General features: G+C 42.3%; 12 protein-coding genes across 26 annotated transcripts; 6 read left to right on the top strand and 6 right to left on the bottom strand.

Moving 5' to 3' along the window:
* Positions 1-27,835: 27,835 nt before the first annotated feature.
* On the bottom strand, positions 27,836-33,196 carry mvk (mevalonate kinase). The gene is made up of 10 exons (XM_086111870.1): positions 32,790-33,196; positions 32,385-32,532; positions 31,992-32,136; positions 30,751-30,906; positions 30,417-30,520; positions 30,217-30,262; positions 29,966-30,056; positions 29,491-29,610; positions 29,173-29,326; positions 27,836-28,564 (listed from the first exon to the last, which is right to left on the bottom strand). The coding sequence occupies exons 1-10, from the start codon at positions 32,868-32,870 to the stop codon at positions 28,413-28,415; spliced, it is 1,197 nt and encodes a 398-aa protein (XP_085967996.1). The 5' UTR covers positions 32,871-33,196; the 3' UTR covers positions 27,836-28,412.
* A 60-nt stretch (positions 33,197-33,256) lies between these two features.
* On the top strand, positions 33,257-34,767 carry mmab (metabolism of cobalamin associated B). Of its 2 annotated transcripts, none has more exons than XM_086111872.1 (9): positions 33,257-33,401; positions 33,594-33,652; positions 33,730-33,823; positions 33,906-33,963; positions 34,033-34,105; positions 34,177-34,274; positions 34,350-34,414; positions 34,503-34,562; positions 34,652-34,767. In XM_086111872.1, exons 1-9 carry the CDS (start codon positions 33,298-33,300, stop codon positions 34,734-34,736), a joined length of 696 nt encoding a protein of 231 aa, XP_085967998.1. In that variant the 5' UTR covers positions 33,257-33,297; the 3' UTR covers positions 34,737-34,767. The 2 variants fall into 2 exon arrangements, with proteins under 2 accessions (XP_085967998.1, XP_085967997.1); XM_086111871.1 differs by having other exon boundaries at positions 33,257-33,434.
* Positions 34,768-34,814: 47 nt separating this feature from the next.
* aldh3b4 (aldehyde dehydrogenase 3 family, member B4) lies at positions 34,815-38,876 on the bottom strand. 2 transcript variants are annotated; one of them, XM_086111869.1, is made up of 10 exons: positions 38,809-38,876; positions 38,259-38,454; positions 38,056-38,166; positions 37,293-37,413; positions 37,138-37,223; positions 36,560-36,641; positions 36,080-36,469; positions 35,829-35,995; positions 35,361-35,460; positions 34,815-35,290 (listed from the first exon to the last, which is right to left on the bottom strand). In XM_086111869.1, the coding sequence occupies exons 1-10, from the start codon at positions 38,859-38,861 to the stop codon at positions 35,091-35,093; spliced, it is 1,506 nt and encodes a 501-aa protein (XP_085967995.1). In that variant the 5' UTR covers positions 38,862-38,876; the 3' UTR covers positions 34,815-35,090. The 2 variants fall into 2 exon arrangements, with proteins under 2 accessions (XP_085967995.1, XP_085967994.1); XM_086111868.1 differs by lacking the exon at positions 38,809-38,876 and adding an exon at positions 38,534-38,642.
* A 241-nt stretch (positions 38,877-39,117) lies between these two features.
* ube3b (ubiquitin protein ligase E3B) lies at positions 39,118-51,202 on the bottom strand. 5 transcript variants are annotated; one of them, XM_086110554.1, is made up of 28 exons: positions 51,014-51,202; positions 50,775-50,839; positions 50,508-50,680; positions 50,298-50,412; positions 49,533-49,592; positions 49,342-49,446; positions 49,166-49,262; positions 48,997-49,082; positions 48,551-48,633; positions 48,033-48,138; positions 47,837-47,957; positions 47,572-47,749; positions 46,480-46,646; positions 46,215-46,382; positions 45,960-46,131; positions 45,766-45,884; positions 45,432-45,546; positions 45,242-45,341; positions 44,703-44,822; positions 44,454-44,630; positions 44,251-44,361; positions 44,037-44,174; positions 43,659-43,724; positions 43,285-43,343; positions 43,021-43,203; positions 42,732-42,843; positions 42,568-42,660; positions 39,118-41,789 (listed from the first exon to the last, which is right to left on the bottom strand). In XM_086110554.1, the coding sequence occupies exons 3-28, from the start codon at positions 50,666-50,668 to the stop codon at positions 41,598-41,600; spliced, it is 3,204 nt and encodes a 1,067-aa protein (XP_085966680.1). In that variant the 5' UTR covers positions 50,669-50,680; positions 50,775-50,839; positions 51,014-51,202; the 3' UTR covers positions 39,118-41,597. The 5 variants fall into 5 exon arrangements, with proteins under 5 accessions (XP_085966680.1, XP_085966681.1, XP_085966679.1 ...); XM_086110555.1 differs by having other exon boundaries at positions 50,508-50,676; XM_086110553.1 differs by having other exon boundaries at positions 50,775-50,904; positions 51,014-51,201.
* Positions 51,203-51,479: 277 nt separating this feature from the next.
* On the top strand, positions 51,480-55,101 carry kctd10 (potassium channel tetramerization domain containing 10). The gene is made up of 7 exons (XM_086110556.1): positions 51,480-51,626; positions 52,449-52,662; positions 52,972-53,141; positions 53,355-53,441; positions 53,517-53,569; positions 53,681-53,876; positions 54,427-55,101. The coding sequence occupies exons 1-7, from the start codon at positions 51,624-51,626 to the stop codon at positions 54,643-54,645; spliced, it is 942 nt and encodes a 313-aa protein (XP_085966682.1). The 5' UTR covers positions 51,480-51,623; the 3' UTR covers positions 54,646-55,101.
* Positions 55,102-55,259: 158 nt separating this feature from the next.
* On the bottom strand, positions 55,260-63,478 carry myo1ha (myosin IHa). Of its 6 annotated transcripts, XM_086110548.1 has the most exons (31): positions 63,331-63,478; positions 63,142-63,257; positions 62,867-63,065; positions 62,694-62,774; positions 62,406-62,585; positions 62,229-62,327; positions 62,040-62,156; positions 61,884-61,955; positions 61,697-61,816; positions 61,552-61,619; positions 60,970-61,075; positions 60,803-60,883; positions 60,629-60,720; positions 60,398-60,492; positions 60,261-60,307; positions 60,010-60,090; positions 59,746-59,851; positions 59,547-59,664; positions 59,343-59,456; positions 58,287-58,363; positions 58,137-58,205; positions 57,969-58,053; positions 57,722-57,884; positions 57,559-57,642; positions 57,362-57,455; positions 56,819-56,874; positions 56,595-56,730; positions 56,442-56,512; positions 56,227-56,324; positions 56,031-56,130; positions 55,260-55,925 (listed from the first exon to the last, which is right to left on the bottom strand). In XM_086110548.1, the coding sequence occupies exons 1-31, from the start codon at positions 63,457-63,459 to the stop codon at positions 55,899-55,901; spliced, it is 3,081 nt and encodes a 1,026-aa protein (XP_085966674.1). In that variant the 5' UTR covers positions 63,460-63,478; the 3' UTR covers positions 55,260-55,898. The 6 variants fall into 6 exon arrangements, 5 of the variants coding, with proteins under 5 accessions (XP_085966674.1, XP_085966673.1, XP_085966672.1 ...); XM_086110547.1 differs by having other exon boundaries at positions 62,229-62,585; XM_086110546.1 differs by having other exon boundaries at positions 59,343-59,664.
* Positions 63,479-71,462: 7,984 nt separating this feature from the next.
* On the top strand, positions 71,463-80,913 carry foxn4 (forkhead box N4). Its single transcript, XM_086110453.1, has 10 exons — positions 71,463-71,971; positions 72,482-72,580; positions 74,828-74,994; positions 75,860-75,972; positions 76,075-76,185; positions 77,632-77,759; positions 77,830-77,926; positions 78,003-78,210; positions 78,299-78,688; positions 80,042-80,913. The coding sequence occupies exons 2-10, from the start codon at positions 72,501-72,503 to the stop codon at positions 80,290-80,292; spliced, it is 1,545 nt and encodes a 514-aa protein (XP_085966579.1). The 5' UTR covers positions 71,463-71,971; positions 72,482-72,500; the 3' UTR covers positions 80,293-80,913.
* Position 80,914: 1 nt separating this feature from the next.
* acacb (acetyl-CoA carboxylase beta) lies at positions 80,915-102,708 on the bottom strand. 3 transcript variants are annotated; one of them, XM_086110449.1, is made up of 54 exons: positions 102,626-102,708; positions 100,460-100,988; positions 97,669-97,801; positions 96,761-96,899; positions 96,576-96,685; positions 96,407-96,488; positions 96,239-96,337; positions 95,653-95,762; positions 95,457-95,567; positions 95,160-95,369; positions 94,895-95,065; positions 94,200-94,361; positions 93,959-94,122; positions 93,725-93,875; positions 93,543-93,646; positions 93,377-93,458; positions 93,156-93,301; positions 92,927-93,077; positions 92,694-92,828; positions 92,428-92,574; positions 92,135-92,323; positions 91,526-91,626; positions 91,330-91,418; positions 91,112-91,236; positions 90,915-91,028; positions 90,695-90,808; positions 90,522-90,611; positions 90,311-90,429; positions 89,934-89,957; positions 89,215-89,355; positions 89,028-89,127; positions 88,853-88,960; positions 88,699-88,755; positions 88,281-88,322; positions 87,950-88,165; positions 87,693-87,848; positions 87,344-87,547; positions 87,041-87,196; positions 86,826-86,948; positions 86,483-86,752; positions 86,258-86,355; positions 86,056-86,176; positions 85,861-85,971; positions 85,602-85,745; positions 85,398-85,518; positions 85,192-85,288; positions 85,010-85,106; positions 84,159-84,294; positions 83,882-84,059; positions 83,687-83,799; positions 83,437-83,591; positions 82,710-82,880; positions 82,391-82,527; positions 80,915-81,759 (listed from the first exon to the last, which is right to left on the bottom strand). In XM_086110449.1, the coding sequence occupies exons 2-54, from the start codon at positions 100,966-100,968 to the stop codon at positions 81,633-81,635; spliced, it is 7,260 nt and encodes a 2,419-aa protein (XP_085966575.1). In that variant the 5' UTR covers positions 100,969-100,988; positions 102,626-102,708; the 3' UTR covers positions 80,915-81,632. The 3 variants fall into 3 exon arrangements, with proteins under 3 accessions (XP_085966575.1, XP_085966576.1, XP_085966577.1); XM_086110450.1 differs by lacking the exon at positions 89,934-89,957; XM_086110451.1 differs by lacking the exons at positions 100,460-100,988; positions 102,626-102,708 and adding an exon at positions 99,022-99,296 and having other exon boundaries at positions 80,916-81,759.
* Positions 102,709-103,515: 807 nt separating this feature from the next.
* pole (polymerase (DNA directed), epsilon) lies at positions 103,516-119,774 on the top strand. Its single transcript, XM_086112320.1, has 48 exons — positions 103,516-103,731; positions 103,836-103,971; positions 104,074-104,154; positions 104,260-104,304; positions 104,387-104,479; positions 104,614-104,768; positions 104,964-105,108; positions 105,199-105,279; positions 105,365-105,472; positions 105,549-105,659; positions 105,761-105,846; positions 105,939-106,058; positions 106,552-106,684; positions 106,766-106,879; positions 106,963-107,175; positions 107,566-107,673; positions 107,781-107,909; positions 108,004-108,106; positions 108,217-108,363; positions 108,446-108,591; positions 108,765-108,913; positions 109,003-109,095; positions 109,196-109,498; positions 110,264-110,459; positions 110,554-110,768; positions 110,876-110,978; positions 111,071-111,151; positions 111,442-111,564; positions 111,856-112,065; positions 112,407-112,619; positions 112,717-112,860; positions 112,944-113,084; positions 113,220-113,373; positions 113,474-113,580; positions 113,767-113,943; positions 114,041-114,264; positions 115,191-115,411; positions 115,595-115,799; positions 115,879-116,052; positions 116,190-116,315; positions 116,469-116,601; positions 116,687-116,888; positions 117,692-117,823; positions 117,919-118,112; positions 118,196-118,396; positions 118,485-118,610; positions 119,239-119,328; positions 119,413-119,774. The coding sequence occupies exons 1-48, from the start codon at positions 103,667-103,669 to the stop codon at positions 119,533-119,535; spliced, it is 6,879 nt and encodes a 2,292-aa protein (XP_085968446.1). The 5' UTR covers positions 103,516-103,666; the 3' UTR covers positions 119,536-119,774.
* Positions 119,775-120,855: 1,081 nt separating this feature from the next.
* p2rx2 (purinergic receptor P2X, ligand-gated ion channel, 2) lies at positions 120,856-124,660 on the bottom strand. The gene is made up of 12 exons (XM_086111608.1): positions 124,402-124,660; positions 123,991-124,126; positions 123,823-123,894; positions 123,680-123,755; positions 123,493-123,589; positions 122,863-122,943; positions 122,629-122,782; positions 122,073-122,203; positions 121,907-121,997; positions 121,760-121,825; positions 121,601-121,678; positions 120,856-121,251 (listed from the first exon to the last, which is right to left on the bottom strand). Exons 1-12 carry the CDS (start codon positions 124,539-124,541, stop codon positions 121,150-121,152), a joined length of 1,224 nt encoding a protein of 407 aa, XP_085967734.1. The 5' UTR covers positions 124,542-124,660; the 3' UTR covers positions 120,856-121,149.
* A 996-nt stretch (positions 124,661-125,656) lies between these two features.
* Positions 125,657-130,698, top strand: pes1 (pescadillo ribosomal biogenesis factor 1). Its single transcript, XM_086112319.1, has 15 exons — positions 125,657-125,826; positions 126,028-126,107; positions 126,227-126,380; positions 126,481-126,590; positions 126,688-126,859; positions 126,950-127,039; positions 127,180-127,296; positions 127,504-127,581; positions 127,676-127,765; positions 128,912-129,042; positions 129,125-129,250; positions 129,346-129,530; positions 129,687-129,832; positions 129,911-130,069; positions 130,315-130,698. Exons 1-15 carry the CDS (start codon positions 125,803-125,805, stop codon positions 130,387-130,389), a joined length of 1,737 nt encoding a protein of 578 aa, XP_085968445.1. The 5' UTR covers positions 125,657-125,802; the 3' UTR covers positions 130,390-130,698.
* A 1,373-nt stretch (positions 130,699-132,071) lies between these two features.
* On the top strand, positions 132,072-136,480 carry gal3st1a (galactose-3-O-sulfotransferase 1a). 2 transcript variants are annotated; one of them, XM_086112189.1, is made up of 3 exons: positions 132,073-132,411; positions 134,144-134,305; positions 135,148-136,480. In XM_086112189.1, exons 2-3 carry the CDS (start codon positions 134,178-134,180, stop codon positions 136,295-136,297), a joined length of 1,278 nt encoding a protein of 425 aa, XP_085968315.1. In that variant the 5' UTR covers positions 132,073-132,411; positions 134,144-134,177; the 3' UTR covers positions 136,298-136,480. The 2 variants fall into 2 exon arrangements, with proteins under 2 accessions (XP_085968314.1, XP_085968315.1); XM_086112188.1 differs by having other exon boundaries at positions 132,072-134,305.
* Positions 136,481-137,091: the final 611 nt, after the last annotated feature.

The following is a 137,091-nucleotide window of genomic DNA, read 5'->3' as shown; positions in this document are numbered from 1 at the left end:
TACCGTCCGGAGTGTGGAGAGCAGACAATTTTTAGACCATTTTTTCTAGGTCCCTCCCCATCTCAGGGGTGAGCAGTGTGGAGCTGCTCAGTCACAATGGAAGCTGCCGAAGAGATGCGCTGCTCCATCCCGCAGTGTCAACGACCATCACTCCATTGCCGCCTGTGTGCATGGTTTGGCTAGGCACTCCCAGCCACATCCTTGGCCTGTGCCCACCGCCATAGGACTTTGGGGGATTAGGGGGATGCAGGGTGGGGGATTGGGTGTGGGGTTGGGGCAAGAAGCTTGCGCAGAGGTTCGGATTAAGGTGAGGGTGTGGGCGCGCAGTCCTCACTCCCACCATCTTCACTCCTGCCAGGTGGTTTCCGGTGGCATGAGGGTACCCATGACGACCTTCTCCTGGCAAGAGTTGCAGGGGGCTGCCGGTAGTCCGGTCTGTTGGACTCCGCCTGTGCCTGCCCCCAGGTGCCGGTTTGGGATCACTCTTTGTCTGGCCTCTACCCTTCGACCTGTTCGGCTTGGGTGACCCTGCCAGGAGTGCGGGACTCCTGCCGACATAGCTCTAGGGGTCATGGAGACGCGCAAAGTGCCTCACCACGATGAGGTGGTGATCCCATCGAGGCGCGCGCACACACACACACACACACACACACACACACACACACACACACACACACACACACACACACACACACACACACACACACACACACACACACACACACACACACACACACACACACACACACACACACACACACACACACACACACACACACACACACACACACACACACACACACACACAGACAGACAGACAGACAGACAGACAGACAGACAGACAGACAGACAGACAGACAGACAGACAGACAGACAGACAGACAGACAGACAGACAGACAGACAGACAGACAGACAGACAGACAGACAGACAGACAGACAGACAGACAGACAGACAGACAGACAGACAGACAGACAGACAGACAGACAGACAGACAGACAGACAGACAGACAGACAGACAGACAGACAGACAGACAGACAGACAGACAGACAGACAGACAGACAGACAGACAGACAGACAGACAGACAGACAGACAGACAGACAGACAGACAGACAGACAGACAGACAGACAGACAGACAGACAGACAGACAGACAGACAGACAGACAGACAGACAGACAGACAGACAGACAGACAGACAGACAGACAGACAGACAGACAGACAGACAGACAGACAGACAGACAGACAGACAGACAGACAGACAGACAGACAGACAGACAGACAGACAGACAGACAGACAGACAGACAGACAGACAGACAGACAGACAGACAGACAGACAGACAGACAGACAGACAGACAGACAGACAGACAGACAGACAGACAGACAGACAGACAGACAGACAGACAGACAGACAGACAGACAGACAGACAGACAGACAGACAGACAGACAGACAGACAGACAGACAGACAGACAGACAGACAGACAGACAGACAGACAGACAGACAGACAGACAGACAGACAGACAGACAGACAGACAGACAGACAGACAGACAGACAGACAGACAGACAGACAGACAGACAGACAGACAGACAGACAGACAGACAGACAGACAGACAGACAGACAGACAGACAGACAGACAGACAGACAGACAGACAGACAGACAGACAGACAGACAGACAGACAGACAGACAGACAGACAGACAGACAGACAGACAGACAGACAGACAGACAGACAGACAGACAGACAGACAGACAGACAGACAGACAGACAGACAGACAGACAGACAGACAGACAGACAGACAGACAGACAGACAGACAGACAGACAGACAGACAGACAGACAGACAGACAGACAGACAGACAGATAGTGTGTGTGTGTGTGTGTGTGTGTGTGTGTGTGTGTGTGTGTGTGTGTGTGTGTGTGTGTGTGTGTGTGTGTGTGTGTGTGTGTGTGTAGGGATTTTTGTTTTTTGGTTATTTTTTTACACGCTAAAAACATGATCGGTCACACGAATCTCCGGGACCAAAGTTCGCATAAAATAAACCAAAAGGGTTTGTAACTACAAACAAATTGCCTTTGTCAAGAGAGTGACGATTTATATCATCCTGCTGGACACATGTATTGGACCATCATCATTGTCGTACTGCTTTGAATGTCAGTCCACTTAATTCACGTCGGAGTGAATCTTGTGATGACGGTGGAGATCTTTTCGAAAATTTGGAATTGTATGACTTCATTCCACTTTTAAGAGCTTCCAGTGGTTAAAGTTATTCTCAAGTGAATTCAGAGATTCGTTTCGAAAAGCTTGTTTGATGAAAGCATGTTTGATGATAATTGCTGAAAAATGTGCGAACTATCTAGTTCTCAATTGTGGAGGATTCACTTGAAACTGTTTTTCACCATTTTAATTTTCCTGACTTTTTTTGGTTTGACCATGCCACATAAATGAATTAATTATCAATTAAAAAAAGTTCACCTAAAAGTAACTGTAAATATTTGAGTGACCCCAAAAAATAAAACAACAAAAATGTGATTTATTACATGTCATCACCAATGAATGTAACTAAGATTGTGTGCTTATCTTATGATTGTAGTCTACGGTGGCTATTCCATTTTCAAGGTGAGCCTCAGAACGTGATTTTACATTGTGCAAGCTGCCATCGTTTTCATGGTGCATTTATATTACACAATGCTATCTACATTAGTGGGATTTGATTGACAGTTGACATTTGGGCAAATCTGAGCAGGGTGTAGCTTCGGAGCATTCCCTCAGTGTTTGAGAGCAGAGGCAACGGTTTAATAAAATGTATAAATATACAGTATATTGTTAACTACTTTTGATGATGATCGGGAAAATAATATATATATATATACACTGTACCTGTATATACAGTATATATATATATATATATATATATATATATATATATATATATATATATATATACACTGTACCTGTATATACAGTATATATATATATATATATATATATATATATATATATATAAAATCGAAATAGACATATATACTGTATGTATTTTTAAAACATTTTTTCTATCATTAAAATTTGAAAAAGTAGTTCACAACACTTGTCATTGTGGCGTGTCAAACTTATCAGACATTTATTTTCGCTTCACAGGGTTAAAAAAATAGTTGCTATTTATAAATGCGCCAGTAAATCATTCAGCTTGTATTCATCCCACAATAACAACGGGAATCCCTCAGCATTTATTCAATCATCACCCATTTTTACTTGCTTCAATATAACCCCAAGGTCACTTGCTTGCACATCCAACACGGCTCCCTTTGCATGCGTGACGTTGAATAAAGTTGGGAATTTCACAAATGTTTCACCTTGTCATAAGCGTACAATTATAGCACGGACCCCTGAGGCAAACCTAATCTCAAAGTGAAGGGAAATCTTCTATTATATCAAGTGAAATTACCGTGAGCTTTTCTCAGCCTATTCCGATAAGATACCGATCAGGCAAATAGATTGGCTTTTCCATTATCTCCGGAGAGATCTAGGAAGGCATTGGGTAGATAATTTGCTCGTTTCCTGTGACCTCTCCAGATTTAAATGATGTCTTTGGCCTCATGTCAACTGAATGCTTGTGTTTACCAGGGAGTAAAACCCCCCAGTCCTTATATTATATTCTCAGCAACGAAAATATTTGTTCACATTTTACCTCTACCGGTTAAGTGTAGTCCAGTATTGTATCGTATAGAGTGGTCTTAAGGCTACTTGAACCAGTAATGGGGAGGTTTCTGAGTTCTTTACAGACCTTGTGAGTGTTCAGAAAAGCAATAATACCGCCAGAGAAATGGAGCAAAATGCAAAGGGAGGGGGATAAAAAATACATTTAAAAAATAATATATTGCTAACTAGACGACTGAAGTCCAATCTATATTTCAATGAGTGGAAATCTGCTCTCGCTTCCTGGCATTTTGAAGTGTGGTTTTAATTATTCGGCGTCTAATTAACAAAATGAAATGAGCTGCTTTGATGTGGGGAATTTAACGAAACAAACGTGCGTGGTGAAATCGTTTTAATAATTGAGTTACTTTGTCTTTCCTCATTAAAGCAGGTGCCCAATTTCACGTGTGTTTCCATTATGAAGACATGGTGGCGCTCTATAAACATGAGGGCTTAGCCGCTTAAATGTTGCTCATATATTCAATTCAATTGGACTAAAATATGCAGACGTGTACAGATAAAAAGGTCGGGGCTTCATTTGTTGTGTCCCATTCGGCTGCTGCTGCACTCTTGCTCTCCTTTGACAAAATTGACTTTCAAGACCAACATTTCGTTTGGATCAGATCAAAGTGAAAGCTTTTTCTGATTGTGATCTCAAATGCATATACTCAATAAAATGCATTTCAAGGAGAACTGTTTTTGGTGCAAGCTATTAAACTATTATTCAGTTCAAGGTCCAGCGCAAGGTGGCTGAATTCATACTCAGATGGAGCTATTGCGCAACCGCCAAGGGCAAACGCCCCTGAAGTCGTACAATTCCGATCTGCCGTGTCATTTTGAATCGATTACACCGTATATGAGCTTGCCGCCTGCAACAGAAAATAAAAGTGCTCACACCATTCGGACCACAAAGGGCTGCTCATCCTGAATTGAGTAGGTTATTTTTACACTTTCAAGACACCTATGAAAGAGAAAATGATTCACTGATACTCAATTGTGGAAAAAAATACAAGTTTTATGATTCCAACAAAAAACAAAAAGCACTATGTAACCAACGATTTCTAATGTGAGAGGCAGGGTTCACTCTGAACTGGTGCTCGATCCATCGCAGAAAGCAAGCATTCACAAAGATAAATGAGGGCAACTGCCACTTCAGTGCGCACTTTTATATTTGAAAAGCCTGTTCAAATATCTTATATTCAGTACGGTTAGTGGCCCAGCCCCACCCCCTTCCCGTGGAGTTATTAAATCGGTCGGCAGCAGTGTAGCTCTGTCACAGCCAGCGTTAGAACGCCATCCCCCTCCTATTACCAGGTGCAGCCCTGTGATTTAAAGCTTTGATTCTGTTCGAATGACAACAAAGGTGAGACCAGAGTTGACGCTCCTAATTCATCATTCCCTGCTTGATAAGAACCGGATTAATGCTTTTAATGCGACGGTTGCGGGCAATCATCCATTTTAAAGCTGGCTCCCGGCAGGACGCGGTTGAAAAGGGAAAACACCTGAAATGTGGTTGGGGGGGGGGGGGGGGCTGCACGGCAGGGATATGCGGAACACTGCACAGCATTATTTTAGAGCTAAGCATGGCACCGGTTTCCTCAGTCTTGCTTCCACAATCTTACCCTGCGGTCTTGGCCTGCATCCCAGGAGCAGATGGTTGCAAGATCCCGGTTAAAGATTGACCTGAATGATAACGTTCAAAATTCAGAACATTTTTTTTCCCTCCCAAGACTAAGTCCTTTGACCCTCTCTGATGCGCGTGCAAAATTGAAGCACGCATATTCAGACAATGTTTCCGTGCCTAATACCTCACGACACAGTCATTCCATGTTGAACTTAACATCTGCCGACTCTACCCCCTAACCCAGGGGTGGGCAATTATTTTTTGCATAGGGCCACATGAGAACCAGAAAATATTATGGAGGGCCGGATCAAAAGGGTGAACTAAATTCAACATAATATTAATTGGATTTCTTAATTTAAAAAACAGTATTTTGCATTTTTTGGCACGTTTTTCAGACTTTAAGAGTACATTATTCCGTCGTATCAAACGGGATTTGCTTGACTTGGCGCTACTGCGGGCTTCCGTATCGTCTCCCCTTTCCTCCCTATGCTCTGCAACTTCAAGTAACTGTGCCACCTGGCGTTGAAATGCCTGTCATTACAAGTCCAAATGAAATGAATGCAGTCGTTGACATCGAACCTTAATTGTGTACCAACCTTCGGCGGGTCGGATTAAAAAGACCAACGGGCCGGATTTGGCCCGCGGGCCGTAGTTTGCCCACCCCTGCCCTAACCTGTGCAGAAGCATGGGAGTTGCGATGAAAATGATCCACTATCCAGATGTATCTGGGCAGAATGAGCTCTGCCCCAGCTGTTGCTCTGATCTCTTCTTTCATTTTCTCTGAACTGTCGCCAAAGTAAACCACGCGTGATGAGAAGACAACTGTTGCTCTTGATAGAAATAGGCCCATGTGAAACAATGTCCCCCATCTGCAGACCCCTCTTGTAACCTTTAACCACATTTAAAACGGACTGCACTGCTGGAGAAATTTCTGGGTAAACCTGCCAAAACAATGGGAAATATGTGTCTTTCTCTCTCTCTATCTGTCTCTCTCTCTGTGTGTGTGTCTCTCTCTCTCATGCTCACTTAGATGCATTTGCATTATTTTTTTGTGAAAAAGGTATGTAAAGCAATAGGAGAAAAATCCAATACGGAATATCAAAAAAAGGAATTAGCCTCTTCAGAAAACGTGTATGTCATAACACTTCATTTGGTACACAATATCAGTGAAGATATTTTGGCATTTAAAGTTAGAAAAATATTACTTTTTTTTTTTCTTGGACACCTTTATTACTGTTAGAATGAGATCTGCCATTAATCCAAATACTCATATCAGTAGAATTATTAGATTTTCAAAAGGAAATTAAATGTCTTGGCTTTAGCGTTATTGATCAAATTATTCCGAACCACTTTATCCTCACTGGGGTGGCGGGGGGTGCTGGAGCCGATCCCAGCTGTCTTCGCGGGCAGTAGGCGGGGGACACCGTGAAGCGGTTGCCAACGAATCGCAGGGCACACAGAAACGAACAACCATTCACACTCACACTCAACTCAACTGTATTTATAGTTAGAGTCTCTCTCTCTCTATATATATATATACAGTATATATATATATATATATATATATATATATATATATATATATATATATATATATATATATATATATATATATTGGATTGGATAAACTTTATTGTCAAATGTACTGTATGTAAAACATATATATATATATATATCCATCCATCCATTTTCCGAACCGCTTGATCCTCACTAGGGTCGCGGGGGTGCTGGAGCCTATCCCAGCCGTCTTCGGGCAGTAGGCGGGGGACACCCTGAATCAGTTGCCAGCCAATCGCAGGGCACACAGAGACGAACAACCATCCACGCCCACACTCACACCTAGGGACAATTTAGAGCGTCCAATCAACCTGCCATGCATGTTTTTGGAATGTGGGAGGAAACCGGAGCACCCGGAGAAAACCCACGCAGGCCCGGGGAGAACATGCAAACTCCACACAGGGAGGCCGGAGCTGGAATCGAACCCGGTACCTCTGCACTGCGAAGCCGACGTGCTAACCACTGGACTACCGGGCCGCCTTATATATATATATATATTGTATATATATGCACACACACGCACACTCACACGCACGTATTTATTTATTTCATATTTAAAACGACTTGTAGCTCACTTTGGACATTGTAAAACTAAACGTTCAACCGTCTGTGTGACCAAATTCTTGTCATATCATGTTGGTTAGAATATGAAAGCACTAAGACATTTCTTGTGAATTGATGAACAAGTTAAGAGGCACAGAGTTGGAAAGGCTAAGGCTAATGTGAATTAATGACACACTCCAAAAAGTGGTGTCATGAAATAAAGGGAGAACAATGTCTTTAATTAGACGTGCTAATTAAGGACAACCCTGAGTAGCCACTTTCATCTTGAAACGAGCGGATGTATTATTTTTGTTTTAATAGATGCAGAGTCCTTTCCATTCTATTGATCTACATTTAGGGGGAAACAGTAACCGTAAAGATGATTCTGAGATTTTTTAAAGACAAGGCCGAATATATTTTAACTGCAATTTATGCAGGTTCCAAATTCAGGATCACTTCAAATGAATTTCGCTGGCCTATTTCATTTTTAATCAGATGAAAGCGCTCACTTATTTGCATGAACAGAGCATCAGCTTTGTGCTGTAAAAGCTTGCCTTGCCTCCAATGTCCTGCCAGTAATGATTAAAAGCAAAAAATAATACAATGATGGGTGAGTTTCTACTTGATGCCCATGTCTATTTATACACTAAATGGGCAAAAGTATTTGGACACCAGGCCGTCACAAAGGAAAAAAAACATGGTGTTATATATATATAACACCATGTTTTTAAGTGTGTTCGTGGGGATGTGTTTCTGTTTGTCCAAAGAAACATTTGTGAGGTGTGAGGTCACTGTTGTAGGACCTGAGACAGAGCCTGGTTGATGGATGCACTTTGAAAAATTCGGAGCACCTAAACTCGAGCAAGGAGGTCCGACTCTACAACTAAGTGTGGCCAAGTTCAATGCCTCATTATCGGATGAGCGGTGCAGGCGTACTCCGGAGAGGTAGCCGTGGGAGAAAAAAAAAGTAAGTCAAGCTCACGCTTATAGATTAAAGTCTATTATATAAGGACCCACAAACAGTTACGCTGACAAAAAGCCTCTCAGAACACATTGTGTTTGCTATCTTGGTGAAAAGAGACAAGACATGACAGATACTGCACGTAAGATACTCATTTCTTCATGGTCTTTTAAATCTAATCTAAAGGCTAATCCTTGTGATAGTATATTCAGAGGTTGAAGTGGGCCTATGTAGAAATGTCCACATACATTTTGGGGTTGATTGATCCTTGTTATCTTGATATTATCAGCAATGTATTTGCAGTGATTTTGAATGGAAAGATAGTCTCCGGTCCCTGCTGTGACCCCCCCCCCCCCCCCCCCCCCCGAGACATGGAGGGGGGAGAGAACGGCATGGCCATATTTCTCATTTTCAAGCCGTCAGTTATTTACTGATTTCTCCAAAACAAACTGATAAAATTGAAAATACAAGCCGATATCGTTATCCCAATTTAATTTTTTTTTAAAGACATCCATTGTGCGTGACAAATGGACAATCACAGCTGGATGATCCCTTTCAATAACTAAATACAGTATATCAGTTCATATTTACTAAGATCATCCTCTGAGTTCACTTGAGAGGGCAAAATGTAAATCATCTCATGCTTTACGAGAACACAAAACAGAACAGGAGAGTTAGAAAGAGAATCTGAATCATTTAAGTGAACGATCACATGAAAGCTTGTTGAGTACCAGAACAACCTAATAAAGTGGCTGCACTTTGATGATGTTTTCGGGGCAGAGCAAGGTGCTACAGACCCAAGCTCAGAGCTGTGATGTTTCATTATCATCCCCCGTTTGCTACATTGACAACACAGTAGGCTGCTTTAATTACTCTCCATCAGTGGGGGAGTCAGCACCACTTCAGAGACACTCTCTAATCACCCCTCTCCTCTTTTCCTCTGCAGGGCACTCATTATCTCCTACATACAGTGTCATTTTCCTACACTTTATGCCCACCGCTGGACTAAAACATAGACAGTTTGCTCAAGGTGGTTAGCTGGATTGGCATTTGGGTGTTTAGCCCCAGGAACAGGCTATCATGACAACATTTGAGACACAGATGCGCAGTAAACCCACGGAGAGATGCTGTCTGTGGCATAACGGTTTGCTTTGACCTCAGTTACGTACTTAGGCTCACCGTTTGCTGCAATCCAATATTGAATGACATTGACATTTCACATTATTTTTAGGATAATCATCATTGGGTGGCATGGTGGAAGACTGGTTAGCGTGTCCGCCTCACAGTACAGAGGTGCAGGGTTTGATTTTGGCCCTTGGCCTTCTCCCTGACCCTGCGTGGGTTTTCTCCGGGTACTCCAGTTTCCTCCCACATTCGAAAAACATGCATGGTAGGTAACCTGAACACTCTAAATAGGCCTTAGGTGTGACTGTAATGTGAATGATTGTCTTTGTTTGCCCTGTGAATGACTGGCAACCAGTTCAGGGTGTACCCGCCTATGACCGAAGACAGCTGGGATAGGATCCGGCACGATCCATGACCCGCATGTGGATAAGCAGATCAGAAAATTGATGTTTTTTTATTATTATTATTATGAATAACATCCAACCTTCCATTCTCTTCCACTTATCGAGGGCATACCAGTTTTAACATGGAATCCCAGACCTCCCTTACCCCAGCCACTTCATCCAGCTCTTCTGGTGTGATTCCAAGGCATTCTCATGCCAGCCGGGAGACGTAGTCTCTTCAGTGTGTCCTGGCTCATCCTTGGGGCCTCCTCCCACTGGGAAGTGCCCGGAACACCTCACCAGGGAGGCCTCCCGGAAGCAACCTGATCAAATGCCCAAGCCACCTCATCTGGCTCCTATCAAATCAGAGGAGGAGCAGCGCTACTCTGAGCCTGTACCAAATGACCGAGCTTCTTGTGGAAGAAACACATTTCAGCCGGATCTTGTTCTTTCGGAATACAAACCCATGTTTGGGCGGAGCCTTGCCAGGCCCCATGGGTGCAGGCCCAGCCACCAGACACTTTGAGCCCCACACCTCTAGGCCTGACTACAGAAGGGGGCCCCGGCGACCTGGATCCGGACAAGGGAAACAATGTCCAAATACTGTATGTCAGTCATCATAGGGGGTCTATGAACTGTACTTTGTCTGGTCCCTTACCTAGGACTTATTTGCAATGGGTGACTCACACAGGAAAATCAGTTCCTAGGATCATTGGGAAGCACAAAGCCCAACACCACAATAAAGTGACGCTTCAGGGAGGGCTATTATGGTGACACTTTCACAATTAAAAAAAAAAAAGAAAGAAAGAAATCGGTGAACCAGTCCAGTATTACAAATGGATTTGTTCTCCTGTACTGGACAAGGAACCAATCATAGCATTTATGAATGCACGATAAGCGGTCACCTCAGGAAGCTCCAGCTAAGACTGACCGGATCTAATACTAACTTGCTTCTCATCATTGATGAGCCATGTTGAAATGTGTCCTAATATGAAATGACTTGCAGGACAGTCGCTGCACAGATGATGGGGATTTGAATGTTGACAAAAGCGGTTCAGAGGGGACAGCTCGCATTGTCTTCTTTTACTGCCCATCAAGCAGTATACAAAGTACCCCAGCCCTCCGCTGTGCGCATGCCAAGGCTCTTTGTTAGCCTGAATGCAAGTCTATTCATCTCAGGGTGAACGACACAACACAGTAATAACACAGTCATGAGTTTTGACTGATGTCATTGAGGCGAAGTGCTGCCTCTGTAAGCTGGAACCAGCGCTAGCCCGGTTGACCACCGAGGCCCACTGACCTCAGCGTGACCCGGTCCGGCTCTAACGCTCCTGGCTCTTTACAGACTCAGACGAACCATCAACAACAGCCGGGGCTGCTTAATGCCAAATCCAGGTTAACCTCCCGACCTCCCTTGGCCCCCCTGCCTTCTGGCCAAACACAGACATGGGGCTGATGTTTCCCGAGGCCATTTTTCACAGCTAATGACGTGGAATAATATTGGGACGGCTAGTTGTGTGAAACATCAGCACTATTCATTTTTCCTCCGTAGTTTTGATTTAACACATGCAAACAATGTCATTACAGCCGCCCCAGTTCCTCCTTTTATATATATATATATATATATATATATATATATATATATATATCCACTTTTGCACCATGCATTGTGTCCTCCATGCATGAATATGAAACGTATGGAACATGGTAGCAGATGTCAACAATGCTGAATGGTTTAGGAGTTGTTATTATATGAGAACTAGGTCACTATCCAAGCCCACTCGCTCGCATTGACTGTTTTCGAGTGACTATTGATTTTCTGACTAAAGCAATGACTTCATTAAGATCACCATCAGTCTGCCATCTGACACGGGGAGTTTGGCGGACCAGACATATTTCCGGTAGATATGAATCATAAAACCGTATGCATTAAACATTCAGTACGTTTGACAACAAATGTGTTTTGTACTCAGAAAATGTTGCACTCCACACAATACACAATGTTACCATTAACTTGGCCTCAACGTTCCCAAACACAAAAGCTGTCGTTTACTTGAAACCTAATTTGTGAAAGATGGGTGGGGGGGATCAGCAGATTCCTTTTCGTTGGGCTTTCAAAACAGAATTCACAAAGAGCGAAGGATTATTTTTCACTTTCATCCAGGGCTGCCAGTTTTGTTAAAACAAAAGAACGACCATGGGCATGCATGTGTGGCAGAATGTAGAAGACTGGTTCTCCAGCAAACCACAAAAGAAGAACAGTGAGTGAAGCGTGCGCGTGTGCACGTGTGTGTACAAGCAGAAGAGAGAATGGGGAAATAGGATTTGAGATCTATATTAAAACTGTAAATAGCGTTTAAAGATTAGTGACGGGCAGGAGGAGGTGACAGCAAGAGGCAATGTGAAAAGTGGATTTCCCCTCCCCACTGTGTTTATTTTGATTGCGGGAGCCTTGACAAGCTTCGACTTGATTGTGAGAAGGCGACGTGCACAGTGGAGCCTTGACAACTTTCTTTGAGGCATGTCGAGATCTTTTGGTGACTGAAAGGAACACAAATCAGGATTATGTATTACATAGCCATATTCAAGCAGCCCGGCATTAGGAGCTCTGAAGTGTCTGGCAAGACATTGTTGTCGCATTCCTCTCTCCAGCTCTGTGCGCTGCAATTACCAAGATCTGGCTTTCAGAGAAGCGTTTTATTTGAAGTCATAGAACCAGGGGACGGACGCCGCCACTCTGCGCAAAATAAATAATTTGGTGTTGACATGAGGAAAGACATGCCTCAAATTTGTCAAAAAGTGTACGTCTGCATTGCCTGCAGAACAGTTTAAATCCAATCCAATCAACCATCATAATAAAGCTGTTTCATGCCCTCGGAAAAATACTCAGAATATGTCAAATTGATTAGCCCTGAGGTTTTACAATCAACCAAAACCTGATTTAAAAACATGTGCCTGTGTAACCCAAGGCATCAGTTCAGCAAGCATGAAAGGAATAACACTTATTCCAAAAGAGTAAGCAACATTCAAAAGGTTCGCTAAGTGAAGAAAGATGTGAGAAGAAAAGAATGTAAACCAGAAGTTGTATGAAAATATTGGGCTCTGAATCGGATGAGTACGACTCCCATGTCACCATATGCTTGCTTGATATCTCTCACTTCATTACTTGGTGTCAAAGTTAAGGAAGAGTTTCATCGTTTTAACATGAGCAGTGCTTAACTCGTGTGTTACAATTCGACAGCGATCAAGAATTTCATAATGAAGTGGGATGCAGTGTGCAGTGTGACTCGTTACGTCACGTAACGTCTCTGTAATGAATAATCGTTATGACTGACACAGGTATCTTTAGTTGCCTTTTGCTCTTAACATAGACAGTTAAGATGGGTGCCACGAAGTTGTTCTTCAAACCCATAAGAAACTTCTCTGCGGGCCACTCAATCAACCAGGACATCGAAAAAGAGATCCTGCAGCATTTGTTGATTCATTGTACGAGAAAAAGCAAGAGGTGTGGCCATGCAAGTTGTAGCTGCTGCACCATGACAAAATCTCTGCTCACAGTGTGTCTGACAGTCCCTGGTTGAGAAGACATCACTGCCCTTCAGTAACCTCACTGGTTCGATGGGATTTTATGCTCTCATTTTTCTAAAGTTCAGGGGGGTGGGCATCAAGGGGATCCATTTTGAAGACACGGGTGGCCATAATGACAGAGCTATGGCGGATTCCCGAAGAGTCATTCCATGAGCGCACGAAGGCATGGCAGGCTAGGTTAGTGTGTTAGCCTCTAGAGGGCTTACTTCGAAGGGGGAAACCTGTGCTGTATTTTGTTGTTTGGACTTGAAATATATCTTGTGACAGTCCCGGAACCTTTCTGGCACAACAGTGCACGACATTTGTGTAGCCTGGTTGGACCCCCAGTGGACCCCTACTTCTGACTGACAGCACTGGTCAGGATTGAGATGAGAATAACCCCTAACCAACTCAAGAGGACGTCATTTCAGGATAGATAGATATACTGCATGATACAATTCAAACAATATGTTCTAGCCGACAAACTGCATTTTCCTACCATGAATGTTCAATTTTGTATCCTTGCATAACCTACGGTGTACAAGGAAAGGGGACCTTTTTTTTTTTTTTCAAGAAGGAAAAAGTAGAGCTGCCAAGTGCCCTTCAGCTGACTTCCTCGCCAGTCGCCATCGTTGATATTCCCTCTAATACAAAACTTGGCCGTCGCATCATCACCCACCATTAAGTCATCGCATGTGCCTGACACTGGGGCAATGTGTGTGCTCTGGCCCTTTCCCAGCCTTGAGCCTTTATCACCATACAACCTCTCTGTGACAGACAGGACTGATCTCCCCTGCAGCCACCCTCCACTGTGGCAGTAAAAGGACAGCAGTGGAAAAGACCCCCCAGGGGCCACTGAGGGTGGACTCATGAATCAAACATGTGCCTGAAGCTTGCTTCTTATCGCCCGGGTCAGCCCAAGCATTAATACGCCACTGCTCCAGGGAGCTACCTACTGTGACCTCCCCCACTTTCTTCCAACTGTGGGGCACTGTCCTCGGGTGCCAAAGAGGGCGTCCCTCCGACACGATCACGTCACATTATGTCCACACTGAGAAGAGGTGCCACCAAGAATGACAGAGATGAGCAAAACGTAAAAGAAGAAATAAATCAACTAAGGTTGTACGGCCACATATTTTTCTTGGGATTTTTTGTCTGCCACTGGATTCGTGATTTAAATTAATTTTATTGTGTGTTCTATAAAAATATGTATTTTATTAACAAATGGAAAAACAATAATAGAAAATGACCATTAAATGTATGCAATTTTAAGGAAAATGCTATATTGGGTTGTGTAGGTCTTTCTTTCTTTAACATGATGCGTCATTGTTTTTCTGGAAATGAGTCAAATACTACTGATAACAAAGGGTGGTATCGGTATCGGTAACTATTCAACAGTTGAGGACTGAAAAAAGTGGAATCAAACATCCTTAATTTCTACAATCTTGGAGAGGGATTGTGTACTCTGTAGTTATATTCATTCATGAAATATGATGAAATCCACCGGACACGTTTGCCGAACTGCCCGCGCCTCGTTTAAATCCACCAGAATCTCAAAGCACCACAGTATACTGTTAAAAAATGATATATATATATATATACAGTATATATGGCTTAAAATTAAAATTATCATGCAAAAGATGGACCACAATATAAGTGGGGGGCACTGCAATCATATAAGATTCAATTGTTGATATGAACTTTCATCAATATTGAATACAGTCACCTTAAAAGTACATTGAGCATCTATCAAAAACTGAAGGGGCAACTCACAAACAAACACCGCAGAACCTCTTTGAAGGGGGGAACAAGTTGCAGCAATGGAGCATGAAGGATCAAACAGACTACAAAAAAGGGATGCGGGGGGAACTCGATTCTTTGATGCAATGCTGGGCAGCGTGAGTAAAATCGACTGTGTACGGGCCCTTCCAAAAACACCACCAATCTTCATTGGCCAGACGGGGTGTGATATATGTGACTGTCTTCCAGCGTAAATTAGGCAGTCCAGTGCGCTGCGTGCTAAAGCATGACGGGGGCCGGACAGTGCACTAACTCAGCCGGCCGGGTGCCATGCGCAGCAGCTTCTCTGTGCTGTGCTATGCCATAAATCACCAGCTGGGGGAAATGAATCGCTGTCCGTCTGAGCTGGACGCACCAGCTGGCACCGCCATCACCTGGCCAGCAGGAGCCCACACCGACACCGGAGCGAGTGAAATCAAGAAAAATGAGGCATGGAGGCAGACGGAGCCATAGCCCCGCACTCTCTCATTAGTCTCCTCTGGGCTTCCTGCTCACTGAGCTCGTCTGAAGTGAAAGGGCACACAAAATATATTTCAGAGTGTCACCTAGGGGGAGAAAAAAAGGGGAAAAATGATCACCCCCGGTCTCCTCACAAATCTATGTAGCACCGTGCTGGCAGACAGCATTAGTGTTTCTATAGCCAGAGCTCTGGGAGGCAACAGGATGGACTGCAGCTCAGGGAAAGGCCGAGTCACTACTTTGTGTTATTTAATGGAGTTACAGTATACGGTGTGAGCAAAAGCAGAGCGATACAGACATCTTAGTCCGTTCATTAATTATTGATCTTAGCAAGACATTCTTGGACAATTCTTTGCTTCTAACTTGATAGATTCAGATGAGCTCTTCTGCGTTCCAGTACACAAAGGCCAAAAAGGCTCGCTTCCATTTTCAGTTTGTGTGCTTTGAGGGACGTGGCCACTTTTTCTCCATACATTTTATTTCACTGAAAGCAATGACCCAAATCAAGTGGCGATTCTACTCTACATCCAGAAGTAGTTGACGAAAAAAAAAGGTGTCGTTGAATAGATTTTTCAATATTGCAGAGTTGCTCGTGAAGAGGCCACTTATATGCTGACCGCTGTGATTATGAGGAGCTGTGTGGGAGTCAGAACCGAGGTACTCATCGAGAAAATGGCTTGAAATTATATCAACAGAGCCGCATAGAAAGTTGGAGGGATCTAAAATAGTATAGGTTTGATCTTGTATTGTGCATATTGCACTGCTGTTTACCTCCAGTCTTCGAAATTATCCACTGAAAACACTTTTTGCACTAATCTCCACACCCCCATTAGAGAACCACTTTGCAGCTAAAGGGCAGTCAAAGTCAGAAGGATATACCGTACAGTGTGCATGATGAAAATGGGGCATTATAAATGAACAGATGCAGCCAACGCTGGGTTCCTGCGTGTGATTGGCAAAGCCAATATCCTGCCAACATTCTTGCCTAATTTTACTGGTCCTGCGGTATAGCCGTACAGGTCCATCACGGTCTCTGATGTGGAGGATTAGCACATCTCTCCAGTTTACGTGAGCGTGCCTGTCAAAGGGCTGTGATGAATGGCAGGAAGGAAGAGAAAATGCCCTGCCGGCTCATTGGGATCGGGTGGAGGGGTGGGGTGGGGGGGGGGGGGGGGGGTGCAAGGTGAGTTCTGGCCTGGCAATTGGCCTCAGGCTCATATCTCACCTTGCTGTCCCTTCCCCTCCCCGTGGCTATGACCCCCTGCCGATGTCCAGGTGTACGTTCACATATCAGCAGCACACTCATCAGTCGTCTGGTCATTCAGTAATAGACCACAGCATCACTTTGACACGGAATCCAATTCCATCAGTGTCTCAAGGTCCAAGGATAAAGCAGATAGTGTCCACTGAATCCCCTCCGTTTATAGGAAAAGGGCATGTCTAAAGGTCAGGTATTTTAAAAGAGATGCATCTGATGTGGAGGAGGATTACAATCGCAGCCTATTGAAAGTGCCCGACCTATTTCAGAGGAAAAAAGCTCATCTTTAGCACACCATGCATGTCATAAACACGCTTTTCTAAATGAACACATTCTCATCATCGTCTCGCTGCGTGTGACAGGTTTCAAAATATTTTGGGGGCCTTTCTTTCCACATACAGACTAAAATGTAATTGTAATGTTAAGTAATACAAGACGTGAAGAAACTCCAGCCAAAGAACTATCAGCATTTGAATCTACAACGTGATGCAAACGTCGACTAGCTTATTTTTGTTTTTCAAAGCTGCTCTTTGAAATACTAAAATAAATATTCAACAAAGAATACATTAGTTTGAATTCAGTTATATTTTGGTTAAGCAGTTGCACCTTTGCATGGTTGCGTCATGTACAGTAACACAAGTGTTCCCTCTGGACAGCCTTTGGAGCAGTCAGCCACCAGAAACGCCTCCCTGCGGAGTTCCCGCCCGCCCAAATCTGTGCCATTGACTATCTTTGTGTTTTCAAAACTCTTCTCCTTTCTGTAAAATGCCATATCGTATTTTAGCATGGTATGGTGTAAATAATTTTATATTGCTACCGTAGCATTGCTAAAACACCACAATCAAAAGTGAGTACTGTCGAGGGGAAAGCAGGTGTTTTTCTATTGACGTACTTGTTGTTGCACGTTTTCATTCTTGATTTTTAACGGTGTATCCAACTGCAATATGTAATGCAACTTCTGTAACAATCCCCACGGAGGATTAACAGCGGTGGGCGCGTCAGTGAACTTTCGATGTTCGCCAGCGGCAGCCCCAAAAGTCCATCATTGTCAGTCTTATTTCAGTCCGTCATTCCATCAACATTATTTTTTGCGTGCTTCTTTCATCAATAAATTACATGTAATAAGCACACAATTTTATTCATTTTGAAATAGTTTGACCCACCCTGAACAAACACACACACACTTATATTATTACTGCTCGTTCCCCTGCTTCTCGTCCCCGAAGGCCCCCTCGTCTTTGCTTTTCAGATTTGTGGCGACGGACAAAAATGGCTTCTGTCAGCGCTTATTCCATCAGTGTTTCAAAGTTACCATCAGTCATCAGTCCGTCTGTCAGTGATGGACCCAAAGACCTTCCGTCGGTACTGACGGACAGGTGTATAAGCCCACCTCTCGTGATTAATCTTTCTTCAATTAGCGATTATTGTGCCTTATGTTGAGGCAGTTGATTGGCTGAAAAGGCCTCATGAGGATTACGTTTTGAGTTATAGCACCACCTGTTGCCTTGACAGCATGTAAATAAAATGTACACGTGTATAGATTTTCCCACAAAACATCACTGCAGTGGGTATTTAAAATTTTAGAGTGGAAGTTGTTTAAAAAAGAACACATTTAAATAAATCTGTGTGTACGTTTGGACATAGCTCTCTACAACTGCCACTCTCACCAGTTGAACCCCCCCTCAGATCCTCCATTTCAGCAGCAATCATGCAGCTATGCAAATGCCGTGTACCGAGGAGGTCTTGTAGCATCCTCCAGGACATCAATCCCAGCTGCCTGAGCCCTCAAAGTTGACCACCCAAGGGAGGCACACAAGGAAGTCATTTCTGCAGGCACAGCTCCTATATTGCGAAAGAGCCCCCGCCAACTCCGATAGTCCTTGAGGACTATACTGAAACATCCATTTTCAGTTGGGGGACATTTATAACGCTGAGCAGAAATCAATCATTCTTACCCCTGCACAGACTGACTGAATATGTCTGGTTACTTGGCTGCCTGAAACCGCACAAGGGGACAAAAAAAAAAAAAAGCCACCCCCTCAATCTGATCCACATTTCCGGGATATTCATAATTCATCATCTTCGATTCCTGACATCTGCCACTGAGTGTACCATCGGGTCGGCTGGAATTAGCCACTCTTGGGATCTGCGTTAATGTGCTGGTGGGCCAACACGTGAACCCCTAGCTGGGGGGTTGGGGAAGAGGATGGAGGCCAGAGCGGCAGGAGCTTTTCACACTCCTAATGTGTAATTAGGAGCCAATTTGGAGTGCCGCCTTCCTCTGCTGAAATTAGCTGCCTGTTATTAATCGGGGCGACTAGTTCAATGGCACGATGGGTCTCGTGCTAATGTAACACAAAATGTTCTTAATTACGGCTGCGAGAGGGGCGGCAGAATAGCGGGACACAGGCACAGAGTCTCGACTGCAGCATTTACTAGCCGATATCTAATCACGTTTTTGTTCTTTCAGCCGCTGCCTACATGTGCTTGAATATACTGTAGCTCTGACTTCGAATCGAGAATAGTGAGAATAAAACCATCTGTGCTACACCGCCCATGAAATCCATTTGCAACGGTTGAATGTCAGCACCACTTGAATGAAAGATTGTCCATATTATGTGATTACAAGCACTGGTCGTCCTTTGGAGAGTTAAGTGCTGTGACCCTGACCACGCTCATCAGCACTTGTCTGCTCATGACTACGCATGAGAATAAATACTTCAGTGTTCATCTTCAACCTGCTTGTTCTTTTTGTCCCCACCAACCAAGTGGAAAAGATCAAAATGATGAAAATTCATATCCGGCTGGAAATGAATTCTTGGAAGTGGAACAGTTTGGCATTTCAAGAGAGATTAGACAGAAAGAGCTTTTTTCCGTGAATCAGTGATGATAAACTAAAGGGTAACATTATGACGATTGCATCATGTTGTTGTTTTGGCCACAAACTATTTAAATTCGTCAACATCTTGCTAGAAGCAGCCACACAGTTTTCCCCGTGATGCCTCATTTGCGTCAGTCAATGAATCCATAATGGCCATCCCCTGTCCTGATGATGATGATTGAACTAAAAAAAACTATCAACGAAAGCTCATTTGATTGTTTTCATTACAATACAACCATCACAACCACCTTTTTCCACCTACAATGAAATAAACTGTTACTTATACATGCAGTAAGTTTTACATTGGCGTACGTTTTCAAACACAGATGACACGTCTTTCCTCGTTATTTCATCTGTGGATAATGGATTGAAAATACAAACAAATCAAAGGCGTCCTGGCCTGGAGTGTGTTTGAGTTCTGTGGGTCATCTGTAAAAGATTGCCACATGTTGATGTAATACTGTACCCTAAATGTGTGCAGGGTTTGCTCTTTGGATTTGTTGTATTTTCATTCATTGCAAACTACACGGTAATTTAAGTACCGGTAACTGAACAGATGTATGCATTGAAATGAATCCAACTGTAAAATGTTTCATTACAAAGCGAAATAAGTTTGCTATACCTGAACACAAACACAGAGAGAGAGAAATTCTGATTGTTCACACTGCTATTTGTTATGTGACAGTTATGTGTATTCATGATAGCTCAATGGCCCATGAAACAGTGATACAAAGCGTCTCCCATCTTCAGTTTCAACTGATAAATTGGTGAGTTCTCATCTGTTCCGTTTTTTTATTCAAATGGTCAGAAATTTTCTCACCCAATGAAAGACTTGATGCTCGTTCTCATTTTTTCAAATTTCCCTCACAATGATGTTCTTTAAAGTGCAATCACGACCACTTTTGCGCTCCATCGCATATTTATGAATATTGTTGGAGAGCCAGTTTTTCTGATAAATATCATTTCAATTCTCAACAGGCTTAAATTCAGCAAATGGCTCCTTGAAAAAAATTCCCCCCACAGAACAAGGACCCTACCAGCTGATTTGGAAACAGTCAACACACAGTGAGAGTGTGCGTGAGCGCTAATGACCGCCTCTTGTCTCGGCAGCATGATGAGCTCACACTGAGGTCATCACATGCTGCAAGGCCGGCTGCGCTTTTTGTATTCTAAATAAATACAAGCAATAGGATGGAACAGCCTAGCACTCAAGCATTATTGATGGAATCATGAAGAAAAACTATCTCATGTGCAGGGGTCGTTCAAGGTCAACTGTGAAGTAATTTTAGAAAATCCCAAAGGAAATATTTTGTCATGTCACAAGTAAAGTAATTAAGCAAAATACATTAAATAAAGCATGAAAAAATCATTTCTATTTTGTAAATTTGACAGCGTAATCGTTTTCCCGAAGTGAGATACTGACCACAAACCCGGAAGTGTGATGTCACTTTAAAATAACAATAGCAAGGCTCACTGCACAACGGCAGTTAGAAATCGATTCAGAAAGCGACGTTTCAAACTTATCTGAGGGATCCAGGCGTTTTAAGAGTTGGAAGAAGAGGAGATTGTTGTCAAGATGTATGTTTGACCATACATGCATGAGCCAGATGCTCATCATGCGGAAAACGTTGCGCCTGAACGGCCGGACATGGAGTGGAGAGGAGACCCATCGGAATTGGAAGAACGGTAAAGTATATTGACTGCGGTTATTAGCCTGGCATTACTGTTTGCAATTCAGTGCTGTGCCATGCTATAAATTGCGCATGATGGGATTACCTACTTGAGCCATATATTCCCGCTAGGACCGAGAGCACAAGTCACAGTGGATTGGTGTTCTACATTGTCATTGCCAAAGTACTTTTGTTGCCTTGTCAGCCACTCCACACATTATATCGGCAGCATGATAAACCATTATAGAGGATTTCCATCCATGCACTCAGATAGTTTGAATGTACACGTAGTACTTTGAAGCGAATTTTGATCAACAGCCAGAGATATTCATCGCTTAGCACACCTACCCTTTTAGCAAATCCGGATGAGAAAACAGAGGTCTTCTAAGTGGTGGTAACAGAGAATGCTCGTCAATTTTCAGTTGAGTGATCTATTAGCATAGCATTCAGTTAGTTTACTTAGCATAGCTGGTCATAGTAAAAAATTATTTAGGTCGTAGTTGAGTCTCAGGTAGTAATGTTTAGTCAGACCACCCCCAACCCTCTTCCACATCCCAAGTGAAATGGACCTCCAGACAATGCCCCCTTTGAGCGTCGTTTTCAAATATTAGTGAGGGGTAGAGCGTGAGTCTGGTATGGGGGTGAGTACCCCTTTAAGACACTGCGTGCACATGAAACGTTGTAGGATGGTGAAAGTTTGACACTGGTATGGATTATATGACATACTCTGTGACTCTTTCAGAAATGTTCCAAGTGAACAAGCTTAACAGAACAGAATGTGTTCAACTTTGGAGGTTCCACGGTATCTCAAATATGGGGAGACAAAGTTCTGGCCCAGTAGACAGAGAATTAACTTCACAGGGGGAGCCCCAAGCGAGCAAGATGTGCTGGGTTTGTAAGGAGGGAATTGGACTGTGAGCCTATGGGAAGCAGAACATAGGTGACTGATGGCGCACTGAAGCCTGAGTGCGACACCTGGACTGCCTGTCACAGTCCCAAGTAGAAAAAGCGACATTTGACAGGATGGAAGTTGAGACTGCAACACCACAAGTCAGGACCAGCTGACAGGAAGGATGAGAGGTGTGCAGTTCAACTCAATGATTCCCCCAATGCCTTTTCAATCTTGTCAGCCTCCTATTTCCTCTCCTTTTCTTTGTCAGCATGACCCTTTAAATAAACCATGGTCCGGAGGAGGCTGAAGCTATCAATTAAAGTCATCTTGATGAGCCTGTGAGGATATTAATAAGTAGGCGTGTGACAGAATGGGATGAGAGATCTCAAACCGGCAGGCCCTTGAATTTCCCGGTCTACATCACTAAGCTAAACCGATATCCAATTATGTCTTCTTCGTCGACAAACTAGCAGAGCAGCTGCGAGTAGAAGAGTCTTGCCATGTCAGAACTGGCCAGGCACGTGCTGGAGAAAGCCAAAATCTTGAAGGAGATGTCACAAGATGGCTGGAGTCAGACGCTTGAGTGAACGATGGTCCCCACGCTTGCCTGAAAGCATGACATTGCCAAAGGGGGGGGGGGGGGGGGGGGGGGGGGGGGACACCATTTTATCATTCAGTGCAATCCGTGCCCCCTCTCCCTGTCAAACATGCCATATGTCCCCGTCACAGGTCGTCTTGCTGCCTTATCGGGTGTGACAGGGCTATTCACACACTGCTCCCAATCAGACACCATCTCCTGCAGGAAAAAAAAAATGCCCACTATGGTTTGGTGACAGGCTGTCAGGCAGAGGGCAGCAACCTCCACAGGGCTTCGGCTGAGAGGCCGCCCATCTGGGGAACGGGCAGAAGCCAGGGGTCACAAAGGGAGACACAACGTAGACGTGCGCAAATACGCACTCTCCTTATACCTCATTCAGCCGACAACATCTAAAGCTTGATAAAAGCTCATAGCTGATTCAGAAACATGGTGACATGAAACAAATGTGTTACCTTAAGTTCATTTGGGAGAATAGACAGTCCATATCGCACTCTGCCACCATCCAAAAACTGATCCATACTTTTTTTTTTTTTTGCCTTTTCTGAACGAACAGAGAAACAACCCGCATGAAAATGATGACACCGTCAACCTGACTACAGCTGCTTGTCCCGCCTCCCCAATGGACCTGCTCAGATGTATTGAATCTTGACGGAAACACGGAATGATTGGACGGGATCAGGTTGGGGAAGGTGCGATTGGCTAGCAACCGGTTCAGGGTGTCCCCCGCCTACTGCCGAAGACATCTGGGATAGGCTCCAGCACCCCCCGCGACCCTAGTGAGGATTAAGCGGTTCGGAAAATGGATGGATGGAAGGTTGGGGAAGGACTCGCCCGGTGCAAGACACACAACGATATTGATCTGGTAGTCTGACAGTGCGACCATCGTGAACCACAAAAAGGTTGTGTAGTTTGACAAGGCCATATGTGCAAGTCACAAGCAAGTCTAAATTCTTACCCGTCAAGTTTCAAGATTGTCCCAAAACACTTGTAGATGAAACAATCACATTCAGGAATTAGCACACATCTCAATCACTCAGTCGGGTGGCTCATTGAGAACCGCTGACTCAGTTTCGTGAAAAAGATGACAACTGCCCCCTTTATCATTAAAATAAAAGTTATGTTTCAGGTATTAACAACTTCAGCCTGCGAACGTCACATGACCAAACTCAGAAAACAGGTGAGCGGTGATTTGATACCTGAGCAACTGTGATGTCCTTTTCAGTCGACAGAAAGTGGCAAAATGGCCGCCGCCTTATATGGATAAAGATGGGTGGATTTTGCTGCTTAATACATAGTCCACAAATATTAATTAGACTAGTGGGGGCACATTATTGGAAAGAAATTTTGGGGGTTGACTTCCTCCACTGTACTTTTCACATTTTCGAATTCTAGTGATACGCGACATGCAGAGATTACTGTTCAAGTCTGATTGATGGCGTGTTAAGGCACCTCTGCAAACATATGCCTTGCTTCCATGTTTACTTTTGCGCTAAGGTACACCCCTTTGACTTGGTGGCTCCTGAGCTCAACACACAATAACGCTGTAGCAGCTGAATGCATTTCCTAAGTGAGCAATCAGTTGCAAAGTGGGCTAAAAAGCACACTTATCACCCCTGCGATGATACTAAATGGGCGAAGCAAAAGGAGCAGTGGGGCAATGGGGAGTAGTGTTCGTCTCTGATTTGAGTTATCTTGCGCAAAGAAGTGGAATGTGTCACCTCAACTCCTGAAAAAAAGACAAGCCTCCGAGCAGACATTTTATGAAACATTTTCTGTGAAATGATTGCTAATCTATGCAAGAAAGCAATCAGCGGCTCATTCATAATGCATGAGCGACGAGATACCAGTTTTGCAACGCTTTTGGATTATTAGATGTTATCTTGCATGCAGCAGCTGAAATATGAACACCCCTACCTGTCCTATTGTAATTACATGACTGCAGAGGTCTACCGACAAAGTGGTGGTGAGGGAAGAAAGATGCAGAAAAGTGCGACAGACAAGTCAGAGCATCCATTACAATGCGAGTGCAAATAGCTGGAGATGGGAATATTTGTTACTAACAGTTTGGTAAATCCATTTGTGCCATTACACATCAACCTAAAAGCAGTTCCTCTTCGTACATCAGACTGACGTTTTAATGGTCCATCAATCACCGTTGTCATGTGATAACATTTTGAGATCATCCTCCTCCTCCCTGAGCCTCTAATGGTGGTGGGAGGATGAATCTATTGAATTGGCTGCAATCCCAGTGAAATGATGAGAACCTAGCTCTAATTCAAAGCAAGTTCAAAGTAGGAATGTGATGAAATGATTACGGTACTTGTTCCTCAAATTAATGCAAATGAAATTTCATTTAGGATATTTTAGTTACACAGACTTGAATGCACTGAAGAATTTTTGGTGCCAGTTTCGACCCCATTTTGAAGCTTACACACACACAAATATATACAGTATATATATATATATATATATATATATATATATATACACATATATGTGTGTGTGTGTGTGTGTGTGAAAAAGAAAAATACTTTTTTGTTCTTCATGTGCCCTGCTGAGACATTTATTATTACTGCAAATTACTGCTTTCACATTATTATATGTAACCAGAAAAAAATGCATTTCTGGCACAAGAGCTGTATTGGCTTGACTGAACTGAGACGCTGTAAAATGTATAGAACAATGTATCGATGAATATAGCTTCCACTGCCTTTGATAAGCAAAATATATTTGCTTTTGAATGAGTTGTCGAACATTATATATATATATATATATATATATATATATTATATATATATATATATATATATACTGAATGAATCGGATAAATCACTGTTCAAATTAAAAATTTAGGGAGTGCACAACTGACTAAATGTAATGAAAAATATAATGATGCTTTTCTTGTGATTTAGATTAAATTTAAGCAAAAACATCCATGTTTCATAGTGGTACACTCTCGCTGGCTTCAACACAAGGGCTTTTTTTTTCCTTCAATGATCCAGAGCAAGGATGAACGGTGCTATAAAAAATCAATGAGCCTTTTCAAAGGCAACAAGAAAGAAAGGTGCTTTTGTCTACAATTAAACAAGTGCGCTAGTGGCACTGAAGGATGACAGTGTGTTGCATGTACCTGCTTCACAGAATCAATTACTGGATCAATACAATGACATGATACAATTCTGTGATGGAGAGAAAAATAGGAATGGGGACTGGAAGTCAAAGTGTGTTAAAGGTGGCAGATGTTTACAACAAACACGGTCCACGGGGACTGTCCACAGAGGGGCCAGTCCAGAGCAATGTGCCTGACATCTAACCAACAATCAAATGTCGGGAACCTTCGAAGAAAAATATGAAGGGGTCACACATTCTCAGATGATTCCAAAGGCAGGTGAAAGAGAGTCATGCTATGCTGTCTGAAGCATTTTTGAAGAAATCTTATTTGGATTTGTAAAAAAAAAAAAAAATTTTTAGCAAGCACCATTTACTGTGGTGGTTCACAGATATATTGTTTCCATTTCCTATACATTTAGTTAAGTGAAGTAGTTGCAACTCCACTGAAGTACTTTTCTCACAAATTCCTGTTAGAATGCTCAACAGGCCCCTTGAACAAGACTGACATTGTTAAAAGCTGGTAGACAGGTTAAGGTTACAGAAGATGTTCCAAAATGTATGGTTATGTATGTATGTCATCCCAGATAGTGGGATAGCAAAGCTGATCATGTAGTTTGCAAATGTTTGAGTTTTAAAATGGGTATGGCGATAAGGACAACACATAACTTACCCCTGACACTCAATGCACTCAGTTGCCTGGCAATGCACAAAAGCCTCCCACCCCGGTCACCCCCGGGAAGATCATGCACAACATCATGATGTTGATGTTTCTTGTCTCTATGAGGGCTGGGGAAAATGGGCCCTGCTGTGCTGATTTCTATGTCCCATTCTGGCGCAGCTACTGTAAATGTGTAACATGAAACTGTTGTCTTGGATAATACAAGATGACAAGACATTGTGAGGCCTGCGAGTGTAGAGTCGCACGTGTAAACACACTTTGCAGAAAGTCACTGAAGCTCCTGTTTGTAAAACCGGCGGCCATCAGCGACATGACATGTTGTCAGTCGGCTCCAGTTGCGTTTTCAAACTTAATGGATCCTGACAAGCTCTCCAGCCACCCACTGGGGGTCCAGAGGGAGAGCGCCCTTGGTGAGCATGACCACTCAGCACATTCACATTTAACATTTCATTCGTCAATCCAGCTTGGATAAAATGAATTCAACATCCTCGATTCTGATCCGTCCACACAAAACTGCATTTAACACTGCATAGCCTTCATTTCTCTGCTCTTTAACTCACTCCTGTGACAGCACTTGTTGTTTTTTTTAATCAAATCCCTCCAACTCAGGCATTTTCTGTTTATCCTTGGACCCCTTTTGCTCCACTTCCTGTATTATCTGAAATAATCTTACGGCTTTCTTAGATTCTATTCATCAGAGCAGAAAGAAGCACGCGTTGACGTTGACTTAAAGGGAAAAAAAAAAAAAAAACCATCTGTGGCTCACAAGAGAAAAAAAAGGGAGACTAAAAGAGTGATGCGCTTCAAATGAAACAGGCTCTGTTGTCTCATTCTTGCCCCCCCCCCCCTTCTTGTCGATGCCGGTTCAATTGAAAAGTGCAGTGGTAATTAAATTCCAGCAGGAGGTAGGGGGGCAACTGTGCAGTGTTTTGCCAAGCAGGGGTGTGAAAGATTGGGGACGGTGATGTTTGCTGAACATAAAAATGACACAATCCAAGGGGTCAGAGGGGGCACCAGGCAAAAAGAAAGGGAGGGCGACAAATGTCATTTATTCAAATACACCGCAGTGCTTAATCTTCATGACATTTAAAGGTGGGGGGAATAAAAGATGGATATTCAAAAACTTGTAAATCCCAGTGACCTTTTTCCAAATCAGGCATACTCCAAACAGATCCATCTTCTGTATGTGCAGCCTTTGCAGTATAATGTTTGATGATTTTGAGGCTGAGAGATGTTCGGAAGACAAAGAGGAGAGTACAAGGGCTACAAAAAGTTTTGTTTTAGCTGAGCCTAAAAATGCGCAAAGCAACTCAGTCACTTTCATGATCGTTTTGGTACCGTACAATCAAAACGGTGCAAGCGCTGCACTAAAATAAATAATTAGTAAGGGACTCTCCATAAAGGAAACTTTCTGGTACTGTATCGCCATCTGGCGGACAAAGGGGACTACATAAAATTACCAGTTGGATAAGATTCATGAATTCACCATGAGTCCATTTTTGCTCCGTTTGAAATTGTCCCTTGCTTCACTGGAGCGGCTGAGCAAACCGCAAGTCTTGTTGCATGTCTAAAATGTCCACTTGCACATCCTTGGCTATGTCTTAATAACGGTTTAAGATTCCTAAAATATCCTCCTTGACAGAGAGGGGGGAATGCACTTGGACACCAGGCCCGCCAATACTTGTTTCCCAGCAGTCAAAGTCGCAGTCTTTCAACTCCTGTATCGTAGTCTGGACTACACTGGAGTCCGTTTCTACAAATAAAAGGCAAGTCATGATTGTAGACACAGAGAGGAGGCATAAAAAAATATAGTCAAGCCCCATTTATCGCAGTAGATAAATTCCAGGTCACCCGCAACAGGTGAAAATAAGAGAGACCAAATATACATCTTTTTATAGAGTTTTTCCCCTCCTGAACCCACTTGTAAACTTATAAAACACATTTTTTACACACACTGTAATTGTATCTGAATTAAAATAAAGTCCGAAACATACTGTATGTATCGTAGTAACTGTGAGACATGCATACGAGAGGCAGGGCTCTGCGGGGTAGCGCGCAACATCGCCGAGTTTACACATCCGAGCGTGAGCTGTAGCTGAGAGCAGACTTAATTGTGTTTGTGTTTAACTAGTCTTCTCACATCAAATAAATGGTGAAAAAGTGCATCAGAAACTGTGGCTCTCTCCATCTTTGCCACACACAAGGACATTACAGTAAATGTCAACACCCATAAAAAAACAAAAAAAAAAAGCGATATCGCAGGGTTGTGAACGAACCGTCCTATTGCGGGAGAAAACTGTACATCCTACTAGAGATCATATAAAACGTCCGGAGTTTTCTAGACAACTAACAACTACCTACCTGGTCTCAGAAGAGTGATGCCACAGCCCCCTCCCCCTGCGCCTGTTAGCTTGCTGTGGAGACCCTTGGCAAGCGTGACCCGACAGAGGGTATCCAGGGCAGGATGTCCCACCCCCATTACATTCAAATGATGTTGGTTGATATCAATGAGCTCCTAGAAGTGCAGTGGCAAAAAAGTAAAGCTGATACTTCTGTACTATGACTGAACGAATGTAATCAAATGTTATAGTTTGACCCTTGATCAACTCTATCTACATTATATTCTATTATATAACGCACGTTTCCAAATCCTAACAAATGAGATGTTAAAGAGCATACCTCTAAAACATTGTAGTGCTCTCCTGTGATGGGCTCGCAGGTCATCTCAAGGAGGACTCTCTCACAAGTGCAGGAAATGGCGTCTACCGAGTCCAGCACAGAAGTCAAAATAGTGGGAAACTATGGGAATTGGGGGGGGGGGGGGGGGGGGGGGTGTTAAAGGTTATTAACATTTACTTAAACTAACTCAAATTTGTTTTTTAAGAAGTTATGACTTCTCATTACTGAAAAAAAAGGTTCAATTGCACTCGCCTGATCACAACACTGCCACACAACATGCAGGCTAATGTGTGAACACCTGCTGTTGTCACCAAGGCAACAGCACACAGGGGGACTAGCTAAGAGTTTAATTTCAATATTTTATGACAGCATTCAACACTAGGCTCTGGAGCATGTTCCATACAAAGGAAATGTCTCCGATATTAATTATAACATCAGCAGGTAACGCAGGGGGGGAGGAGAAAACATTTAGTACCTTGTTAATTTTGTCCTTCACCCTGGCAACAAGTACCTTGGTGCTCCGTGGCACTTTAGTGTTAGTCAGGAGGATTCTTAATAATGGCACCCTGGAAGTAAAGCAAAGCACAAAAAAGAGGGCTGAGCTAAATTTGTTCTTCATGTGCCCTGCTGAGACGACAATTTATTCCCATCGACATTAATTTTGGGAGAAAAATATGTGCTGCGATTTTATGAATCCACTCTGCCGAGTTTAATCAGTGTCACTACCTGCTCAGTGGTATTATCCTCCCGGCTAAGAACCTCAGCATGCCTCCTGCACAGAAACAAATCAGTCATTAAAGAGATAATCATCTGATGATAATGAACAGTGTTGCTGCACATAATACTCCAGTGACTCCATTAAAAGAGTGTCCAAGGAGCCACAAAGGTGTCACACAATAAGCACGACACCATATGTCAGGCCTCACCCCACGTCCCCACAGCGTTGTCTACTCCGGAAGGATTACCATGGATGATCATTTCACCTTGGAAGGCCCAGCTGTTGATCAACTCCAGGTCCTCCTGACACCATCTGCAAAGATTACTCTCATTATTGATTGTCATAATCTGCTTGACCAAACCACTGGGAATTCTGAATAAATGATTGGTTGGTGACCAACACTGAGACGATACTGTAATAGTCTATAAATGTCACATAAACATGAATTTTAAAAAAAAAAGTGCACATTTGAGAATTCAACCCAAACGTGCCGGGCAGTATGATGAGACCGCAGTGACTCCATTCACATATAACGTCATTACCTGGCAGTGTGTTCCCACTCTTTGAGAGGTGCGGGAATGGCTCCCCTTGCACAAAGTAAAGCTGCCGCTAAACACACCGAGTAGGCTGCACTCGAACCCAGCCCTGCTCCGGTCGGCAGCTCCGACCACACGGATACTGTCAAGCTTGGCAGCTCGCTATACGCAGAAGAAAAAGAAAGTCGCTTACGTGAAGAAGAAGAAGAAAAAGAAATCTGTTTTTCCAATGACATTAGTTCACATGTCACATACAATGGGAACAGTACAATGACTTATTCTGCTTGACATCCATGCGTTAATGGAATGGAAATTGTAAAACCTTTGTCTCCAGAAGAAAACACACACTGGTTTCTTGATGGTCTCCTGGCATCAAGCCAGACTTTTATTAAAGGCCATTCTTTTGGGAGCCATCACTTCTGGCAAACATGCCAGCTTTGTGTCAATGGCAATTAAAGATCCTGATGACCTGAAACTCAACAGAGCATCTCCATCTCTATCTTCTCAGATTATCTTGCTACGCCGTCTACATTTGGTCACATTTTTATAGTGGCAGACTGACATTTTTAAAGTGCTATAAAAATGCAAGTGAAAAGACAAAGCATCCTCTAGGAAACGATGCACTTGTTATCTGGTCAACCTCTCCTGGTGCGATCATTGTTTACAACTTTGAGTTGCGGCAAACACAATAACTAATTTCCGCACTCTCTGTGTTTGTTTTACACAGCTTGTAAAAGATTTCCCACCTTTTTTCCCGGGTCACTATTCTAATAAACAACTAGGACAAGAAATCAGAGGACCAAGGAGGCCCACCAATATTCCAGAATAAGAATCAGAACCTGCAACAAAGTCTGAAGTCAGACCGCGCCTGTGTAAATCATGATTCCAGGAATGGCAGGCCAAGGGAGTGAAGTTTCGCAATCAAGACTCAATTCTCCCTCCTTGTTGTGTTGAGAACAATTCCATTGTTCAACATACGTCACACCAGAAGTCATCATGCATCTAACTGTCTGGCTTCAGGATGCCGTCTCTCAGTGTAAAACTACAAAGAGTTGCCGCAATAATCTGCAGTCGCTGGGTTAAAAAAAAAAAACAGCATCTTGAAGGATCTACTGGTGTGGCTCTGATGCGGTTAGTTGGCAGTTTACCATATGAGTGGTGAGTTGATTGTTGGGCCTGTTCCAGTCAGACAGAGCTGAGCTAGGTGAGGCATACAAAAATGTCTGATAAAAACAAATGCATCGTACCCTGATCCAAACAGGGAGAGGTACATGTAGAGGAACGCCAAGGTAGCCATGTTGCTTGTATCAAAGTTTCCATTTGCTCCACCCACAAATTCACGTAGTCTCTTCACAAGTTCAGGATCTAGATGCTTTAAATCCTCCTGCTTGCCTGTTAAATGCAACAACAACAAAACACAGAGGCCTAACATCAATGGCAAGATAACATAGTGTTTAGAAAGGACAATAATACAGCATTCAGTCCACAGGTGTGTTTACTACAAAGTTGTGAACAGTGAACGACAGCATTTTAATATTGAATGTTAATGCATTTGTCTCAATAATGTATTTGAAGAGGATGCAAAATTAAAAGAATGCCATAGAGAGCTATTTAATCTTGGACATGGGAGAATTCCTTACCACGTGAACATGGCATAAGTTGCTTCACTTCAGACACATCCCAGCAGAGGAAGGTGTCAATGTTTGGGAGGTTAATGCACACGTTCCCAGTGTTCGTGGCTTTCAACTTCAAGTATGTTCTCAAATTCAAACTCACAGCAAGTGCGACCTGTAATGAATCAACACAAGTTGTTTATTCATACGAAATCCTGTTTCTTCCCTGGATCAGCAATATTTGAAACTATGGAACGAATAACTACACCTTACATTAAAATGCCGCTATTACGAATGAAGCGAAAAGATTCTAATTTGTAGAACACCGCTAAAAAAGTTCAGCAAGCTTTGAGTGGCTGTACCATACTGCATCAACCCCAATCAGACGTGTTGGTACAGTACCTTGATTTGATTGATTCATTGACAAATTACCTTTCCGTGTACAACTGCGTGTTCTCCATGAAGAATTGCCTTTCCTGGAGCAGATACAATGCATTCACTAACGTGCATCATTTCACAAGAGCGCAGCTGTGCAACCAAGTTTACCAACTAAATCACATGCAGGTAACGCTAATCCCTTTGGAGACGAAACAGTCAGCTAACTCCAATGCCTTCATGGGGGCTCAACGGAGATTTAATAAATTATTGAGTAAAAAGCAATTGTCACGAGACAGGTTGGATCTCAGTGGGATGTAATGTCGCAGCCCCCTAACATCTAGTTTACACACTCAGCTGACATGACGGAAGACAGCCTAGCACACTTTCGGCCAACATTAACCAATCAGCGTACATCGCTTCTTCGTCTGTTATCGGTTTTAACCAATCGCAATCTGTGTTTCCACCAACCATTCCTTGAGTTATCCAATCGTGCGATAAAATGAAACGCCCTTGAAGATCTACGGACGCCGCGAGAGGACATTTAAGTATAACATTGATAAACATGGCTACGTTTGTTCGCAAACCTTCGATTTTGTGCTATGTTTTAAATAGCATCAAGCAAATTAGCGGGCGACAGACAAGGGAAACGTCGTTCTTATGGAGAAGGTTGCAGAACTTCAATTGTGACATGCATTTGACGTAATGTTTGCTTTCGTAAGAATGGAGATGATGGTCGTTGTGCAAAGGCTAGCGACAGACGTCTGTATTTGTTGTATCGGAAAGCACTTTAAGCTACAAATGTGTTTTTTCCGACCTTTTCATCATTTTGACACCGAAATAAATCTTTCCTTTTCACAGTTACGCCACCGATCGAGAGAACAGAGTTCCCAAAATCTATACCAAAACAGGCGACAAAGGTTGTCTTCAGTGAAACTTGAGAAAAAACAGACGCTCCACTGATATACATAGTAACTTGCTTTTTTTCGCCTTCAAGGTTTCTCAAGCACATTTACTGGAGAAAGAAGACCAAAGGAAGATCGTATTTTTGAAGCTTTAGGAAACACAGATGAATTGTCATCAGCAATAGGGTAAGAAACGTTAAAACACTCTACAGTGATCAAGTTGCTGCTTTTGTTCCCTACATTTGTCAAATTGTATTTACTGTTGCAGCTTGGCCAGAGAATTTTGCCACGAGAAAGGCCATACATTCACGAATCAGCTGGATAAGGTGAGATTTATCTGACATCACTTCTTTGATGAGGCATTAAAGTGACCTCCGGCAATTTTTATTACTCAGATACAGTGCGTTTTGCAAGATGTTGGCGCCAATATTGCCACTCCTCAGTCATCAGCAAGAGAAAGTCATCTAAGTATGTACATGTGTCACTTATGTTTCAAGTGGGTAAATGCATTCTGGTCTAAATATGTTTTGTTTGTTAAGCGCGGACAAAATTTTCTGGAACGCCAATAACAGATTTGGAAGGCTGGATTGATACATTCACAGAGGAACTCCCTCCTCTCACCAACTTTATTTTACCTGTAAGTCACAGTATGCATTTAATTACTGTCCGCATGCAACTGTTGGTGTAATTTTTTTGGACACGTGCAAAACAGTCTGGAGGAAAAAGCAGCGCAGCTTTACATATAGCTCGGACCGTCTGTCGCAGAGCTGAACGCAGGTCGGTTTGTGCACATCCCTTTTTGGTGAACAACAGTCATTTATTATAATTCTAGTAGTGTTTTACAGTATCTGTGTTCCTATTACAGCGTCGCTCCAATTGTGCGCTCTGGGGAGGCTGATCCAGATATTGCCAGGTTTTTAAACAGGTAAGTGCACTCTAGTTGACAAGAAAATGCTATTATCATTATGCCGTCTTTCAACATAACTGATTAATGCCTCAATATTTTCCACACAGATTAAGCGACTACCTTTTCACTGTGGCCAGATATGCCGCCCTAAAAGAAAACAACAAGGAGATAATCTACAAAAGACCTGAATAATACTTGATTATAATAAAACACTTCATACATATTTGGGCTGTACAGTCATGTGCATATTTTATATTAATTTATACATGAAATCAAAACATCTGTTCGGGTGCATCTTCTTTATAGAAAGCTTTCAGTGAGAATGCACAACTTTGCAAAACTAACATCCACTTGCGTCATTTAAGTATTGAAATGTATCGTCTCTGTAAGTCATCGGTCAAGGCAATCATTGACAGCGATGGCAACTTCATCTCAATCAATTTACCCTCCTTTCTCATTGGATTTCAGCCATCATTTTGTGATACTGGCACAACACATTGAGCTCTGAATAGAAGTTAGGTTCCAGTTTGACCCTTCCGCACAAAATCACAGTATGTGACACCAACCCTGGCTTTTCCAGGAGAGGCTACTGCCCCACGTTATGAGCGATAAATTGCGGTCATCGTAAGGTGGGTAACGCAGGGAGGTGACACATTCCAAGTGTGTGCTTCTTAGCAGACATGACTTCCTATGAGAGAATGTATCAAAGCTGTAGCGGCCATGGTAGGAACCAATTCCACTGGCACCTGTCCCCAAAAACAAATAAGTCACATTTGATATATTGCCAGATTAATTTTCTAACACATCCAAACTCACCAACTCCACCGAAAGGCAGCGTCACGATCAGACTCTGCAGGGTGCTGTCGTTGGAACAAAAGCTTCCACTTGATGTTTCACTCATGACTCTTGAAATCACCTGCATTGTCACAAACAACACATGAAAAGGACAATCGTATGGCCAGTTCAGAATGTACAGACAGAGTAACCTCAAGTTGAATGGCACTGAACTTGCACAAGTGAATTCAACATCTTGCCTCAAATGTCACAAAAAAAAAAGTAAACTATCAGTTTAGAGCAATAAAATAGTGTTTCTCAAATGAGAGGACAACTGCTAAGGGATATTCTTTTTAAGAAAACTGTCAGAAAAATAAGTCATCAGTCACAAATTCAAAATACAAAAAAAATGGATTGAAAATAATGAAATAAATAAGGTTATGATGGTGACAGCGACCAAAAGTCAAACAGTTTTGACATGAACAAATCTACTCGAGTTCTGCCTCATACCTTGCCGTTGTTGGAATACACATACACGCAGAGGGGTTTCTCTTGTTTGTTGATGAAGGCAATTGTCTCATCCACGTTGTTTACAGAGAGAACTGGAAGCACTGGCCCGAAGAGATCTTGTTGCATAATGGGGTCCGACTCATCAACTTCAGTCAAAATTGTTGGGGCTTTAGACAGAACAAACACATTTTAGTCAGATATTTTTGACACTGTCAGTATTTTTTTGTTTGTTTGTATGTATGGGCTCTCACCAATATACTTCTCTGCCTCTGTCACCTGTCCACCTAAGGCCACCTTGCCAGACCTCCACAACAAGTCCCTCGTACGGTTAAAGATGTCCAGATTAACCATGCGGCAAAAGCTGCTGGATTCTCTGGGATCAGAACCATAGAACCGCATCAGGCAGCACTTCAGTGCTTGGACCAGACGGGTTTTTACATCCGAATGGCACAGGATGTAGTCAGGGGCCACCAAGCTCTGCCCGGAATTGTGAAAGCGGGCCCAGGCGATGCGTTGGGCCGTGATGGTAATATCACAGTGTTGGTCTACGTAACACGGGTTCTTCCCACCCAGAACGAGGGTAATGGGTGTCAAACATTGAGCTGCAGCTTGAGCGATCCGACTACCTTCCTCTCTGGTTCCTGAATTGTAACATCATACATTGATTAAATAAATACTGTATGCCAATGATGATTTGAAGATGGGGTGTATTGGGTCGCTGAACTTCTCACCAGAAAAGAAGACATGATCAAATTTAAGTTCCACAATGTCAGCCAAGTCATTGGTCCCTGCAAGAATTACATGGAAGCATTCCTTGAGGAAAACAAGAATTGTAGATCATTACATGAACATCATGTACAATGAATCTGTTATATTCCAAAACAAATGTTGAGCATCCTGATAAAATGCCAAAAGTAATCAATCAATGTCTCCGATCAATGAATGAACAATGTGTTCATTCATGTGGTTGTGTTTTCTCGCGGTGTAGAGCTACACCGCAACAACAAAGAACCGTCCACTACGTTTGGCCCTTTCATAGCTCCGTAAACAAAACATCTCAGTATGGTGTACTGCACTGCAATTACACACGGCAAATCACATCCACATGAATCAACATGCGAAACAAATGCATCCCTAACACTGGCATTCAAAACAGAGCACCATATTTTCTATAATTTTGACAACCCTCAATAGATCTCATTAGGTGTCTTAGGTCATTTAGAGCCCCAACTAGAAACATGTACAGCAAATATTCAGTGATCTTTTCAAAAGATTCCTAGAACTAGTGACTAGTACTGCTGCTACTCACATTGTCCAAGTAGGAAGGGATGAGACGTTGGAGAAGTGCTGCTGTGTGGGCCGTGCACACAGAAGGACTGATGATGGCACAGTTACCTATACGACAAATAAATCCGTCATTTTTGTGAGATATGCTACACTTGAATGTGTCAAGGGTAGATGTACCTGCTGCAATGGCTCCCACCAGTGGCACCAGGCACATTTGGACTGGACTGCACCAGGTCCCCATGATAAACACAACCCCCAGGGGCTCGTTTACCACAAGACACTCATCCAGCGTGGTGGACTGAACCAAGTAGACATGTTCAAAGTTAGTCATTAAAAGTGGAATTTATGAGGCAATGTATGCTGGCCTTCTCTTGTTCAGCATCTACATGCTTCTGCTCGGTGACATGATACGCAAATAGAACTGTTTTCGCCGTTATGCTGATGACACTCAACTGTATATGCTATTGCAGTTGCTGTAATCTCGAGGCGTGCCTTGCCGAGATACGTTTTTTGCTTCTCAACCCTGATCAAATCGAGATTAGGATTATTGGCCCTTCTTGGCAAAGTGATTCGACAAAAATTAAACTGTTATATTTGAACAACAATTTCAACACTCTTTTCAAATGCATATCATTTTCAAGGTTTTGCCAAAACTTCAGTGAGAAACTATAGAGAGGAAGAAGTTGATGTCCATAAATGCCAAACTATCGGTGCTATCGTTCTATTTTGTAGTTTTGAGTAGAGATGTGTGCATGAATTTTGGTGACGATTGATCACTAGCAATCAATTCACATGTGGACTAACCGAGAGGAAAACGGAGTTTAAGCCTTCAACTGTTAATCTTCTTTGACAAAAGAATGTACCTCTTTGTAGAAATCTGATGGAATGTTCCCCACCAAAAGATCATTTGTAATCCCAATGTTTTCATAAACAGTCTCACCAGATTTCTTTCCACCTGCTGTGGCTGCATCCACTTCTTGAGGTTGTTGATGGCATGAAGAGCCTCATTTTTAACCGGAATCAACTCTGAGACAACAGTCTCAAATCGTGGCTAGTTCAAGTCAGGGGATTTTAAAAAAAATTGAATTCAAAATCAGTTCTCACTTCCGTAAAATAAATAACTAAATAATCATAACCCCTCACCTTGTGTAGATCCCTTCCAAGAGCATCCACAAAGTCACACTCATGTTCCTCCAACATTCGCAGTACAGCCTCCAGCTGGGCCAGCCTGAAGTTCTCCTTGATGCTGCGCCTGGCCTGGAAGGACACCCGGGCTCTCTTAAGATGCTCCTCGTACTGCAGCGGGTACGTCTTCAAACATGGCTCGCCTAGTCTGGTCCTTTAACATCCAAAAGCCAGTTATTATTGCACTCATCAGAATCAACTCAACCTTCAGGCTACAGTGATCCCGAGCCTACCTTCTACATGTTAAACGGCCATTCCTTTGACATGCAGAGCAAGCCTTTGCCTTTGTACTCATGTCTATTCTAGTAAGCTCTCCAGTGCTGGACTTTCTCATTCTAACTGGTAAGCTTGTGAAGTACTAAAAGCCCTACAAGCAGGGGGTATAGTGAAAATCCCAATAATGCCCTCCAGCTAGTCAGGTGATGCGCACAACAAGAGGGCTGAATCAATCACATGCATCTTACTCACCCACCGCCAAACCGATTGACGAATTAAACTTTAAACTTACCGTCGTAGAGCTTTGAACCAGTTAGCAGGAGAAGGGCTTGGAGGGTTGCTCATGGCTTTATTCCTTGTTCTGAGTTCAATTGGGCTCTCACGAAGTGTGCCACAGTGCGGAGGACTGCGAAGTATGTATGTGCATTCACGAAATAATTATTCAGGAAAAGCTCCCAATGTGTTTCTCAGGAGTCATTCCCAATCCAAATGGCGTCCAGTTTTTAGATTCAGTTGTTTGCGTGCAGTGTTGCTCGCTCATACAGCAGCTGCTTGCAATCAGACATAATTGATTTGAGAAGGGGGGAGAGAGAAAAAAAACTTTGGAGCAAATAGTTTATATCACACCAGTGCGCATGATTTAACATGACAGGAAAACGTATTTTACATACATGACAAACTTTACACAAGAACCGCTCTTGAACACATTCCATAGTGCAATCGAAAGACACTTTCTCTCACATGATGAGGGAACAATAGCTCTGGGGGTGTACTTGCACACCAAGTGGCTTCTATTCTTCCATTGACATCCTTCCAAATCACCGACTGATCTTATCGTTGATCTTTTGTGAAAACAAACAGCGCTTTTCTTTTTCATTTTGAATGCACGTTTGAAAATTAGGCCCAGATAAAGCAAGTCGCATTAGTAGACTTTAGAACGTTACACAACATTTTTATGCCAGCCGGTTATTCACAATATTTTGTATGGTAGGCCACTAGAGCAAGAAATGCTTTTGGAAAATTATCAAATCACGAATAGATGCCACCAAATTTGATGTCTCCAAGCTAGTCGGAGAAAACGTTGGATATTTGAAGAATAATAACATTCCTAAAGACAAATATGTTTAGAATTTAAAATATATATTATATACTGTATGTTATTAAAAAAAGACTAGTAAATTGTAACAATTTTCTGAGGTTATCATTCTTACATGAAATGTAATTGCGTAGAACAAACTGACATGAACAAAAACATTTGTGTGCGTGTGTGGGTGTGTTTAAAATTAACACTAACAAAAAAGGCAATCATTGTACCTTAAGGGTACATTTGTTAGTCACGGGTTGATATCACAAAGCCAATGTATTTGAGAACATACCATTTTGGAACCTGGAGTTCAAGAATTACAATGAGGGACAGCGCGATATATGTCTACACACCCCGTTCAAATGTTAGTATTTGTGATTTAAAAAAAAGTTTTTTCCCTCCTCACTTGAATTGCACAGGTTACAGGTACAACATGGTGGAAAAGGGTTTTGTTTCTTTCTTCGTCTTTTTTCATATTACAAAAAAATGGCAATTGAACAGGGGTACGGCGACTTATATCCGCAGTAAATTAGGGTAAATATGATTTTGAGGGACAGGAATTAATTCTGTGTAGAATTGTTGCCTTTTAATCCAAACTGCGTTGTTTTCACACAAATTGCTGGTTAGTAAGACAGTAGTGTTGACCTGTATAATGGTAGGTAATGGGTGTTTTTTGTTTGGTATTTGCATAATGACAGATTTGGTTGAGATTTTATGCTTACTTTTACAATCTTGTGCATTTCTCTTCCTGGTAAGTCCCCGAAAGATGACACTTAGCCCGAAAACCTACCCAAGGGTAGAAACACTTAACCACTACGTGACCACCCAAAGGAACAAGTAGTCCAATTAGGCTGGAGAACCAGTCCATGACATCATGTTGAGAGGCTTGTTAGAACAGATCATTCTTCACCACATGGCTTAGAAAGTCCATAGAGAGCATCGTGTCAGCCCAAGATTATTGTGTTGTACTGTTAGTACAGTAGTTGGGTTTCAGAGACCAGCCTCTGCTTCTATGGCTTGTTTCCAATATTCAACATTAGTGGTTTGACTTGTAACAGGTGACCAGGTCAGGGTGAGAGCAAGGAGAAGATGGCGATACATGAGGCACTCGGCGTTATTTAAAACACGTAGTGAGCAAAGCTCTGCTTTTCTAGGATGAAGTAGAAAACAGCAGTCAACGTGAGATACGACAAGACATTTCCAGGCATTTTTGTCATGGATAAAAGATGCAAAGCAGACATCGCTTCTGTTCTTCAAAGAAAAAAAAAAGAAGATCATCAATGGCTCTCTCACGTCCATGAATTGTGGTAGTCCATCCCAAATGAAGCATAGGTTCGATCTTTTCATTCACACTATGTTCATAAACGATTAAAAACGAGACAGTCGGTCTTTAAGAGGGCGGGGATTAAGTGAAATCAACACAGGGCAGGGGGAGTCCTGGAGGCTGAAGACAAGACAATGATTTGTCTTCTACTTGGACAAATTACATTTATGCAACGCAAAACACATTAGGACTCATTTGACACCCTCTCAAAGATGCTTGGATACCAATGTTCAAAATTGTAAGTGTATTACCAATGCATCACTTAGTTTTCAGTGATCTAATGGCTTGCAATGCATCTATATTGCTTTCCAGTTCTCAAATGGTGGGAGTATTCGAGATAAGAAATATGAAGTTAAGCCTGAGAAACGGAGATCCAGTAACTATAAATATGGATTTAATGGAGTTAAATACTATATACGACCTTGGATATCATGTGTGGCAAGGGGAGATGCCACATTAGATTGTGCTGCAAAAACAGCATCCTCCTGGATTGCTGGAAGAGAGTTAAATAGTAATCCTGCAGGCGTTAAAATAAGACAAAAGGAGAGTTTGTTTGTCGTCCTTCACGACTCCTCTACTTTGTAGAAATTTCCTCAGAAACGATAGGTTCTCATGTTTGCTCGGTTCAGGCGGCCACATCCTGTGCAGATTGTCCGTTTGCAACGCTCCTGCATTACGAAAGCTCAAAGCCGGTGTTCATACTGATGGCGTAGCGCAGCTTGTCACGCAAGATGCTCTTCTTGCTGTAGTTGGGCAGTTTGAGCAGGTTGAAGCATGTGGATGATGTGGGCAGTCGACCACCAGGCTCCTTTTTACGGATTGTGAAAAAGCCTCTGAGGACGCTGCCAAGGGTGTCCCCCGTGTCCTGGTCACAGGAAATAAACAGAGGTTTCAAGCTAGAAAGATAGACTGAAGACAAAAACAATGTCCATTGTATCTTTTTTACTACGGTACACATTCAGAACCTGTGTAGCATGATTTAAGGACATTCCAGATGGTTTCAAAAAAAAAAAAAAATAACAATTTTTAGAAATTGTGAGATAATAGTATTGGCCAGCTGCAAATTAATTCCAGCAACTACCTGTTTCTCTCTTAATAATATGTATTCAAAGCAAAGCAACATTAAGAATTTTATTGTAAATTATTTATATAGCTTAGTAGAGATGACTGCCATATGTCCATGTGTGCACAATTGAGCCTGATGAATTTTCTACAGAAACATGTCACCTGCCAGATGAATGCTATGACCAGGAAAAAAAAAAATCGATCCGCTAATATGTCACCATATCATATTGCTTATGCTACTGTATGCCTGTGTACTATAAAACAAGACAATCTATGAGGGTGGGGGAAAAATCTTATTTTTGGTTGCTGCCAAGATTTCCACTTCTGTTACAGAAACAAATACATTTGAATGTTAACTTTTTTTTTGTGCCCAAATCTTTGCATCAGCGCACTTGTGACAAGGAGTGCAATGCATCCCGCAGGAATCCGCTTTGGTATGCTGCACCATTCAAAAAATAAAACACATCAGACAGTAAGAAAACCCACTGTAGTTTTCTTTTTACAAAACCTGCCTTAGTGGTTGGTGCTTGAGTACTTTTTTTTCTCTCTCTATAAATAATACTTAGCAACACGCTCACCTGATCATCTGACACTTCCACACAACGGATTGAAAAAGGTGGCTTGAGGTAGGCAAAACCTAAGAGAGGAGGTCTTGAGCAGCTGGTAACAAACTACACAAGAGCAAAATGAGTTCAAGGAGGCACGTCGTGATACAAATGAAAAAGACCGGAAATGAGCATACCTTGAGGAACATTGCCCTCTCCTCAGCTGTGAAGTCACTGGACAAAATGTCCCACAGCCAGATGATGACACGATGGCTGCTATGAAAACCTCCATAGTAGACCGTGTGCTTCCTTAATCATACAGATAACATGGCAACAATTTAGAAGGCAAGAGACTAAAACAAATCATGTGCTCCAACTCTTGACAGTCACCTAAAATTTAACCTCACACTTTTAAATTGATATCACGACACTTCAGAAAATCAGAAATCGTGCCGGGACGCTGGAGGGTGAAAATAAAGTACGTACTTGAGGTCATCCAAGTCAATTTCAGCGTTATCTCCTGAGACCAGACGCTGGACCTCGGGTGTCGAAAACATGTGCAACCATTCTGGGTTGATGATGCTGCGAAAGCCTCGGATGAAAGCGGCGGTTTGCTCCTTGATCTGAGTGTGCATCCGGAAGTGGGCCATAAGATGAATGTAGCTGAACCTGCAGAGCAAATGGTTCAAACTACAATCATAGAATTGATACGCTTTTTTATTTTAAAACCTTGATAATGACTAAACATACTTATTTTCATTGGTGACAGGCATGGTCTTCCCTCCGGGTATCAACTCGTGACAAACAAGCTGCGCGGAAAAATACAGCAATTTATTGTGGGTCGCCGAGATGCAACCAAGATTCTCAGAAAAAGATGCTATGTCCATTTTTTTTTATCTCGCAGCTGTTGTTATAAGAGTTAAGAGCATTTTCTTATTTAACATATCAATGTTTCACCGTTTCTTTTTTTCCACACAATTGTATAACAGCTATAGTTTGACGCTGGAATAGATTGATCAAATTTCTCATGAGAATTTTTTTTTGTAATCTAAACAAATTGAGGTACTGGCATCTGAAAACATTGTGTACCACATTGTGAGGGATTGATTTGTTTCAATCCTTACCTGTCCCATCACATCTTCATCATAGGATAACGAGAGTCCCAGATCCCCCACATCTCCATCATAGCGCTGTAAAACATGCACACAAAAGGTGAATTATCCTGTAGAGCGGGGGTCACCAGCGCAAGTCCTCGAGGGCTCCCTATCCTGCATGTTTTAGATGGTTCCCTCCTCCAACACACCTGATTGAAATGATATGGGGCTTTATCGGGCTTGCTGATGAACTGATCATTTCAATAAGGTGAGTTGGAGGAGGGAAACATCTAAAACATGCAGGATAAGGGCCCTCAAGGACTGAAGTTGGTGGCCCCTGCTGCAGACTCATCTACAACCTGTGGGAGAATAAAAATGTGGCAAATGACAATTGAAGATTTGGTAAACCTTTATGGAGGTGAGGTTCTTGTAAAACTCGGAGTCTAATGAAGGCAGCTCATCAATGGAGCTGTAGAAAGTGCTGTGGTGATGACCCAACACTTGACTGAGGAAGAAGGAAGCAAAAGGAACATCCACCACAATGCCCTAAACACAAAAGATCCCAATGTTACACGATGTTCCGGAATGAGCACAAATCGATTCCTGCAAGTGCCACAAATACCTCATACACGGCTTTCCCTAACATCTTCCCCACAAACTCGAAGAGCTGCAGATGGTTCTCATGGATGTAGGAAGTAGGGGAAGGATACAGCCTCTCATTTCCACTCGTAGTCTGAGGAGATTACGAGAAAAAAAAATGGCAGAAATTGCTCCAAAACAAGAATTTCAATGTTTTGTTGTTGTTTATTTGAATGAATAACTTACCTTGAATAAGTTGAGAGCGGGGTTGAACACTTTCTTAATGATCTCTTCTAGAAATTCTTTAAAGACGCCATCTTGATCGATACCCGCTTCATCCACTCCCAGGTCATTCACAAACTTCACACGGATGACGCCTTTTATGGAATTCACCGGTAAACGGCGGAGCTGATCGTAGCCATCCTAACATATGGGCCACACATTAATGGAAACGGCACAAACATTTACCATCATCCATCTGATGTGTGTCCGTACCTCTAACATGCGTGAACGGCGTATGGTAATATGGGTGACATGCGGCGAGGCGGAGCTGGTTTCGATTAAACCAAGATTCTCTTTTTCCTTGGAGACGATGTTCCGAAACAGCAGCACCCTCTGAAATAACCGGAGCGCAAAAACACTGTATGACTTCATAGACAAAAAAAAACTTGTTCAGACCAGAATTTTGTCATGATGTCAAGACACACACACACACACCGGCTCCTCCTTTCATTACCATTTGTTGTTCGCTGAAGTCTGCAAGCTAATGTAGGATTTTTTTATTTCGAGCGAATCCCCGTTCATCATGGGTATACATTCCAGACCCACCCACCAGTCCGAAAGGCGGACTACGCCCAGAACTTGTCGCCAGGCACATATAGAGACGAACAACCCTTCACACTCACATCCACACCATCACTGAGTGGGAATCAATCCCACGCTGCCCGCACATAAGTCAGGCAAGTGTACCACTACACCATCAGCGACTGTATACAATATCAAAAAATGTACATGTATATATAAAATAAACTCACATTTTTATGAGGAATAACATGTGGAATATATTGCAGTATCAGCTGAGCTCTTTTCTTGCCTTTCTCAAGCTCTTGGAACAACAAGCTGGGTTTTAAGTCCCTGAATGCAACAGATGGAAGATGAAATAGATGAGCGCTTCATATTAATCCCCGTTTCAAACACAGAGACACATTCTTAGTTTGAATTTACTTGCGTAACCAGTGGTCATCCAGGGTGAATCTTCGCCTGCAGTCGCGTTCGTAAAGCACCATCAACCATCCGTGAACACTGTGGAATAACTCCAGTTTCTCACCCTTTGCGTTCTCTGTTAGACACACAAGAGTACGTTTTGCTCATTCCTGTGGAAGACAAGCAATTGCTGCATTGCAACGTTAGCTACGCCTGCACAGTATAATGGGCTTCACTATGTCCGCTTATTTGATCAAAAGTGTTGGCATTATAATCACAAGAGATTTTTATTATCAAAGTGAACAATTCCAGATATATCCATTTGAATGGTACGACAGAAAACTGGATCACTCACCAAGAGTACCATCCCATATCATTTTGTACACAAAGGTGTTCAGAAATGAGGAGATAGTGATGAGCTCCTCTATTTTGAAGGAGGTCTGTTCTTCATAGACTTCAATGTCGTCTAGGATTCTGAGTCACATTGATGGCAATGAATGAACGCGTGCAATTGAAAACCATGGAATAAAACCCAACCCAAATAATTACGTGATGAGGTGCCGTGAACAATCACAGAAGAGCATGAGCATAGATAGGAGCTGCTTGGACTCTTCGGTGTCATTGCTGAGACACTCCATGAAAAGTTTGAGGCCTCCCTGTGGGCCGAGTTCACAGATGAAAGCCCACAACTTGGGCAGGAGATCGTCGAGATGTGTAAGACCTGCACATTGGAAACGCGTCGTAGTGACTGTCCCGTTATACGCTTCCAAATATTTCGAAATACCTACTGGCCAGTGTACTCACCGGTGAGAATCTGGAGTCTTATTTGCGTCAGCGTGGAGAGAGCAGTTTGGTAAAGCACACAAATGCTGCACACCTTCTGAACTTCAGCCGAGTCCACTCGCTTCCCGCCGACCGGCTTCAAAATGTTTCGCACAGAAGCGGACTTCTGAAAAGCTCGCTTAAAAAGGCCTGTCGGTTGAGGAGAGCAATTGATCCTTGCGTCCATGACCTTCAACGCCAAAGACAACCATGAAATAAAACAGACAGATTTGGATTCATGACCCACTTTTAACTGGCAGGTTGTTTTGCGATGTGCTTGGCTGTGCAGGTGAGGGAGTGGGCTCCTGACTTTCGAGCTTCTTCGAGAGGACGTCACTGAAGAGGGTCCGGATGACAGGCACACCCCACAGATACTGCAGCTGCTTGGTGACCAGCGGCATTGATTCATTAAGACTGCAAGGAACAGAGGAGCAAATGAGAATTTCAGCATGTTAAAATAAAGTCGGTGCCTCTACTCAGTAGTCATGACATCAGATAAACCTGTATTAAGCTAATACAATATAATACTGTAGCTGCATTGAAAATGCTTTTACTCACCTGAACTCTCAACCCGAGAGAAAAAGATGACATTTTATTTAAACTGTCCGCTCTATATTTTTGTTGTTGAATAAAACCGCATTGCACCATACAAAGTTTTCATATTCGGCTACATGCTAAAGGCTACGGTAATATTAAACACACCTTTCAGTCTGATGCAGGGCAGTTCTAAACCACTGTGAAATTCATCAACATGAATAATTTGTAGTTGTGTTAAATATTAGACCTTGTGTGCTGAAGCAGCCAAATGCATTCTGTTCTTCATGATCAGTCCGATAGCTGGCCCGCGGGACTTCAACACTTGAAAATACATCAATCGAAATAAATGGGATTTTTTAAGGAAAATATAGTCTCACGGTCAGCACGAATGTGTGCTATCTAGTGAATAAAAAAAGTGTTAGTTACTTTTTTTTTTTTAAACAGTGTCCCACGTTAAGTCTTTTTAGCCCTGTATATTCTTGATTTTCCGGTACTACGATAAGTTTCAATTATTTTGCATTTAGTGTCTTTGTACTGTATTAATTAAGCGTTAAAGAAAATATAATTTCTGTGAAGTTACTTTTTTTATGTTGTTGTTGTTTGTTTTTTCCAGCATAAAATCGAACCGAATATTTAACATTTTCTGAGATTTATACCTTAAGACACGTTATGCCTGGAGTCCACACAGAAAGGGCTAAGATTCGAACCACCAACCTCAACCAGGTGTAGATTACCCTTTTTAAAGTATCCGCTTCCTTTTCAAGGGAAAGCTAAACCTGAATAAAATGTCTCTATTACTCACCCATAATCTACAGTTTGGGAGAACCAGCCCAGGACTGGGTGCCAGTGGGTGAGGTTCGATTTCTTTTGGGACACATATCTCTGGCAGTAGGACAGCATGTCAGTCAGGTCCTTCACAAAGCGATTGGTCTCCTCATCTATGATTCGCTCATTAAGGAAGCCCAAGTGAATCAGGTTACCTAAATTGACACGTAGGGAGAGGAATTGAATTATTCTCTCACCTTAAAAGTATCATCTGGCTGAGCACAATGCCTCAAATACTGTACCAAGTAGGCAGAGTGTGTGACTCCCCTCAAGACACACGCAGATATCAGAACACTGCTCCTCACGGCTGAGAAACAGGATAAACTTCTTTAAAAGGCCATGAGTCTGGATCAGAGTAACACACTGTTGCAAAAGGGGCAACGTTAAAACATGTATCTTTAAACATGTTATTGACATGATTCATAGCTGGCTTCGTACCTCTGGAGTGAGCATACACAAGTGCGACGTCACAGCCGGAACTGACATGATGTGAATGAGGAATGATCTGAGCAGGTTGTCTGAGTAGTGAGCAGCAATGACTGGTCTGATATTACAAGAAAAAAAAAAATAAATTAAACAGCGCAGAGAGAAAATTACATCAATCATTGCTGAACAATGAATCAAACTTTTTTTTGAACAATTATGGGGTAAAAACTGTTCTTCAAAATATACTTGTAAATTTCAATCGTGACCACAGTTTAAGGTGCCAGAATTACATTAACCTGATCGTCAGCGATATGCACTTTCTCAAGCAGCACCAAATCAACAGCGTGATAGTGTGATTAAAAGTACAGACATTTTATCTAACATGATGAATACTTATTATTAATAATCCTGTTTACAACATTAACCCAAAGCAATCAGAATTATTATTTTGGCCATAATTGTGCCAATCAATCTGTCTTTTTTTTTTTTGCCGCTTCAAACTTCAGCTCACTCCATGTCACCTCACTCACCTTAGCGACAGGGTAAAGATAGCTGTTAAAGTGCCTTTTGAGAGAGCCGGTTTCGAACGAGCCAAGCCGTTGGTCAGCAAAATCTAGAAAAGAAAGAAATATGTCCTTCATGGCAGCTGGCAGTACTTTATCGACAAAAACTGTATCACAAATTTGTAATGAGCAGAACTGAGAAAGTAGACTTTTACTGGTACACCGGCACAAGACAATCCACTTTATAACCCGGATAAAACAACTACATTCTGCCTTTAAAAAGGATCAGTCATGCAGTTTTGATGAAGACAGATTGGAAAAGTCTTAATTAAAAAATATGTAGTAAGACTTTATAATAAGGAAATTAGGGATGCATCGATTGACTCAAGCCCTGATTTGATTCTATTTCATTTCTTTATGCAGATGTACTAAATATAGGTGCAAGGGAGTGAATTTTGCACGTGATACAGAACCTGGAGTGTTGAATAGAATCCCTTTTGATTGAGATAGCCCATAATATTCTCACAGATTCTCATCAAAGCAGGTCGGAGAGCTTCTCCTAAAACAAAGAGGAAGTGAAATAAACATTATGCCTGATAATATCAGAAAAAAATTAGGTTGCTCGTGCGACTCCGGACCTACCCTTCCCTCTCACAATTCGCCATGTTGATGTGTCTGTGAATGTGACCAGCATGGTGAGGTAAAGTGTGACCAATTTGTTGTCCTGCAGTATATCAGGCTGGGAATCACAAAACAAATGCATCATGTGACCTAATAGTTTCAAGACTGTTCTTACTTATCTTCAAGCCTCGACTAACCTTTAAGTTTTTCAGTAGTTGACAGCAGGTCCACAGCACATCTTTAATCTGTTTCAGCCAAGGGATTGTGAGATCTTTGGAGAGCGCCAAAGACACATACCAGACCTGAGAACCAACAGTGAAAACAATCAATAGGACATAAACTCACATGTCAAGTTGTTTGGCAGGGATACAAAGATAAAAACACTTACTTTAGGCTCGTTTTCAACTTCCATGCTGGTAAGAATAGCCCTACAGAGCTTTTCAAACCTCTGTTCAAAAAGCAAAATTAAAGATGAAAAACTGCCACAATATCGACCACAACTTGAATGATAACTCGATAACAACAAAGACTACAATGAAATGGGATTCAATGTAAGATTCCGCTTTCAGATGAAGATGCATGTTTTTGTTTGTGTTAATTTGTATTTCCGTAAAACTGCACAAAATCAAACTAGGAGTTGTTTCGAGTATTTGGAAAGATGAGATGATCAAAATATTCGAAACCACCTTCATGATGATGCATTGCAGGTTTACACCATTGCTCGCTACAATAGCAAACGAATGGTAAAAGGACTTTCATTTATATAACACTTTTATAACGTCAAGGTACTCAAAGCGCTTTAACACTGCCTCCTCAATCACCTACTGGTTGATGCAGCATCAGGAGCAACTGGGAGTTCAGAATATTGGTGAAGGACAATTTTACATGATCACAAGAGCTAAGGGCTGAATCCATGACCTACAGGTCGTGAAACAACCACTTGAGCCATGCCACCGCATACTCAATCATATAAAATAGAACTCTTTTTATTCTAAAGGTATTTTCAGTACAACTTTTGTATTGCTCTAAAAATGTGTTGTGTGTCTTAATTGTGTGACTGGTCACTGTATGTATCAAATAATCCTCATAACGACGACACAACGCTTCTGTAAAACTAGAAAAAGGAAACAACATTGTTCATGGTTATACTCACCATCTTATCCTCCGAGTGGAAAATGAATAGTAATTTACGAGCAATTTTAAAAATTGAAAGTGCATTTCTTTTTGATGTTGCAGCAGGAGACTCAAAATATTCATCAATATCTTTCCTGGTGAAACAACAAATATAAATATTAACTTAATGCAGGGGATATCTTGGAGAAGTAATGTTTGTTTTGCAAGGACACAGTAGGGTAAATTGAACCTTATTTTTTTCTGGAGTCTGCAGCGACATAGAAATCGTCTGACCAGAGCTTGGATGAGGATTGCTGCTCTCTCCTTCTCCTTATGTCCTTTCCTCTCCTCTCTGGCCTGCCTCGCTTTATCCAGGAATTCGGACTTCGAGCTTTGCGGTGCACCAAACATTGTGCACCCTAGCTAAGGAAGAGGACATTTCATCGTTGACATGTTGTGCCATATCGAACAAGGTAATGTAGGAGTATATATGTTGATATGTGCTCACAGCACTTACCTCCAGTGCAGAAGTTCTCGTGATAGGATCTTATATTTGCCAAGAAGGCTCACCTGGTGCTACACCTCCATAATGGGGTTCGAGCAGCAGCAGCAAAAGCTGATTAATAGTGTGGACTAACTCGTCATCTCTGCATAAACGCGCGACATACTGATAAAGGAGCTGAAATAGTTAGCATCCATGGCTAGTTCGAGATAAATACCGTAAAATAAATACCGTCTCACGGTTGAGCTTCTCACCTTGTTTTGAAGATAATTATCATCATTACAAGATTATGGTTAATCCCTATGCAGATGACAGTCTCAGAAATAGCAGCTGCATATCACTTTAATATGTAAACAATGAGAGGCGATCCGGACACGACTTGAAACCATTAATCCGCTGTGTCGCATTGAATTGTTTCCGGGTAGCACTCACCTCTCAATATGAATAATTTTGCAGTAATATTCATCTACTTGATCAGCGTGATTTGCAAAAACATTCACCGTGATGAGATGGAAAATCCAACTCGGGTTATCGGGAGGGTAATGAAGCTTTAGATTAGCGTGGTAGCGAGTGGCTACCATTAGTAGTATTACTCCTCCATAGCGGAATTATACCTAATAATATTATTTACTGAACCATTATGGGGTGATATACAATGCGTGTGTTGCTACTGATGCACACTTGTCCTGGTTATAGATCTAATGGTTTGCTACGTTAAAACCCAAAATAATGTAACTGTGCCTTTAAGGGAGGTAAAATGGAATGTTAACGTAATTTTCAACTGCGCAGCTTTGGACCGGAAAAGGGTGGGTGTACGCTGACGTAGGTTAGCAAGCTACATTTACCAAGTCTGCCTTGGCTTCTATGGTAAATATGATGCTCTTTTTCATTTTAAATCTCACAACGCCACCACTCGGTTTATGTATAGAACGCTGAATCAATTCCGATTGCCATTATGTTATTGTATTCTTGTTTGATGACAGAAATATCATTTAAATATCAAGGAGCTAGCGCGTTAGCCTTTCCTTCCTAAATCAAATTACTTAGTTTTTCAATTGGTGGACAGGAAGGAGATGACCAACTCATTCTGTTCTCTAAAAACAATAGGCATTTAATGTGTGAAGTAGTCTTCAATTGCCCGTATTTCCCCTTCGTCGCTATGTGTTTTTAGTCGAAACTCAGACTAACCTGAACGGAATGATGAAAGGGGAAATGAAAAGGGTAGACCAGTAGTCGCCAAACCTAATTAAGAAATGGGCCGGTCCTAACTTTATTTTACCGTTCACAGTAAATAAACCACTAATCTATAACTCAACGTTAAACGTGTTTGGTGACATGTATTTTTCTTTCGGGTTGAATTCTGTATCAAACGCGTTCAGAAATGTCGTACCTTCAAAGTAATAAATACAACTGTAATTACAATAATTACTCTATCCACAAAGAAAGGGAATGCACAATAATAATTGAATTCTAACATATTTATTTGTGTGTTGTTTGGAAATGTGAGAAAGAAAAACTGACACTGTTGCTCATTCTAACATGTCCTTGATATTTCTGTTCATAATACATTTGTCATAGCTATTGACATCATACGAATGAAACGAATATCCCAATTGTCACCATTTCGTTAACAGTTAACACATTGAGAGGGCAATACAAGCACAATTGTTCTGCTGCGTTGTGTTTCAGGAAGAGATGTCAGGAGAGAGTGCCGTGAGCCCGCCAGTGCCGGCAGCTACAACCCGGACCACATCGTTTAAAGGTTCCAGCCCCAGCTCAAAATATGTGAAGTTAAATGTGGGTGGGGCCCTATACTACACAACAATGCAGACTCTGACCAAGCAAGACACCATGCTGAAAGCCATGTTCAGTGGCAGGATGGAGGTCCTCACTGACAGTGAAGGTGAGCTGCTCGAAAAATGCATACCTACAAGTGGACAAGTGAAATAGAATGGTGCCCATTAAATATCGAAAAGTTAATTTACTTCAAATAATCATGAACAAAAAGCATTTGTTTGGGCTCTCATGTAAGAGGAAATCTAAGCACAATGAGATCCCCAAAGTCGGATGCAATCTGTTCTGGGATGCTGGTTGACAAAGTGAGTCAATCATAGAGTGTTAATTGAAGGACAACGTTTGCTAAAGGTGCTGATCAATGTTTCAGTCCAATCAACAATTGACTTTGCAAAACGCTCTTTTGTTTCTTGTCAAGGTTGGATTTTGATTGATCGCTGTGGCAAACATTTCGGAACGATCTTGAACTACCTGAGAGATGGAGCAGTTCCGCTGCCAGACAGCCGGCGAGAAACCGAGGAGCTGCTTGCAGAAGCCAAGTATTATCTTGTCCAAGGCCTTGCCGATGAATGCACGGCTGCCTTGCAGGTACTTCCTATCATTATGAACTCTACAGATGACAGCACACATTGTCCCCACACCCTAATCGTTTTACAGTGACTCTTATATCTGAAATGGGATTCGCTTCTATGGTTTACATATTTTCTCATGTTTCACCAGGTGGCGCTCTTAACTTGTTCATGTTGTTTTGTAACCAAAAGTTTTTAATTAAAAAAAATAAATAAATCCCTTGTCCTACAGAACAAAGAAACATATGAGCCTCTATGTAAAGTGCCTCTCATGACATCATCCAAGGAGGAGCAGAAGCTTATTGCCACTTCAAATAAGGTATCTAGCATCATGGTATTCCAAACCAAGACCGTTTTGCCAGTTGCTTGAAACACATTTATTGTGTCTTCCCAGCCTACTGTCAAACTGCTGTATAACAGAAGCAATAACAAATATTCCTACACCAGGTGAGTCTCCAATCCGAAGCGCTTGACACTTCTTAAGGAGAGCGTTTCATGATTCAAACTGGATGTATATTATGAGCGTGTTCGTTTAAAAAAAAAAAAATTCCCCCTCAGCAATTCTGACGACAACATGCTGAAAAATATCGAGCTGTTTGACAAGCTGTCGCTGCGGTTCAATGGCCGTGTACTCTTCATCAAAGATGTGATCGGGGATGAGATCTGCTGCTGGTCCTTCTACGGGCAGGGCCGCAAAATAGCTGAAGTGTGCTGCACCTCCATTGTTTATGCCACCGAAAAGAAGCAGACAAAGGTGATCAAAATGACTTTGCACCCCTATAGACCCTTTTCACCATGGTGTCACTTGTCATTTGAGCAAAGCGGAGCAATCGAGAAGTTAGGCTAAAATAGCTTGGTTGATGACTTTAGCTACTGTTGTATTTTGAGTATGAAATGTCAGTTCAAAAGATGTTATGTGAGGTACGCTGCATGCAAAAGAACACTGGTCGGAAATGTACATTTCAACGGGTAAGTTGATTCAAAAATAGATGTGAAAGTTTACACAAACATGATTATTGATGAACTGGCTAATTAATTGACTTCTGTTGCTTGGATAAATGGCAGAGACATACTTTCTTGAATGTGGAATGGATAGCATGCTATGTAGCTGATGTTAGCTGGCAAGCTAGCCCTTATTGTTTGAAATATTACCATCTGACCAACCATTTTATAGATACCTGTGACAAACTGTCTTCCACAAACCCCATGGTGGAGGTCTAGTTCGAAGTCTGTCTTTTTAAAACTGGCTTCTTCACTTCCAAATGTCTGCTCTCGCTAATTTTTTATGAACGTTTGCATGCCAGGTGGAGTTCCCTGAAGCTCGCATCTATGAGGAGACCCTCAATATCCTTCTATACGAATCCCACGATGGGAGGGGGCCGGACAACGCTCTGCTGGAGGCAACAGGGGGCGCTGCCGGACGATCCCACCATCTGGACGAAGATGATGAGCGAGAACGAATTGAGCGAGTTCGTCGGATCCATATCAAACGACCCGACGACCGCACACACCACCACCAGTGACCTCCCACCCGTCTTAGCTGAGGCCTTGTACCGCACCCGTGCCTTACACCTTCTCCCAACAGCGCATCCTTACATTCATTACCAGGAGACTGTATTCGTGTGTAGCTGTGCAGTTATTATGCCCACTGTGTCGCCTTTGTCGTGGTCTGACTGGCTGACTGCGGGAGTTCATATTCATCGTTGATAGTTCAGTGGTTTCATCTAACGTTGTGTGTTGTTTGTGTATTTGTCACAAGTGGTCCTAAGGAGATCAAGAATTATGATGTCAGCAGCTACAAATGTATTGCGTAATCTTTTCTCTCCCTGTGGCTTTAAGTGCTTCACTGATTAGTCGGTGAATGACCCAAATGGTGATCACGAAACGGCCACAAGATGGCACTGTTTTATTCTTAGACTTTTTTTTGTATTGGTTTGTATGTTTCAATACACACAGGTGGATAAAATCTTTCCACCATATTTAGTTTGAACACGTTGTCAATTTCTGTCGACATCATAAAATTCTCATTTTGTATGGTGGCAACATGAGTCCTCACCTCAGATGTTCTATGGACTTCGTGATGGATGGATGGATGCTGAGGTTGGAGTGAATGAGTGCAATCAGAGGAGGAACAGAGTCCTGCGGACATGCTTTTTAACAAGGACAGAAATTACATTAGTCACTCATCACAGAAAGTTCGGTTTTGCACAGTTATAAATTGATATGTGTAACAATCACTCGTAGATTTATTGTACAGAGGTGAACATATACAGTATGTTTTATATTTATACATCTCAAATAAATTTCTACAAATGAAATAATTGCATCCATTTTTATTTTGCATTCTCTAATTGCTAGGAAATATACAAAGCTAATGTACACAATAAGAGACACAAGCACAATATCATGAAGTCGATGCAAAATCTTAAAATTCTGCCTTGACAAAGAACGCTGAGTTTTTAATTTGTGCAATATGTTCATATTTGAATCTTGATTTTAGTGGCGCTACATTACACTCTTTCTGACCTTATTTAGCGACATGGCAAAATATTCGAGACACATCTACAATGCAACTACAACCATAAACAGTTATGTTAATACCTCATGTAATAATGTAAAATAAAGCAGTGAGAGGTGATATTTCATCAAATAGGCGCATCCTAAAGTGCATAAAACTCCGAGGTTAGACGTGTCTCCTGTGGCCATGTTGATCCAGCTTTTGGGGTCCCTAATGAAATATGCAGGGGCCTCTTGTGTGTCTCGTCTGCCCCTCAAGTTACCTCGGCCTGGCCCGAGTGGCAACCTGAAAGGACAAATGTTGCTGATTCCAGCAAGTACCTCCCCTGCCTAAAACTCAAAAGCCTTGCCATATATGGTGCAAAAGGTTGTGATGACAACGTGAACGCACCACCATGAGGTGTCCGTTCTTGGCCTTGTACACGTTCGGCTCTGGGCCGGTGCTGAAATCGATTGCGCTCTCTCTTCCAGCCTGGATTTCTATCTTGATGCTGCACACCGATGCAAACGCAAACACTTTGATCAGCTCACCTGTATCGTATCGACTGTATTGGAATTACTCTTTATCTTTCCATTTTGTATCTTACCTGCTCTGAGCCACCCTGACCACGTTCTGTTTGTTAGCAATGATGCTGAGTTTGGTCACCAGCTCAAACAAGTGGTTGCACTGCATGACAAGATCTCCCTGAAACACAATGGCCCTCATTTATCATGTTTGAAGAAGTTGGACAATTTTGATGTAAAGTGTGGTTTATTATCTTTGTAAAAATAGCGTACAATATAAAGCTATGATATTCTGTACCTTTTCTTTGGGGTCCTCACACGCTACGTGTAACACAATGATACTGTCTGTCAAATTACTGACAGAAATCCCTACAATGGGAGATGGTCCATAAACTTAAAGAGTTGAACAGGAAATCGCAATGGAAGGTGTGTAGGTGACAACAATGACGACCTTTGAGAGCCGTGTACAAAATCCTCTGTTTGATCCTCGTGTCCTCCGCCATGTAGGCCGCCGCCTGGGTGAAGATGAGCTGTCGCGGCCTCGTTTTGAAACCGTTCCTGTCGTATTTAATCATTGGGACGCTGTACTGCACACAAATAAATCCCATCGCAGGAGAATGGATTTGATTATAGACAATCAGCAGAAAAAAATAACATCAGCTCTTTTTTTTTTACCTTGATGTGCTCATTGCGAATCATTTGAAGGACCCTTGCATTGATGTCTCGCTCACCTAAAGTGATAAGACAGAAGGAAAATATAAATATAGAATATTAAATAGAATGCTGTAGGGCTTAACTGGGGCTACACAGTATTCTGATGTTGTAGATGTTCTGTCAAGCGCTTTGCTACAGCTGCATCGGTTGGGAAACCACCATTTAAACAAAAATGTGGTTAGCAATAGTGGTTAGCACATCAACTCACACATTCGAGAGGTCCCAGGTTTGAATCTTGATTTTCCTGTGGGGAGTTTGCATGTGCTAGCATGCATTTTCTCCATTACTCTGACTTTCTCCAGAATTACATTACATTAAACATTCTTGTTAGGTTCATTGGAAACTCTCAATCAGGGCTCACATTTTTGAAATTGAGAGCAACTTTTTGGGTACTTAATGTGAAGGGCTACCAGTTTGATCCACACATAACAAATTATTGTTTTCATGAGTTCCATGATAGCAGTGCTTGCCTGATTATTTTAACAATAAAGGTCTCTCACTCACTGATTCTGGTTTCCGCAAAAGATTGAGCAACACTTTGCGGATAACTTTCCTTTTTCCCCTTGAACATGCAGCTGGCAATGAACTTCATTTCAAGCTAAAAACAAAAAAAAAACAGGAAATTGCAATAACTGAATAATAATAATGATGATGATGATGCTAATAAAGAAACAGAAGTTGTATTTAACTTTGTTTGCTACCTGTGTTTTTCTCTGGGGTGTGATCCCTCTTACGTATTTTCTCACCATGAGGCGGTAGTGCAGTTTACGAAGTATTTCTGATGTCTGGAGTGGGAAGAACATACAAAGGTTGACTGGCGTATAACATGTATTAAATTTTTGCGTCAATCTTGTTTCTGTTTACCTCGACTAGCACTTGTGGCGGAGAGAGCCACGTGGTTTTATCCAAAACTGTCTTTGGCAAGTTTTCTTTGAGCCTGTTCAGGTAATTCTGCCTCACAAAGGCCAAATACTCAGAGTTATCTGTCACTTTTGCTTGCCCTCTGGTCATATAACCTTTGATAAATCTATAAATAAAATGACATATCGAAAAATGTTTTACAATTCTCTTGCAATGAGATGAGTGTGATATTCTCAGCTTGTTTTTTTACTGTTTAATGACTTTCACAGCCCATGCTCTCTTGTCTCTCTCCTTCCTTGCCTGCACTCCTCTCCAGCACGTCTCAATCTTCGTTGCTGTGGGCATAAAAAAAAAAAAAAGTGGAATAATTTACATGCGCCAAATCACACATTACTTCAGGTAAGCGTCAAGCATGTACCAGCTTCCTTCTGTTTTCGGAACTCGCCCTTTGCCCTGTAGCCTTTGTATTTGGCCTGGAGTCTGGTTGCTGAAACGGTAAGAAACATTCATTGAATGTGCAAACTGCCAAAGCCTTGATTATGATGTACATAATTGGATTTGCTCTCACCCAATTGATGTTTGCATTTTTCAAAAGCATCCTCTGTGGCATACAGGGTTCTTGGATGGCGGATGAATATTTTGGTTCTAATGAAATCAAAAAATCGTGAAACACATTCACCTTGAATTTCAACTCTCAAGGTATAGTCGGGTAAATTAGAATCAAACATATAGGCCTCTATTTTTCTCCGCGTGGCTCTGTGCAGAGGCGGGTTACGCTCGATGTTGGTATTTTCGCAGAGGAGAGCAGGCCAGCGAATCTGTGAGTGGGAGGGCTACACCGCTGTGTGAGTGGTCACAGCTGACGGCGATCATGGCCGATAAAAGCAGCTCCTTTCATTCCTGTTAAATGTTGCGCGCCAGTAGTGCATCTGCAACATGGTGTGGGCACCTGGAGTGTGACCCCCCATAGCTGTTCTGCCAAGCGTAACAATAATAATAATAATAATAATGGTCTGTATTAAAAAAAAAGATTGAACAGAGTAGCTAAAAACATTTTCTAGTTCAGTTTTGGTTGTAGAATCCAAACATCTCATTACTTTTTCCTCCATATGGTCCCATTTTTGAGTGAGGTGAAAACTCCTCTTTGAGTGGTCAGTATCTTCTATAAATCCCATAGCAGTCCAGATATTGTTCTTGGAAATTAGCTTAAAAGTTACTAGTGCGCAGGGTTCCCTTTAAGCAACGTTGGCTGGGCCAACACGCTACCTAGTAGCCGAACTAAACGGTCCAAAAAAAAGAATAGCACATAGTGCGTAACAGAAAAATTGGAGGATGAGGCACAATGAATGGTCCCACTATCCTTTGTGTGAAATAATGAGCTAGAAAAAAAACTGAAGGAGCCACTGAGGAAGCATTTGACATCATTTTTTGGGATGATGGCCAACAATAGAGTCCGGCATTGAACTCGAATGAGAATCTTTGGGATGTACTCGATACGACTTCACACAGTGTGCCCACTAAATGTAACTATGGACAAAAATAAATGCTGACACTGCGAATATATTCCATAATCAAAGTTCAACTTGGGCCAACAAATGACATTAAGTGAAGATATTTTTCTGACCTTCCCATTTTGTACTCATTTGGAAAATAGCCCAGATGTTGAACCAGCACCAACACGCCATCAGCAGGTTCTCCTCTCCAATGTGGCCAAGTGGCTGGGCACAAAGCTTTATATCTGTTCAGTGTATCATAAATTTGCATCAGCATCATGTACGCGATACAAGGGATCAAAGTCGCCATTGGCACGATGTCCAAATCTTCATACCGCTGTAAAAAGACGTCATACTTCCGCCTGTAAGCGAAACCAGCACGCCTGACTCTCAGGTGCTGCATCAGGCCCAAATATTTGATCTGATGTCTGATGAGAGCTTCGTCAAACTGTCCTGGGTTAGCGAAGGAGGCTAAGTGAAAAATTCATTTTGCATCTCCTTTTAAAAAACAAAAAAAGCTTTTCATAAAAGTACCTGACTTCCTGGACTCATTGGATTTCAGGCAACGTATATACCAGGCGTCTTTGGCCACGAGGATCTCTGTCAGCTTCAGCAGGCTGCTCTTAAACTGGGTGGCCACCTAAATACAGAATGCGGCTCATAATGCCGAGTCAACAGTTCGTCTGTCAGGTGCACATGGCTTGAAGATGAGATGTCACACTGTCACCGGCAGTAGTTGCTGGGCCTTATCTTACTTAGCGAACACTGGTTTTGACAGTGTTGTGATAGGGAACTTACAGTTTCTGGTCTTCGCTTGCTATCTGTGTCCGTGGAAGTGAAGCATTGCCTAACGATACTGTTTTTTGATTGCCATATCAGCTGGGAGAAGGTGGGAGAACACACACAGGAAAAAAAAAATGCACCGGGAGATTGACATGCCTAACTGGATAATTCAAATGATCAAACATTTGTATTCAAATTCTAAAAGATAATACGGAGTCATGAGTTTTCAATTATTAAAAAATAAATAAATCAAGTGGCATACTTACATCTTTAATATTTTTATATAAGAGGTCATTATTTTTATCCAGAAAACCTACAAAAGACATCATAGCATTTTAGGGACTTTGCTCAACACAATATTTAGCTCTTTGAACGCTAACGTGTCGGTTGCGCTTTACTTTACCCACAACACAATAGGTGACCTCTCCGGCATAATGCAAGAGACGAAAATCTCCTCTCTCCAGCGTCCTACGTGTCTTTTTGTCTGCCAGCTTGTGTCTACACTCCAAGGTGGGAAGAGGATGAGGACAGATGAGGACTTTCTGCCAGTCCACTCATTAGCTTCTCGGCAGCAGATGAAAGTTTGAAACCGTAGATTTCAACCAAGTGACATTTCAGCGTGATGTGAACTCACGAGACAAAGTGGGGGTGATTTCCCATTTTTTCCTCCAATCTCTCCAGGAAAGTGAGATCTGTAGCCTCTCCTGGCCTCAGACACTCCTCATCCTGTAGGTTCAGAATCAGTCGTGCGCAATAATTGTCCCCCCACTGAGGTCAGGATTGTATGTTTATTCGAGCGAACGCATACCAGGACTGATATAATTCCCCTGTGTCTCTCCTCCACGAGGTCGCAGATGATCTTGTTGTTGAAGAACTGCACCGGCTCCCACTGAGGAGAACCACGTGTGAGCGGAACTCTATTCAACAGCAAACCAGCGTTAATGCACGTTTTATTTTGGAGATGAATCGGCGGACCTCAATATCCTCTGCTTGGTATTCCTCCTGCTCCGCCTTGAGCGTGAGCTGGATGAAAAGTTGCTGCAGCTTCTCATTGCAATAGTTAATGCAGAATTGCTCGAAACTGAAGGGGGGAAAAAACACAAGTAAGAGATCATAGCGGATGGTCATGCTTTTGTTTCTCAAAACTGTAAACAACAAATCATGCATGAGGTCATCTGTCTCTTCAACAATGATAGCATATATGAGAGATGAAACATGTGCACGCGTAATTAGTCTCATTCTATGTTAGGGGTGTCAATCTTATTTGAGCTCATGGGCCGCATGTAAGAAAATCGATTCCCCTGTCAACTCATGGTCTGTAACTTAAAACTTCAGATTATTGAACTTTTAAGTAGTATTTCAGTTGGTTTAAGAGTGTTGGGATAACCTTTAACGAGTATTTAGAAATTATTTATAAGGAGTATTTAGGTAACTTTGAAGGAATATTTCTGAGATCTAAGAGTTTTTTTTTTGGCATACACACAAACATACTGACATGCAAAATTTCATGAATAACATTTCTACTTGTGAAGCATAAGGAAGGCCAAAGTGGCCTACCTGTTAATATTAAAAACCTCAAAACCGTAGATGTCCAAAAGTCCAATGACAGTTTTTCTTGAAGGATCCTGAAAATTAAAATAATAATGACAGTTATGAAATGTCATCGTGTTTGACAAAGATGTCACGCTTTTCACGAGCTCACAGTGTTCTCCATGGACTCATTTATCCTGTTCACCAGCCAGGTAAAGGTATGTCCATATATGGCCTTGGCCAGGGCATCGCGCACAAAGACGGCGTGATCCACAGTAAACGGACTGAGCACCTTGAGAAGAAGTCAAATATCGTATAACCGGTCAATTTTTAATTACAAAGTCATTTAAGAGTCACACCTGGTCCGTTTTGGCTTCAATCTTCCTGTATGTTAGTCCTTCTTGTAGACTGTGAGCATCAATTCCAAGGAGCTGCAATGATATGACACGAACCACCTGAACCTTTTTTGGTTCTTGTTCTTAAAGTCGTTCATTTTTTGTGTGTAGATTTCTTACATTTGAGACCCAACGCAACTCTGCATTTTTGTCGTTGAGAGTAGCATGACCTTTACCGTCAGGCTCAAACTTAACATTGCCCAGGTGAAGAACACTCGCAACAATCCCAAACAAGTGCTGCACACAATTTGCAAGGCCATTCAAATGATTTACTTGAAATGAAATCTTCAGTGAAAAGTCCTCACTTACGTTCGTGTTGATCGCATCGATGTCAATAACTTGAAATGCATTTTTGACTGTCTTCCAGTCATTTTTGTCATTGATAGAAGGCACAACGGGGCGCTCTCCCTGTCGGGGAGTTGACAACGTGACAATTGGCAAATGTGCAAATAAAATTGACCCGCATTGGAGATCACTCGCGCATACTTGTGTTAGGTAGCTGTAATGCTGGCAGTCTCTCTCAAGGCCCAACTGGTGCAGCAGGTCCTCTTCTCCTCCCTCCAGGAGCTGGTAGAAAATGTGAAAGTTTCTCTCCCCGTGGTTCTGATGTACCACCCTTGACTTTTCGAGCAGGTAGTTCAGGATGTGGCCGCCGACAGCATCCCCCTGTTGCACAGGATCCAACGGTTTCAGAAATATCCGTGACGACGCTTGGGACGGGGAGCCCTTGAGAGACATCGCGGGCTTCAATCAACAAAATCGAACTCTTCTTACCTCGCCATCAAACTGAATGTCCATATACTTCCCGAACCGACTCGAGTTGTCATTTTTCAGCGTTTTGGCATTCCCAAAAGCCTGCGCAGAGACACAAGTGTATGTCGCATGTTTTGCAAGCCTGACATGTTTTGCGAAGTGTCATCACAGCATAATAGAGGATTAAATAAAACCTCAAGAACGGGGTTGGACATGAGCATCTTGTCCCTGACGGTGTTGAGCAGAGCGGTGCTTGGACAGCTGACTGCATAATACTGTAGAATCTTTTTAGAGGCTTCCGTCTTCCCTGCTCCGCTCTCTCCCGAGATGAGGATGAAGTGATTGTTGAACTCAGACAGCATGGTGTGGTAGGCGTTGTCGGCCAGAGCATAGCTAAGCGCGGGCAGTCGTGCACAATGTTAGGTCAAGCTTAAATCACAATATTATCAACACTCATTTTTCGACTCACATGTGAGGCGGAAGCTCAAAAAAGTTGACCCCCATGTACATATCCATCTGTTTCTTATTGTAGATGTCCAACTCTTTGAAGGGGTTTACAGAGACCAGCAGAGTGCCAATGTAGGTCTGGAAGAGTGAGTCAAAGTTGTACAACATTTATGAGTAAAATACACAGACGAGAGTTCGGTGTCTCACTCACATAAATGAGGTCCTTGCTGAAACGTTTCTTGAGGTTGTTGAGGAAGGCTGCTTCCGAGGTCTCATCCAAGAGAACAAAGTCTTGAATACCAACCTGGTCCCTCGCATTTAGAGCGCCCTCCATGTCCATCTCCACCTGTGCAAGACACATTCAAGCAGCCGGGATTTGTGGAAACGGACAGGAACAATTTTGTATTTGTCTTGATTATCAAACTGAAATAATCTGATTGCGCTTAGACTGCGGTCAACACTTGACTTCCTGTTCTGTGCGTCCTTCAATGTGTTTTGAAAGAACATTTCCATTTTGAGTAAATGGAACAAAAGTATTTCTATATTTTATTCAGTTTTGTGTATTTTAGAATTTTGGAGTAAGCATTTAAAGAGAAAGACCAACTTTTTGTCAAAATACAGAAACATATCGAACATACTAGTTTCATCATTTGTTATTTCAAGCTAAAACCATACCAAATAAGCTAATCAAAATTCCTTCCCTCCAGTAACCACTTTCAGCTTCTATATTTTGCTCTTTCGGTAAGAAGTTTTTGTTCAGTTTTGATCCTTCAACCTTTTGGTGCCCCTAGTGCCGCCACTCCTTGCAAAATGTACTCGTCCACTCCAAATCACATGGAAATTAAAATCCTCCCAAACTCTCTGCCACAAGACATATAGCTACTTTTGTCAAGCGTATCCTAAAACTGCGCATTTAAACTTGAATGTTCAACTTCTGGATGAATAAAATCTGAAGAGCAAGTGTGACAAATTTCTGCAAGCACAAAAAAAACCCACAAACGTTGCCATATATTTGTCATTCGTCACAGGATGTTTCAATGACTTTATGGGGGAGATTGGAGCTGGAAAAAAAAACACCCCCCCCCCACCCCAAAAAAAGCACAAACATGGTGCAAGTTAGCCCGATTGAGTGCACGGGTCCAGAGGTCCGATGTGGCATTGAGACAACACGGTTTGCGCACATGAGCAGACAGAAGCTATGGTCATCTTGGCCCCCGGCCCGCATGTTTCACCGGGGCTGATGCACCAAGCAATCACAACACGCTGTTCAAATGGGACTATGGGGAGCCCCCTAAAAAACAGCGGCACATAAGCATAGTGGGAAAAATTCCACCAATCTGTTTTGCATTCTCAGCGCCAACACGAGGACCAAAGGTTTTCCCAGCTTTTGTTGGTTTTGTATTTTCTCCTCCTCTCTTTTGGAAGCAGAAGTCCTTTGATACTCAATTCTCTCTGTAAAAACATTTAGAAAAAGATAATCCATTGGATCTAATTGACACAAAGCCCTTCACTCCCTCCTACCCTACCCTCTATCCTTCGCCTATGGCCCTCATTTCTTCTGAGAAAGGCCAAGTGTTTTTGTCCTGTAAATACCACGAAGCAGAGACAAAAAAGATGTCTTTAAAATGCAGTCTACAATCCATTACACATATTCCCCCTGCATATCCATTCAGTAATTATTCATTAGAAAACATTTAACGTCACAATGAATTTCACACTAGGCAGTCGAAACACAATGGAGGAGATTTGGCCTATTTTGGGACGAGGACTTCGGGAGGACGGGGGTGGGGAGGGTTGGCTGTACAGAGGAAGGGTGAAGGCGAAGGCTGGAGAAAGAGGTGCGGGCGAGGAGGGTGGGGGTGAAGGCTGCACTATTTGTCTGATCCGAGAAGCTCTGAAACAGGGCCGTCTTGAGACAACGGGGCAGACTAAATAGTGCAGTAACGGTCTGTGCCCCGCTGCTTGCTGTGACACTCATTTGGTGCGCCCTGAGGGGCAACAATAGAGGCTTGTTCTTCGTTATCCTGTGCTGTAATTTGGACTTCATTACTCTGCCGGGGGGCCCCACTGGAAGGAGAGAAGAGGCCAGTCAGATGGGGGGGGGGGGGGGGGGGGTTCCATGTCAACCTCTGCACCCTTATATGCTCTCGCCCCTTCTCCTGGACAATACCCCTGAACCGCCCCACCGGCCCTGTGTCCCCGCCATTAACCCTTAACCGCCCCACCCCACCCACTTTAAGCCAACGAGACAGGTGAACAATATCGTTGAAGGAACCCTTTCTGGGACGTCAGAATCAATCTGGTGATGTGATGGGGGCAATGCCGGTGTCTGGTTTCTTTGACACCCCCTTTATTTGGAGGAAGAAACATCTCTCGGGGCGGCACAAGCAGACAATATGGTGGGACAGCGTGACTTAGGGGTCTGCCATACAGTATTACAAATAATAACGTGGACAGATAAGCTCCTGTCAAGAGGACGATTCACGAATTCAATAGTCATCATCATGCTAATGTTTGGGGTTTTCATGGAGCGTTTTTTAAAGGGTTTTGGTGTTTTTGTTGGTCTCCTAAATGCTGTCTTCTTCTGAGGGAATATGATTGTATCTTTAATAAAGACAGACAAGATGTGATTTGCCATTACTTTTGTACATAGAGTGGAGCCTCCAAAGTCGAACACAATCATGTGACACTATATATATATATATATACACACTGTATATATTATACATATATATATATATATATAGAGAGAGAGAGAGAGAGAGAGAGAGAGAGAGAGAGAGAGAGAGAGAGAGAGACACACACACACACACAGGTTTTTTTTTTTAAGATATCCTTTATTTGTCCCACACTGGGGAAATTTACAGTCCACAGCAGCAAAATTGGGGGGTAGAAGAAGAAAAACAAAGTGTTTGCATTTACAAAAATAAATGTTTCAGAGAGAGCTGTACACAGTTTGATTAAGTGCAATATAAATATAGCTATAGATAAGGTGGCTGTGCTATTTACAATTGTTACTGGGTTGTTGTTTTTTTGTTTTAATCTTGAGAAGAATAAATATTTATTGACCTCATCTAAACAGTTGAATCCTATGTCTTCACTTGGAATCATTGCGTTATCATGTCATATAAACAGAACACATCTCCTCTTTATTGGCTGGCAACCGGTTCAGGGTGTCCCCCGCCTACTGCCCGAAGACGGCTGGGATAGGCTCCAGCAACCCTTGTGAGGATAAGTGGGTAGGAAAATTGATGGACTTCTCCTCTTTGCCATCACTGTCATGTGGTGGCATCACAAAACACAAAAAGAGCCGAAGATGAAAAGCGCAACATTTTCAGCATTCGACTTTGGAACCACAAAAAGAAATGCCTGTGCATGCACGTGCACTGGGTTGCAATTTGCGCGACAATTAAGCATTTTGAGCCCAATTTGGTGAGCAGTGGAATGAATGGTCATGCGCTGGGTATTTGTCAGCTCATGTCAGTGCTGCACAGATCATTGTATTGTAATTAAGAGACGTTCCCTCATCTTGTCTCGAGTGTCACTGTTGCCTGACACTGTGTGATCTCATCCATGTGAGAAGCAGCCTTCAACGGAGGGGAGGGAGATGCAAGGGATTATGCAAGCAATTTGCCAACAAGGAAGTGGGAAGCTTCATCCACCTTGCATACTTGTATGTAATATGTAGTAACAATGAAGTCGTAGCTACAATTACGTTCCATCAAGTGTATAACGAGCACATGTTTTTTAAAACCCAACATTTACTAAATCCAATGTAAAGTCATGACAACTGGACTGACCCAGAGAGAAATTCAATAAATAATCAAACCTGCATGTCTGAAGTTGTTTGTTTTGCCGTCATCAATCAGGATCCAAACTTGCAAACACTTCCTTTCGACAAAATCGCCCGGCCTCCTGTGTCTGCTTGCATTGGGTCACCCGGTGAAACAGTTAGCGAAGTCGACGTGCCTCTGAATCTGCCCTCTGCAAAAGCTGCGTAGGTGTTGCCGCTTGGAAGCCCAATCCTGACCCACAATTAGGCCACAGTGCACCAGGTGCTTAATCATTCATGCCGTGGGAGGTGGAGGGACCAAGATATCTTATTCACTTCTTACCCGAGTGTCTACTTCTATGCTGAGTGTAGCGTAACCATCCAGAAACTGGATCCAAACCACTCAGTTTCAGCCCCCTAATCTTTCTCCAGCTTCTTCCTTTTCTATACTTCTTCTACGTTAGCTCTGATGTCCATTATACACTTTAAAAAGCCCCCCAGCCCAAATCTTCCTCCTTCTCCCTGTGCCAACGTCCTGGTCTGGTTACGGATCTTTGATTAGCCGGATAGTCTGGATATACAACAGGACGCACTTGATGACTCAGCATTACTGAGCTGTTCTCAGAGAAGACCGTTGTTGTCATGAGAGGGCTCATCTGCCCAAAAACAAAAACGTTTTGCTTGGGTGAAAACTGCTCAGATTTGACCACCTTCAGTTCTACTCCTCATTATTACGTTAATACAAATGATCTTGTGTAACTGATACAGGTTGACTAAGAGGGTCCAAACATTTCCGCTACCTTATTTATTCAAAACACTCCCACCGTCCTGTCCCTGGAATAAAGACTCAACCGTAATGATTATATGAAGCTGTTAACCCTTGCAAGGAGAGACCAGGTGGGCGGAATTAACTGTTTACCGCTGTTACCCAGTAACGGCCATTAAGCAGACACACACACACACACACACACACACACACCTAAGGAACCACAGGTGTCCACTTTCTTTGCTCTACTGACTCGCATACAGTATATGAAAGAAATGTATCCGTCCCCATTTATTGATTGATTGACAATCGGAAAGCTTTTCGTCAACTACTTAGATGATTGAGCGATTGGGCTTCTTTGAACAATCCAGTCCAGAGAGGTTGTCAGGGTTACCTTGGTTTGCCCCACCTCTCCCCTGACTGAGTGGTCCAGCAATGCTTGTCCAATCTTAACAAGCTTTGCGCTACCCACTGGGCTGTGATTCAGCACGAGACCCGGCAAATCCAATTACACAGGAGTCATAGAGGTTGATTTTCCCATTATAGATTCCATGCTGAGAATGAGAGCTGATGATAACACTCGCATCGCACCACGGCTGCTCCTGCGCCCTTCTCTCATTTTGTCCTCTCGGTTTTGTTCTGCCCGCTCTTCCTATCTCATTCTTTGATCAAATACCTCCTTTCTTTCTTTCCATCGCCGCTACTCTCATAGTCTCTGATTCCAATTTTTAAGAGCCCTGCAACAAACGTCATGACTTTAGTTCTAAAGGGATGGGTCAAAGAGATTACTTGATGAAGTTGAAACACATTTGCACCTTGCTTAATAAAAAGCCAAAAAAAATTGCTAATCATATGTCATGTATCATTTTGATGTCAGTTATAATTTGAATAGTTTTTAAAGCATTTTTTTAGTTAAAAAAAAAAACACAAATCCAAACTTCCTGCCTAAGCGGCCTCTGGGTGCCCCCGCCCCCCTTTGGAGACACCATGTCCCCTCTACATGAAAACTTACATGAGCTCTTTTAGAGCCGAGGCTATTTTCCACTAAGTCAGCACTCCGAAATGAACAGGACTTTTGCTCCAGAAGCAGTGAACCACACTGACCACGCCTCAGAGCAAAGGTCAACCAAACGTCCACACCACTGTCTGACCCCAGTAAACTGAACTGAAAAGATTTTTTTTCTGTGATCTTCCAGGACATGAAGATGAATGCCGGATGACGGACCAATAGCGTTGCTGATTGGCTGACTGACCTATTCACTGACTGATTGACTCACTTTCTGATTGGCTAGTTGACAACCCGACCAGATTACTAATTTACCGACTGGCCAACCTACTGTCTGATTTGCTGATGTCTGGACTGGCTAGCTGAGTGAGTGAGTGACTGACTGCCTGACTTGGGTGGCTGACTAACCTACTCATTGTCTGACAAGCATGACTAGAGGACGTACCCCCTTGCTTGATTGGCAAACTAATAGAGCCGACTGACTGACCCAGAGATCACCTGAAGGGGATGAGCAGCTGGCCAACACATGGACTGACTGACTGACCGAGTAGATGAGCAACTGACCAACTCACAACATGTTGACGCTGACTAAATGGTTCACCGTCTCTCTGACCCATGCAAGTCGGAGATGTTTGTGGCTTTTCAGCAGCCTTTAGCAGAACACTTGCGCCTCCAGTTCCATTTAAGCACAGTTGACAGCAGCTCATCCCGGGTGGGCATTGGGTCACTCTGGGTGATACGCGGCTCTTTGCGGGTGGAGGGGTCTCTGCCCAGAGAGGAGATTAAAGTCGTGAGTTGACCTCATTCTCAGAAGTGTTGGTGTGTTTTGAGTAAACACTCGGTGGAAGACAAAAAGACAGGCTACAAACACGGGCCAGCCCTCAGGCTGTGATCCCATTGTTTCCCCATTAGTCCCGAACAGGCATGAGAAGGGAAAGCTGTCACTCTTGTCACTGAGCTGCAGGAAGTCCTCACACTCTCTTGCGCTGGTGGCCTTGAATGTATCGTACATAGCCAACTCAATGCTGCTCCAAACATCACTGATGTTTTTGAGACCTGCAGTTTTACTGCCTGACTACAGACATGATACCAGCTGCAAAAAAAAAAAAAAACAGTTGTGCAACATACACTTACTGGATGCTGCATTGGGTGTCCGATCTAACGCATTTATAACCAAACACTGTGATCACAGCATTGAGACCGTCAGGTGTGAAGCGGGGAATTATCCAGTTTCTTAATGAGTCCAACAAAAACGAATTATTTACTACAAATAATGTATCTTTGTTCATCCACTGTACACCTAATTTTCATTCATACAACAGAATAATAGCAGCAGCAAAAGCTCAACTAAACAGGAACAGCTTTCACACCAAGTAAGTCAATGCATTATGTCAATAAAGTGAGACGAGATCATTATTTCAGTCAGAACCTTCGATGACATTTTTTTTGATGGTGTAACGTGAGGTTCTATATAACACTATGACCCTTGGCTCAGTAAAAGTTGGGAAACACTGAAAACGATACACTTGCTGTTTCAAAAATTCGACCTGAACAAAGATGATTGATATTTTAATTGGGAAAACAATACAATCGTACTTTCGTCGATAGTGTTGTAGAACCAAATGAGAGATACAAAATTTTCATGAGTTCACCCTTTACAAAACTATCAACCACAATCCTAAAGTTTTCATGAGTACATCATTTGAAAGGCCATATTTTAATTTGTGTCACCAGCTTTTCAAGAGAGAAATATCCAATTTTACTTGCAAGCTAAGAAAAACATGACTTATTTTTCTGGAAATAAAGTACAGTACAGTATATTTGTTCATCCATCAAGTGACGTATCGTGAAAGAGCAAAACAATTCAAATATCCTCCACTAGATGGCAGAAGTTTACATAATTAATCTAGACATTTGAGTTTGGTGGTGCGAAATATTTGTCTCATGTGAAATGATGAGCGCCTTAGCTCAATAGAGGTGTAAAACACTGCTGGCACGCGTTCAGAACTTTGCGGGTTTTAGGACCTTGGGGGTGTGCTCTGTGAGGTCTTTTTTTTTTTTTTTTTTGGCCGTTACATTCATGCATGTAATCATTGATTGTTCCTTTGTGACACACCGATTTACCATCTGTGGGCTCTCATGGGGATGCTCACGTTCTGTCACTGCAGACTTTTGAAGAATCCCCCGCTCCACCAACACCACCTCCATCGTAAGATAGCAAATGACATACCATGCCCTCACCTTTCATTGAAGCGCTTCCCATTGATTTATCAAGAAATTTTGTTTTCGCGTAAAATCGTACACCGACGTTGCTGAATTCGATGGTGCATGTACGCACCATGGCAGTTTACAATCAAAAGAAACATATTCTTATTCCTGAGAGGGATGAGTCACCGTGTCTATTTTACGTCTCACTTTACAAGACGGGCGATATGCAAACCTCCACATTGAACTATTTTCTGAAGTGAACCTGCTCAGCCATCCTGTCCCCCCCCCTGCTCCTCCTTCAGCCGCCCTCCCTTCACGCGCCTCCCCGGCTCTTTTTCCCCACTGCTGAGAGGAACAGGACGCGGCCACTACGGCGGGAAGCAATGATCCTCAAGCACTTCCCTTCGGAAAAAAAAGAAAGAAAAAAAACCACTGTTCACCATCACATACACAGATGCCACCACAAATAGCGACTCACATCGTCTTAGACCTCTCATGGAGTAACCCGACAGAAACATATGAGGATATTTAATCTTGAATAAGACGTTCTTCTATTTTTTTTTCTCTAAAATTAGGTGGCCTTGCTTCCTTACTTATTTTTGCGTTTTGAAAACTCGTGTGTGCGGCTCGAACGAAAACGTTTTTTTTAAAATAGGTTTTAGTGTATGCATCAGATTTTATGTCAAGAATGGTTCAATAATGAGACTAAAATGTCAGGAATGGAGTTTGGAGTAATTTTTTACAAATCTAGCTTGGTGTTTGGCCACTGATGGTACTCTGGAAGTGTGCGTCAGCGTTTGCGCCCTTCGCAAAAAAGACAGTAAAAAAATCTGCAAAGTGTCTTTCCGACCCGATATTGCAGTGAAGTTAGTGAATGGGACTGTTGGAAGCAGCTGTCAAAGTCATGGGATCCTCCTGCCCCCGGGCCGCCTGGGAGCGCCTTTCAGCTCTCCACTGCGCATGAGCGCGGTTTGGACAGCTCCAGAGAGGGAAATTTAAAAACGGTTTTTTGGGGGAGAATCAAGTGCTGCACAGTGGAATACAGTAGATGGTCTCCCGGAGGATCCATCCAAACATTCTTCCAATATCATCCAAAACAGGTAAATTGCAAGAATGTTCTCATCGTTGGCACATTTCCCTTTGTTGAAGGTTTGGTTTATTGAGTGAATTGAATTTTTAAAGTCTTGTGTCTTTGTTGTTACTGTCTTTGTTGTCATGGCAAATTATGAGACATTTAAAATCTCGGTGCTACCCTTAATGCCAACACTTAAATCTCTGAATTAAAGTTAAAAATACTCTTTTGATTATTTGAGAAACATGTTTGCCAGAGGAGCTGAATAATAATTTGTACAGCCTACTTCCACATAACAACAACAACAACATGCTACTAATATTTGTGATAATACCATACACCATTTTGAATGTTTTTCTTCTCATTATTAATGCTTATGTCTGTGTGGATTTAATTATTGATTTGAATATTTGCTTTTAAAATGAACTGGATCGCATCATGACCAATGTTGCGCTTTTTCCTCATTAACATTACATCTGTTTAAAGCATCATCGTGACATGAATAAAATATGCTTATTTTATTTGTGTCACTGTTGAGGTATCAAATATCCCAGGAAATGATAGAAGGTGGAATTACATCCAGGATGTCAGGAATAATTGAGGATACTGGCCATCATCCGTCTCCACAAGACTATAGGTAACTAAACTATTTCAAACTTGTTATGTTATCAACAGCGCTTCAATTTAGCGAATGCAATGAACCAACCACGTCTGCGTAAGCATTAGCAAAGAGTTTGGGAGTAAAATGCCCAGTACATGTATGACAAATAGTTCCATTGGGCAAATGGGGGAAGGGGAGTGGGATGCATGGAAAAAAAAAGAGAAGTAGAATAAATGATTTTCAGTCTGAATGGATCTGTCAGAAACCATCAGCTCTGTTTACACTCCTGCTGTCGGCACACGGAGAGCTTGAACCTCTCGGGCCGTCGGCTCAGGGGGAGATGGGGCACTCTCTGGGTCACCCGCATGCACAAGTGGCTCCCAATTAGACAAGGACGAGAGGGGAGGGCAAATGAGGGAGAGGGAAGGGGGTTTGGGGTTCAATATTTTGTGTTGTTGAACCTCTGGGAAGACTTGGGTGATAAACGGAGACATGGGCTCAACATGTTATGCCTCAGTGAATCTCTATGCCTGCTGGTGGCACAAGAAGAGGGGAGGTGGAAAGGGCCTTGTGTGCCAAAGTTTTTTTTTTTAATCTGTGTTTTGGACAGTTCTAGGTCAGAAAATACTGTATGCAGCGAGTCCGGGTACATAATTTTTCTACTGTAATTGAGTGTATCCAACCAATCCCTTTTTCATGCAAAACCATACGAAAATAATAATCTTCGAATGTCCACCTGATTTATGTGGTGCTACAATCCATATGCATTTAATATTTTTTTCTTGACTATTTGTATTGCATTATCCTGATGTATTATTATTTGTAATAATATCGAAATGACAACACATTTTGGAAATAGTGCAAAAGGGCGAACTTTTTTTTTTTGGTCATATAACGCAATAGTATTGTGAGATTAAAATTTGCGATCCCCACATATAATACTGAATGACTTCAGTAATGTCGCTAAATGCGTGCATCAAAACAGTCCAATTCAATGATAACAGTGCAGTCGACACGTGCTGTCTGCAGTGATGTCAAGTCACAACACACACATATATAAACACATACAAGCCAAAGTCTGACCTCTAATTGCATTTGCATCGTCCTCTGGCCCTTAGCTGATTTCCTCACGTAGGACGACAAGTCACAGGGGTGTACGTATGGTGTGGATATGGGGTGCTGGGCGTGGTTTTACCGAGGCTGGAAAGGGACAGGGAAGCAGATGGTATCCTATTTGTCCCTCCAATGTGAGGCCTGTCATTCCGGCAGATTAATGCAAGGGCCCGGGGCAAAGAAAAGAACCGACAGAAACAATCAAGGAAGGGTCTGGCCAAGACAATAGAGCCACGTGCCACTGGGCAGATTTGTCGTTTGGGACACAATAGGTGATCATTTTTCAATAGACAAGGCCAACTGTTGCAGGCAACATGTGCTGCTGTGCTCTGTTTCAAACGATCTCATGTGTTGTTTACTTATGATTCAGCCAATGGTGAGGGCTGGGCTGCGGTCACCTGACACGGTTGATTTTTTTTAATAGGAGATTTGGTTTGTGCATGTATGGGAGGCGGGGTTGTTCCTTCACTGTCCCCACAAAGTGAATAATATATGTTGTCATGGCGACCCCTGTTACAAAACCTGAACACTTAGAGTGTAGGGGAGACTGAAGAGGATTGAAGAGGATTCTTCTGTTATTCTCTCCCGAGCTGACCGCATAAAAGACATCATGACTGCAAGACGGGTAGTTCGCTGCTGGAATCGAATCACTTTACTCAACAAAACGCTGATCGTAAATGATTAAAAATACATTTCTTAATCACTGACCATAAAGATGTGCTATATTGAAGACCTATTAAAAAATGTCCCCATCATCCAATAAATAACTAAATACATAAATAAAGTCTTGCAATAAACAGTAAGTTTCTCGGTTTGGTTTAAATAATTTTAAGCACTTTCTAGTCAATAAGATTCACCCCACACCTTTCCTACAATAATAAAACCGATGATTTCTACTGAATGGGATTTGTTTAACTCCCTCATTGTTGATCAAAACACTCCCTCATGAATTAACACCAGTAGCTAATCTTCTTATATGCTAAATCCTAGACGGTACCGTTTAATATACTTACACTCGAACCCAGCCTCACTGAGCAGCTGAGGCTTCTGACTTGGAGAGATAAAAATTGCCCCCTTTGGAGTTTGCATATAAATGCCACCTGTGCTCTTTGAGCCGGATCTGACAGCCACGTTGCCCAACCCAGCGCTTCTCCCTTTCTCCCTCTGAAGGCTTCTGACCACAGACCCCTCCCAACTTAGGGAGGAGGACCTCCCTGGGGATCTGCAGTCTCTATCATGGCTCACCTCGGTGGACGTGCCCCGACTACAGCAGATGGTGGATGGCTGTGGCCACAGTAATGGGGCCTCCCAGGGCAGCTTGTTGCAGCAACAGACAGGTGAGGTCACAAGTGGTACCTAAAACAAACAAACAAAAACAACTAAATAATCACACCAGAACCAAAGAAGTCATATGGATTCTGGTGTTGGAAAATTATGAAGTTCCCTAGTGGCAGTCGGAAGATACCGTATTGGCCCAAATATAAGACGGTGTTTTTTGCATTGAAATAAGACTGAGAAAGTGGGAGTCGAGACATTATACCCACTCACGATGCAAGATGACGCCAGATACCACTGAACTTGACTCCCCAGGCCAAAGCGAACCCCTGTCACGAAGAAGAAAAGTAAAAATAGCGGTAAGAAAGAAAAGAGAAGAAAATACTGTAATCAAAGAGATAACAGAAAAAGGGGAAACGTAGCGACAGTCTGGAGAAAAGTGGGTCGAAGATCGGCCAGGTTAACCGGCAGTTGAGGAGAAGTTATGATGTAATTTCAAAAACCAGAAGCCATTCATTTACGAATGTGATTGCAGTTTAGTTTACATATTTAAATGTTCCGATATTAAGATTTGAATGAGGCAAAATAACATGCTTTTTTTCTCAAATATACAGTATCGTTAAAATCATTTGTTTCAGATGTACTGTAATTATTTTCTGTATAAAAATTACTTTGGTGTTCAATGAGTCTTGAAAAAGAGGGGGTCGTCTTTTAATCAGGGCCGTCTTACTGTATATTCGGGCCAATACGGTACTATCGGTATTCAGTAACACTGAAGTTCTTGAGTTATGGAGGAGGACAGAACATGACAACTGAGAGGCAGACATGTTAACCGCTTGTCCAAGAGCTATATTGATGGATGAACAATTCGTATAGATCATCATGTCATCTTTCATTTAAAAATGCTCTATATTTTGCTCCTTAAAGCCCAACTGAGCAGCATGGCCATGACAGGAGGTCAGCCCTCCATGCTCCACCTGCAAAGCAACATGCAGCACAGCCCACTGGGAATCAGCATCATCAACACCCACAGCGGAACAGTGAGTTTAAGAGCACCACATGGAAGGCTCGGTCACTACATCCTCTACGACACATACGTGGTTGCATTGTGTGCATTTTTTATTTATTTTTTTGCCTCACAGATGTCTCCATTCTCCATGAATGGAATGCCCTCACCAGGGTACCAGTGTCCTACCTCCGTTTACCAGTCAGCACCACAGCAGGTGTACTCGCTAACTCAAACTGGACAACAGGTAACGCACATAAATGAATGCACCCTTGGTCAGACACTCATTAAAATACGTATAAATGCTCAAAACCCAGAGCACTGATTTGGGGATATCTAGCAAACTAACTAACTGATTTGGGGACCTCTGAATAATCTGGCAAAATATTGTTCTACATTAGCCAGCCACAACATAATGACCATTTTGTTGGTGTCAGGCCATCACCTCCTACATCACAATTTGGTATATATATTTTTTCACTAATCTATATGATTGGTCAAACCTCACGTGTGTATGGATGTTATTTTGATAAATAATTGAGCAATCTAAAGTGTTTTAAAAAGGTTGGCTCTCTGATTATGAAATGTCAGACTCTTAAAACACGCTAGTTTAAAAGTAACCCAAATTTGTTGAAATAGTTTAGCCAGCACTAGGTCCAAAAGGGAATAAGCTAATGCTGGGTTATTTATACCCAACACATTGGGTTGGGTATTTGTCCCAGCACATTGGGCGAATATTTGGATCCAGCAAGCGGTAAAAACTCCCCATACTGATGAGGTAAAGCTAACAAGAAAAGCGTTGCCAGCTAATCAGGATGTGGTATCTGAGGTTAAACAGTTTTATTTTCAGAGAAGAAGCAACTTTCCCATGTCAGGGGTCACGACAGCAAGTCACTGATGTTTGGCACTGTTTTTCCACTGGATGCCCTTTTAGACACAAGCTACCCATTTTTATCCATGCTCGAGAGCAGAGATGGCTGGGAATCTGCGTATGGTACAAAGAATGTTCCCACTTTTTGCCATGACTGAGATGTCAACCCCGACCTTTGAGCCATCCGGCCACCACCAACATTTTCTAACAATGTAACATTAAATTTACTTCAAATTCAGGTTACCAAATGTTGTCCAAACAGAGACCAGCGTCAGTTCTTCAGCCTGTCCAAATCAAATCTTCAACCCAATCTACTGCATAAATATAATAACCCAATCCACTCAAAATCCAGAGCTACCCGGTGAGTGGGTGAGGAAAACAACCAACCATCTTGTGGTGTGTTAATTTTCAAAGGGGACATACTCATCTACAGTATTGTCAAGGCAAGGTGGAGTCCATTGTTTTTGTCGTACACTGAAGACGTCAGATCAAATGATTAATATGAAACAAAATTTCAGATTCTCTTTGCGGGTATTTACTTTTTAATATGTTAAACATCAACATTATCCTCGCGCATCTGAACCTAATCTGGCTGGTCAGTGGCATTACATTAATGTGAAATCTGAAATATGTTGGTATGTCATTGCATGTTTCATTACCACATATTGTATATTTTTCGCATTGGCTAAGAGAAAACAAATGGCGCGAGTTGTTAATATCGAGTGGATTTTGAACATCCACTGACCAAATATGGTTCCTAAATAAGGTGTGACAAGTCTCGATGATAATCTTAATACTACCATGATTCTCTTTTTCCGTTAGTGCTCAACAGGCGGACTGTACAGCGACGTCTCTTTCAACAACCAAAGTCTATTTTCACAACCTCGCCTGGCGCCACAAGAACAAGACCTGCAGCCAAAAAGTTTCCCGAAGCCCATCTACTCCTACAGGTTGGCTCTCATGCATCACCTCTGTGCTCTCATGCTCACCGCCTCATTCACAACTCCTTTCTCTCTTCAGCTGTTTGATTGCCATGGCTCTGAAGAACAGTAAAACCGGGAGCCTTCCAGTCAGCGAGATCTATAGCTTTATGAAGGAACACTTTCCTTATTTCAAGGTAAAAAAACCATTTCCTTCATTTTGATCATGAATCATGAACGAAGGCACGGCTCACACGACTCTTTTCCCTGCAGACGGCCCCGGACGGATGGAAGAATTCCGTTCGACACAACCTGTCTTTAAATAAATGTTTTGAGAAAGTGGAGAACAAGACAAGCAGCTCATCCCGAAAGGGTTGTCTGTGGGCGCTGAACCCAGCCAAAATTGACAAGATGGAGGAAGAGATGCAGAAGTGGAAACGCAAGGATCTCCCCGCCATCCGCCGCAGCATGGCGAATCCAGGTCAGGGACAAACTGACAATGTTTTAAAAGATCCAATGCAGTCGGCAGCTATAGGCTTTGAGTTACTCATCTGTCTTCTGTCTTGTAGATGAGCTGGACAAACTGATCACCGACCGCCCAGAGAACTGCAGGCGGAAGGCAATCGAACCAGTCATGACCCGGCTGCCCAACTGTCCAACGGGCCTTTCGCTGACGGCCCAGATGCAGCAGCCCCAGCCCATCGTGACCCTCTCCCTGCCGTGTTTACCGATGCACCAGCACCATCAGATCCAAGCCCAGCTGCAGGCCCAAGCCCGCTCTGCACCGATGTCCCCGGCCCCAGCCCAAACTCCTCCCCTCCACGCGGTGCCCGAACTCTCCCATAGTCCGCTAACTCAGCAACCCAGCAAGCCCCCGGACGACTTTTACAGCGTTCACGTTGATAGCCACACAGAGGTGGATGCACTGGATCCCAGCATCATGGATTTTGCCTTCCAAGGTAAACTTGACCCATGTGCTGTTCCCTGCTATACAAGTCAAAATGATTAGAAACGTACATAAGAGCAATAATAAATAATTAAAAAACAATGAAAACAAAACTAAAGTTAAAATAAATGAACTAACATCACATTAGTTAAATCTGAATTGAAAAAGCGGGTCTTGAGCCCACTCGTACAAAATATGATACTATCACTACAGCCCTGAGGTACAATACGAAACAGATAAAAGAAAATTGTTACAACAGTTTGTGAGTTTGTGAAAAGGAAACCACTGCCTACCTTAGTAGAGACCTCGCGCGGAGGCATGGGACGCACTTTGGCAGCGTGTTAAGTGCAGAAACTTTAAAATGCTTTTCCTAGCGCTCCAGATTCCCATTCTTTGCCACTAACATCTGTGAATTGTAGATGAAACAAACTTTGAATGAGAATAATAATTCTATCAATAAAAGATAAACTAATAAATAAAAGCTATAATGCAACACCTAAACCTGCAACTGCAGACCGCTAGGTTAAAGGTGATGTTTTATTTTATTTTTTAAATAATTTTTTTGTGATCGTCAAACTGATAGGATACTTAGAGGGCAGTGTGCACTAACACCAAAATATATAATATTAACACACAAACAGAAACAGAAACCAGTTCGCGGGGTACCGGTCAAAAACTAGTATCTTGTGGTATAAAAGTGAGCTCAGAGATATCACTTTACACCAGTGGTTCTTAACCTGGATTCGATCGAACACGAGGGATTCAGTGAATCGGTCTCAGGGGTTCGACGGAGTCTCTGCCATGGAGGTTAAGACACACCTGACTCAAGGTGTCAATTAGTTATAACACGCCCGCTTGGGGATTGCTGGCTGCGGACGATCACATGACATTGCTTGTCCAATCAGTGCTGCAGGAAATTTAGTTCGCTCAGTTAGCCACCGTGCAACTGCCGTGATAGTACGTCATACAATTAAAAAAAACACTATACTTATGCCATATAATTTTATTTACTTTAATTTTATTTGTTTTTCATAAATGTGTTTTTTTAATGTATTGATATTGTAAAATATATATATATTTTTTTCACTAATGAAGGGTTCGGTGAACGTGCATATGAATTGGTTGGGTTCGGTACCTCTAAAAAGGTTAAGAACCACTGCTTTACACTCCACTAAAAACACAGATCACAGAAAGCCAGATTGTTTCATTGGATTAGAATACAGTACTGCGATAGTAAAACAAAAGCGAGCACCATGCACACTTCACAATCACAAATGTTGTGTTGACTGAGATGCAATAACAATCACAACTACGTACGTTGACATTTAGTGCAAATCCTTGACGTGATCAATCCTTCTGACCTCAGGTAACCTGTGGGAGGAAATGAAGGACGAAAGCTTTAACCTGGATGCATTGGGCACCTTCAGTAACTCCCCACTGCGACTATCAGACTGCGATTTGGCGACCAGCCTCCCTCCTCCTGCCTCCAGCGGAGCAAACCTGCCGCTGTCAGACGTCCAAGTGACGGGCCTGTACACTTCGTACACATCACAGGAGACCCTCTCCTCCCAGTGCATGGGCTCACCAGCCAGCAGCAAACCCATCATCCTTCTTTAGAGCAATACTACTCTTCCACGGAGATGACTTTTTAAGGATGATATCTGACGGGATACCAACCGGAGACATTCTTTTGTACAAATCAGCTGGGAGATCTCAAAAATAGTTTGTGAAGTCAACAAGAAAACTGTTCACGAAGAAAAAAAAAAAAAGAGGCAGCAGAAAAGCATGTAAGACTTCACGATATCGATCTTTGCTAAGCAAAGACTCCAAGATGCCCGTGGAAGTACACACAATACTTTGTGGAGGAAATGCCGAGTTTTTCTACTGCTGACTCTGTGTTCGAAAGCCCTTCCATAACTGTAGTTCCGTCCCTTGTCTGCTGTAATTGTGATCAACGTTATTGCTGTGTTGTTTTATTTATATTTATACAAAAAAAGGCAGCTGGGGATTATGACTGCACGTCAACCTTTTGCTGTATATATTTGAATGTTCAAATGGCTATTACCACAGAAAGGTTTTCTTTTGACTGCATTTATCCAACTCCATTCCAAAAGGCTGACATGTGCTATCACTTTGTAATTCTGATTTCACACCTCAAATATGTGATTAACATGTTGGATGGAATATTAGATGTGTATTATGTTCCATTAAAAAACAAAGCAAAACAAGTTTCTTTTGCCAAAAATAAATTGGTGGTATTTATTAACACATTTGTTGACAAGATGACAAAGGAGAGCTTATATACATTTATGTGAAACGATGGACCGGTAGATGGAGACAATTACATGAAGGCGCTGACATCCACAAATGCGCTCAAACAAAATTCGTCACTGATTACACCTTTTTAATAGTGATGCAATTTGAAATGCATCGTTTTTTTTTGGTTTTGTTTTTTAATAAAACTTCAAATTGATGTTCGCACAATGCTTTTTAATCTTTTTGTACGATATACACTGTAATACAAATTTTGCATCGCGCTAAATGTTAGCACTCCAAAATGAATGTTTCCATAATCGTCAGAGAATGAGTGACTCCTTTGTACAACCAGCATCTACCTCAAATATAAATACGAAGATCCGTGTATGCTGAGAATGCAAAAACTAATACCGGTATTTATGGATAAAGAGAAGCAGCAGTGCAATGTGCATTACAGTGAGAGTTTGTCAACCAAACATGGCATCCTGGACTGAAATACTCTTTCGAGATCAGGCTGAAATGTCCTTACAGGATTGTTAAACTGTAGTGCACATAACGGTAGACAAGCCACGTTTGGTATTATCGTAGAAAAGAAGGCATCAAACACTGTTTTAGATAAACTGGTTCGTAAATCCAATTCTTTACGTTCCACCTTTAAGAGTAGAGGTGAACCTGGGGGAGTCCTTCAAAAGTTCTACAGTTCAGCTGGTGTTGCTGTTGTCCATGGTAGCAAGCAGATGAGAGAGCTTGGCTTTCTGTGACGCGGTAATGTTCTGGCTCATGTGGATGATGCAGTCCATGGCGACGTCAGGGTTGGACTCAACCAGACTTTGACACAAGGGCAAAGAAAATCAGTCAAGCAAATGTTCGATCGAATGAACACACTTTTGAAGAGTTATAAGCAGCTTTGCAAATAAATATAGTTTGATAGAAGAAAAAAAATCGTCCGGGGTCATCTAGGATTCACAGGTGACAATTTTGGTATGCATAGTCGATAGCACATGCGCGAAGGGAACTTTCAATGCTTTAAGAACCACTTCTGGTGGAAAGTAGGGATGAAATACTTTATAGAACTGCTTCAATGGGAGGTATTCCTAAATGGTACTTGAAGCACTGTTGTATTAAATTGAATTCTTTAAACTTGAAAATAAGTTGAACAACTTGTCTACTGGATATTTGTGATTCATTTTATTCTAAATTCATACAAAATACAAAAAAAAAAAAAAGAAGACAAAACTGCCATTAATTTCATGGAAAATGCTGAATTGGCACGTATAGGCCTATATGATAATCTGTCCTTGGTTTAATAGAATTTTAATGTATCAAAAGTTCTTGTGGTATCGGTTACTTGGTATCAGTATTGGTGAGTATTTAAGAGTTGAGTACTCGTACTGGTAATGAAATTATACATAATAACAATACTAATCTGTGCAAGTTCCTGTGGTGTGCACGTGCATACCTGCGGATATGTTTCAAGGCGTTTTCCCTTTTGAGGCACTTGATATTCTCTCGGATGGCAGATCGAGTGACATCGTCTTTGGACCAGTGCCTTTCAAGCCACTCGACTACTGCTTGGTTATTATCCCACAGGTATGCCTGGAGGTGGAGTCAGAAGCACAAACCGGTTGATGATATTGACTAGACATGACAAAAATGGGGGGGATTTTTTTTTTTGCATGCCTGGATAACATTTTATTTTGTGGTTAAAAAAAAAAATTTGAATTCATTTGTGTGTGCGGGGGGAAGTGCCGTGAAATACAGATGCTGCAGTCACCAACCTTGACTGTTCCCTCCGTTTCAACAAACCAGCGGCGCAGCATGGACTGCATATGTCCATCACTGAGATCTTTGTTGGCCTGGAGAATCTCATACTTCACCACCTGCTCCAAAAGGAGACGCCTCAAACGCCAGTAGAAGAAAGGACGTGCATTCTTCCAATCCAAAATATCCTGAAAGACAAAAATTATTCTGAATAAATATCCAACCGCTTAATCAGGTACAATCGACTGCGATCCAATAAAAAAGCTGAATGAGAGAGTCTGCAAAGTTTTTTTTATTCGCTGGGAGACAATATTTTTATTACTGCTGTAGAACCTCTTGGTTATGATGAGGTGTTTTAATGTTTTGGTTACATTATGGGAGTAGCATTTTCTTTTCATGTATTGGATCTCATTAACTCTTTCATGCACCCTGTAACCTGATAAAACGGTAAGTTGTCCACTGTAGTAACCGCTGTCTCTGAAGGGTTAAAACAGGGATTGCCAAAAGTGTTAGCACACTTGTTAATCCATATTTTGCTCAGGTTTACCGATCCATTTGTAGATTCTTAACCCTTTGAATTATGGAAAAAAGAAATGAAGACTGTGTGTGCTTTTCTTGCTTGTTGGGGAGTGGGGGGGTGCATGAACATATAAACATTTTTCTCTGCGTCCGGGGCCTGGAAAAGGTTAGAACCGCTACATTAGACTGTGCAGGTGTCACTAAAGTTTCAGAAAGTGCACTCACGGTGATGACACCTTTCTCCTGCATCCTGCCAGGAGTGTCGTGAAGATCCACAAACTGCACTGCCACCTGGTGGTAGATGGGCAACAGGAATTCTTCTCTTGCTTTGAGTTTCGCTTCCAGCTCTCTGCACTGCTTCTCAGGCAGATCTAGAGAAGCTTCAAGGTACACGTGTGCACATAAATGCCAGCGATTCATCTAAATACGTATTTGCGTCTTGCTACCTCTGAGGGGAAAAAAAAAGATCACTCACCAAGCTTCTCAACCAGACCAGCATAGACATTGTCCAATCTTCTCATGGCTTTCAGCAGGTCCTTTTTCCTGAATTTGATCTCCACTGTGCCCTCAGCTTCCAGCACACCCCCTCTGGACAGAGACAAGGACATTTCATGTGAAACAGACTATTGACGAGCACTCATTCGGTATGCAAGTCTGTTGAATCATGCACCTGCTCTCTCTGTCAGCATACAGCTCCATACACAATGGGTTAATGGTGGGGTCAATGACGACCCAGGACCCTCCTCTCAATTCGGCATGTGGTGGAATGTACACCAGCACAGGCTGATGGAAACCACGAAGTGCATCCACGATGTAAGCCCCAAACTTTAATACCTGATCGTACATATCTGCGAGAAAGGAACGGAAATGATACTCAATCACGGATAATTCAATTCCTATAATTACAATAAGAGGACTGCGATTCCCCTGCAGTGTACATCCCGCACCTTTCATTCCACCAGAGAAGCCCCTCCAATTGGCAAACACCATGAGAGGTAGACGTTCACGGTTGAAGTCACAAATCGCCTGAGCCGTTTTAAAAGCTGAATCCGGAAACCACACTTGCCCAGCCTGTTGCAGGACCTGAAATTCAACACACAGATCATTGTATGGATATCTTGCATGTTAAATTGAATTAATCATTGGCAAAACAGTATTTCTCTTGGTTGAGACAGTGGCATAGTTGCGAGCAAAGAAAATTATTCAGTATTGTGTTAAATCACCTTTTAGGATGATCATGATGCACAGAAAGATTTTAAATAATCGATTCAATCTATTTTTCAATTAATCAGATTTTTTTCAATGCTTTAATTTGCATAGGTTTATTCAAAAACAGGACATTATCTCAGACTGACAGTATAGAAAAATGCACTAACATAAGCGAATCATGATTCAGTTTTGGCTCCAATCATGTCAGAAAATCCGCAAAAAAATTGAGAATTGTTTTCCAAAGTGAAAGCAGTTTGCAAATGCTTTGTTTTCATTCAATGCAAATAAATCTCTGTCTATTTTCATGGAGGACTGCAGACATGGAACAATATTTCCTGCTGAGACTAAAATGGCAAGGATTTTAAATTTTAAAAAAAAGGTCTACTAAAGAATTAATCAATTCTGAAACGTCTCACTTAATTTGATATTTGATTGGATGCCAATTCATCATTGCACCTCTAATAATCATTGTCATAACTGAAAAACTAAACCCCAACCAAAGTGCACCTCGTACAATCAAAACAGAGCATTATTGACTCTTTATCTGGTGAGGTGGACCTGTTCAATACATGGCCCCATGGATACTCACTTTTGATTCTGAATCCAAGTTGGCTGGATCAGCTGGTACAGTTAACTCAACAGTCCGAGTTTCCACAGCAATGACACCGAGCGGGATCCCTCCTAACCTGTTTGATTTTAGCCGGCAATGGACGGTTTTCATATATTCTATCGTACTTTAAACTAATACCTACAATAATAGAAGAGATTTACCGTGCTCTGCCCACGACGACAGTTTGAGCCCAGGAGCCCATGATCTCCATGAAGGAGCCATGGTCAAAGAATCCACTCTGCCAGGCACCTTTCACCACTAGGAATAGTTATTTAAAAAATAAATAAATAAAACAAAAACAACAAAAAGAAACTTGCTCATTAACCAATTAGCAGAGGCTGTTTTCGTTTCCAATTGTGATGCTCACTAGGGTGGGGTCTCCCAACCAGCATCCAGCGGGGGTCATATGGTGCTTTTGTGGGAGTGAAGTCAATCTCTCGATCGACAGGATCTGTGGTTGGTATGACGGGCACAGCGGAGGAGTTGTTCTGTCAGAAGCAGAGACCATCTCTCATTAGTGACACAAAAGGTTACCAAGGAAACCGACGCATTGTGTAACGCTCGGCGCAACCTTCGGCATGTAGGACAGCCACTGGAGAATGGTGACAACTCCTTCAAAATCATCTGGCACAGTAGTGTGTGTGACTCCATTGTTGTGCATGATCTGGATGCCGCCCAGCTGGTTGTTGGAGGTGTAGACCTCTCTGCCCAGAACCTGCAAACACCAGGGCGTAATTGAACCTCTCACAATGAAAAAAAAGATACAAAAGTACAATTCTTTTAAAAGGAAAAATAGCTGGCTCCAAAACTACAAAAAAACAACAACAAACCTTGTTCAACGCACTTGCTCCAGTCAGGATAATGTGAGAGTTCTCCACCTGGATCACCCTCTGGCCCAAACGTACTAAATATGCCCCTATTCCTATAGCGCGGCAGGTCACCTGCAAAAGCACAAATGAATCCAAAATAGGTGCGGGAAAATGCTAGTGGCTCATTCTCATGGCACGCCTGCCTTGCAACCTTACCATACTGATTGTAATGATTTCTTCATAGGCCTGAGACGATTCTCCAGCAATGGTGCCTGAACCTCGCAGGTTCTCTACCCCAAGACCTTCATCCTTCCCAATGATGTCTGTGATGATGTACCTGGTCAGACAGTAATTGTAAAAAATGAGCATGAGCAAGGTGGACTAGGAGTTGCGCATTTTTTAAGTTTGTTTCTTATACCTTGACTCCCCTCCTTCTTCCACATGGTGGCAATGCACAGAATTGGTGGCGCTGATGCGTGTATAGTCTTGTGGTGTCAGGTAAAGGTACTTAAAACCCTGAAGAGACATACACACGCCACATGTTTCGAATTGACTCCCGGCGTTTGTTTTTTTTTTTTTTTTTGGTGGGCCAGTTCCTCAAAAGCTACCCACAGAAGAAATGTCAATGCCGGCAGGCCATCACCTTGTAAGGGTCAGTGGGGTCAATCCAGGCCACCTGGAACATATGTCTGATCTCCTCAGCGAGACCAATGCGCGCTCCACTATTGGCAGCGATGTAAATGCGAGGGATTCCCTCAGCTCTCGCCAACTCGGAGGCCCTGAGGAACAGCTCATCTTCCTGAGGTCCAAATGAGCCAATCATGTGGGTGATGTCGTTACAGATGACAACGATGTCTCGACCTTCTTGATATTCCGGCGTCTTCATCTTCATTTTGAAAGCAACTATTCCCACCTGATGAAGACAAGTACCGGTAAATGGAAATAATCACACCGACGCAATGCATTCCGCTTGACGTGTATCTTACGTCATTGTCTCCAGGCAGGCGGTTCAGTTGCACCAGACGACCTTGGGGGTCCAGAACCAGCTCGGTGCACATCAGCATATCGTTAGGATATTTGTCCCCTGGACCCCACTGCTTAAATAGAGCCTATAGAAAGATTTTAATGAGAGGGAGACCTCCTCAAAACAGGATAAGGAATTACCGCATATAAGTTGAGAAATTCAGTGTTGTAACAGGACCTGCTTAAACATCTCTGGGAAGTCATAGACGTATGTTGTGCCAAGAGTTTGAGCCTGGAAACGCTTGGCCTGCAGCAAGTCTTTGGTCACATAAGGAGTGTTGATTAACATGCCTTGCAGAGGTCCCTGTTTGTCTCCATAAGACTGGAACATAATCTAGAGGGGAAATAAAAGACAGCAAATCAATCACACGAATGAAGATTTATCAACCTAATGGATATCGTCGCGAAAAGTAAGTCAACGTCTATAGCACCATGGAGCGGTAAAATGAAAGAAATAGCTACTCAAGTCAAAAGTTTTCACCTGTCCGGAACCTGGGTCAGTAACCTCCTTATACAGACTAATGTCCAAATAATAGCCGGACTCGTTGGTCAAAAAAAGACGTATGGGGATGGCGAGCCCAGTGGGAGTCAGGCGAATGTTGATTTTCAGCTCAGCTTGCAGGACGCGCAGCTTCCAAAGTCGACTTCCGTAGCGCATCACCATGAAACGGACAGACTCCTCAATCTGACAAACAAAAGCAGCAGTTAAGATTGAAGACAGAATGCTCACAAGGGTACATAAAGGTTGTACTAAGCAATCTGAAAGATGTGTTGACTACTCAGGCCATTATCCCAGCATTACAGCTGCAGAGATGCGCAGCACAACTCACTTTTGATGGATCCATAATGACCGTAGGGACAAAGTTGAGGAAGATGTGGTTGCAGTCTGTACGAACGTTTGTGTTACTGAAGGCCACCTCCAACTCATCCATGGCCTCCAGCAGAAGACGTTCTCCCTCATTTTGAAGATACTCAAAAGACGCTTCCTGTTTTGCACACCAACACAATCCAAATACTACATTAGAAAACCCTGTTGGGGAAAAAAAAACGTTAACGGTTTGAGCTTTTTTAATCAATAGCCTCTTGCCTTTGTAATCAGATCAGAGTGGCGAATAATAGCTCGGATGAAGAATCTGTAATCGGTAACTTCGGCTCCCTCCTGAACACGAGCGGCTCCCAGGTAGAGGTGCATTTTGTGGTTGGCACAGGGAACAGCAGTCAGGTCAAAGTTCCTCATGCGGTTTAGTTCGAGCTGAAACGCTAAAGCTGGCTCCAAATTACGGTAGATCCGATCTTCCTGGAACTATGCAGAGCAACGGATGAGGGGTTAACCACCTCTTCAGACAGCGGCACAATCGATGATGTTGGATATTCAAAGTCACTTAAAAGAGTCAAAAAACAAACAAAAACAAAAATACCCCATCTCGTGCTCTGAAAGTGAAGAACTTGGGGAACTCCCTCTGTTGAAAAGAAAGAGAACAATGCACTAGTATGTCCTGTACAGTGTCAAGGATGAGCTGGAGCTGACTTTGGGCAAGAGACAGGACATGACCTGGTTGCCAGTCAGTCACAGCACAAACAGGAAGCAACCATTCACACTTGCATCAATTAAGAGTCTCCAGGGAACCTAACATGCAAGTTTTGGGAATATGAGAGGAAACACAGAAAGTTCAAAGCCAAGATTCAACGCCAGGAACCTTTGACTTTGCGGCAACCACAATATGGCAAACAATATGAGCCTCTTTGAAAAGCATCTCATAATTGGAGCCAAATGCTTTGTCATAAAACTCAAGCAAAAATCGTTTTTTTAGCATGATAGTTTGTAAGTAAAATTACCTTCTGCGCAACCAAAAATGTGATTCTTCTGATGCCATATTCAAAGAGGGATGATCTCTAAGGAAAAAAAACCCCAACAACAACAACGATATTTGAGTAATTTGGTACTCATTTAAAATGACACTTTCAGAGTCACTACAGTCTATGAGCTGACCTTTGACTGGGCGAAACACGTGAAGGCAATAACTAAGGCATCATCATCCTCAATGTCAGCTCTTTTGATTGAGACATTAATGATGTGGATTGGATTCTCCCTGGTGTTCTGTAGGGAAGAGGAAGATGTATCCCTCGGGGCAAAAAAAAAAAAAAAAGACAACAAAGAGACTCACCTTAAAGTTGTCTTCTTCATAAAAACTGGAGCACGATTCTAAAAAGGTCTGGTTCTCCAACAGAGGCTCTGCAAAACTGCAAAGAATTTCATCAAAGTTCCTACAAAAGAAACAATATCAAGTCAATGACCTTAACCCCTCATAAATGTGGAACGAGATAAGAGTGGAAAAATAAACACAGGTCGACCTTTTGAAATCGTCAAAACACTGGAAGGCTACCATAGCGCCCATGCGTTGACATGGTGGAGACAGAGCTCCCTCCAGAAAAAGCTCACTGCTCTGCCGCCGCATTTTTAACTGCCCTGAAGCATTCACTGGGACAGGAACCCTAAAAAAATTTAAGACAGACGGTGAGTAGCACATAGCACCACTGAAGTATCACTACAGAGATGTGTGCCATGTCAAAAAAAAATAAAAAATAGCAGCCAAGACCCCAAGTATTTCAGATAATTGCAGCTGCATTCTTGGATATTAAATAAAAGCAAGATTGATGACCCTCAAGTGCAATAAGAATTACATACATTTTAACATCAGCGTTTCATTAATTGAAAGGATTATGATTTGTTGTCAAGATCAGAATTGCAGCTCGAAATCTGAGGACAACAACGACATTTTAGGCAGGAGATTTTTAAGAGGAACTTGAGCAAACAAAGGATATGACAGCTGAACCTCTTAAAAAAAAAGCTCTGTATCGATGTAGAAATTGAGAGAAGCATTGCATACGGAGAAGTTTGGCTCAAAAAGGTGAATTATAGGAAGGACTTGTTATTCAGTCGTAGTCGTTGCGGACAAATGTTTCTGGATTCACATGAATGGGGAAAATGGTAATACAACGCAATTGGCATGCTAAGCAGTGAGACATACACGCCGTCAGGTGGTAGTTGGCTGGGAGGAGCTTTACTCTACCTGTTCAGAGTAGGGCTGCTCCCTCTGAAATAAGATGATTGACAGGTGAATATTAGCAGCGGAGGATCAACATCCTCCTCCACCTCTAAGCATTCCCATTTATACTGCACATTCCAGTTCAGTGGGTTAAACTATTCGATGAAGACAAGGTTAGGCATCAAAACATTAAACAGCATGTTATCTACATTGATGTCATTCAAAGTTAGCTGGATGTTGCCTTAGTACCCCCCCAAACCCCCCACCAGGTGACTCCGAGGGCAGGCCCAACCTATCCTATCTGCCCCTTTTATGACATTTGGGGGAGACGGCCTGATTTTGCAAGTCGTCATTCAACAGTAGAGGAGTTTCATCTGTTTGAGCAAAGGCCAAAGTGTTACCTGTTGGGATGCGATGATGGCAGCATAAACTGGAAATCGACAGCACACGTTCCGTCCCGCAGCTGGTGATGCTGGATACTGTTGAGCTCATAAGCGATGTAAGCTCGACGCACGTACACCTGGAAAAAAAAAAGGAAAAGCATCATGCCATTAGTAGTGAATTACAAAATAAAGACGAGGATAACATACTGTAAGTTCACTTTGCATATACCTCCAGCGCAGCCATGCAGACGACTTGATTGGAGTGGTAGAAGAAATTGGGCAGCACATCAAAAATTGAGGTCTCAGAGAGGATGAGTTTCTGATGGAAATGGAACAAAAAGCACAAATGATTTGATATCAGAGGTGGTAAAAGTGCTCCAGACAAGTAATCATAATACTTACCTTTAGATTTTCAGGGCAAAACTGATGGCCGTACATGTCAATGGCAGAGAGGAAGATGGACTCCACTTGGTTGTGCCTCAGTTCATACGATGGTAAATGAGAGGCAATCAGCACCTATGCCAGAGTATTACACAGAAGGAGTTGCGTAGGCCAGTCAATCAAACAAACGGATGACGTGCTAAAAATACAAACAATAGTGTATTGAACTACTTAGCCTTACCTGTCTGGCTCTTAAGGCGACCTTTGAATTCTCCATTTTACTGAGCTGCGTGAGTTCATTGAGAATCACCATGAGCTCGTCTGCCAGAGTTGGATCCCTTCCACATAGTTGATCCTAAAAAAAAAAAAAATTTTAAATCAAAGATTTTCTTGAGTTCTGCAACAATTCACTTGCGATGAATATGATGAAGGCCTTACGATGAGCATTGTGACCAGGATGTTTTTCTTGAAGACCTGGGCATGAGAAAAGATGTATTCCAGCACAGGACTCATGTTGGGCTTATATTGCTCCCTCAAGTTGATGACACACTTGTCGTAATGAGCTGTTTGTGGAAATGGATCAAATCCCATACGCGATTTAATTACGCTAAAAAACGTTTTGAAAGCAGGTAACATTGCTCAAGCATTGTGGTCACCTTGTTGAAACTGCATCTCTACTTGAAGGTATCGCTTCAGCAGATCCAGAACCACAGACTTCATGTAACCGCGAATTCCACTGCGGTACCTGTAAAACGACTTTTTTTTTTAATATCATGAATCAGTGCAATCGCAATGACTGATTTTATTTTATTTTATTTTATTTTTTACTGATGATAAGGAATCCAAACAAACCTCTGAACCAGCTGAACAATACTCTGAGTGTTAATGAAGAACACTTCCCGATCCGCCTTCCTCTGCAGAGTGGCTGCATGGCTGTCGAGAATATTTGCAATCTGGGTTAAAAAGAAATGTTGTTAAGCACCGCTTTTAGATAATTCGCTTATAAATTTACAGAGCTCAGCATTAATAAGTACAATCTAATATATTTCGAAGTTATTTTTACTGAACTGGAGCAGAGTTTACAATACTTAAAAATTTTAAAAAAGACCAAATTATATGTCTATAAAAGATGGCCAATTTTTTCCTTAACTTCTGATGGGGAAAACACATAATAATTCAATGAGAAAGAACATGAAGAAAGAATGATTAGTAAATCCATCCATTTTCAATAGTGCTTGTCCTCATTTGGTACACAGGTAAGCTGGGGCCTATCCCGGCTGACTTTTACTGGAATAAGAACCAAGCATGATCAACGTTGATTTAGTCAAACCTGACCGCACTCTTATTTTATTTACCTTACATTCAATTAAAATGAAAACAAATATTTGTTTTTTTAAAAATGCGAGACTGCACCCATTTATGCTGAACATTGCTTTCTAGAAAATAGTTTAGGTCTTGCACCCTTTGGCTTGGGAACTGGCACAGGACGGAGGTGATGTTGCTGGCATATTGGGCCATGACTTTTCGGATATCTTTCTCGACGCCAAGTGGGATTCGGCCGGCCACGCTAGTCATGATCTCCTGCAGTTCCAGCAGTGGCAGGGACGGGTCCCTCAGAGTCTTCATGAGGGTCGCTACCCACTGTTTCAACTGGAGAGACGGAAAAAAAAAATTCAACACACATTTTTTTTAAGTCGATATGATCGATTGATGTTGATAGAAATTCTGCAGCAGGTAAAATTGCCGAGATGTACCTTGGTGCTAAAGTAGGGCTCTTCGAGGCAATAGCCATCCATTACTTTAACCAGGTTTTCAAGGACGCTGTGGAACACCTGGTGGAGTTTTTCCCCAACAATGGGCAATGGGTGCTGTGGCGGTAGGGTGGCTGTATTGAGCTCCACCTACATTATGACAGAAAAGGATGGTTAGATTTACATTCACCAAAATACAGAATCATATATTTTTTTCATCTTAACAGGAGAATGGCTTCTGCAGGGAAGAGTCATTTGAGTTAACTTACCCGGTGTATACAACCAGGGTCATCCAAGTTCATATGCGCAATCACACAGCCGGATTCCAAAACTGCGCCGGGCCTCTTGACAAAATGTACATGTCCGGCTTGCTGTACAGTTAGAGTCATCACCATCTTCATCACCTGAGTCCACACCGCAAACAGCCGGTCATATAAAATGCACTAATGTACACTATTAGTTTGAGTGCGATCAGTAAAAATGCCTATCTCCTCAAATTCACCTCGATCTCTGCATAGGTCTCGCCTGAGCAAATATGAGCTCCGTCGGCAACAACGTACTGCAGTAGTTTACCAGCAGAAGGTGATCTCAGCACAGAGGGATCATTTTCTTTGTCAAACACACAAGTCTTGTTGCCGACGGTAATGCGGTAGCTGCAGAATTAAAGAAGCACACAGTTTTGTTTGTTTTTATGAATTCAGTCAGAATCTTTAAAGTGAAATAAGGCTTACCTGTCCAGCTCCTCTTTCATGTAGGTGGTATGGCTGCTGCCATCATAGGAGAGCAGCAGGCCACCGTCACTGAGCCGGTGGACATCTATTTCAATGTTGGAGCCATTCATTATGATGACATATGTTGTTGGGGACTGGCGAGCGACCTTATGTCAAAAACAGAAGATACGTGCTTGAGAATGAAAACGGTATAATCAGGATGCAGTGGGGATGAAAGATACCTTTAAGCAGAATTTGACTCCTTCGTATATGAGATCTACACTGACAGAGTTGAGGAGGCTGGCTGCAGGCAGAACCTGGCCTCTGTCGGGATAAAAGAGTTTGGGCACATATTTATGATTATTTTTCTTATTATTCGTGTCCAGACGTTGAGAGTTTTGTACTGACCTTTCTAGCGAGTGAAGAAAGTCAGACATGCTCTTTCTGAAGCTTGCATCGGCGACATGCAAAGCCCCGCAGACGACCCCTAACATGGTGTCTGGTCTCTCTGCCTGCAGAAAAGTCACGTGGCCTTTTGTCGTGAAATTCATCAGACCAACATGTCGAGACAGTTACCAAATGACTCATACCTGCACTTTCTCCGCAATGAGGTGATCCAGCCAGCTAGTGTCTATGTCATTGTTTCGGAAGCTCTCGGTTTCGAGTAACTTAATGAGGTATTCAACGGTGGTCCTGAAATCACCTCTGATCGACAGCTCCTTCAAGGCCACCACCATGTTCCTGAAGCAGATAACAACCAAAGGCTGACACCAGACAAGACGGGGACTGATTTACGGGTGAGTCAACAAAAAAAAAAGACTCACGAAATGGCCTCTTCTCGGTTCTCCCCCCAGGAGAAACAGTGTCCAAACTGCGAGTCTGCAAATTCATGCAGACCCCCGGTTGCTCCGACACTAAAGTAACCCCAAACATTTTTACTGCTGCGGAAGTTCAGCTCCTGCACAGTGCCTGAGCTGGGTTTGAACCCCTGTAAAGAACACGACAGGAATTCCATTTTGAGGAAAAGAACGGAAGATTGATAGCATTGGTGAGACTGAGCTTTACCTCGTCGGGGTTCTCACTCGTGATTCGGGCTGCGATGACATGCCCTCTTGGACTTGGCGGGCATTCTCGCGTCTCAAAGTTAATCATGTTGTCACCCCAAGCAGTTTCTCCGTACAGTAAACGAATGTCTTTGATTCTGTAAAGGGGGATGCCCATGGCAATCTGTGGTAGATGACAAAGAGGGTGAAAATGATTTCATGTGTTGCCAAAATCTGTTCATTCAGAGAAAAGATACAATGACGGCAAAAGTATTGGGACACAACTCAAGCAATCAAACCAGACTTGGTCTCAAGCGCTTAATGTCCGCTTAACTCATTCAGTACCAGCCAATTCTGGACCAAGTCTGAAAAGACGTTTAAAAACGTATTTGGGAGTGAATGAGTTAATATTAGCTCTTCAGTTTCCCAATTCGGTTTGAGCGTTATGTAAACTATTTGGAGCAGGTCCTTTTCTGTCCTGTCTGACCTGTTGAGGTCAACCAAGCACCTTAGGAACAAACGCGAATCCAGGTTGGGAGCCGGAAAGGTGTGGATGACTAGAAAAACAGTTCCCATGCCCAATTAATCCAGAAAAGTGGACGCTACGGTAAACCAGATGCATATTGTCTTGTCATTTCACTTCGCTGTAGGCCACCTGTCCAAATCCATATTGTATCCTCTCTCAGTACTTTTTGGACGGTCCGGTGATGATTTTACCTGAAGTTGGGCAGCTGGAAGGTTTACATCTGCAATCATCTCTGTACAGGGATGTTCGACCTGCAGACGAGGGTTCAGCTCCAAAAAATGGAAACTTCCATCCTCAGAGAAAAGATATTCCACTGTTCCAGCACTGACATAGCCCACCATTTTAGCTAATCTCACGGCATACTGAGTCAGGAAGAGGAAACAGAATGTTATCATGCAGGCCAAGTTGGAGCGAATACATCCAATTGAACATCCATGACTCAATATAGTGACTGACCTGTTCCATCTGCTCAAATGTCGAGGGTGCAGCTATGGTTGCAGGGGCTTCCTCTATGATCTTCTGGTGCCTTCTTTGGATGGAGCAATCTCGACCAAACAGAGAGATGGCGTTTCCATATTCATCAGCCAATATCTGAACCTCAAGGTGCCTCGCATGCTGGGCCATCTGCATGATGAAAATGGGCGAGCCGGATACTTCTGTCTGAACCTGCACCCAAACATGCTTGTTTGTCATAACCGCTGCAAAGTTTGGGACTGAATTTACATGAAAGTTCAAAAATAAAAATTCACATACATGTCTAAAAGAGCTTGGAAAGTCATCGGCACATTCGACTTTGCGGATACCTTTCCCGCCTCCACCCTCCGAAGCTTTGATAACAACCGGATAACCAATTCTCTCAGCTTCCTGCCCCAACAGACATAAGGGGATGCAACATAATGAATGCCACTTCTAGTGAAAAATGCCACATAGGTTTGTTGAACACGCCTACCGCCAAACCATGATCTACATCTACCACACAGCCTTGTGTGTAGACGTCAGGAGGAACGCTGATTACGTTGCCGGGACTTTGGTCAGCCTCCCTCCAGTCCACTCTTAGACCTGAAAGAGGACAAGAAGAACAGATTGAAGCATTTTCAGGGAACACAAATACTATGTAGGGCAGCACGGTGGTCTAGTGTTTAGCATGTCAGCCTCGCGGTTCTGAAGCTTTGCGTTCAAATCTTGGTTCTGGAGTTATGATGGATAAATCAATATAATGTCCTTTTTCTTTTTTTTTAAAGCGATGATGAGATGTTTTTGGGGGGGGGTGATTAGCCTCTAAAGTCGCACAAAACTTGTTGCATGACGTCTCGAGCGATCTCACCAAATCTCCAGATTTCATTTCAGCAAGCAACGAAGAATTAATGTTTGGGGGGTTTTCCCTTTGATTTGTTTGTCTGTGACACTTACTCCAAAAGACAGACCAGCATCGACACTGGCTGCTCAGACAAGCAGACCTTGGGAGAAGAAGAACACTGTATACACTGAATCCAGTGTAAAATTGGGTAAAACGAGACAAGCAGAAGAGGTCGAACCTGATCCGCTCCAGGGTAGCGTAGGAATGTCTGCACTCTGGGCCACGATGGAGGATGCAACCTTATCCCCAAGAGCCCACATAGCCTTGCTGGATGGACCTGGAACAAAAATACAATTGCAAAACAAGCACCCACATGTAAAAAGAGGTCTTTCAATTTTTGTTTTACCCAAGAATGAAATGCCTGCTTTGTTCAACAACTCAGGTAGTTTGGGATTTTCTGAGGCATGACCCCAGCCGGCCCACACTGCCTGTCAACAGAGATGCAAATCTTTGGTTACACACAAAAAGGTTTTATCACAGACGACATATGCGGGAGATGCAACAGTGATATTTACCTGCACTGGTATTCTTTTGGCAATGTCCACGATCAATTCCACATTGGCATAGTTGTTATTGTTTGGCCCACCAGGAACAGGTACATAGTGGTCAGCCATTTTGATGTATTCTAAAAAGAAAGACAAACAGTGATTCATTCTGCAGCGTGTTGACGGCGAGCTCAATAATAACTGCCGTGTTGTACCCGCATTCGCTTTCAAGTCTTCGGGGGTGACCATGACCACAAAGCGGATGGTCCTCTCATTTCGAAACATCTCGTAGGACCAGCGTCGAATGGAGCGCATGCATTTAACTGCAGCAATGCCGTTGTTGGCGATCAGCACCTGCGAAAGAGGCAACTGAATGGGTAACAGAACATTCATTCATCCATTCATTTTCCGATCCGCTTTATCCTCACAAGGGTTGCAGGGGGTGCTGGAGCCTATCCCAGCTGTCTTTGGGCAGTAGGCAGGGGACACCCTGAACCGGTTGCTAGGCAATCACAGGGCACACAAAGACGAACAACCATCCGTGCTCACACTCACACCTAGGGACAATTTTAGAGTGTTCAATCAGCCTGCCATGCATTTTTTAGAATGTGGGAGGAAACCCGAGTACCCGGAGAAAACCCACGCAGGGCCGGGGAGAACATGCAAACCCCACACAGGGAAGCCGGAGGGGGATTGAACCCACGACCTCTGCACTGTTAAGTCGACGCGCTAACCCCTGGAACACCGGGCCGCCAGTAACAGAACAAGGAAGTGAATTTTGAACAGCAGAAAAATAAACTTAACAGCAACAATTAACCAATTGTCATCCATAAAATAAGCAAGCAAGGCATTAAACGCAAAGAAGAGATAAAAGTTCAGCCAGAGCCACAATTTTGGACGATGAACAGACTGATGGTGCCATTGTGATTCTGGGGCATTGACGGTTCCATTGATGCCAACTCGAATTGTGAACATAAATACTCGTATCAGCGGCGCATTTATCCTAACTCCCACCGAAACATATCGATTTCTTCCTTGACCCATGTGCCACCTTTCTACAAAGTTTAGAAAAACACAGTCAAACCAATCCCGATAAAAAGAATTTGAGTTTTTTTCCCCTTACTTTTTCAATGACACGATTTCCACCGAAGCGCGTGACAAACTCGGCAGGTGAGGCCACAGTGAAGTCTCGATGAAGATCCATCTTTCTGTGTTCGCGTCCTTTTTTCACCAAGTGAGGACCAGACATGCTGGGCCTGGAACAGGAAACCTTCAGAGTTATCTGTCTTGCAGAGAATCAATCGGTGTTCGGCTCACATGCCCCTTTTCATATTGTCAGAAACAGGTAGTTGCAGAGAGCCTCGAGTTCTATTACAAGCACGCGAGAAAACAGCTCGACGAGCAGTTACAAGAAAATGAGCTGCGCAAATCAAAAGCCAAAGTCAAAGTCAAAGTTCAGGTTCTGTGATGCAGCAACCAATCTACAGTACTGTATGTTCTTATCTTGTTTTCTGCTGTTGCACATAAACTGTATTATTACAGCACTTGCCATAGAAAGTGATTGACATTGTTCAAACTGTAGTCAAAATGACTTGATTGAAATGCAGCGTGAAATTAAAGTATATCGGCCAATTGCTGGTCTGTCGTTAATATGTTTAAGTGGGGTGCTTCACACAATATAAAAGGTTAATCAGAAACAAAATGTACAGGGCAGACAGATTTTAAATACCGTGGTCAACCAGTGGTGATAAGATAGGATTTATTACTAAAATATTGGAAAAAAAACATGATATGCACTCAATGGCCACATTTGGCATTGCGATATCTATAACGAGGTCCAGTACGAGAACTGTATCACAATGACTTTATAATAATGCTGTTTTTATTGCATCATATGGAGAGATGTTTTATATTTTTGGTTCGCTTATGGTGTCTTGTGAGAGGGAAAAAAAATACGAAACCACACCAAAAACGATCCAATTCCAGCACTGTTCATCCCAAAGCCTCTGTGAAGAAGGACCATTAGTGACTTGAAACGTTTGCCCATGTTTGGAAGGAAATTGATCAGCGAAGTTGATAAGACCCATAATTATATTGTACTTGTACACATTTTAATTCCATTATCTATCTCTGTAGCTAACTATTGCTTTCTATACATCTCTTCATATAGATATGTATCTACCGACCGCTCTGATATAAAATGGGACGCACAGCTAACGAGAGTTGTGAACGTCGATGATGATAGCATACCACAGATTTAAACAACTGTTAATCCAAAGATCCTTCTCTTCAGTTCTTGTACACATGGGATGTTACATAACCACAGCTACATCATGAGCAATCCTTCAAGTTTAAACAAACCTGCAGCCGCATTTACTTGGGAACTGCTGCATTCATAAACAGAACCAAGGAATTTGAAACTAAACACATACGCACTTGCAATGGTGTCAAATGACAGCGCCGAAATGTGACTGACCTTTGAAGTTGCAGGAACCAGGCGGCACTTTGTAAAACATCTTCCTCCATTGCATAGCAAGCTTCACAAGTGGGTGCGTTTGAAAAGTGAAATGAAAACTACAACAAAAGAATTACACTTCCCCGTCAAGCTGCCTCCTTCGCCTTCCCCACCCACAAGTGCAGATAAGACAGACGACAAGCTGCCCAATGACAAGTTTAAACACAGCAGACCCAAGAGGAGCGGACAAAGTGTTCCTTCAATTGAATGCGGAGGAAGCTATGGTACTTTATTAATACGGGTGCACATTTTCAACATATATGCAGTCCCCTCCAAAAGTATTGGAACCGCACGGTCAATTATTTCGTTTTTGCTGAGTACTGAAGACGTTTGGATTTCAGAGCAAAAGGTGAATATCAGACAAAAGTTCAGAAGTCCAACTTTTCTTTCATGGTATTCACATCTAGACGTGGTAAACAACACCAGACAGAGCAGCTTTTGTTTCAAGCAACCCAGTTTTCAAGCAAAAGTATTGGAACAGGCATCATTAAATTAACTTAATGTGTATAACATTTAATATTTGGTGGCACATCTTTCTTGCAATATCAGCATCAAGCCTGTAAGTCACTGACTTCACCAGACTGTCGCTGTTTTTTTGTTTTACTTGAAATGCTTTCCCAAGCCTACTATAGTCTCTTTCAGTTCTTGTTTGTTTCTGGCATGGGGGAAGGGGCTGGTCCCTTCAGTCTCCTCTTCAGGAGTTGAAATGTATGCTCCGTTGAGTTCAGGTCCGGTGATTGACTTGGCCAATCTTAGACCTTCCACTTTTCCCACCCCTGATGAAGTCCTTTGTTGTGTGGGCAGTGTGTTTTGGGTTATCATCTTGTGACATGATGAAGCTTCTCCCGAGTGGTTAGGATGTATTTTACTGTAAATTGCCAGGCAAATTGGTTTTGCGGACTTCATACTTCAGTGTGCTGCTCTCTCTCTCAGAAAATAAGGGGAATTTTCTTAGACCTTGCTGTCATAAAAACTTTATGGCCAATGTTTTGGTACCATTTTAATTTTGGAACTGCCTGACCACCATAAATTAACCACGCGGAAGTAAAACAAAACAAAAACAAAATGTGCAATTTTAATTTAGAGGGTGGGTGCTTTGCCCTTGAGTCATAGCACACATTTCAAAGTCACTCTAGTTCCATTAATAGAGCAAAGGGGGTATGTGGCAAACAACAATAGCACAGGCCATTTTATGGCAGTTCGATGATAACAGCTAATTATTGAGGACTGGTCAAGTAGAGGTGCCACGTGTGATGCTCGTCTGTCACATGAACCAGAGCGTAAACAACTTTGAAATGAGACCACAGGCAAAATAAAAACTGTTATTCATATGTCTGATATATATATGTTTCACACCGTAAGGCGCCACATTAAACAGCAATAAATAATGCAAACTTACTTCATGCCTGAGGAATTGGGCCGTGACACTTCAGTTGATGTCTGTTGACGAGATGATTTGGCCGCGGAGGTTGACGGCTGCGAAGCACCACTCGGCGGTTTGGCTGCCAACGGCTCCTCGTCTGAGGAATTGTCCTCTGATGCTCCCAGAATGAACTTGAGACGCTCCCTCGCTCTGGGCCCGGATCTGAGCATTGGCTCATTGCTTGGAGAAGGTTTTTGTGTGGTGAGGGGCAACTGCTGCTGCTGCTGCTGCTGCTGCTGCTCTTTCACGTGAAGTGCAGCAGAGGAGCTGTGATCTTGAAGGGTTTTCTCCACGGGCTGTGTTGATGCACACTGTTGGCCTGGAAGATAGGAGTGTACTGCAGGCACATCCTCCTGAAGTAAAGAGGGACTGTCGCCTGACGGAGATTCCTCTCCTTTCTCGGGCATCGCCACTTTGGTGCTCTTAATCCTCCGTAGGTGAAAAAAAATCCATCGGATTATTCCCAACAATGCAAACACGAACATTCGCAGACATCCTCCTGTCACTGTGGGAGGTGGGGGGGAGAAACAGTTCATTAAGTTCAATACATTTTTATGAAAAATGGGCCTTTGACTAAACGTCCTTCATTGATTATCAAGTCATATAATTCTGACTATGTTTAATGGGTGTGGGAAAATCTCTCTGAATGTTCTTAACAGCTGCTTCCTTTGGTTTCCAGTGTTGTATTGAACAGAATAATGCTGACATGTGTAGTGCCATCACGCAGATCTGTATGTCTGTAGCTAAATTCCCCATATCAGACATTATGCTTTTTGTCTTTCGAGCACAAAATATTTGAGACTGAATCAAAACTTTAATTGTGACAGCCAAGTCATGTACTCCATTTTGCCTCAAATGCGTTAACAAATGAACCGTCAATAAAGCATCCCATGAGAGAGTTTATAACAACTGCAGGGTTTATCAGAGTGTGTCTTGTTGATATAACGCAAATAGTTTCATTACGCATAATCATTTCAATAGTAATCCATTGTAACTTGCCTATGAACTGCATTTGTTTGTCCTTGCCCTTTGATTAAGGTCAATCTGCTTCCTCCACTCAGAGGCAAAGCAGGGTTGGAGAGTGCAGTATTTTATTCTAGTCTGGGGACATTAAACTGAAGGAGGTCAGGTGAAGGTGTTCAGAGGTCATATGTGTCAGGACAAAGGGCATGCTGGGTAACTGTGATTAAAGTACTACAAATATGAATCAGACTAATGTGTAGATGGCAAAACTGCCCTATAAATAAATTATTTCCCATGAGGTGATTTCAACTACAATGAAGGTTTATTCAGATCATATGCTAGGCATATTTCTGAGGTCACATTGACACGTGTTTTTAATATCAGCATAAAAATGAGCACTTTCCCTCTCGGGTAGTAAATGTTACACTTCTCCTGTGCGTGAGTAACGGTGCATGCAACCTTTCCCAGGCAGTGTCTGGTAAACAAAACAGACACTCTGCAACAGCTGACATCAGATCGCAGAGAAGCTACTTGCTATTTGGCTACAACTGGAGGAAAGGTCAAGGAGCGAGGGTCTGAAGACTGACGATAGAGGAGGTACAGCTAACCACAGCAATAAACTGAACGTACACACGAAGCACTCTATATTGAATAAAACAAAAAATCTATGTGTCGAGGTGAACTTGTTGATGCTGGCATATTTTGGCCCAAATGCCTATTAAGGCATGTCTGTAAGATATCTAAAGTCTTACAGGTGTTTTTCAGAAGAAAACTTGTCAACACCGGGTTAATTTAGCATGATTCTTTGCTGCAACACAGTAATAGCAATACTTTGATCATGACTCCAGGTGAGAAGTCAGCGGAAATTCAAAAAAAGGTTTGTTTGTTTGTTTGCTTCAGCCCACATGAAAACGAATTTGCCTTTCACTCTGGCACGATATTTGTTGCGATGATAATTCGGATATTTTTTTAACACGCATAGACAATATCCAGTGTGACAAATAACAATTTCATTTGGGTGTTGTTGCTAGCAAGACAGCTAACAGACAAGAAAATGTTTCCCTAGAGACCTGCATTGACACCGTTAATAAATGTGACATTACAATTATTAGTGCCTTTGGTTAATTCACTTTTTGAAGTGCCTTTTTTTCAATTAAACCTTGTGTCATGCGCGCCTACCTGCAACTGAGTGTCAGTCACTCCCCACTGCAGCAGCTCCTCTCCCCCCAATATAGTAAACATGTGTCAAGGGGTTAAGCTCCTCCCACTCCCACACGAACGGAAACGCACACATAGATCGTTCCGATGTTCAAAACCTTATCCATGGGGAGAAAATAGTCGTGATGATATCTACGTACAGTTTTAAGAACGAGCTGCTAGACAGCAAAATTATGTCTCTGCTTCAACTGTTATTTTCTTCTCTTAATGTCTTGTAGGCATATTTTTCAACGTGTTACATACGTCACCGCATCTTTATTGCATTTGTTGTTTATTTATTTATTTATTTTTACATTTTTCACATTCAGTAATAGGTTAATTAATGTAACAGATAAAATGAAATTATTTAACTTAGAAATCTAAATTTGTTTAATTACTGTAAATAATAAAGTAAATTATGTTCGGAAAACCAATTTCAATAGACGTTAAACATTATTCTCCATTTTGTGAAATGATTTGTTAATTAATAACATGAAAATAAATATTTATAATCACCAAAATAGAATCAAGCATCCTGTTATTTTTAGATAAACTAATAAACACTTTAAATGGCGTACTGTCTATAATGCACCCAAGCAACTAATGTCCAAAAAAGAAAAGAGAAGAAACACAAGAAAAAAAACACACACGGCTTCAGGTTATTTTTTTTAAAAAGTATTTAATTTAATTCAATGAAAAAAAACCCGACAGAAAATAAATTTTCATAATAATAGGGAGAAAAGTCCCCGGTGAAGTTTTGAGTCCGTGTACATACGTATTAGAGAAGTGACGCTGTACTAAATAAACGATCTTTGTGAGAACTATTGGCGGTGCTGATCTCGCGGGAACTAGGAGAACGCGCCAAACTAAGAAAACACAAGGTTTGTAGCTGTCAGACGAACAACGGATCCGTTTTGAAATAGCTCCAAAAATTAACCAAATGCAGAATCTGTTGCGGACACAAGAGCAAATCTGAGCCGGTAAAACTACTTTTACTGGCCTGTCGTCAACCCAGCACGCAAAATGGTGTTGCAAAATAGTGGAAGATTCAAGTCGGACCGGGGTAAAAGTGGAGAGCAGGAGAACCAGTAAGTAGTTTCGCATTATTGAGTCTACATGAAAACGAAATAGGGCTGTCGTACATGGATGCCATTAAATGTTTTAATAATGGAGAGCAATGTTTTTGAATCAGGGACGATGGCTCCTCTATGTCGGCCCTCAAGAGGCTGGAGCGCAGCCAGTTTACGGATGAGATGGACAGTCGCTTCGGGTTCGAAAGAATGAAAGAACCCGGAGAGAAAACTGGCTGGTTGATCAACATGCATCCTGTAGGTTAACGCTCACTCACTCGCCATATTTTCATTTTCTGTCAATACAAAATATATATAATATTATATAATATATAAATGTGCACCTATCTGTACTTGCAGGCTGAGATACTGGATGAGGACAAAAGGATGGTCAGTGTTGTGGATTATTATTTTATCCAGGAGGATGGGAGCAGGTTTAAGGTGCGTTGGGCAAAACTATTTGGAACACTGTTGGTCACCTGGAAATAGTAAATATTACATAATTCTGAATATGAAGCATGAAATCTATATTTATTCTGTCTATAGGTTGCGCTCCCTTTCAAGCCTTATTTTTACATTGCCACAAAAAAGGTAAATCGGACCATCAAATTTTAATCTTGTCCGATGTCAAACCGTATAAATGCTGATAAGAAGATTTGCACCTTTCTTTTAGAACTGCGAAAGGGAAGTTATCGCATATTTGTCAAGAAAGTTCCAAGGCAAAGTGTCTAAGCTTGAAATTGTCCCAAAAGAAGATCTGGACCTGGTGAGGGTGTTTTATTTATTTATTTATTTTGTGTGTGTGTGTGTGTGTGTGTGTGTGTGTGTGTGTGTGTTTACAAGGAATGATGTCTGCTTGACCCTCAGGCTTGCAAATAACATTCTTCTCTTGTCTCTCAGCCCAATCACCTGGTTGGACTGAAGAGAGGCTACATTAAGCTGTCATTCAACACAATGGACGACCTCATCAAGGTCAAGCGGGAGATTTCCCCAGCAGTACGCAAAAACAGAGAAAGAGAGCAGTCTAATGATGTCTACACATCAATGTTATCAAGGTATATATTGTTTAATGCAACCATAATCAAAAGGGGTTTACATTAGTATTTTTGTTGACATCCAAGTGCTTGGTTGCAGTTTTTGATATTGGCTATTGCGCAATCACAACATTGAAAGCAATCCCGCTCGCGTGCTCCAATGTTTATTTATTTATTTTCTGGGGCGAGGTAACCTAATGGTTTTAATGTTTGCAGTGCTCTATCAGGCCGGAATGTCACTTCAGCAGAAGAAGATGGGACGTCCAAGAGTTTTTCTGACCAACTAGAAAACATTGTGGACATGAGGGAGTATGACGTGCCCTACCACGTGCGCGTATCCATTGACCTAAAGATCCACGTGGTGAATTTAATTGACAACTACTGGACAAAATATATCAGAGGGCCTGTATCTGTTGTTCCTCTAATATTTACATGTTTTTTTTTCCCTCAGGCTCACTGGTACAACGTTCGATACAGAGGCAGTGCTTACCCACCAGAGATTGTTCGTAGAGATGATCTCGTTGAACGACCAGTATGACGATTTTCTCGTTGGAAGTTCAATGTCTCTTGTCTTTTGCATTGAAGTCACATCATTCACTTTTCTTTCTTACTTTTAGGACCCTGTTGTTTTGGCGTTTGACATAGAGACCACCAAACTTCCACTAAAATTCCCAGATGCAGAAACTGACCAGATTATGATGATCTCGTATATGATAGATGGACAGGTGGGTTTTATGCCTCCTTTTCTGCTCTCCTCATGCTATTGTAACTTGATTTTTTTTTTTTGCTTTCTCCCTGTAGGGATTTCTAATCACAAACAGAGAGATTGTAGCTGAAAACATAGAAGACTTTGAGTTCACGCCCAAACCCGAATATGAAGGTCCTTTCACTGTTTTTAATGAGGATGATGAGGTAAATGTTATGAGAAATGGCATACTACATTTAGCTCCTTTGTATGTAAATGGTAGTATGCGACTTTATTTAGCAACGTTGTAATAATGTTATGACTCTAGGTGGCACTTATTCAGAGGTTCTTTGATCACATTCAAGAGACAAAACCCAACATCATCGTGACCTATAACGGAGACTTCTTTGATTGGTAAAGCAATTCTTTTGACGCTCCCGTGTTTAGTCATCTCACTCTAATGTTATCAACGTCTTCATTTTTGACTTTTTCTTCAATTCTTATAGGCCTTTTGTTGAGACACGAGCTTCCGTGCACGGACTGAGCATGCACAGGGAGATTGGATTCCAGAAGGACAGCCAGGGAGAGTACAAGTCCAGTCAGGCCATCCACATGGACAGTTTTAGGTTTGACAGCTTTCAAAAAGTAGAAAACACAATAGCAGTATTGAAAGTATGACAATTGGATCAAAATTTAGTTATCTGTGATATTCTGAATCATGTTGGACGTATTACCACTCTTACAGTGGTTTTCACTATTATTTGAAGAAAAGACTATTCGAAAGAAAACATTATTTTGCCTTTTTTGTACTCTGCTGTTTTTCAGAAAGCAAAACATTTCAATTTCACAAAGACACCGCCACTATTGTTTAAATGTATTCCCAACAAATTCATTTTTTCCCTATCAAAATCATGCTTATTGAGCGTATTCCGTATATTTTACTTTTGGCACGTTGTAGCAATACATTTTTCAGCATTGCCAATATATCATGATAAACGTCATTTCTGCTATAATGTTGGCTTTTTTTTTTTCAAATGCATGTACAGTTATTTTCTAATATTTCAGAATGTATTTGTATCTTACATTTAATGGAAGGATTGTTTTTCTCTCACGCTCTAGGTGGGTTAAGAGAGACAGCTACCTGCCAGTGGGAAGCCATAATCTGAAGGCTGCAGCCAAGGCTAAACTGGGTTATGACCCTGTGGAGCTTGACCCAGAGGAAATGTGCCGCATGGCAACGGAGGAACCACAGGTATGATTTCTGGATTTGTTTTTTTCTTATAAAAGCTGTCTCATTCTTTTTGCTTTCTTTATTTTTGTAACCTTTTGCCAGACATTAGCAACCTACTCCGTGTCAGATGCTGTGGCCACATACTACCTTTACATGAAGTATGTTCACCCCTTCATCTTTGCTTTGTGCACTATCATCCCCATGGAGCCCGATGAGGTTTGTATGCAGTACAATACACTACAAAGTATGAATACGGTGTGTTACTGTGAGACACAGCTTCTGTGTTCCGCTCTGTACAGGTGCTGCGTAAAGGCTCTGGTACTCTATGCGAAGCTCTGCTCATGGTGCAGGCCTTCCATGCCAACATTGTCTTCCCCAATAAACAGGAACAAGTTTTCAATAAGATGACAGACGACGGCCACGTCTTGGACTCTGAGACTTATGTGGGCGGCCACGTGGAGGCGCTGGAGTCTGGAGTGTTTCGAAGTGACATTCCTTGCCGTTTCAAAATGGTAAAACTGTATCCGCTTTGGCGCTCCTATCTTCTGTTTGCTTATACAGTGTCAGTGTTGACACAAATGAAGTGAAAGAATGGTGATCTCGTCTCATTTCGCTCACAAATTTACATGAATTTGTTGTTGATTGATTGATATCACAAATCCAATTCAAGGAATTACATTTTTCTTTCTATCACTACATATCGACGGAATGGTTAGATGAATAAAGATACATCATTGGTTATATTTCAATAATAGTTTTGGGATCGCTTCAGTGAAACTGCATCATTTCCCGCCGGACACCTGTTGGTCTCTGATGGCACACTAATGTGCCAGAGCACACTGGTTGGAAATCGCTGGCTTATTTTGCTATTTGAAATTGAACGGTGATTGGTTTGTTGACAGAATCCAGCTGCTTTTGACTTCCTATGCCAAAGAGTTGAGCAAACGATACGTCATGCCATTGAGGAGGAGGAGAAAATCCCCTTGGAGCAAGTCACCAACTTCAGTGAAGTATGTCAATTTTCTTAATTTATCTCCCATTGTTTTATTTTATTTTTTTGCTTGCTTCTATTCGACTTTCCCGCGTGACGTAAAGGACACTTTTTTTCTGGTAATAGGTCTGCGACGATATCAAAAAGAAGCTAACTTCCCTGAAAGAGGTTCCAAACAGGATCGAATGTCCCCTCATATACCATCTTGATGTTGGAGCAATGTACCCCAACATCATCCTCACCAACCGTCTACAGGTTGAACAAAAAAAGGAATTTATCATATAAAGACGCATGAGAGACAAAGATAATATTAAAACTATTGACTTGAATTTCTATTATTCCGATCCAGCCATCTGCAATGGTAAATGAAGCCACTTGTGCTGCCTGCGACTTCAATAAACCGGGCGCCACTTGTCAAAGGAGGATGGCTTGGCACTGGAGAGGGGAAATCAGTAAGTTTGTGTGTCACACGCCTTGTGTTTTTAAAACGTTAACATTTAATCGGGGAGCAAGCGAAGAGGCATCCAAGAAATGTGTCACATCCTCTTCGGCTCTCCCACAGTGCCTGCCAGCCGTAGTGAATTCCACCGCATCCAGCAGCAACTAGAGTCTGAGAAGTTCCCTCCATTCTTCCCAAATGGTCCACCTCGGGCCTTCCACACACTCAACAGGGAGGAACAGGCTAAGCATGAGAAAAAACGTCTAGCAGGTGGACTATCTTTGAAAACGTTTTTTTGTCTTGATCTTCTCCGTGTCAAAGGCAGTTCTGACACGCGTTGTTCTTGTGTCAGATTACTGCAAGAAGGCTTATAAGAAGACGCACGTCACCAAACTGGAGGAGCGAGTCACCACCATCTGTCAGAGAGAAAACTCCTTCTATGTGGATACTGTTCGAGCTTTCAGGGATCGGCGATATGAGTTTAAAGGGCTACACAAGGTACCTTCCTTCGTGACACGGAAAATAGCAAATGAGTCATGTCGTCGTCATCCCAGGAGGTTGAAGGGCTGGGGCACTTGTTTGATTGGTCAATTTCTACATGTCAATTATCTCCTCATGGTAACAGAAAAACCGCTTCATCCAACTGCCTCTTTTACATCATGTCTTTTAAGGTGTGGAAGAAGAAACTGTCCGCAGCTCAGGATAGCGGAGACGCTGCCGAGGTCAAGCGCTGCAAGAACATGGAGATCCTATACGAGTCTCTTCAGCTGGCTCACAAGTGTATCCTAAACTCTTTTTACGGCTATGTCATGAGAAAAGGGTACAAGTTCTTCCCCCCCCCCACTAAATTCAGTAAACGGCCCCAAAATAAATCTGTGTTGCTAAACCGCTGCGCTTTGTGTCCACCAGGGCTCGCTGGTACTCAATGGAGATGGCCGGCATTGTGTGCTACACTGGTGCCAATATCATCACTCAAGCGAGAGAGCTCATTGAACAAATAGGGTGAGTAACATGTGGAAACAGTGATAATCGATGTGTACCGGAACTGTAGATTTCCACAGAAAAAAAAAGTCTGTTTGTTGACAACTTTCCTGTGACTTAGGAGGCCACTCGAGTTGGATACTGATGGTATCTGGTGCGTCCTCCCGAACACTTTCCCGGAGAACTTTGTAGTGAAGACTAGTAATGAGAAGAAGCCCAAGGTGACCATCTCCTACCCCGGTGCCATGCTGAATATCCTGGTTAAAGAGGGCTTCACCAATAACCAGTATCACGAGCTGGTAGACCCCTCGTCGCTCACTTACAATATCAGGGCAGAGAACAGCATCTTCTTCGAAGTGGATGGGCCGTATCTAGCCATGATTTTGCCCGCCTCGAAAGAAGAAGGCAAGAAGTTAAAGAAAAGGTACAACCAAGTAGCCTTTTTCCTGCTAGTAGTTGCTCCTTCCCCTATAGAGGTCATACCCCAATTAATAAGCACGTGTTGTCCACTTGTGTGTAACTGCATTATATCGACTTACATTTCAATATTGGCCCCAAAATAGTGTCTGATTTACAATTGAACAGTCATCTGTACTCGAACAAGAAAATGATGTGCCTTGCTGAAGGGGTGTAAAACTAGCTGACAGGAACCTTTTACAATACATTTATTCCATGTGGTACAGACACAATCAAGTGGTATCCAATGAACGATAACAAATCAATGTCACTTGCAGTGAGAGTGACATTTCAGTGATTACCTTCCTCACCATTGTACTGTGTGAGAGCTAATATATTTTTTTCATTCATTTTCTTATTAATTTTTTAATTCCTTTATTTAACCAGGTTAAAAAAATAATAAATGAGGTTAAAAAGCCTTTGGTAAGAGTGACCTGGCCAAGAGGACAGCAAGTACAGAGTTACAACAATATAAAACAAAACAACAGCCATAAGCCCATACTCCACAATGTACATACAAAATTACAACATCAATAATAAATATATTGTTCAATGATTCCCTTTCTAACAGTTTAAATCAAAAGTGAGTATGATTATCTTTGCAAAGGTAGAATTTTTGCACTTGTGTTCGATGTGAACAGAAATTACATTTGCAGTATGTTCATTTCATAAGTTTCTAATTTAATAAGAACGCTGGCACAGTGGATGATTTGGATTTGGCCTTTCATTTTAGGTACGCCGTATTCAATGAGGACGGCTCTCTGGCCGAGCTGAAAGGTTTTGAAGTGAAGAGAAGAGGGGAGCTGCAACTCATTAAGATCTTCCAGTCTTCCGTGTTTGAAGCTTTCCTCAAAGGTACCACCCTGGAGGAGGTCTACGCCTCGGTAGCCAAAGTGGCTGACTACTGGCTGGATGTGCTGTACAGCAAGGTAACGGCTGTTTCACACTTGTACGTGAAAGTTGTGAGTCTATTTGTCAAACAACTTTAAGACCTTATATTGATCGTCCACATTGGTGTTCCAGGCCGCCAACATGCCAGATGCTGAGCTGTTTGACCTGATATCAGAAAATCGCTCCATGTCTAAAAAGTTGGAGGACTACGGAGAGCAAAAGTCCACTTCCATTAGCACAGCCAAGAGACTGGCAGAGTTCCTGGGTGACCAAATGGTGAAAGATGCCGGTCTTAGCTGTCGTTACGTCATCTCACGAAAGCCAGAAGGATCACCTGTCACAGAGAGGTGGGGCAACGGCGCGTGTAGCACCTCAGTACTGCATTGATACTTATTGGCTGTAAAAACTGACATGAAGCGAAAGTTCCCCGGTTCATATATGTCTCCTCCATCAGAGCTATTCCTTTGGCCATCTTCCAAGCTGAGCCAAGCGTGACCAAACATTTTCTGCGTAAATGGTTGAAAATGCCCAGCCTGCATGACTTTGACATCCGCTCGGTAAGGATTTGGAATAAAATAGCTTCCAAATGAATGGATTTTTTTTTCCCCCTTCAAATTACATCAGATTGTGTTTCCTGTTCACATCACAGATCCTTGATTGGAGTTACTACATAGAGAGGTTAGGGAGTGCAATCCAGAAAATTATCACCATCCCTGCAGCTCTTCAACAGGTAACTTAAAAAAAAAAAAAAAAATTGATGATACATGTGGAGCAGTGGTTAGCACATTGACGTCACAGTGCAGGGGTCGTGGGTTCGATCCTGACTCCGGCCTTCCTGTGTGGAGTTTGCATGTTCTCCCCTGGGCCTGCGTGGGTTCTCCGGGTATTCTGGGTACATAGTCAGAGAGCTAGTCGTTTGAAAATATCTTTGTTTTCAGGGCAGTAATTTTCAATTAGAATGCCGAATACTTTGGTAACAGTCAAGGGCTTTGATTACAACATACGAGTTTTGATGTTCAGGTGAAGAATCCAGTCCCTCGAGTCCGACATCCCGACTGGCTTCACAAGAAACTTCTCGAGAAAAATGACGTCTACAAGCAAAAGAAAATCAGCGAGATATTCACCAGCGAGGGCAAGAGACAGGTTGGTTACCTCGGAGCAACACGTTCAAATTGGGCAAGGAATAATTGTTCATTCATTCATTCATGATTCGTTAATTTCCTCCGGATCCAATCAAGGGAATGAGGTTGGTATCCATCCTGAATAGAAATGCTTAATTCCCTTAACAGGATAATTTCATTTAAGACACAAAATTGTCAGGGGTTGTTGGTGGAAGTCATTTAATCATTAACGTTTCCATGACCCCAAATCTACAGCCTGTATATTATTGTTTCAAGCCCCTCTTTAAACAGACGATATCTGATTTTTCTTCAGATAGCTCATCAGCTCCTCGAGGGCCATCCAGTTCCTGATATGGAGGACTTTGGGATGCCAGCTAAGCCTCTGCAGCCGGCCATCCTCATCAGCACCAAGAGGAAGAGAGTATCTCAAGGGGAGGACAGCCAGGTCGAGTCTCAGGATCTTGAGCTTACCCAGTCGTGGAGAGAAGTTTTGGGACCGCCTCCACCAATGGGCAAGACGAAGGTAGGCCACTGGCTCGATGCCGTATTAGATTTAACTCATGTGAAATGTGATCCAGATGAAACTTGCTTTGATATTAAGCACTGTCCACAAATACAACATGTAATTTATATACTAATATACAGTACATGTTGACATTTTTGTTTACATATTCATTCCAACTAGTCTCCTACATGGAGTCATATGGAAAACTGATTTTTAATTGTTTGTATGCAAGCAGGTCTTTGGAGTGCCTGTTCACCCACCCATCAAGTGTCAAATTACTCATCCGTCTTTTTTGTTGTTGTTTTTTTAGAGGTATCGAATGACTTTTTAAAACCTTTTCAAAATCTGTCTCCCTATAGGAGGAACACCTTGTGTGGTTGCGTTACCATAAGAAAAAGTGGGAGCTGCAGATGAGGCAGAGGAAGGAGAGAAAGAAAAAGAGAAGACTGCTGGATGGAGAAGCCCAGCCTGTAAGCGGGGGAGTGATCAGGGATGGCCCCACCACAGGCATCGGAGGTTTCCTCCGCAAAACGGCTCGCAGCATCCTGGACATGGCGTGGCAAATAGTGCAGGTCACCTCACCAACACCATCCTCTTTTTAGATGGAGTCCCACCCTCTTTATCCATGGAGTAAAATGATCATTGAAGTAATGTATCTGATCCTTGCAGATTGCAGAAACTAGCCACCCAGGACTTTACAAGTTATGGGCCGTCATAGGAAATGACCTCCACTGCATGAAGCTCAATATTCCTCGCATCTTCTATGTCAACCAAAAAGTCCCAAAGCAGGAGGAGGGACCAACATACAAAAAGGTAAGCACTAAGCAAGCTAACCCCACACCCCCCTACCAAAGTATCTGTTTTATTTGAAGCAATTTGTTTGTGTGTTACATCAGGTGAATCGGATGCTCCCTCGCTCCAACATGGTGTACTACCTCTATGAGTACTGTGTCCCTGAGGACATGTACCAGGAGCACATTAACGAGATCAACGCTGACCTCTCGGCCCCAGACATCGAAGGGGTCTATGAAACACAGGTAGCATACAAACACCACCGCCATTACTGTCAGTTTTGCCACAACTCTTGTATGTCACTTTCCAGTTGATGTGCCACGCGTGTCTAATGGGACCACTGATAAAAAGATGGTGCATTTTGATCATCCACCTTTCAGGTGCCACTACTGTTTCGTGCACTCGTGCAGCTCGGATGCGTGTGTATGGTCAATAAGCGTGTCGGGAGGGATATGGCCGGAAGGGAGGCAGACACCTTTGATCTGGAGAATCTGGATATGAGGTCTCTGGCCCAGTTCAGCTACTTGGAGCCAGGTATGAGCATATTAGCAGCATAATGTGTTTGTGTGATTTACTAATTGAACGTCCAACAGAGTCTGTTAATGTTCCTCTGCCATGTTTGTTTTTCTTCCAGGAAGTGTTCGCCACATGTACCTTTACCATCACAGTCAGGGTCACAAGGCCTTGTTCGGCCTTTTCATCCCTTCTCAGCGCAAGGCCAACATCTTTATTCTGGACACTGTAAGAACTATGCATTGCTCTATGCTCTATGGTTTATGTTGCCATCTTTCTGGTGGGACTCTTCGGTTGTACTGTAAAAGGTCTTTCAAGCTCATGCATGATGGATTTAATAAAACTGACCCGCTGCCTTGCTTTGACGAATGCATTCTTGCTCACTTTGAGCTTTGACTTTCCTTATCTATGCAGGTGCGAAGCAACCAGATGCCAAACCTGAGTAACGTCTACACCGCTGAGCGCACTGCCCTATTGGAAAAAACAACAGAGGATCTTCTGCCTCCAGAAAAACACAGTTTTGAGGTTCGGGCTGAAAATGATGTGAAGGCCATTTATCGTGCACTGCAACGCACACTTATAAGCTACAAGGTGAGAAAAAAAAAACGGGACTTATCCACTGATATGACTTTTTGTATTCCAATTTATGCTTTGAGTCTTGTAACGTGCTTTTATTCGTTATGTTTAGGAGGAGCGACGGGGGCCGACCCTCATCGCAGTCCAATCCAACTGGGAGTTGCGACGACTGGCTACAGGCATGCCAGTTCTGGACGAATTCCCAGTCATGCCAGTGCATGTTATTGATGAGATCAGTTACAGTGTGCTGGACTGGCAGCGTCACGGAGCCCGGCGTATGATCCGCCATTATCTGAATCTGGACAGCTATCTATCACAGGCTTTTGACATGGCTCGGTGGGTAGCATGTGCACTATAAGTCATAGGGCAGCATACCAACCTCACAATACAATGTGTATCACGGTCCAGGGGTTACAATATGCATTGCGAAACATGTGTATCCCAATACATGGCCTTTAAAGCGATACATTTACCAATATTTTACATTACTTTATATACATTATGAAAACAGTGATGTGTATCCAAATGATATTTTTATTATGCTGGTTGGGAAACATATTTCTCCTTCCACTGTTAGCAGCACTTCCCGTTTACAGTCAGCACAGTGCCTGATCAAATTGTGTGTGCCCTGCACAGCGCGGATTAGCTTTCAGACATGTGGACACTTTTTGAATGAATGTGCAATTTCAATTCTGATGCCTCCCGGTCGATATATGTATTGTAAAGAGGCTCGCATAGATATATTTCTGAATCTATTTTTTGTCTCTTCCTGTTGTTTGTTTTTGGTTGTTTTTTTTAAACACACCCCTCATAAGTGCCACACCCATAGTTTTTGGGGAGAAACGGTCATTTGTCAGCTAAGAGGGCTTTCCCACTGAAGCCACGTTAATTGTATATCATTAACATTGGATTTTAAAAAAAAGTACTACAAAGGACCGATTCATATGAGCTGTCCCTTGATTCACAGTGGCTAACATTTATTATAATTTGTATTTTTGAAATTCAGGCAATTGTTAGTCAACACTATTTGTCATATATAGAATTGTAAAATATTGCAATAAGAATTACAACCTTTTGACCAAGATCTTTTTTGACATTTTCAAGAAAACAAAAATGAGTGGATTTTTATGTAATGACATTTTGAACAACATTGTTATCGATACCCTTAGATGTGTTACTTTCACCTGTACTCCACACAAAATGTTTTTGTGACGATTTTATGCGAGAACTAAAAATCTGTCCGTCATCTCTTTCCATTTCAGGTATTACCACTTACCTGTGGGAAACCTGCCCCGAGATGTGTCAATCTTTGGTTCAGACTTGTTCCTTGCCAGACATCTGCGGAAACACAATCACCTGCTATGGCTCTCTCCCACAGCAAGGCCAGATCTGGGGGGCAAAGAGGCTGATGACAGCCGCCTGGTAATGGAAAGCGATGACCGGGGCTCTGTTGAGATTAATGCGCAAGGATGCTACTCCACAGGTACCTCAACACATGCTTCAATCCAACCATGGAAATTAATTGCCATCTCCTGACATAATTTGTGTGGTTACTCAAACGTTCACCTCTATGTCAAAAATGCCGTCAGCTAGCCGAATCTGATGCAAGATTTGAGTGCAATACAAAGTTGATCTCATTGTGACGAATGACTGTCGCATCTTACAGTGTGTGTGGAGCTGGACCTGCAGAGCTTGGCTGTGAACACCATCCTCCAGTCACAGCATGTCAACGACATGGAGGGAGGAGCCAGTCTGGGTGTTAGTTTTGATGTAATCCAACAGGCGTCTTTGGAGGACATGATGTCAGGAAACCAAGGCGCTAGCTCATTAGCGAGCTATGACGAGACCGCCCTATGCTCCAACACCTTCAGGTACATCGATAAAACACACACACACACACACATTTTATATTTGCCTGCTGCTCCAATGCTTTATGTTTTGCACAAGCAGGATCTTGAAGAGCATGGTGGTGGGCTGGGTCCGAGAGATCACACAGTACCACAACGTGTATGCAGACAACCAGGTGATGCACTTCTACCGCTGGCTGCACTCCCCCAGCTCACTGCTCTATGACCCCGCTCTGCACCGCACCTTGTACAACATGATGAAGAAGGTCTTTCTGCAGTGAGTGATGCACATCCTTTTTTTGCTAGCATGTAGGCCTGTACATTGTTTCACCTGCGCAAGACCGTTTTTCGATTTATGGCGGGAAGTTGAACGAGCGGGCCTCGATACTGTAATTCCTGTTATTGTGTTGACAGATTGATTGCAGAGTTCAAGCGTTTAGGCTCCACGGTGGTGTACGGAAACTTCAACAGGATCATCTTGTGCACCAAAAAACGCAGGATAGACGATGCCATTGGATATGTGGAATACATCACAAATAGGTTTGACAGTTGTCATCTTCAAACCATACCTCTGAGAATTCATATCAATTCTTGCATCATCCTTATGAGCCAACATTTCATTGTATTTGTTATACCACATGCATGGGATCATGCATTGTCACCAACCACAGACTGTCTGACTTTGTCTTGAAGCATACATTCCAGAGAAATCTTCCACTCTTTGTCCATCTCCTTCTCCCAATGTTGGGAGTTTCTACTGTGGATGGACCCGGCTAACAATGGTGGTGTGAAAGGCAAACTTCCATCCAGCGTCTTGTATGGCGAGGTAGTTCAAACGTAGTTACTTATTGTCGGTGTCCACTGTTTAACAAATAGGCAGCTCATTGCCGCTCTGGGCTGGTGTCTCCTAGGAAGGCGTGAAAGCAAAGAAAAACACAAACCCAGATGAAGATGGCAGTGAGGATGAAGAGGAGGATGAAGCGCACGCTCAAGAAGAGGAGGAAGATGCAGAGGCGGATGAGGTGGAGGACTTGATTGAGAGCAACTGGAATATCATGCAGTATCTGCCGCAAAGTGCCTCCTGCCAGAACTACTTCCTCATGATTGTGTCGGGTGAGCAACAAAGTTAGAGTTACGAATAAAGGAGCATGCGCCGGCATGTGCACGCGTGCCACGTCATCGTGTATTCGGCGCTATATACTGTATGCTCATGTCGAGTCTAGCTGTATATACCGTATTTTCCGCACGAAAAGGTGCACCTAAAAGCCTACCATTTTCTTAAAAGCTCACAGCGCGCCTTAAAATCCGATGCGCCTTGTGTATGGTCATATAATATTTGGACCCCAAAATGGCTCCTTGCTCGAGACATGCTGGCAACGCAGAGTTCAAACTTAAGGCGATCGGTTACGCAGTTGAACACGGAAATAGAGCAGCGGCAAGAGAGGTCAACGTTAACGAGTCAATGTTACAACTTGCTCTTGCTGTTATAACGGTGCTTTATTAAATACGTTTTACTGACATCTGATCGTTCTGTTGGTGTTTCCTTGAGCGTAGCTCCATCTAGTGGATCCATTGTAGATTGCATCTTTTAAAGCGGTGCGCCCAATGTGTGAAAACAATTACAAAATAGGCCATTCATTGAAGGTCCGCCTCATAATCCAGTGCGCCTTTTAGTGTGGAAAATACGGTATGTATTTAATATCTCTTTGAAAAAAATATCAACCCAAATTGAGTATTAATAAATTTATAAATGCTGAATATTTAATGCCCCTCTTTTATCAAATCTCAGGCCAGTGACTGGTATTTTACATTCTCAAAGACCCTCGCATCAGTCATACAATAGCAATACGTATTTGTAGTACATAATGGCATCACTTTGCACTGATGCACCACTTCTCATCCTACTTTCTACTCAGCTTACATTGCAGCAGTTTACCAAAGCATGAAAGAAGAGCTGAGACGCAACACACCTGGTGCAACGCCAGTCAAGAGACGAGGCTGCAGCCAGATTTCTCAGCAGAACGTGGGGGATTTGAGCGCTCTTCCTGGTTAGAATGCTCTTGAGTTAATACTGAAAAACAATGCCGGATGTTATGATGGGACCTTGTGCTTAGATTTTGCCTATTTCAAATCTCTCCCTCAGGAATGATCTCTTTCTCTCAGGAGTATGTGTCCAGCGAACTGACGCAGAACATTTTTACTATTACTCAAAAAATTAAAAAAAAGGTGACTGGTACCAGGAATGTGGCCCAACCCTCGGAAATGTTCCCGGTCTTGCCAGGCTCACACTTGCCACTTAACAACCCAGCTCTGGAGTTTGTCAAATATGTCTGTCAGGTAAATATGACGGGGGGGGGGGGGGGGGGGGTGACCTTTACGTTAAATCAGCTGCTTTTCTTCATTCTTTGTTGTTTCTTCAGGTCCTCTCGCTAGATAGCAACATTGTGAACCAGGTGAACAAGCTTAAGAGGGACCTTCTGCGCCTTGTGGATGTGGGGGAGTTCTCGGAAGAAGCCACTTTTCGCGACCCCTGCAACTCATACATACTACCCGAAGTTATATGCCACAACTGCAATTTCTGCCGTGACCTCGACCTCTGCAAAGACCCTTCGGTGGTGCAAGTAAGCCAGCAGAGGCTCTGTTAGTAATGCCTCTGTGGGGTTTTCTTGTTAATTGCATAGACTGTGATTTTTCTATTTTTTTCTTCAGGATGGTGCCGTCTTGCCACAGTGGTTTTGTTCAAACTGCAAGGCCCAGTACGAGACCGAGTCTATTGAGATGGCGTTGGTGGAAGCCCTGCAGAAGAAATTGATGAGCTACACATTGCAGGACCTGGTGAATTAAAATGACTTCATAGAAAAAAAATACTGCAATGTACATAGAGCAGTAGCTGACTGTTTGCTTCAAATTCCACTTTGGATAGAAAATGTAGGAATCAATTTGACATGTTGAGAAGGCGAATCAATAATATGATTAACGTCCTTTAAACATTCATTCATTCATCTTCCGAACCGCTTGATCCTCACTAGGGTCGCGGGGGTGCTGGAGCCTATCCCAGCTGTCTTCGGGCAGTAGGCGGGGGACACCCCGAATTGGTAGCCAGCCAATCGCAGGGCACACAGAGACGAACAACCATGCACACCCTCACTCACACCTCAGGACAATTTAGAGTGATCAATCAGCCTGCCATGCATGTTTTTGGAATGTGGGAGGAAACCGGAGTACCCGGAGAAAACCCACGCAGGCCCGGGGAGAACATGCAAACTCCACACAGGGAGGCCGGAGCTGGAATTGAACCCGGTACCTCTGCACTGTGAAGTCGACGTGCTAACCACTGGACTACCGGGCCGCCCTCCTTTAAACATCTTGTCACTAATTATGTGTACATGTTTCGATCACTAGCCTGTTATCAAGCACTCAGGTTTTATGTGAGCTAACCTTTTTTTGTGTATGTGATGTTTAGGTTTGTACTAAATGTAAAGGAGTGAAGGAAGCAAACATGCCTCTCTACTGCAAATGCGCCGGAGACTTTGAACTCACTTTCCCAGCTAAGGTATGTGTTTCATTATATTCTTCCAATGCATGTGGTTGATTGTTTTTTTTTTTTAATTTACGTATTCTCTCTTTCCTTCGAAAGAATTTCTCAGAGCAGGTCACGGTATTTCAGAACATTGCATCCCACTACAACATGAGCTTCCTGAAGGAGACCATTGACTGGTTGATGGTAATGAGTCCACAAATGAGTCAGAGTGCTTCTTAAAGGCACAACTGAGCTTCGTCACTGTCACATTAGAACAACTCGTTCATCACTGTCGGTGATTGTTGCTCGAGTGAGCGTGCATGTGTGTGTGCATTGTGTACATGTAGACTTGTATGGCTGAGTACAGCCGATGTGGGCTGTCGATGTGCTTGAACTCTCAGTGGTGGGAGTTTTAAAATAATGTATGTATATAGATTAAAATGATGACTGTCAATAAACTTTTTTTGCTGTGTAATATATTCCAGGCAGTGGTCGGGTCGCTTTAAAAGTATCATCACATCCTCTGTTGTTGTCATCGTTTCTTGGGACAACCATCAATCTGTACAAACACTTAAAAACACACTTTAAGACTTTTCTTGCCATCAATAATTTATCCATTCCCAGGGTGATGAGCTGCGAGGGCTTTAATTTTGCCATTTACCAACTGTATAATAACTTCTGCACACCGTTGTTGACTTTGCGTAACAAAACTGTGGCTATATTTAATATTTGGAAAATAGCAAATACAAACTACTCCCTCAGAAACCAAACACAAAGACATATAACCCTTCGACCATTGAGATGAAAGGAAAATCAGTCATCGCAAACTGATTGTCCCACTTTTTTTTTTGTCTAATATTTTAGAACGTATGTGCAAAGTGAGAAAAATATTAAACTGGTTTCAACAGCATGTTTGTTGCCGAATAATATTAGTGTAAATGTTGACACATTTATACATAATCCATAGATGCCCTACTGTCTGTTCACAATCTAACTATTTCTAAAACAACGTAACGTAATCGGTAACGTAATTGTAAGAAAGCACTATTAGCTTATCCCTCCAGGCCAATGCATGCATGTTTAAATTATGTTTATGACCGCACATTTTGCTCATTTTTATTTGTTCTTCTCCATACCCACAAAGATTACTAAATTGTTTCAAACTGAAATGATCCTTCACCCGTCATGCCAGAAATGGATCGATAACTGTTGAACTGGCCATTCTGGTCTTCTGAAAAATCCAGAAGGTTTTAAACAAGCCCATAATCTTGTTAGAGAGGCGTTTTATGGGAAGTGATTCACTTATTCGATTAGTGTACTGCTTTTCTTGCGCATCATTTCCTGTTGAATTCTCTCATTATACTGTACATCAGGCAAAGAGATGATGCTATGCAATTTGGACTAGTTTTATTATTCAAAAATGTTCATTGGTGCTAATCTTTTGCATATGAATGCTTCCTGTATGTTTGATGTAAATTAAGAAGGCCGCTACTGGACACCTGCACAATCAAAGAGCACAAATATGATAAAAAAATAATAATAATAATATTACCCTTGCAAAGAGAATTATTCATTATTTTTTTTCATTACCACGATCAGAAAAATATTCATGTGTTTCATGTGTTCAAGCAGGTATGATTATAATTGGGCACCTCCAACTGCTGTGTCCAAAACAAATGTACAGTATTCTGTCTGTTATGTTTGTCTTACAGTATTAAAAAAAAGTTGACATTTCAACAGCATTTAATAAAATAACTGATGCTGCATGTTGTTTATTAGAGAGAACCAGCATTTTGCAAGTCCTTATAGAAAATGTTGCCGTCAAGACAAAATGAGACGACGATGATGATGACATCACAGCGGCACACCATCCGACAAGTCTGACTGGTATGAGCTGAAGCTGGTGATGTAAAGTAGTTGTGGAGGAATAGACTCATCGGTCGGTTCATTTATAACCTAGAGAGGAAAATTGCCATTTTAAGATCATCGTTAACTCAAAGTTGAAACTTGTACTGCCCCAAAACGTTTCTCGTACAGCATCAAACAAATGGATGTGCAGAGATGACACTCTTATTTACCGGTAGTTATTTGCCTTGCATGAAGAGATTGTTCCATTAAACGCTCACGATTGAGAGGTAAAATATATCAATTGGTAGAATTACTGAGGGTGCAATAATTTTGTCATTTGTTACCAATTCCTAGGGTATGTTTTATGTGACGCCAAATGTGGTCTTAAAACTTCACAACAATGGTCATGTAAATTCTAACGAGGAAGCATTTGTTCCACTTGATTATTTTGACTTACTTCATCAAATTTGCTCTCGCTGTAGACTTCATCCTTGTCAATAAAAGTCAGCATGATCCAATCACAGATAATGGTACACTAAATGGTAGGAGTGAGGTGAAAGTTGAGTCAGAAAGTGTTTTTCCAGTTGTACAAATGAGGAAAGATGAGCTAACTCACGATTCCGACTGAAGTCAGAGCTGTCACTGCACTGATGATGGTTGGGATTGGGCTAAATTTACCTGCCTGCAAAGAATTAATATTGTAATAACGTCTCATTGCAGTAATTCAGAAATAGATGCAGATTTTTGCTCAGCATTTGCTTACCTGTCCATGAACAATAATATCCAAACGGATGCCATAGGCCTTGATAAGAGTCCGAGACTCTACTCCATCCTTTTGGTAGTATTTGGCAAATCTAGTGATGAACAGCATTGCGGTTAATTGACAAAAACCTCAGTTTTAAGATTTTATTCCACCCTGTGAAATTCACCTGCAATAGTAACCGGAGTTGGCTTCATCCTTTCTGAGGTCAAGACGCCTAAAGGAATATTTGGGTTTACAGCGGGAAGGATCCAGGTCCAGGTCACAGTTCCAATTGATAAAAACACCAATCACACCTCCCTGAGAAGTCAGTTACCATAAAATACTGTATACATACTGTATATACAGTAAACTATACAATCTATTGTAGAGAGATTATATAAACCCACTTAAAAATTTATTTAAAATTGCTAGGAGTGATCGTCACAACAAATCATTCCTATCATTGGAAAGATTAAACATTTATATTGGATCTCATTAGACTGCGCCGGTGTACTTAATTCAGTACCAGCCAATTCTGGACCAAGTCTGAAAAGACGTTTAAAAACGTCTTTGGGAGTGAATGAGTTAATAAAGTATCGCGTGGGGGCAATGGTACCAAACACAAACGGTGTAACTCAATCAAATCCACTCTGTAAAATGCAAATACAGTATTGTACCCTTCGCGGCTTCGATTCGACATTTGCTCTTATGAATAAACCGTGTGTAACACGTAATGTACTAACCGTCCTGCAGAGGTCACTAAAGTTCTCTCGGGCTTGATGTGCAATGTAGCCCAGTCGGAAGTTGGGGCAATAGGGCTCCTTCTCCTCATCGTATTGACATTTGTTCAGGTATTTGTGCATGTTACGCCTGTTTGAAGCACCCTTAATATTACCCCTGCCAGAGGAAAAAAAAAACTATCATGAGTTATCACTTTGTGTGTTTGATCTTACTTGTATGTGTGAGTGTGCACATACCTCCGCTCTCCAAACTTTGGAAAGAGAATGGAATTTCTGATAAAGACAGTGAAATTGATGGCCTCCACTAGAGATGGCTCTCTGTCAAACATGAGACAACATGACTCATTCAAGCGATTCCAATACAACTTATTAACACACGCAATCAGCTGAGAGTTTTATTCTTACAATAGATTGTTTTAGGTTAAGTCTGTTGAAGGAAAAAAACAGACTGACTTCGCACCATCTATTTGTGGATTTCTTTTGACCAGTTTTCTTTGTCCTTTATTGAACAGGGAACCATATTTGGCAGCTACAAGTTGGAATTAAAAATTTATTGAGGTTTATTCCTGCAAAGCAAAAAAGGAAAAAATATAGTCTAGAAATAACACAAGGGTATGTTAATAGAAAGCAGCCGGCCATTTATCATCAAGAGATTGTTGAAAGTAGCCATAAAACCTGACATGAATGGTCGTAAATAACCATAATGTATCCCACTGGGATTTTACTCATTCTTGTCTTATTCTGGGTGGTAGACTCAGGATTTTGGGTCGAGAACACACCAGTACTACAGTGACCAGTAAGAAAGCTTAAAAATACCTTGCTGAAAAGAAATATCCGGAGGTTTTTTTAATTTCTTTCCTTTCTTACCTCTGGACAGCATACTCTTCGATAGGACACCAGGTTTGGATCTCACAGGTTTTGAAGGTGTGGTTGTAGTATCGAATACATCTGCCGGTCCTCCTGCCTGTCAAACATAATCAATGATCGATAACTTTGAGATACTCATGAGTTAATTACGAAGATCAGTTTATGTGCACAGCACTCGAAAACATACCATGGCCATTCAAGTCAGCCTCTCCTTGGACACAGTCTGAGTCTCTCGAGCAGTTGGCATTTGCAACACCAAAATACTAGAGACAATCACTGACAATCATATTTAATGCTTTAAGTTATGCTGTTCAACTTTCGGCTTTTTACCTCAGCACAGCTTCCTTGTTTCTGGTCGTATGTGACTTCTCGTCTCAAAATTGTAGTAATGACATCCCCACCCTGCAAGAGGCCACAATAACACTGGTCAATAGTCTTTACCTCCATAAAGGGAAGCTTGATGCCTTATGCTGCGAAATTGCATGAAGGCGTCTTCACCTCTGATGGTCGAACATATTCCACGGTGTCCAAGATTTCATCTCCACGGACTGCTGAGCCTTTCATGCGAGTGTAAACTGAGCTCGCAGGACGTGTTTCAGTTTCTTGGTACGCTTTTTGACTGATGAAGACATACCTTGACAGCAAATTTAAAAAAATAATAATAATAACAAATAAATAAAATAAAATAAACACTGATGACAAGGTTATTATTCCGTATAATTCTGTAACCAGCTAAAAACATATTCCTATCTTTGATACCTCAACTGAATATTTATAACTGAAATTTCGATTAGATTTTGATCATTCAAAAAAGTACAATGTGTAAATAACAGTATAAAGTAAAACATCTGCCAATACATGAAATATACATGCATAGAACAACAAAAATAATAATAATACAATGCCTACCAGACGAAATAGGTGATGACAATAAACTGAACTCCTCTGTATATGACTCCAAGAGTTAGATTCTTAACCACCATAATTTTGGGGGTTTCATAGTCCCAGAAACCAAGAAAATAATCTTTTAAACATGCACTCAGTCCCATGTTTAGTTTATATAATACACAACTCTAATATATCCTGTCTGGTTTCAAGAATTTTATCCCACTCTAACCAGCTTCAATTGCCATTAATATTTCTTTGTTCCGTCTCTCCGCCCTACTTCCGTCTGCATCTCCTTTTGTGTATTAATGGTCTTGTCCCGGCCAGAAAGAAGACAAGAGGGCGGAGTTGAGTTGAGGTTTTTGCCCTTTATTCTGATAGCGCGCATATTTACGTCTGAGCGGGGCCAGCTCGTTCATTAGGCAATATAAGCAGATGCTAAGATGCTAAATAAATCAATCAAAATAAATTAAGTCCTGACGACGACGCACCCGACCCCTCTCCCCAAAACATCCCTCTGCCGCCCTCTTTTGGCTGATTGATATCTCTGACGGTCTTGATGGTGATAGCTATTGAGCAAATCAAGGTTTTTATTTTTTGTAGCTGGCCCGCAAAGAGGCTCTGAAATAATTAGTAGAGATTAACAACCCTCAATATTACGGAAGAGGATTAGGGCCAACGAAGAAAAAAATAAGGTTGTCAAGATTCTCACTTTAAACTCAGAATTCTGACTTTAAAGTGATATTTATATTGGCCTAATGTACACTTTTATTTGTTGATAACATTTACATCAGGCTAACATTTTTTTTCCTTCTGTTGATATTCTGACTCCGTACGATGACTCAATTGCTCAAACAATCTTGTTGCAATCTTACAATTCAGCATTTATGTAGACCTGTTTGTTATGTCTGTTTTGCCTTCAATTTAATCTTTTCACTTGTACTGCCCACCCAGAAATGTTCATTTGGGCCTCGTATAATGCACAAGCCTTCTCGGCCACATTCCATCCTTGCACCGCTTTTAAATTAAACAAACCAAAACAAACAAATAAACAACAGAAACCGTATAATTGTTTTATGACATAATTGTGGTACATCATTACACTTCAACATGAGTGTCTTTTATAACGCATTTTCACAAGTGAGCTACAATGAACATGAACGGTTAGACGCAATTACTTTTTTGTTTGTGTTTATTGTTTAGCATAATCGATGAACGGGCGTTTTTCAAGTCTTCATTTTCATACAGGCAGATAAACGGACAGTCCAAGGTCCGGAAGTCTTCTCCCCTGCGCATGTCAAATTACACGTGCATGGATTGCGTGTTGCAGTGCTTTGCGTTGTAATCATTAATCACCTTCGTAGATACATTTCTTTACGACAAATACACCCTTGTACATCTTTGCAGGGACTGTTTTGTTTGTAAATGGGAGGCCTACAAAAGAAGAAGGTAATTGTCGCCGTTGCCCTTATGTGAAAAGTGTTGGCAACGTGGGAGCTAACTAGCTCTGGAGCTAATACCGTAGTTTGTTTTCCTTTGTTGGTGGACCTTTGTGAAAATAATTACCTGGTTTAGTGTAAATAACAATTCTACTTGTACATTAGGTCAAGGCATGTGTTGATATAACGAGTGTCTTGTTCTGTTTTTCAGTATGAGAGTGGCTCTGCCACAAACTATATCACCAGAAACAGAGCCCGCAAGAAATTACAACTAAGCCTCCCAGATTTCAGGTAAACTGATAGATTTCAGTCTAATTCTAGGTACTGTTGATGTCATCACATTGTTGATGTTAAACCTGCGGCCTTACAACGTCTGTTGTCTAAAACGGGTGATTTGTTTTGCTTTTCAGACGACTGTGCATTCTTAAAGGCATATACCCTCACGAACCCAAGCACAAGAAGAAAGTGAACAAGGGCTCCACAGCCCCGAGAACATTTTACCTTCTCAAAGACATTCGCTTTCTTCTGCATGAGCCAATCGTTGGCAAATTCAGAGAGTACAAGGTAGTGTTCAATATTAAAAACAAACAGACACTAGTGTGTTTTAACTTGATGTATCTTTGTCTTACTTTGACTCTACCATAACTGTTCTTTCTTTGTAAAGATCTTTGTTCGCAAACTTAAGAAAGCTTATGGAAAAACAGAACATACTGCAGTGGAAAGGCTAAAGGAGAACAAGCCAACATATAAATTGGACCACATTGTCAAAGAAAGGTAAGAAGTTAATCAATGTGACCCCAAAGCTATGAAATGTTATGTGTAAACACTTATGTCCACTGATAACCAACAAAGTTATTCCGTTATCTTTCAGGTATCCCACGTTCATTGATGCTCTTCGGGATATTGAAGATGCACTTTGTATGTGCTTCCTCTTCTCCACATTTGCTCGAACAGGAAAATGCCACGTGCAAACGATACAGCTGTGTCGGCGGCTCACTGTGGAGTGGATGAACTTTGCGATCACCTCTCGTGCCCTCAGAAAGGTGCCAGCTTTAGTAATAACAGCATTGTTCCATTTTAAAAAGCAATGTTTTTATTTTGAGCTTGTCATTCACTTGTTTGGTTCTTTGCAGGTGTTCATCTCTATAAAAGGAATATATTACCAAATCGAGGTGATGGGGCAGCTAATTACATGGCTGGTGCCGTATCAATTCTCGCATGATGTGAGTGCGCATTAATGAAAGGCGGCATATTGCATAATGATGTTGCAATTACTGAGCATGCAGAAGACCACAAAGTAATAGTTTGATCCTGTTTTCCGTAAACACTTGTAAACAAGCTCATGTTTGTTTTGCTCTTTTAGCACCCTACAGATGTTGACTACAGAGTCATGGCAACTTTCACAGAGTTCTACACAACTCTCTTGGGTTTCATCAACTTCCGACTCTATCATTCCCTCAATCTGGTTTACCCACCAAAGGTACAATTAGGTTTCGGCCTCCAAAGAGTTATGCAGAGATGTTTTTCTCCATATTTTGTTGCTGGATTATGCATTTTATAATGTCAAATCCGTTCAAACTGCAATGTATTTTTGAGAAATTAACTTTAAAAGCTTGTAAAAATCCGACAGTGAATTGCCAACTGCAATAGCATATTCTGTGCTGTTAAGGTTTGCTATTTTTTTTAGCTTGATAGTAAAGCAGAGCAAGCGCTAAAGGACAATAATGAGGAGGACTATGCCTTGGATGCAGAAAGCTACTTGGAGGTGAAAATCATGGTCAACTGTATTAAATAGACATTTGAATGTCTACTTGTTGCGCTTGTAAATGATATCTGATTGTGGATTTTCTTCCATGCAGAAACTGTCTGCCTTCAGTGCAAGTCTGGCCCGAGTGGTTTCTGCTGCGGACGAGGAAGAAGAGCAAATGGACCACTTTCCTGTTGATAAGGTAAAAAGCTGATTAACATCTAAGTGTTATATCTGTCTGTCCCTTTGTCGATCTATCTACCTACCTAGCCACACCGACTTCCCCACCCATTTCTGAAACAGCCCAAGTGTGGAAACACAACTTTGTCTTCCACAATTACGTGTTATGCTGTTCGGCTGACCCCCAAAAGATTCATTCGCCAATTTTATGTATGCAAACGTGACACTCGTGTGCAACCTCTTCGTCTTTGCTGTCATTGTCCTTGCCACTAGGTGTGATGAAATCAAGAGTGAGTAGATGAAGTAATTGGTCTCTGAGGGCAGAGGTGAGACGTTTATATATGCCAAAGTATTTCGAGGTGTGAAACTGGGGAATACAGTCAAGTGTTTGGTTGCCAGGGATGAGGTGGAACCTCCCCCATTGAAGTTGCAGTTCAAATTGAAGGTCACAGCTCAGTCTTCCCATTTCAATCCAACCTAATTCAGGGGTTGCCACAGTGAATCGACTTCCCGCGCTCAGTGTCCTTTGTATCTCCTGCCCTACTTTCAGCTATTTGCTATTTTTCCCTCATCTCATACCTGGCCCATCAATTTCTGGCATCATCCAATGGCTGTATCACTGTCCCACATGTCCAATTGCTCACCAGCCTCCAAACATTCCAGCCATTGCTGTCACTCTGATGACCTCATTCCCGATCCTGTTCATTCTTGCCGCGCCCATCTAGCCACTTCACCTCCATGCAATCTGTCTTGTCCCGCTACTGTCATATGAGCCTTTGCTTTCCCCTTACCTGGTCATTTCCTTCATCCTGTCAGCACTTTGTTCTTCACCTCTCCTCCACATTCCCTCTGCTTGAACATCTTGGTCCCAAGTACTTGAACTCTCGCCCCTTTTACACTCCTACTCTTTGTAATTGCGGCATTCCACCGGCCTCCCTCCCTTTCTTTCACACAAGGTCTCAGATAAATATTGATACTTAATGAGTAACTTCCAATCCTGAAATATTCTGTGTTGAGGTGTGTTGCCTTGGTGTTGATCACATTTTCTCATTTCGGTGCGAGGGGGACAAATTGAGTTGCTGCTTCCTTTTAAAATATTGTCTATTAAAGTGAATTTTAAGTTGCTGCATCACTGCAATTAAACGGCTTGCAACGATGCTCCCTTTAGGAAGACATGGAAAAGTTGGAAGAAAGAGAAAAGGAGCAAAAGAAGCAGGATGCCCAGAATAAGATGTTTGAGGGATTGAAGTTTTTCCTGAACCGAGAGGTCCCCAGAGAGTCTCTGGCTTTTGTCATCAGGTGAGTGGGAACAACTGTACGCTAAATGCTAACGTACTCCTGCGGCATCGACACCTTCCTTGATTGCTATCAACATTGACAGGTGTTTTGGTGGCGAGGTGTCCTGGGACAGATCCGTCTGCATTGGGAGCACGTACGATGATACCGATGAGACGATCACACATCACATTGTTGACAGACCCAGTGTTGGCACGCAGTATATCAACAGGTGACATGAATGCGGCCGTGTTCATTTGTTGTGAAATTATCTACTCTGTGAATTTGAGAAAGTCTTCATCGCCGTTTATTGCATTGCCATGTCAGGTACTACATCCAGCCCCAGTGGGTGTACGACTGTGTCAATGCCAAAATAGTCCTTCCTGTGGAGGACTACTTCATGGGAGTCACTCTTCCACCCCACTTGTCTCCATTCGTGGAGGAGAAGGAGGGAGACTATGTTCCTCCGGAGAAACTGAAGATAATGGCGTTGCAAAGGGGAGAGAAGCCTGGTAGGGCCTGTATTCATTTTCCAAGGCTAAAATTAGTATGATGTGACTATGTGTGGACTTTCTTCCTTTGACGTGACATATGTTTTTGTTACGCATTGAAACCAAGGGTGGTGATTATGGACTTATTTGTGCCTCAATACTTTTTTTTCTTAACAGCCCAGCAAAATGATGAGGAAGAGGAGAGTGAGGAGGAGGAGGAGGAGGAAGGGGACGATGCAGAAGACGATGAAGCTGAGGAGGAAGAAGACAAGGTACAAGAGAAGAAACTCAAGAAGATGGAGGCGCAAAGATTCCAGCGCAAGGTTTGTGACACATGAGCCATCTTCCTCATCATCCCCCACCCGCTGCTTGAGAGGCAAAGACTGACTTGGCAATTTCAGGTCCGAGTGACTCCCGGTGTAATGAAAGTGGATGATCCAGCTCAACGGGAGCAGCAGGAGAAAGCCGAGGAGAAGCGACTGGCCATCATGATGATGAAGAAAAAGGACAAGTACCTCTATGACAAGATCATGTTTGGAAAAAAGAGAAAAGTCCGAGAGGTTTGTCCCATTTCTTGTTGCTCCAATATGGATTTCCATCACAATAAGTCTGTTTGTACTGATAAGTCACACATTTGTAACAATGCGTTATTTACAATACCTGCCCTCTTATCGTTGCGGTGTAGGAATGTTAAACACTTTAGCAAACGTGTTTCTTCAAGAATGTACAGACCATGTGACCTTTGAGTCACCTCTTTGCTATAACTGAATTTGTGCTTATTGGGCTCTTTTGTCCTCTCTCACAGACGAACAAGCTTGCCGCCAAGAGGAAAGCTCACGATGACAATGCAAAGGCAATGAAGAAAAAGGCCCGCAAATGAATTTGAATAAATGGCACTGTATTTAACTTCGATACGACTAGTGCTGCCGGCTCACATGCAGTTCAAGTCCCACTGAGGGAGTCGCATGATTTTGTGGATGCATCGATATTTGCAACATTAATCAACGTTTTTACCATAACAATTACTGGTATGCAATTCTTGATGTAGATGTGACTTAATTTTCTTCCACCCCCCCCCCCCCCACCCCCCTCCCGCTGTTTTAACTTGTGGACTTTAATAGCAACCCAATGCAAACTCTTTGTTGATACCATGCAACAATAATTCAATAAAATTGCATATTCCAGCTCATGACCCTCTTCAGGATAAGCGGTGTTGAAAATAGATGGATGGATGGATGGAATATTTCAGCTGTTGGTTTCTTCACACATCACCACAAAGAGGATACCAATACCCACGGCAGGGTTGCAGAACATAAACCCAAAACCTGATCTTTGTGGTCCACATCTGTCACGGTGCAGTCAAGCACACTGCCCCCTTTTCATGCTTCTATTGTGGTCTGGTAGGCTTGTTCCGCCCCGCACACTCAATCTCCTCATTCATTTCCAAGTGTGTCTTCCTCATCCTGCTCTGCATTCCACACATGCCCACCCAGTTCGGGTCTCAGCCTGGCACTATGGGTGCCTGAAGGAACATCATGATGGGTGCTCAACAAAAGAAGCAGTGTCAAGCTGAAGTGTCATACACAAATCGGGAGAGAATTTGACACGCTGACTGCGTTATACATTTTTTTCCATACAAAACTGAGCCAAATAAAATTGGATGTAAAATGTGACCATACATTCATTAGCGAGCCACAATGTTAGGTATGCCTTTCAATGAGATCCAATACAAAATCTGTATCAACAAATCTGCCTTCACAAATTCAGTTTGTAGTGAATCCAAATTGAGGTAATTGTTTCATATTCGTTCGGTGAAGACTGAAAGAGTTAATTAACCCTACAAATAAATGCTATTAAATCCCCTCAGGGATAAACAACTGGAGACCATTGTTTGAAATGATGAAAACAAAGATATCGTGCATCGACAAACCATATTCTGCTGCTTATCCTTTTTTTTTTTTAGGGTTGCGGATGAGCTGCAGCCTATCGCAGTTAACTTCAAACTAAAGGCAGACTAAACCCTGAACTGGTTGCCAGTCAGAGACAACCAGCCATCTAAATTAAATCCACACCGCCCACAATGATGTACCAAACCAGCATCAGTGATTTACTTTTTCTTTTTAACTTTAATTGAAATGAATGAGTTGAAACAATGGCAACCTCAAGACAAAACTATAATGGCCAGGCAGCGTGACAATCAACTTTCAGTCATCCATACATTCCCCATGTAACACTTGTAGAAGGCATATTTTAAAGAACTTGGATGTACACAAGTCTTGATCAAGTGGTACAATTATGGTCTTTGTTCTTTGGCTGCCTGCATTTGTTCTTATGTTGAATTCCACCCCTCCTATCAGCTTGCAGCTCCGACTCCACCGTGTGCACTCAATGGCCCTCTGTCTGGAGACACAGAATAGGGACTATACAAGCCTTACCTCCCTCGCTCCATCACTCCCTCCCCCTTGTGTGGTACAGTCCCTCTCTCTCTCTCTCTCTCTCTCTCTCTCTCTCTCTCTCTCTCTCTCTCTCTCTCTCTGACAAGTGCTTGTCCCCTGACAGTGACCCTGATGTCACAGGGACACCGGGCTCCCTGCAGTGCTTCATTCAGCAAGATAGCTCTCGGATTAGAAAATTAAGAGGGGGAGGCGGCCTGAGGCATCAGGTGCACCTGCATTGGCGCCGTGAAACCGGAGATAGGGTAGATCTGTTATCTAAGGGCATGTGATGAGTCGAGCACGCCTGGAACTTTAGTCCCTCTCGTCTCTACGTCTGTCAAGATCAGATGCAAGAACCGCTGCAGGAGCAAGATCAACTTGTTTTAGCCAAGTGGATTACGAAGGGTACAGGCAATGCTAATGGACAAGCGTCACTTCCTTCCAGGTTGGGATTATTATGTATGAAGGTAAGAATTCACTAACCCTTCCTCTGAGTTGATTTCCCTAAATGAACTTTTTTTTCAAAAATTTACACGGCTACCAAGGATGACCTCAACATACTTTCTTGATAATAACAATAGTTTTGTTTTGAAATTCATGCCAGTAAATTTGTCAATTTTCCTCCCAACTTTTTCTTCCTTTTTTTTTTTTTTTTGCATCTACTGAAATCCAACACATTTTACGCTGCAGTAATTCAAAAGCACACATTCCGTCACATCATTACGAGTTGCCCTTAACCTTAACTGATTTCAATACACTAATGAATTAATGCGACACTCTGGTTTTGTCCTTCAGAAAGTTCATTTGTGCTGGCGACTTGGTAAATGTGTCGTGCAGTATACGAATCTGCACAGGATAATAAATATGGACATCACCCATTTATTTAATAATTCATTGGTGGTATTTATGGTTTAAATGCCTTGATATGTGTTGTTCATGAGCATACACCTTTATTGTAAAAATTGAGCATATGTCATTATGCATGCAAAAACAAGCATTTGTACGATAGGCATGAGCCGTGTTCAATGCAAATAACTATAAACAAGTTGGTAATAGTGTGAGGTCTCACTGTCATAATAGCTAACAGTACAGAGCAACAAGATTGATATTAATATATGAATGTTCATTTCTGATCCACTTATCACTTTTGGAATGAGGGAGGAAACTGGAATACCCAGAGAAAACCCACACACCCAGATTCATGAAATCTATTACAATTTGATCGAAACCTATTTCATGCCTACGAATTGTTACCAGACCACAGTATTAAATGACAAAGAGAAGGCACATGCTGTCTTTGAGTGGAGAACTGATGGTATTACAGAGTGCTGAACATGTTTTACAGAGCTGCAAACAATGCTGATATGCAGTAACTTCATTCTCGTATTTTCAGTCAAAGTTTTTGCTGACACAGCACTGTGGCCAAAGTTTTAAGCACGTGTGTTTCTGGCTTACTGCCACATTGCAAAAGATATGCTTCTTAAGCGATGTGAAGATTCGAAATTGTCCTTTGCTGTGAACGTGAATGGTTGTTTATATATGATCTGCAATTGGCTGGCAACCATTCCAAAGTGTACACATGTGAGGGGCCACAGCAATCCAAGTGAATTGGATGAAAGAAACTTTTTTCCTGAACTAACACTAAGCATTTATGCCTCCCATTATAAGTAAGAAATATCCTCTGTCATCTACTTTTCAAGACGATCCCTAAAATTCCATGAGAATTAGGTGTTTCCAGTTGCAAAAGAACATTGTCACTGCGTCATGGCTAATCTCCAATTGAGAGATGACTGATTACTACAGATCGGTATCTCCGGAAAACAGCATTTCATTCTTCTTTGAGAAACACAAAAAACACCCTCCCTCAGTCTGCTGATAACTGTACGAATGCGGCACATTTTGTTCTAAAGCGCTGTGAATGCCTAACTTGTAACACTGTATGATGAATGACGCAAATGAAATGCTTATGAGGTGCATTTGAAAATACCTGTAACTGTGATTGGCTGGCTAGCAATCCAGGTTGTGCCCCATCTGTGGTCCAAAGTCACCTCCAGCTGTCCCAGGACTCTCATGAGGACAGTCGCAATCCGAAATGGATGGATTGAAATTCAAGCGATCCTCCAGCATCATCAAGTGCTTGAATGCGGACTCTCAGATTTTCAGCTCACTCAATGTTTTACATGCATGCCTTGCTATTAGTTGTTTTTCAGGTAGCCCTTCAATTTGCTGGACCATGGCCGGAAAACACAGAAGGCATTGGAAGTCCACATGCAAGCGTTTGGTCCTGGGTGTCCTGCTGACCGGCAGCATTATCTTCCTTTACTGCCTGTCCATGACCCAAGTGCCTCTGAGCATTCCTGAGTATAGTGCAAAACACACATGCACACACACACACACACGCAGTCCATGTATAAAATATCCAATATCCTAATCAAACAACACATTGTCCCCCTTCCAATAAAAAGAAAAAAAAATCTTTAAGGTCACACGTCTGATTTATTGTGCTTCTCTCACCATACAATATATGACAGTGCCATGCGATTAATCTGAATCGTCTATATCAGTGGTTCTTAACCTTTTTAGAGGTACCGAACCCAACCAGTTTATATGCACAGTCACCGAACCCTTCATTAGTGACAAATAAATACTATATATATATATATATATATATATATATATATATATACAGGTATATTTTTTACAAATTCAAGATATGCAAAAAAAATATTTATTAATAACAGAAAAAAGTCAATAAAATTTCTAGAGCTAAGTAAATTGTACGATGTACTATCACGACAGTCACACGTTGACTACGAAGCAAACTAAATTTCCCACAGCACTGATTGGACAAGCAATGTCATGTGATCATCTGCAGCCAGTGATGGCCAAACGGGCGTGTCATAACTAATTACCATGTTGAGTCGCGTGTGTCTGACCCTCCATGGCAGAGGCTCTGTCAAACCCCTGAGACCGATTCACCGAACCCCTGGGGTTCGATTGAACCCAGGTTAAGAACCACTGGTCTAAATGCTTATTTTACAGCATTTAGTTGCCTTGAGAAACTGTTGCGCTGGGTACGTGTAAAAGAACTCCTCGTGATACAGTTTTGGTGCAAAGTGAAAGTCATGAAATCACTTTTTAATGACCGTGTTGTTCATGTATGCGTGGGCAGGTTTAACAGTGTGTGTGTTTGGATGCTGCAGAATTCCAGTGCCTTACTCCTGCGCCCACCGTCCATCCCAGCTGCCCAGCAAACTAAGCAGCAACAGCTCACGTGAAAGCACAGGGGGGACGTGCACCCCCAAAGTGGACATCATGTTCATGAAGACCCACAAGTCGGCGAGCAGCACCTTCCTCAACATCCTTTTCCGCTTTGGAGAGAAACACCAACTGAAGTTTGCGTTTCCCGACAGCAGGAATGACTTCTTCTACCCTGCCTTTTTCCAGCGCTCCCACGTTAAAGACTACAAACCTGGAATGTGCTTCAACATCATCTGTAATCACATGCGTTTCAATGGCGTCGAAGTGGCCAAGCTGCTTCCCCTTGATACCACCTACATCAGCATTCTCAGAGACCCCGCAGAGCTTTTTGAGTCCTCCTTCCACTACTATGGCCGGCTGGTGCCTTTCACCTGGAAGATAGCGGGAGATGACAAGCTGGCCGAGTTCCTTCGTAACCCCCACTACTACTTTGACCCGGAGGGTTTTAACGCGTTCTACCTCAGGAATTTGCTGTTCTTTGACTTTGGACAGGACAACACCCTCGAGTTGGAGGATCCGCGTGTTGACGAGGGAATCAAATCCATCACGGAGCGTTTTCCGCTCTTCATCTTGGCGGAATATTTTGAGGAATCTCTCATCCTACTCAAGGATGTTCTCTGTTGGGACATGGATGACCTCCTCTTCTTCAAGCTCAATGCCCGCAAGGAGTCAACTGTATCCAAACTGACACCCTCCCTGAGGGCCAGGGCCCGTGAATGGAATGCTCTTGACTGGAAACTGTACCAGCACGTGAACCACACCTTCTGGAGGAAAGTGGATGCTTATGGACTGCAGCGCATGGCGGAGGATGTGGCTGAACTCAAAAGGAGGAACGCAGAGATGGTGGCTACCTGCATCGAAGGGGGACGTGCCGTTGATGCTGGCAGCATCCAGGAGAGTGTCATGCAGCCGTGGCAGCCAATCGGGGAGAAATCCATCATGGGATACAATCTGAAGAAGAACATTGACAAGGCCCACATAAAGTTGTGTCGGAAAATGTTGATGCCGGAAATTCAGTACTTGAGTGAGTTCGGAGTCAACCTGTGGATCACCAAACTGTGGGGTCACATTAGAGACATCATTAACTGGTGACTAATTATGAGCAAGTGGGGATGATTCTGCAAGGTCGAATGTAGTCAGGCTGAATAAAACTGATGGAGAACAAAGGGATTTAGAGTTCTGTGACATTTCAATCATCTCATGGGTGCTTAAGTGAAATATTTCACAATCTATAAATACCAAACTGAATTAAATTATTTTCTCTGTTGATTGAAATAGTCGCATATTTAGACACATTTTATTGGATTAAGCATTAGAATAATGTGATATCTTTGCATCTCTGATAGTTTATGTTCATGAACAAACTAATGAAATGACACCACAATCTTGAATCCTTTATTGAGAAATTAAAAACTGAACAGCTCCTTCAGCCAGAGACTGGTACACCCGCGCTGCAAGAAGGAGAGGTACCGCCGCTCATTCCTGCCGACTGCTGTCAGACTATTGAATAGACAGACCTGAAAACCTGGACTCACCCCCACTCACCCATTTTTAATATGCTTATATTTATATTTTATCATTTATATTCATTGATACTTTTTGTTCTTCTACTTCTCCCTTTCATAATTTTATTTTCATAATTTATATATATATATATATATATATATATATATGTATTTATGTATATATGTGTGTGTGTGTAAAATATGAAATAAAAATAAAATACAAAGTTTACATTTTTTTCCCCCTCTTTGTGAGTGTGAATGGTTGTTTACCTATTCAGCATGTGCTCTGCTGAAAATATACTTGATTCTCCAAGTTCTACCATAATGACCGTGACGAAAAGTAGTGAGTAGTATAGTAGGTCCAAGTGTTTATTAAAAATT

The sequence above is a fragment of the Hippocampus guttulatus genome, chromosome 5, assembly GCF_054856545.1.
Source record: "Hippocampus guttulatus isolate MCC_2025c chromosome 5, RoL_Hgut_1.0, whole genome shotgun sequence".
Classification (NCBI taxonomy): domain Eukaryota; kingdom Metazoa; phylum Chordata; class Actinopteri; order Syngnathiformes; family Syngnathidae; genus Hippocampus; species Hippocampus guttulatus.
Note: the sequence above shows the minus strand (reverse complement) of the source record. Positions and strands in the feature narration are given on the sequence as shown.

Bases quoted from the DNA above. Each gene is read 5' to 3' on its own strand.
- mvk (XM_086111870.1), bottom strand. From the start codon at position 32,870: ATGATGCACGTTAGTGAATGCATTGTATCTGCTCCAGGAAAGGCAATT. The intron at 32,137-32,384 runs GTAAGGAATTCT...TGCATTTAACAG, and splicing joins ACTTATGCCATGTTCACGTG to GCAAGCAGGAGGATTTAAAG. The intron at 30,521-30,750 runs GTAATGACGTTA...TAATCTTTGCAG, and splicing joins GAGTGGGAACACACTGCCAG to ATGGTGTCAGGAGGACCTGG.
- mmab (XM_086111871.1), top strand. From the start codon at position 33,298: ATGGCTACGTTTGTTCGCAAACCTTCGATTTTGTGCTATGTTTTAAAT. The intron at 33,435-33,593 runs GTAATGTTTGCT...TCCTTTTCACAG, and splicing joins AATTGTGACATGCATTTGAC to TTACGCCACCGATCGAGAGA. The intron at 33,653-33,729 runs GTTGTCTTCAGT...TTCGCCTTCAAG, and splicing joins TACCAAAACAGGCGACAAAG to GTTTCTCAAGCACATTTACT.
- aldh3b4 (XM_086111868.1), bottom strand. From the start codon at position 38,634: ATGAGAAAGTCCAGCACTGGAGAGCTTACTAGAATAGACATGAGTACA. The intron at 37,224-37,292 runs GTACATCTACCC...TTTGTCGTATAG, and splicing joins GGTGGGAGCCATTGCAGCAG to GTAACTGTGCCATCATCAGT. The intron at 35,996-36,079 runs GTGAGAGCCCAT...TTCTGTCTAAAG, and splicing joins AGAGGCAGAGAAGTATATTG to CCCCAACAATTTTGACTGAA.
- ube3b (XM_086110552.1), bottom strand. From the start codon at position 50,668: ATGTTTGGTGCACCGCAAAGCTCGAAGTCCGAATTCCTGGATAAAGCG. The intron at 46,132-46,214 runs GTGAGTACACTG...TCCAATGTGCAG, and splicing joins AAGACTCCAGATTCTCACCG to GTCTTACACATCTCGACGAT. The intron at 43,725-44,036 runs GTTTACCAAATC...CATGTTTTACAG, and splicing joins AGAACCTCACCTCCATAAAG to CGCTATGATGGAGATGTGGG.
- kctd10 (XM_086110556.1), top strand. The intron at 52,663-52,971 runs GTGAGCTGCTCG...TTTCTTGTCAAG, and splicing joins GGTCCTCACTGACAGTGAAG to GTTGGATTTTGATTGATCGC. The intron at 53,442-53,516 runs GTATCTAGCATC...GTGTCTTCCCAG, and splicing joins TTATTGCCACTTCAAATAAG to CCTACTGTCAAACTGCTGTA.
- myo1ha (XM_086110545.1), bottom strand. From the start codon at position 63,459: ATGGACATGGAGGGCGCTCTAAATGCGAGGGACCAGGTTGGTATTCAA. The intron at 62,775-62,866 runs GTTTTATTTAAT...GTCTCTGCGCAG, and splicing joins TGTCCAACCCCGTTCTTGAG to GCTTTTGGGAATGCCAAAAC. The intron at 58,364-59,342 runs GTCAGAAAAATA...TGATTTCATTAG, and splicing joins AATGAGTACAAAATGGGAAG to AACCAAAATATTCATCCGCC.
- foxn4 (XM_086110453.1), top strand. From the start codon at position 72,501: ATGATAGAAGGTGGAATTACATCCAGGATGTCAGGAATAATTGAGGAT. The intron at 72,581-74,827 runs GTAACTAAACTA...CTCCCTCTGAAG, and splicing joins CCGTCTCCACAAGACTATAG to GCTTCTGACCACAGACCCCT. The intron at 77,760-77,829 runs GTTGGCTCTCAT...TTCTCTCTTCAG, and splicing joins AAGCCCATCTACTCCTACAG to CTGTTTGATTGCCATGGCTC.
- acacb (XM_086110449.1), bottom strand. From the start codon at position 100,968: ATGTTCGTGTTTGCATTGTTGGGAATAATCCGATGGATTTTTTTTCAC. The intron at 93,078-93,155 runs GTAAGCCTTATT...TTAATTCTGCAG, and splicing joins ATGAAAGAGGAGCTGGACAG to CTACCGCATTACCGTCGGCA. The intron at 86,177-86,257 runs GTATAAGAAACA...CTGTCTGACCAG, and splicing joins GAAGAAGGAGGGGAGTCAAG to GTACATCATCACAGACATCA.
- pole (XM_086112320.1), top strand. From the start codon at position 103,667: ATGGTGTTGCAAAATAGTGGAAGATTCAAGTCGGACCGGGGTAAAAGT. The intron at 106,880-106,962 runs GTTTGTATGCAG...CGCTCTGTACAG, and splicing joins TCCCCATGGAGCCCGATGAG to GTGCTGCGTAAAGGCTCTGG. The intron at 108,107-108,216 runs GTAAGTTTGTGT...GCTCTCCCACAG, and splicing joins GCACTGGAGAGGGGAAATCA to TGCCTGCCAGCCGTAGTGAA.
- p2rx2 (XM_086111608.1), bottom strand. From the start codon at position 124,541: ATGGGACTGAGTGCATGTTTAAAAGATTATTTTCTTGGTTTCTGGGAC. The intron at 121,998-122,072 runs GTGAATTTCACA...GTTCATCACTAG, and splicing joins AACTCCGGTTACTATTGCAG to ATTTGCCAAATACTACCAAA. The intron at 121,252-121,600 runs GTAAGTCAAAAT...TTTCCTCTCTAG, and splicing joins GCGAGAGCAAATTTGATGAA to GTTATAAATGAACCGACCGA.
- pes1 (XM_086112319.1), top strand. From the start codon at position 125,803: ATGGGAGGCCTACAAAAGAAGAAG. The intron at 127,582-127,675 runs GTGAAAATCATG...TCTTCCATGCAG, and splicing joins ATGCAGAAAGCTACTTGGAG to AAACTGTCTGCCTTCAGTGC. The intron at 130,070-130,314 runs GTTTGTCCCATT...CCTCTCTCACAG, and splicing joins AAAAGAGAAAAGTCCGAGAG to ACGAACAAGCTTGCCGCCAA.
- gal3st1a (XM_086112188.1), top strand. From the start codon at position 134,037: ATGGATGGATTGAAATTCAAGCGATCCTCCAGCATCATCAAGTGCTTG. The intron at 134,306-135,147 runs GTATAGTGCAAA...TGGATGCTGCAG, and splicing joins GTGCCTCTGAGCATTCCTGA to AATTCCAGTGCCTTACTCCT.